The sequence below is a fragment of the Dermacentor albipictus genome, chromosome 4, assembly GCF_038994185.2.
Source record: "Dermacentor albipictus isolate Rhodes 1998 colony chromosome 4, USDA_Dalb.pri_finalv2, whole genome shotgun sequence".
Taxonomy (NCBI): Eukaryota; Metazoa; Arthropoda; class Arachnida; order Ixodida; family Ixodidae; genus Dermacentor; species Dermacentor albipictus.
Window position 1 is genome coordinate 114,464,128 of NC_091824.1, and position 144,179 is coordinate 114,608,306.

Genomic DNA, 144,179 nt, shown 5'->3' on the forward strand with positions numbered 1-144,179 from the left:
CGAAGTGCTTTGCATCCTACAACTTCACGGAAAATTACGCAAACGCCAGATACACGCGTTTGTGCGAAGTACAGAAGAATGACCAGGATTGCACGCGAGGACAGAGTGGGGACCCGGCTGGGAAACGCAGCTGCAATAGCAGTCGGGGCCCCACGTTGCTACATACGCATTCTTGTGGCGGTGCGGAGCAGAGCTACATGTGCGTCTTCTAGCAACTTCAGCTTGTAAAGCGAGCATTTCCTTACGAAACTGCTATCCCTGTCGCATTTTCTGCTACCTCACGCAATCGCATGTAAGTTTTTCTTTGTTACTTGGATTGCCTCCTTAAGTGCTGACACGTCGGCGAACTAGCGCATGTGCACAGAGATCGAACCTTTCGACGCTAGCTCAAAAAAAAAAAAGAGCAACTAGTTTTGTAACAATGTGCGTACTACGGATTTTTGATGCCTGCGTAATGCCACGGAGTCGACGCACCCTTCCAGAAATACTGCTGTCGCCGCGGGAATTTATTAGGAAGCTTCACTCAGAATATTCCATGTTGTGCGTGGAAAACTAAAGCGAAGACCTTTTCTTTTTTTTTTCGCAGGGCAGCTGACATCCCTCTAGCCTAAATATGGTGCATAGCGATAACTGTAGGGTATGGCATCTTACGCCACACGAAACGCACAGCTTCGTGAGCGATGAAGTTCCAGTCACGCTCTTGGGCATGTACACAGCACTCGCCGAATGTGAAAGAAACTGGTGAAAAAGAGAAGCCGTGTTATGACACTGAATCTCGTGTACTGTCGTGTACAAGTCAAGCTCGATCGGCACAGCATATAGTGGAAAACAAATTTTACAGTAACACGAGATCAACATCTTGCACCGCTTCTTTTCAGGTTGTAAAGCAGGTGTAATAACTCCCCCAAAAAAGCGTACTAGCCAAAATCTTGCCGGCGACGGATGAACTAGCAAAATAGCGAAAGCGGTAACAAAAAAAAGTTTTTTTTTGTCAGCACTAACATATACGTATCTTATTTTGCCTCAATTCGGTGATTCCGTAAGCATTTATGCCGCTGATACCCATGAAGTAGCTATTTCTATCGTGGTGGTTTTTTAGATGTATGCAATAACATATGGGTAAAGAATATAGGCACGGTCATCTTCGAACAGAGGTAATCGGCGTTCAGTGGAGCGCTTTTCGTCGTTCATCCAACTGTCCTGTGAGGATGTCAGGGTCATCTTTCATTCATGTCGTATCAAAAAAGGCAATGTGAGGGTAATTCACGAAGCAACCGTTCTGTTCGCACTTCAAGTTGACACCTAAAGTGCGGGTCTTTTTTGGCGGTACGCTTTTCTTTTTCTTTTGCAGGTCTTTTTAAAGCATCACCGCACTCACAGGAGACATATGAGCGATCCTGAACTAGCATGTCCTTCAAAATTTCAGAGTCCTCCTTTTTTTCATCCTTTTTTTTGCTGCTTCACCGCGCGGCCACAGGCAGCAGCCTGCTGTCTTGTGACTTTCGTCCTCTCTGACTCTCTCTCTCTTTTTCACCAGAAAAAGGCACCCAGTCTTCATAGGAGAACGGTACGGGGTTTCGGCATGATGATTCTGGATGAGTGTTTTCGTGCCATGGTGTGGGTACACGGTAGAGGTTTTCGTTCTTTGATCACAGTGATTGAAATACGTGCTTTCTAAAAATTGCGACCGTCGCCAACAAGCGATAAAGTTGCTGACGAACGTTTTGGAAGATTTGTACATGCATCTCAAGTCTTTGAGTTCAAGCTATGTAACATTAATTTGAAGATACTATTATTTGGATGCCATGAGCTCGTTTTCTGCCGTCTTGTGTTTTTTGTCTTGTTGTACCGCACACTATTGTTGTAAGAATACCCCTTCAAGAATTCACCGGATTGGATAAAAATGGTACTCATTTGTTAGATAGTTCTCGTTTATTATAAACCATAAGGTGGATATAATAAACTACGAAGCTGATAATGTCTGTTAATGGCACTCATTAGGAGCCTCGCTTAAAATTTGGCATTTATAATTTATAAGTTCATTTAGACATTGGGATTGATCATCGTAAATGATAACAGTCTTCTGGGCTTTATCTGTGCTGGAGAACACACAACCTCTTTGTGAGTTCAACTTAATTTCCAGCGTAGCGTATTCTTTTTCTGCCAGGGAACCGACACTAATGACATGCGTTGGCACGGTATGTACAAACGTTCAGCGTGCCGTGAGAAAAATTATAAGGCTAAGGTTATTTCTTTCTTTCAGTAGCATAGCCGAGTAGCAGACCAGCTCGTTCTTTTATTGTCTCTTTACTTTTGTTTATCGGGTACGTGAGCATGTTGTCTTACCATTTGTCCTTCGGTGAAGAATGACGCTCCGTTAATTAAGGCGCATGGCAAATATTTACGCTGGGAAAAAGTGATTCTTGTGCAAACCACCCCACTGTAAAAATAAGCCTTTTAGGTGGCACACTTTCAATCATTACACATAGAGGCAACGTTCCGTTGCTGTATGCAATGGTTTGTGCATTGCAGCTAATGTGCGAGTAGTGTAAGAAGTCACGTTATCATCTTGGGACAGACTGCCCTTTTCATGAGCGACTCGTACTCTGATCTGTAATCAGTGTATTTATCTCAGATGCGACCTTTATCAGTGCTTCTGCGTAAGCTGCTCGACTAACTTGAAGTACCATTGATGAGGGAGAGGTCGTGCTGGCTTGTGCACTACATCACTAACCTGAAGTACTTTATCTTATTTTTTACAACCTTGTGAAATAAGGGTACCTGCCAAACCTGCTGAATCCCTAGGTTTCGCGCAATAATGTGGGGATACCCTCTTCCCAGCTGACATGGTTTTTGTCAAGAGCATCATGTTTAAGCGACGTTGAAAAAACAACAGCAAAAGAGAAAAGAAACCGTGAATCCTGAAACTAACTCTTTATTGCGTGGACCTGTACCCACAAAACAGGTTACACTTAAAACGCAACGACAGTGGCGGGCACACTCCACGATCAACAAAAATCTGGGCGCGTGTTCACCAAACGTTCTTACGCTAAAAGCGTTCATGCCAGTCAGTAGTGGTGCAGGACATATTATTAGCGAAGGCGATCAGCCAATGAAAAAAAAGGCACTTCCGAACGAACAGCTTTGGGAATTCGACCCCTGATCTGCGAGTCAAGGGCGTCGGCTTTTATAAGAACGTTACTCGTCGAAAGCTCCAGCGTGGTCGCTGGTGACCGCGTGCCTACCAGAGTGTACTACGCAATTCATGTCGTAGATACGATCTGATTACACAAGGTTCGCCGGGAACGTGCACAACAGATAGAATCAATGATAACTTTCGAGTAAGTTCTAGTCATGCAGGCGCGTCTTGCGCAGAGCGATAACGTTAACTTGTTAATGGGAGAAATGCAGTCTCCGAGAAAAGCATGAATAAGTACACGTGTCACTCCGCTCAGAGACATTTCTGCAAGTTTGGAAAAAGTGAACTGATTTGAGGTAACATTAGTAATTCCGACGAACGGTCAATTGCGCCCGGTAAGGGGAAGCAAAGTGCTGTCACACTTCTAATGACTTTCTTTTCACTTCTTGCAAGTCACAGTTATTGCGAAATTGTGCTTTACGTAAGTACAACGAGTGCAAAACGTAGTAGGTGATCAAGGAACTTACGGGACTATAGTTGCGATACATCGACAAAGGTCAGGTTTGCCGGATATAGCATGCTAGGATTGTAGCAAGCGTCCAGTAGTAAGCTCTGGCAGCGCCGTAGTGAAGATAAAGTGTGGCATCGCGTCAGCACCAATCACCCCAAATTCTTTAACAATTCTTTAGCACGACGTCAAGGGCAACCCGGAAAGTGGATTATACCTCTTAAGTCAGGATGGTTTCCTCATATGAGTTTGCCCAAATGAAAAAGCGTATGCTGTTACTCACTGTAAAATAAACAAACAAGTAATAAAAATATACTGCAGCATGTCACACACCTGTAACACGTGAAGGCGAAAGCCTGCTGCACACTGGGTAATGGATTAAGTTATAAGATCACAGAGGTTAGGCTTCTTGCAAGACATAACGAGCCGCAGTGTGAAATACACGAGTGGCCGCAAGCCGTTGTCTGCGAGCTTCGGCCTCCTCTCTATACATTGCCGTCTCGCATCATTGCGTTGCTGCTTTCGTAGTTCGGCTTCTTCGGCTCAGTTTCGACGTTTAGTTGCTGCTGGTTCGCGCACTCGTATAGCGGTGTAAGACTCGCACCAACGGCTTTTCTCTTCGACTTTACCTTGCATACTCTCAGCAGCGGGAAGCACCACTCGCGGTCAAATTCAGTGAATTCAGGTGATTTCAATGAATGTATGCACTGTTCGCTTCACCTTTCTGAGCGCTTGTATATCATTAGCCTTAAGGGGGTATGAGCCATTTCTGATGATGATAGTTTTTGCTTCACTCGGCTAGACGCCGCTTTTTTGTGTATGAGCCATTACAACGAGCCACCTAAGGCTTTCGCATTATGAAAGACGTGGATGAGACCAATCCTGGCTCCCTGTAAATAAAATTTACCGGCTGAAAAAACATAGTCCTTGAGTGGCCATTCGTATGACAGATCAGCTCGTATTCACTCAGCGTTAACTGCATGGATGACGTCCGTAAAATGAGATCGCCGCTCCGAACGACCTGTTATAACGCCGATCGCTATCCTGAGTGGCCTTTGTTTCAACAACTGCTGAAGAGAAAAAAACCTTAAGGAGCTTCTTGTGCCTAGGAGTCTTTGGGGCCCTTATTCATGCAAGCTTTCTTACGTAAGAAAAGTTTTCTATTTCTTTCTCTATTTCTTAACGCTTTTCTCGGTGCTATTTCGGCACTCGCTTCCCTTAAATTCGGACATATGCCGTCAACTCTGTGACCATTAGTTGTAATTAATGAAGATCCTAATCATTGATAAATATATTTTCTCCATGGAAAACTGTGAAGAAACTAAGCAACTATATAAATCTTTCTGAACTCTTCTTAACGTTGTCATTAAATTAAGCCTTCCATTACGTAGGCGTTGTCATCTCTGTGTTGGTTCTGCCTTCGGCGAGACGTGCATTTAAAGTTGGATTCGTTACCAGCAGCTGCTCTCCGATAATTCAAGAGCGCAATCACTTACGCGTACGATGTATCGAGCGTGCAGGATCCGTCGTAATGGCACCTTCATTATTGGCATAGCGATAGAAGCACTGTCCAGGCAAGATGAGGCGTTAATCCCGTTAAGCACTTAATTAAGCAGCTATCAGCTGAGGCAATTTAGAAGCGAACTATCGTCACTTCTATAATCAATCAGAATATTATCGCCGTGGTTGTATCAAATTTAACCCGTACTACGACACCCGCGTTACTTTAGATAACCAGGCGGAGGAGGGGGGTTGGGGAGGGGCATAAAGGAGGCGTGAAGTACAGCTTTGCGCTAAAAAAGATGAGTTCATCGCTCAAATGTATGCGGGGAAATGCTTGCTGGAAGAAGAATGTACTTTCTCCATTAATTGAAAGTTCATTGATGGTGTGATTAGGTATTCGCTGGAAGATCGGCGTTTCAGTGCGTGTTCTCAGTCTGCTTTTATTACAGGCACTGGTGGTTCACCTTCAGAAGTTCTCGAATGTTCTACTAGGATAACTACGAGAATCACCGCCTTTGAAGGTAGAAAGAGTCGTAAAACGTTAAATTTTCGTTACAGAAAGCTTAAACTTCTGTTTTCCTAACAGCTGCTGAAGATGTTGGCTCACGAGACTTCGGCTTCGAATGATGCTTGCAAGTTCTGTGTAGTTCTGGCGACGCGTTATTTTTCGCTCCATGCTTTGCTCAGTGCTTACATATTAGGGGCTTGCACACTCCATCGTCTGGAATAATGACAACAAGAATAGACTAGATAGAACAGGTTTTTTTTTTCGCCTTTGTCAAATGTCCTTCATGAATTAGCGAGAGGAATAAAATGACCAAAAATAGTATCGCACAGACAATCTATTACGTGATTCTTGTCATTCCTTTAGTCGGTGTTGCAGATTACATAAGAAGACTCTTAAACACAAACATAATATAGAAACGGAAACCGGTCAATGTGATTACAAAAAATATATCGCTTGACAGAGTTCTTAAAAAATCGATCAGGCGAGTACGAAAGGAAATTCTTCCTAAATATGAAGTGCTTGCAGGAAACGACACTTTCTTTTGCCAGTTCGCAGGTAAAGCAGAATACTTAAATAATAATAACACTTGTGAGGCTTTCTTGTTAATATAATTACATGATTGACGAAAAATATGAATTGCTATGACTATCTAACCCAATACCAAGAGGGCGGTCCTTAAAGCAACAAAGCAACTGTCGTCAGGCTGTCTGTATTTGAAGAGAAGTTACAGTTTTGATGGTAGTGCAAAGCAGTGTTACCTCTTGCAATGTTATGTGAAGTAAGTCTTACTTCAGTAAGAGTAAGTAAGTAAGTAGCAGAGTAAGTAAGTAGCAGCAGTTGTCATTATCGTTGTTGTTATTTTCGTTATTTTTGTTGTTGCCCAGCTAATATGTGGCTCAGAAGCACCACGGAAAATTGGTCAGGAAATGAAGGGATATTCCAAGTTATAATCAGAAAAAAACCTTTGAGACTGCATGCTACAATGTAAATGCTGTTGAAAGGTAAAATTACGTACTAAAGTGACAGCAACAATAGAAGTAAGGGAAAAAATCATGAATTGAAAAGTAAACAAAGAAGTGACTCGCCATCCCGCCCCTACGAAAGTGAATGTCCAGCGAAGCTGTTGCAAAACTATCATTACAACTACTGAGGGGGGTATGCAATGCTTCATTAATAGTCCGGGTGCTTGTTTCTGGCTTGTTTTAAGCTTGTTCTTTATTGAAACGTATGCTGTTCTGTGTGTTGTATGGGTAATTTCAATGAACGTATGCATTGTTCACTTCTCTTCGCTGAGCGCTTGTAGCCTCAACCGTAAGGCGGTATGAGCCATTGCATTTTTTTGCTTGCTGTCAGGGGTATTAGCCATTTCTGATGATGACAGATGCTTGTTCTGAGCGTGTTCTTTATTGAAACGTACGCTGTTCTGTACGGTGTATGCCTGATTCCACTGAATGTATGTACTGTTCGCTTCACTTTTCTGAGTGCTTGTAGCCTCTGAATTCTTAGGGGCATGAACCATTGCACTTTTGCTGTTTTTTATTATTATTTTAATAAAGTTTATCTATCTATCTATCTTTGCTTCCTTAAGGGGGTATGAGCCACTCTTGCTGATGCTAATTTTGTTCACGGACGGGCACTGAAAATGTCGACTTCCGTGAGGCTAACAGCTTCGCTATAAAAGCAAAATGATGCAAATTTAATTGCACATTTGATTGAACTCAGTAAGTAAAGATTTCCAGGTGCACGCAAGCAAGCTCATTTAAGAAAGAAGAAAGCTCTAGCCACTAATGCTGCTAGTCAGAGTCGTCTTTGTGAAAGTGGCACGTTCCCTGGTGGTGGAAAAGCGGATAGACACGACTCTTTCTGCCTCCTCTTTTCTATGGAGCCCCCTGCTTCTTGCCACTGTCTTTGTTAATACTCTTTCACCTCGGCGCTGGTTAAGGGCAGTATCAAAGTCCGGCGTCAGCCAGTCGTTTTCATGTCCAAGAATTTTGGACATTGCACTTTTGGGTATCTGCTAAACTTCACCGTAGTGCATTAGACTAACCTAATAAGAAGCCTGTTCAAAAAATGACCTTTCAGAATGCCACCCAAATTTCAACACACTTCAGTTAGCAACATCTAGAGGGGACACGCTTTTATTACCATGGCGTGTTGACAGACCTTGGTCGCAACGTCTTCGCTACGTTAAAGTAGTGTCTCGGTCAGGATATAAACACTGCTATAACGCAGCAGGAAAGTTCAACTCTGCTTGAGGACATTTAGATGGGGCAAATCGGAAACTTTTCTGATTGTTCTTTTTTTTTCGCGTTTTGAGCTGTAGAAGGACCCTCACGAGTTTCTTTGCGTGCCAGCTCATTCGAGGTAAAGTTGTAATTCGTGAAGTTCAGATTGCTCGGCTAGGGAGTATATTACGAAGCGCCCGAGGAAGCACTTAGAGAGATTTTATTTTAGACAAGACGAACCTTTGCCTGCTTTTCCTGTACAGAGGGCACCAGGTTTCTTGGATTGACGACTTTTCTTCGAGGTTTCCCGCAAGACTAATGGAAAAGGGTTCAATACTAAAGCTACAAAGTTTCAATGGGTGGGTCTACGAAGAATGCTCTTTTTTTTCTGTCATATGAAATAGATTAGCGGTTGATTGTTTCCAGCTGCTAGCCGCCTGTACGGCGCTTACGGATGATCAATTTTATGTCAATCAATTCCAACGTATTTGCCCACGAATGCGGTGCCTGTAGGCTGTTGGTTTTGCAGACCCTCTTCTTTCTGGTAAAACTTCAACGAGTATGTAACAAGGGAAAAAATGAAGAAGGAAAAAAGAGTTGATGACTCAGAAAATAATTCGCTATCGGTGAGCGTTCCGTATTTGTTCTTAAATGTTATCCAATTCCTAAAGAAACGCAACAGTCTCAAAGGGCAGACACTAGTTGTGGTGAACTAAAGAGTTAGAAACTTTTTTGTGCGCAGAGAAGCGGGAGGGTAGTCTGCAATCTGTTCACCGATGGCAGCATTCGTTCACCGAGGCTGCTTCGAGTTCATAGTTTTGGCGTACTATAACCACCAAGGGGCGCGGGAACGTGTAACAATGGCTGCTCAGTAATGGTAGAATTAGCAGTAAAGTAGTTATACTATGTACATCGCCTTAAAAATATGCTAAAAAGTGCAATACTCATGATTTACTGGCATGCACAAGTATTTAAAGAAGAAAAATGTTTTTACTAGATGCGTGCAAAGCGAAGTCCTGGTAGGACATTGCTAAAGCTAGGCTTTAGAAAATGTGTCTGAAAAAAAAATATCTCATGACTGTGTTTGGATAATTTTGCCGGAATTTATCATAAATATGTAGGCGAAAATTCCCTTAGGAATTTTTAAGCCTAAGGGAAAGAGTTTATTGGCGCAGAGTGGAGCAGCAACTATGTACAAGGCGGTGTTGTGCTGACAAATTGCGCATAGTATTTCTTGAAATGCCTTCAGCTTCCAAGAAACAGAGTGATGGAAAACATTTCAAATTGGGAGGACAGTTTCGTGCTGCAAATATGTGAACCTCCGCTCTTGTTTCGATTCGAAGCGGTGTTAATTATTACCACCAGTGCCTACACGAAAGCGGGGTAATTGTGTGCCCTATTTCTCTTTCAACTAACTGTTTTCTGAGCTGGGCCCCTCTAAGCAAATTAGTGTGACTGATTTATTTTGTGGATTGGAAACTTTGGGCGCACGCACAATGTGACAAATAAATAAATAAATAAATAAATAAATAAATAAATAAATAAATAAATAAATAAATAAATAAATAAATAAATAAAATTATTGAGTTTTACGGACGAGAAGCATGATGTTATTTGAGCTATGCCGTTGTGAGGTACTAGGGATTAGTCTTGATTACTTGGGGTTCTTTGACATGCTCCGAAATCTGTTTACAAGAGCCTTTGTTGTAATACGCCACCATTTAAATGTGGCCGCCGCGACCAGCATAGAACACGCGACCTCAAACTCTACCGCCTTAGCCACTAAGGTTCTTCAGCGGGTCGCACTATATGTCGCCAGCTTCTCCCCAATTATACATTTCCCCCCAACAAGCAAGCCAACCAAAGCCAAACCAAGCAAGTCAAGCCAAGCCAAGCCAAGAAAGCAATGCCAAGCTACATGCAAGACAAGTCGAGCAAAGCAAACCAAGCAAATCAAGCCAAACAAGCCAAGCAAAGCTAAGCAAGTAAGCGAGCAAGCGAGCGAGCAAGCGAGCGAGCGAGCGAGTGAGCGAGCCATCCCAGTAAAGTAAAAGTCACTCTGCGATTATGCACCTGTGAGGTTGCATGCACTTCCTGCACAGTTATTGTCGTCTAAGCTTGGTGAGCACAGCTTGGTGAGCACAGCTTGTTGCGCCAACGACTACTCTATTTGACGACCATGCCGAGCTCACGATAGGCGCTCAGTGAAAACGAAAACGAGAACAAAATTACGAGGCGTGCAATAGCTTTATGTCAATGACCATGATGGCTTTAACTAGCGAGAGAGAGAGAGAGAGAGAGAGAGAGAGAGAGAGATTTTATTCCAGGTCAGACTGAGACCTATGGATATTTTTCTGCCAGGGGGACCGTGGCCCGATGCGACGGACCTTCTTGCTCTCAAGTCTGGACGAACAGATGGCACGCGGGCCGGAAGAAGGGCGGCGACACATACTGGGCCTATCTACAGATTCAAAGCGCACTCAGTATAGCGAGCTGACTAAAAATCTGGGTGTGCCGCTCATGCGGCGGCACTTAAGGGGACACTAACGAGAAAGAAAACGAATTGACCTGTGCTATTAGTTAATTACGCTTCTGCAATGGCAAGCTAGCCAGCTTTGACGTCAGAGGAGGCTTGTTAAGCTAGAAAAGGCGTAAGAGCGCAAGGTGGGTGTAGCAAAGCCGCTTTGAACTTCTCGTACTGGCTCACCGCCACTTGTTGGATCTTCAGGTCGGCTTCATAAGCCTATAGTTAATTTTTTATCCCTGAAGGTGGGCTGTACTGTATATTAATTAGGCCAAAGACACAATATAGTAAGTTCCGAGAATTTTTACTCGGCCAGAATGTCCCAATACAAGAAAAATTCCTTGAAATAAATCACGTCACACCTACGTATACTGGCGCTTATGTTTCGGCGCGAACTTGAATGAAAGGAAGGTGCACCTTCGCTTCCTCTTCCAGTAATGAACCTGTCACATCAAAATGCCCCCGCCTCAAAAAAAAATAAATAAAAAATAAAAAAGACTCCAACAGTCTAGTTTGATTTAGCGTTTCACTTTATTGTCCATGTAATGAGCTTACGCTTGGCGGCGCCGACTGTATCTAAGCCACACGCTGCAGAGTTACATCTCGCAAGTTGCACGGCTGCACATGCGAAAGGAATGTTGAAATTTCGAAAGCTGAATAGGGTCGCATAATGGAAAGACACATTGCAGTATGATACTTTAAACAGATTCCTTTATTTGGACAACTTAAGCTAAGGTATACTTCAATTTCACTCCATTTCCACCAAGCTGCATCACATACAATAGTATTATCATTGTAAGATTGCTGAAATTGCTTTAGATGGCTTGAACTCCACACGCAGCGTTTCCGCGATATACGCTTCCGCCGCGGTCTCCATACGCGATGCAGCCGAGGCCGGTACGCTGTACGCTCTGGGCATTCGAGGGAAATTTGGCAAGGACACCATTTGGAAATGTGAGCTCGCACAGCGATATCGGTCAGTGCAGGGCCGCCTCGTGAAAATGCCCTGAAAATAAGAAAGGGGAAAAGAAAAAGCAGGCGATGCCTCGGCATGCACGGCCATCGTTCGTGAGACAATGAAATTGGCAAATTCGATTAAACTTCAATCTTCTTGCGTGAATCTCCAATGCGGTTGCACACATGATTGCTCGATTTAGAATGACGGCAGCCTACAGGCAGAATGTCGTTGGCGATGAGTAAAGAAATAGCATTCAGCCGTTCCGTATACGAGTTGCAAATGGTTCGGATACGTCTTGAAAAAGAAGAGCGCTTCTTTCTTTAGTTGGCAGCACTGATGTATCTACGCATGAAGAAAGAATGACAAAATTGAAGACCAAAGAAAAATATCTGGCGGGAGCCAATCTTGTGCAGCAAATGCCCTAGTGGTTTCATTGTAGCTGTTAGAAATGCGGACTAGTGTTGAAACGCTGAAATAAAGGAACCAAGTAAACAGAGGGAAGCCTTTCGCATCTGCATGTGAAGCGGCCCGCATCAGACATTTGATTTGTATGCAGATGCCATTGTTCACTTTTATTTATCACAGGACTTGAGGGTGTACACCCACATATCTGCATACGCAACTTAGTGGAAATCAGAGGTATACGTACATTCAACTTCATTTTTCTTTAAAATGCGTCTGAAGTTTGATTAAACGAACGCTCAAGTTTACTCTTTAGCAATTGAGCTCAATCTAGGACGACATCTTGTTTAAGTACAGTAATGAATTCGCGTTCAAGAATCTCCCACAGCAATCTCCTTACACGCGAAAAACTTCAAAGCGCACAGTACAGTGCTGTTCCTTAATTGGGTTGTGATCAAAAGGGGGCATTTTGTTCAATAGCGATTGCGGGAACTTTGTCATCTTCGCCCTATAACAGATACATTAGCTAGTGCTCCACATTTGTCATTAAAGAAAGCGTGGGCTCATAAATCATTGTCATTATTAAAACCATCTCGCGTGGCCATCGATTTTCCACGTCCCATGACGGCCCTTTCTATAAGTTCAATGTTTAACCGAATTCTATTGATTGAATGACTTTTAAGCGCTTTATAGGCAAATGTAAAAATGTGGCACTGTTTTCACACTGTACAATGTGGTACAATATCTTGGCTTTCCCAGCAGCGATATTGCTTCCATTTGGCATATATATATATATATATATATATTGGCAACCTTTCTTTATAGAGCTTCTCGGGAAAATAAAATGACACTGATTAATAAATAGGCAGGATCGGAGAGGGAGCCCATAGAGATCGATCTCGACATATACGAAGATCTCATAGGCTGCAAAAGAAGAAATTAGGCGTTTTTAGGCTCCAGAATTGTATGCCGCCCTCGTCACATTACTCTCAATTTAGACAGCAAGCTACCTGAACGCATTACTTGAACCAGAGGAAAAAAAACGAAAATATATAACAACGTTGAGGGGTCACTATCGGTGCTGGTGAAACAGCTTTGCCAGGACCCAAATTGGGTGAAGGGCAGGGGCGTACCTAGAGGGGGGGGGGGGGGTATGGGGCTACAGCCCCTCCCCCCCCGGAATTTTTTAGGGCTGTCATGCGCCGCTGACCAAAACAACTCGGCGCCGGAAATTATTCTAGATTTTGTCTAGAACGTCTTTTTCACACTCGGAAAGACATTTCAGCTCGAACATTGCAAATTCGGGCTGGATTTCGCGACAACGCCCATGCACCGGGAGTCACATAACGTAAGGAGCCCCATCCGAGCATAAAGCTTCAAGGGCGTTTTGATGGCGAGCGGGCTCGTCGCTTCATCTCGCGGAGGCCGCGTAATCTACGCAACGCATCGATTTCAATTCCAAAACATTATGGGTATAAAGTTATAATAAACAATTGATTGAAAGGTGCATTGACAATTTCAAAGTCGTGCTTTAGATTTTCAATTCCGGAACTTCTTAGGTTTAGTGTCGTTTTAAACATTTGACGTCAAAGATGCAATAATTTTCTAAAGTTGTATATCGCGCCATACAACGAGGCAAGCCAAATCAACACACTGTCAGACAAGTTGACAAAGCACGCAGCGAGGTCCGATGAGACGAAGCGTTATGATGGTCCATTTGTGCCGTCGTGCCACAAAAAACAATATCAACATTTCTTTCACCTGCGCCAAAGCATCTATGTAAAGACACTAAAGCAAGCAAAGATAACTACGTTTTTACTTATTTTTCTAATTTGACTTTTATTGAAAATTGAACCCATTCAATTTTCTTGTTCTCACTGCCCGCGTGCTACCAGAGCCAGCCAGAGCGCATGCGTTTTTCTCGTCGTAGCGCCGACCACCGCGTGGCGCACTCTAAAATAATGTACACCCTTAAAAGTGAAAAAGGGTGTAAATGTGTCTATAGCTCACACCCTTAGGGTGTGATTTATATAACTGACACCCTAAGGGTGTGGGTTATAGGCACACTTACACCCTTTTTCCCTTTTAAGGCTGTAAAGTATTTTACAGTGCGCACTTCGGTGCGCGTTCGTTTTTCTCTGGCCGAGTGGACCTTCGCCTGGCAGAGTTCTGGACACCTTATTGCTAGCAGACGAGAAAATGAAACAATGGTTGCTCGCCGCCATCACTGTGGGGACTCGACGTTCTGCAACGCGTTGGCTTGAGCGCAACCTCGCCGGAAAGTCTTGTCTCGCCGGTGTAGGATACCGAGCGGTATGTGTATGGGTTCTCTGAGGACCAAGCGTCTCACGTCTTCTTCGATATTCCTTCGGTAGCCACGTAAGGTGCTCAGAGTAGACATTCGATTGTGGCCAACATGCTTTCCTCTGCGTTTGCTTTTTTTCATTTCGGTGCCCACGCCCCACAAAAGAAAAAAAAAAGACATTGTTGCGGCGCAGCGAATTGCGGCAAGATGAAAGTTCGATTTCGTTGCTTCTTTTGCTGAAGGAAAAGGACCACGTGATGCTTCAATTTCCGGATACTCTTATTGTATTATTGCGCTAGCAAAACATGGACACTCCAGGCGCATTCCAGCCGTCGCCGTCGCCCTCATGTTCCATGTGAAGTCCAAGGGCGATAACATCATGTCCGTGAGCCGCATGCTGCTTGTGCGAGTGATAGCGTAGGGTGAGGGGGAGGGGGTGGCTTGGGTGAGCCGACGATGGACACAAGCCATGTACGCACTAAAAGAAGTACCTAATTCAGGACTCAAAGCAGATCAAAATAAACAGTCATTTATCTGAGAAATATACGGAAATAATGTTTGCGGATGTGCCATTTCTGCGAGATATCGTAATGCGATTGCATCTTTTCCGTGCACCCGTCGTATAAAGTGCGGGGTAAGGCTTGAGTGATAATTGTGTGCTTTCCTAATGCACTGAAATAAAAAAAGTTTTGGGCCATGGTACAAAATAGGAAAATTTAGGGCGCGGGACAAGATTTTTTATACTTCAAGTGGGTCGGGTAAGAGAGTTTCCGGAACAGTCCCTTATATTGAAAACCAGGAGCCCAAATTGATTACGCGTCACGGCTAAAGTTTTCTTGACAGGTTGGAGATAACGAGCTCTTGATAAGGGAACACGCAAAACTTGCTTTAAATAATTAGTTTCTCCTCTCAAAAGTCGCACCCGTAAAGTGTCATAAATCCCCCCCCCCCTCCCCCCCTAAACTACCGATGTGTTTATTGAAATATCCGTTAATTACGCGAGTCAGTTGTGCTCAACCTAATGAGTTTTGAGCCAGCCAAAAGTTTAATACCGACAAGACGAAAAGTACACTTTGAATTAATTGCGTTCTTTACGCATTACGTGCTTGACGCCCTTGTCTAGTCAGGTGTTGATTATTGCTTAAACATGCAATAACAAAGAGGGCCCCCAAAAAATAAAAACAAGTGCTCACTTTGTCAGCGGAAAGAGGAGAGCATTACAGCGCCTATCCTCTCACCGTAGGTACTATCATAAAGCCTTGCCAGCATTGACTTTGTAGCCTATTAGCACTTGCAAACGCGCATTGTCATAGCGGGATATTCAACGGTGCTATATAAAAAATATATATAAACGCAGTTTTGCCAAGTATTAGTATTTCAGCGCACGTCAAACTAAAAGTAAAGTTCTCGAAAAGTCACTCCTGCGCAACAAGAACCTCAAAAAACGCGACAAACCAGTTATTGGTGCTTCAGTCGTTTATTTTTTTTTAAACAGAGAAGAAGCCTCCGTGGTAGCTTAGCGGCTATGGAGTTACGCTATGGTGCGAGACGTCGCGGGCTCGATCTCTATGCTGCGACCGCGTTGCGATGAGGAAATAATACAAAAAGAAAACAAAAAAAACCGAGAAACGTATGTGTACCTTGCATTGGATCTACGTTAAAGAAACACAAGTGATCAAAATTATTTACCCGCACGCGTTGTAAACAGATCGTGGTACTGGCACGTAAATCCCTCGAATTCAAGTTTTTGCAAGCGAAGACAATTACAACGTACGCGATCCCATATTACTAACGGAACGCGCTACAAGACCCGACTGCGCGGACGCTTTGATTCGACGGGGCGCTCGTATCCGGTCGCTCAATTCCAGCTCTTGGCGAGCCTCCTGTTAGCCTGAGAACGAAACAGTTTGCGACAGCGATAAGACACATGCAGAAAGCCGAGTTAATGAGGGACCACGAAGAGGCTTACCGATTAGTCGCGTCAGGCGAAAAGCTGCAAGAGTGCGAGCTGCAAGAACGTCCACCTAGAAGGAAATTTGTGTCGTACTTTTTGGCCGTGATTGGCCTTTACGTGGGCAGAATCAATTCGTTCGCATCGTTTTTGAGAGAGCAGTGCGCTTCTACAACGTAGGAAGTACTTTCACTCCATTCTAGTCATTTCTCGTCCACCTCTCACGGCAGGCACATCAGGGTGACAACAATGGAAAGGATAATAACGAAAATTAAAAGGGTAATATCGGAAAATTATCGTGACAACGCTACACCATCACGGCCCAGTACTGCTATATATATATATATATATATATATATATATATATATATATATATATATATATATATATATATATATATATATATATATATATATATATATATATATATATATATATATATATATATATATATATATATATATATATATATATATATATATGCCACTGTTCATTGGACGCTAACCCACCATCGAAAGTTGTTCGTTCGTAAGTGCTATATTCCACTGGTCGGCTACAATCACTAACGTGCGTATGTGGCGTGTGGCTACAATCACTAACGTGTAACGTGTGTGTATCACTAACGTATATATATATACACACATATATATATATATATATATATATATATATATATATATATATATATATATATATATATATATATATATATATATATATATATATGCCACTGTTCATAGGACGCTAACCCACCATTGAAAGTTGTTCGTTCGTAAGTGCTATATTCCACTGGTCGGCTACAATCACTAACCTGTCCAGCATCAGGGTTGTCGGGAGTTTGCGCTTAAAAACTTTTCTATCGTACGAGATTTTTTGCGAGTACTGGCCCTTATTACTGTAGTACTGGCATGCGAGCCCTCTTTAGGCGAACAATTCCTACTTGACACCGTGATTTCAACGCCTTTTCGGGACACAAGGTATTTGCGAAACAGGGAAGCTTTCTCTTCTTGAGTGTTGTTTCTGAATGGCCAGCCGTCTGTCCTTACGAACAATTCTTGCTTAGGAAATTTTCTTCGAACACTGGCCTGGAGCAGTTTCCACGACACATGAGCACAGTTTCTCGAATTTAGAGTTCGAGTCTGTAATCGTTTTCTGTGACCCGAGCAGCGGCGCGTTCAACGAGACTGCGGCTTCACGCTCCCTTCGGGTGAATCACAATTTTCTAACTCCTAAGTTAGAAGCGCTGTGCCCTAACTCAAAGCTGAAATTCCCGTTTGTCGTGGAAATTGCGTCCCGAAAACCTTTGTTGCCGACTGTACATAGCTGCAGTTGCGGTGCCATTCGATCACCGGAGTGGTAAAAAAAAAGGCGTCACCTTCAAATCAGGTGGATTACTCATTGTCGCCTACGGTACTCTCCTCCTTCGAGTGGCAGATGAAGGAATATTGACTAGTTACGTTAATTTGGATTCCCAACAGCAAAATCATTTTTGTTGTCCTCAAAAATTGTGAAAGTTACCTTTAGGGACCTATTTTGTTGATGGTATCCATCGGCCTTGTGTACCTCGCTACCTGCTTCTTTTTGTGTATTTAGTTGTGGTGAAGAGAGTCATCTACTATGTAAAATGTTCCTCTCAATTTTTTTTACTATGTAGGCCAACCGCTCAACAATGTGACGATTATTTAATTTATTTCTATTTGAACGACACTTCCAAGGTTATGAATTCGAGGCTCCTAGTCTCACCTAGGGGTTCTTCATCAGCATTCCGTGCTCTGCACACCAGTCTTCTTAGCAAAACATTGCTGAGAGTATAAGCTGGTTTTCAGTGTTTCTTCGCATGTTGTAAGTCATATTCATGCAAATATAACCATAACCTGGTCGGCCTATTCGACGACGTGGCGAACCGAGCCTCTTGGAACCTGCCCCGCCCCCAGATGGAACGTCTCGGACGTTACAAATATAAACCATGGCAGTCAAGAAGGAGGGAACTTTGGAATCACCATATTACAAGTTAAAACAAAGGTGTACACAACACATAAAATGATGTTGGATAATAATCCAGATGACTTCTAACAACACAGGTTTGATTTCTTCCACACAGAAGGCAACACTATATTTTTCATTTGCGCGTTATCTAGGCCATTCCGTATATGTATTACTTTCCTAAGGCTTAGCCCTCAACATGATTATCAATGTACCGCTCATATTTCATCAGTAACACAAAGTGTTGGTATCATAACAATCTCGAGAACTTGGTGACATATGTGCGTAGAAAAATTTAATAACTATATAAAAATGCGCGATTAACAAAAGCTTTTTTCTACGCCTCATCAGCAGGAAGATGTAATACTTTCCCTTCAAGAGAACACGGAGCAACCACGGGGAACCGAAAAAAGTAGAGTACGGATATTCCATTGACTGCACCACAATACGCAGGCTTGGGCGTTGATGCATAATTTTCTTGGGCAACGGGATCATTAGAGTTTGCCGCTCTTCGTGGTCATCAATCACTCGGCTGAATCACTGGAATTAGGGCTTCTGCCTCTAACTTCCACGGTCTATTATAAGACCCAAATGCCTGGCAAGAACTCGATGCAAGAGAGTGGCCCCTGCTTTGCATAGTCAGATCATTATAGAATTCTTGTATTAGCGATGTTTCGCATGGAGAAGATCATTGTTAGTCAGAGAGAAAAAAAAGATGCTTCACTTGCAGCAGAGGCTAGCAGTGCCGCAATAGTACATGACTAATTGAGCTGAAACAATTTTCAAAGCAAGACTTGTCAATATCCTTAGAAGATGAAGCCTCCGAAAGCGACGTAGTCATTATGCAGTGGCGTCGGCTGTGCTAGCACGATATCTATTTCGACAGGCAATGAGTGTTGGTCGCAGTAAACAAACGTCATGTCACGGCTGCGAATTAGTGGTTGTTGAAGCGAACGTTTGCCCGGGTTCAATGTTGCAACAAAAGCGCATGTGTACGAAACCACCATTTGTCGACATTCAAAGCAGTGCATCACAAAGAAATGAGAGAACTTCAATTTTTAGTTTTGTACATTGGCGTGTGGGATGAATATTGTTTTCACAGCAACATGCGTTGTTATTGTGATAGCAATTATACGTACACTCTAGGCGCGTCCACGCCGTCGGCGACACCTTTCAGTGGAATCAGTGTCGCGGTTGGAGGTTGTCGAAAATCACTCAGGATCCATATCATGGAACCCATTTACATTAATGCTACTGAGAATATTCGCAAGGAGCGGTAACATACGTCAGTACGTGAAATTATGGTGAAAGTATCTTGATTGTTGAATGCAGAAAGAACGCATTTCGTATCATTAAAGTTTTGTAGTTGCATAATTAAGATAGCTGCATACCGTATGAGCAGGGCTCTTTTTCTATGAATTCATTCCGCGTGTTTTTATATATTCATACACACCACTGTTTTTACCACTGTTCGCTCTGGGAGATAACGCTAGACCCGTCCGGAAAACTAGGGCGGCTGCGTAAGTCGATACCGCCGTGGCAATGGCGGCACAATTGAGACCGGAAGGAAGGGGCTCTGCAGTTGATAGCGCCGGCATTGCGAGCTTTGGCACCGGCACAAGGGCAGCTGCTCTCTGCCAGCGCGCTCTTCTAATTTAGGAGAGTTATTTGCGAGCACCGTCCACAGTGAAGTACTGGTAATGAACAGCATGAATTCCCCAGCGAAAACAAGCACTATAGATTTCGGTAAACGGGGAAGATGGGCGGCGGCCTGTCACAAACGGTGCTATCGCCTCGACAGCACGAAACGAAACGCTGGCGCCCTCTGCTTTGTCATATGATTTTGTCGTTTCTTTCAGACACACATTAGGTCTCGAAAGATTACGCAGCCCGTTAGTGTGTGTTGCAACACACTTCCCTGTAAACATGTTTCATCGAGGCCTTTCGAGTTACTTTCATGTAAACACCTATTTTGTATACAGTTTTCCTAAAACAATTCTTTATCTATTTCATCTTCTTTCACATTTTCCACTTGAATAACGGACTGTTATGCTTTCTAGGAATAGTGTAAGCGACGCAAGCTTATATATTTTTTTTATGTTTTGAGGTGTCTGGCTATCAAAGTGCCCCCAAGGTATTTCCTTCTCGATATGTGGGTTGAGGTGCAACTGCGTACGTAAAGTTGGCGATAGGTTGCGTGCAGACACTTTTCTAGGTGCCTTAAACGATAGACAAGATATTGCAAAAATGGGGTGAGAATGTTTGCGTTTACGAAGAGCACGAGGGTGTTGTCTGGAGTTCGTGCGAAGGAGGCGGAGTTTCAGAGAGATAGAGAGCGAAAGAAAGAGTTCTAGAGATAGAACGGCATGTGCCAGCGCTGCGATGCCCTGGTATAAACAGCGCCGGGTTGGCAAGGTCTCTAAAAAGAATAAAAGAAGCGAGTGTACTAAGATAAACGGAAACACGGAGAATCAATAACAACGATAAAAAAAAAATGAAATGCATGTGACGAAAACATGGAGATTCTATTGCGTTCATAATGTGCGGGGCTGACATTGACACTGAATTTTATTCTCACATCCAAACCTCTGATGTAGTCCGCCACGCCCCGCTGCCTCACGACCCCGTTCAAGGAAGAAAGGTGCTAGCCTGGTTATCTTGATGTCTACTTCATAGCGCGCTCAACCATTGCAGATCTGGAACGACCGGGCTGCCTTACTTCCGACGTTTCTTCGCACCCGAAGCAAAGGTAAAAAAAACAAAAACACAGGAGTCAAGGGCACGTTAGAAAGCGCAAGAGAGTCGTTTCAAGGAAATTGCCTTCACCGAAGGCCAAATCGCGCTTCTTTATCATTGCTGATGTTGCGTGTGCCGCCTCTGAAGCCCCTCGTCAGGGTTAGGCGCATGCATCGTCATGGCTTGACAAGATTGTTTGCTGCGAAACGACGCCTGCTTTGCAAAAAAAAAAAAAAGCGCGATGGTAAAAGTAGTCTTTACGCTTGTCAGACTGAAACTGCTGGGAGTATGCAAATTGTCCTGTTCGCACAAAAAAAGTCTCTCTTGCACCTTGCACAAACCCTTTACTGTCCCAAATGCAGCCGGGCGACGATATTTTTTGAGTAATGATGTGACCTTGGTGAGAAGAAGCGATGTGCCACGAGGTTTCACATGTGATGGCGCAGTACTCGAATTGATTACCACTTCTTGTATGACCAAAGGCCGAAAAGAACGTTGTGAGCATCGGCTCTTTGAGCGAAAAAGCATTCAGAGAACACCAGAAGAGTGAAACGGGTTACCTCTATATCTAGAAACAATTGAATCAAAAGAAGCACTTCTACGTTTGGAAGAATTATGAGACTTTCGACCAAGGAGATTTGGTTCCCGAATTTAATTTTTTTTTGAAGACTGAACAGTGCTGCTTAGATATATACATTCTACATGGCAATTAGTTCTGTGACCTGAGTTTCCTTGTCTTCAACAATGTATTACCCATGGAGTACTGCTGAAATAGTTCTGCTTTACTTCCTTTTTAAGGTCTCATATTTCTGCTCGCTAACAGGTTGCTATCCAAGGTATGAATGTGCTATCTCGTTGCGCACGTATGCTGAAAGCTAACAGAGAACGGAAATTTGGTAATACCATGAACTTTTAACATTATACTGATAGACTCTTACGACCACAAAGCAAACATAGTTGCAAACGTTTCGCGAACAAGTTTCATGAAGGAAGCTTTCGGATAAAAGTTTATGAATTCTGAAGGCAGTCCTAAGCATCTGTAACCGTTCTTGTCGGCGTCTTTTCAACACTGTCAGGTGGAGATTGCGCCGAAAATTACTGTATATTTCACTACACAGAAAATGATTGTTTCGTGCGTCAGGACTCCACAAATATCGTAGAGCAGATTAAGCAATGAGTGAAATAAACTATGAGTACCTCGGAGGGGCAAAGCTACCAGTATTTTACAAATAAGCAATCACAAAATTCTAATTTCAGCAGGGCGCGTTAGGCCAGTGCTCTTCATAGTGCCTGGTTGCCATGAATACAGGTACAAGGTTGCAGTCAAAATGCCACTGGAAGGTTTTCCTCTGTGAATCTGCCCTAATTAGACCTGTACTACTGAGGCGGCTCCTCCATTAGCTTGCCAAGTTCACAGAGAATAGGGGACTCAGACTTATGCTTTCGACGAGCTACAAGCCAATGGGTGACGCTGACAGCTTGCGTTCAAAGGAAAGAGCCTCAAGTAGCTAGAGCCGTGGTAAAACGCAAACAAGCAATCCGATTTGTTCCCCACATTTATTTATGCCGATAAATTTTGAAGAGGTAATCATTACTAAGGAAAGACGCCTTACGTTGACATGTCATAGAGGGACAGGAATACTATGCACTTCTGGTGCGATGGTCAGCTGCACTTTTCCCCAGGGTGTCACTTCTTTGTAACGGATGCATTGCCTTGGGCAGTCACGTTAAATGGGACTATTGAATAGTTCAGCCTGGTGCTAGCTAGAACATCACTGGTTCGATGTCAATGCATGTTGTTTAATGTGAGACGGTTTAGTAAAGATATAGCCAGCGAAATATTCGCTTTCTGGTCATACTGTCGGATAAGACACTGGAGGCGGGAAAAGCATGCAGAATTTGACAACGAATTATTGACAGGATCGCCTTGCCTGCAGCGATTAAGATATAAAACTTGCTGCGCTAGCTGCGCTTTCGGCTAACTCTATAACAACATTTCCCAGCAGATTGAGTGAGCGTGGGGCGTGCCGGGATTATGTGTCATTGTAACAGGTATCATTCTAAGGTATAATAAAGGATCTTAACTATATAAAATATCTTAAACTCACGCAATGATGTAGATAAACTCACATATTTTCTATATCATTCGGTGGACCCGGCCTCACCTCTTTCACTTTACAATCAATCAATCAATCAATCAATCAATCAATCAATCAATCAATCAATCAATCAATCAATCAATCAATCAATCAATCAATCAATCAATCAATCAATCAATCAATCAATCAATCAATGGGATATGAGATTTGCCCAAACAACTCAGGAAATGCATACGAAACACTTGCAACAATGCGGCGAGTACCTGGTCAAATACCGAAAATACATGTAGGGGGACCAAGTACTTGGTTCCTCACGAACATATTTAATGTAAACAAGCATTAGTTGACTGAGCTAGAGTTATGTCCTTTAATTGGACGAATGGAAGGTTTTACAAGTAAGGTTACAGTACTTGGTGACATTTATTTTCCGCAGGCAGAGCTCTTTCCGAGTAATCACCCCAAAATACTCTATTAATCGTTCACCGTGTACAATAACATTCATGTTACCATTTCATGCTTGCCTAGTGTTCGCATGCGAGATGTTGTTAAGAAAGGAGGAAGTGTGTGGAAAGGAAGTGTTAGGAAAAGGGAAGACTGTAGTGAGTATTTTGTGTGCTAAAAAAGTTATATTACAATTTTTCAAATCCGTAAAAGCAATTATGCAAAAATTGCAGAACAGAATGCTACTAAGGTGATAAACACAGAAAGAGGCTATTATTCCTGAGGTTGTGCTTTTGTAAGTTCAGTGCGTCTGTGCTCTCCATATGGGCTTACGCCAATTTCATATTTAGCTTACATCGCTGTTTTGCAGCCTAATTCAGTAGAGCATTTGCCCTCTATGAGTCCTGGATTAACATTGCTGGTTCGTTCCGCAAAACTGTAAACTGACTTATGTCGCAAGACTTATATTCGTTCTGTTGTAGCGTAAGATAATCATAGCTTTTTTTATTCGAGCAAGTATGCTGTGATTCATTCACAGAAATATGGGTTAGTAATGGTTGGCCAATGAATCGTATCGCGATTCGTCTATCACGTGAGTGATGCAGTCAATAATGTTTAGAGATTCCATATGAACGTTATTGCTATAAATATTTTCGAAACTGGTATTTTCCAGGATGGTGTGGGCACGTTAATAATTTACCCGTGTCTAATGCGTCAAACATGTCTGGCGAAAAGGAGCTTGAGGCAGAAAAAAAATATTCGGCAATGATCCGCAATTGTGATGCCGTAAAAGTCCGCTAGTACATTAAAATCCATATTAGATATTATAATATCAATGAGTGTTTATTACAGGCTACAAGCACGAGCACATTACCAAATAAAACATTTTTATGGCTGAATTAGTATAGAAATAATACATAACCATAGCAATAATCTTTTGGTGAGTCAATGTTCACGTCACCACAATAGACAATTGGACAAAGGTATAAGATGGTCAATAACAGTTTCAACAGCAAAAATGAAATCAATAGTACATGACCTATGAGGATGGCAAACCACATGTAGACACACCGCAGTAGTTTACTGGCTATGGTGTTGCGCTGCTCAGTCCGAGGTCATGGGTTCACGACCGCGCTTCATTGGAGGCGATGCGTAAAAAACGCTCATGCACTTAGGCTTAGCTGTACCGTAGTTGGTCGAATTATTCCAAGGTTTTTCACAAAAGCATGCCTCATAATAAGATCGCGATCTGGCACATGAGACCAGATAACCTAATTTTAATTTTAAACGTCACCTAATATCTACTAACGGCACATTCAAGTTTACCAAAATGTGTTTCGGTACTTTGGTTGCTTCAAGAGCTGGATAATGTACAGGCTATGGAATTAAAAACCATGGTCCTCTTTCGTCTCGCGGACACGTGATATTGAAGGTTACGCCGAAACGGACTCACCTGAAATGCGGCTTGTCCATTGTTGCCGGGATCCTAGTGTAACGCGGTGCGAGTCAATGGGCGTGATGCGTCACTCGACCGCCGAGATAGACTGTCGTGCTACGCCATTGTCACGAATGAGCTACTGCACACCGCATCGTCGAGCATTTGTTGTCATGCCACATGTGTACGTTTTGGGGGACGGGTTGACGTTGGTAGCAGAAAAGGTTCGCGTTGCTACGTTCCCCGTCAATAGGAAAATATGTTTCAAGATATTCCGAGAACATCATGACGCGAGCGAAAACATTTTAGGCAGCCATCTTTTCTTCCCTTTTCTGAGGCCGTGTGCCGGGCAGTGTGACGTAGAACAAAAATGATCTTGTACATGCCAGTTCGCAGTCGAGACAATCAGGTTGTTTATGTGTTGTGATTCGCTGCGCTTTTATTTGGGAGGAGTAACCAAGGATCTACAACCAATCTACTGACCCTTCGCCAGTGTTCTAGACCTAGGCGCGGCGCTGTGAGCCCTTGGCTCTCTTGAGAGAGAGAGAGAGAGAGAGAGAGAGAGAGAGAGCGAGGTTAACCAGACTGAGTCCATTTGCTATCCTACAAGTGGAAAGGGTAATGGGGAGTGAAAGGGATTGAGCGAAAACTTAGGTGTAGGATGTCTATAGTCGGGCACTCAAGTCTGTCGCCTTCAGGTAGTGAAAAAGCGCTCGAACTGCTTTCTGGGCTTGAGTTTCGTGCATGAGATCCAATGTTCATCTGCGCGTCACTGCCCGACATTGTAAATATAGCCTCGTTATTTTCTAAGTGTAAAGCGTCCCCAGTGTCCTATCTCTAAGGGCCAGAAGTAATCAAGGCGGCAATCGCAGATGAAGGCGACAGTTCGGCCCACAAGCAAGTTATGTCGCCTTAAACAATAACGAAGTGGGCAGGCAGAAACATTCGCCACGTTCTTCCACCGGGGCAGCGTTTAAGTAGCCGCGCAGTCACTGCACCGCTGACTGAATCGCAAGCGCAGTTCGCAGCGTGAGAGCTGGAGAATAATTTGCCCTCTGCCTGGTGCCGGAATGCTATCGGGTTTCACAGCGAGGCACTGGCAAGTGGTGATCCCCGTGGCGGCAGACACTTTGAACCGCGTAGGACCGGCAAGATGTTACTTGCTGCTCGGATCTGTGGCAGCCTGGTTTACTCCGCTGTGACCGAGAATTCCAAGAAGTGAAAGAAAATTATCAGACAAATTCAGCATGTTCATCATGTACACAGCACCATAACTTGTCGTCTGTATCGGGTATATAGTATATCGGGTATATCAGGTAGCAGTGCTAAGGGAATATTCTTTACAGCGTTGTGGGTTCCAGCGTAGTTGGCGTTTCCTGGTATAAAACTAGAAATTTTTTCGCATACCTCTCACTTTACAAGTTTCTGAAAGCTGTGAACAAACTATCTTTTGTTTGTTATTTGTATTCTGTTAAATAGTGTCACTGCTATCACTCCAAAGCAAGGGACATGCCAGTTCAATTCAATTGCAATATGTCGATACAGGTGTAGACGTTCTTTATTTCACCTCGTTGTGTTTAGAAGTTACTGCATATTATCAATGATTAATCCTTGCCGGCGACTTGAACTCTTGCAAATACTCTTAATGTTTGTGCAATTGCTTCTATAGAAACATTATGCATTGCAACTTTGTCGATGCTCTTCGTCATGAAGAACAGCCTTTTTAGAACTGTGGTCTTAGCTGCACAATTTGCTTTTTTTCCTTATGAACATGAACATGAAGCTGGTGCTAGGAGCACGTTGTGTGGCCCGGTCACTGCACCATAAATGCAGTTCTCTAATGCAATACTTCTTAAGTTCCTTTTTCCTACAGAACAAAAATAAGCGCCAAAGGGGTAGTCATCGATCGGGCCGAAAACGGCTAGACGCTCAGGGCTTCATTCGATCTCATTTCTGTGTTCATCCGTGCAAACTGCATCCGATAACCATTCAGTGATGCTGTGCCTTTAAAGCGTGCTCTGCCTGGCGTTGTTTGTTGCTAAGAAGAAGCCATCTTTTGCGTCCTTTACCTGAAGCGTTATGAAGATTGTGGGAACCGAGCTTTGCGAAATGAGTTTAGTGCAGTGATTGAAAGATGACTGCGTCGCCTGGAGTAAAACGCGCGATCAAACTTTATTTTGTTTGGCTGTTGGAAACTGCGGTTTATTATGGCGCTCAAATGCGTCCTCGTCAGAACTGGGCCCGCGATTCCGTTGTCAAGACCACTCGAGTGGGGTGTGCTTCATAAGATATATCCAGGACTGTGCTGCGAGTTCGACGCGGAAGAGCCGCAATATTGAATTACAGACTGGGGAATTTGGAGTTAGAATGACATTTAATCGATTTATTGCGTTTTTGGTCACCAATTGCTGTCTTCGCCCCACCATAGGCGATGCGATGCTAGGAATAAGTAACAAGGTACACTTCTGTGCCGATATAGGCTGCGCATCAAAAGCTAACAGGTATTACTTTCATTGCTGGGCGAAAATATCCGATGCTAAAACGCATAAACAGAAAAAAAAATGAACGAGGAAAGGCTGACTCTGCGCACAGTTATCTAGGCACTGAAGAATTGTGAACAGAAATTGGATGCTTCTGGCATAATTGGATCTTAAGCTAATGTCAGCAGTTTAACTCTGCGGCACTATGTGCGGGACTACTAGGGCCACCACTTCCCTAAGCCTGAGAACACTAAGTGCAATGACGATGTTATCTCCCTTGGGCCGACGGTGGTTTAATTACTCTGAGAGGCGGTAGTCGCGGAAACTGCCCCACGCTCTTATCACCTTTTATACTTAAAACGGAGTGAGAGTCCGCCTACGGTTTTTCGGGATCTAAATTGGCCCGAAGGAGTAGGCAAATAGTCCGGAAATGATTCTGAACAGCGGCATCAGTGCAACCTCGTTTACGTTTTGGAACTTCACGTCATGACACTGCAGCGAACCAACTCGGAGTGACAGTACAAACCTGAGTTCAGTAAAGGGCAAGGAGCAAGGTTATCCCGTTCGGTGATGATCTTAACTGAATCTGCTAAAAATGGCGCAGGTGAAATTGGGAAAGCAGGACGACTGTAATAGTTTTAATGGAGTTTGCAGATGTTCATCCCGTCAACGAATTTCATGCTTGCTCCGGTTTCCACGAAACAATCGCCGTGCCATGATGATCCCTCCTATATGGAATATAGTATTTATAGATTTTGTTTAGACTACACATTTTTTCGATTTCTCCCCAGCAAGTGACATACATTGATATTTAATTTACCGAAGCGATTTTGGAAAAACAACTCTATTAGATTCTGTACTGTTAGATTATACGAAAGCTATTAGATTCTTTACGAAAGAATATTGACGCGGTATTCTCGATATATTTCGTGACATTAGCCCAATGGTTTAGCGCGTAGTTTAGCGAAGGGTCACTAAAGGGTACCAACAGGTTAGATTATTCTGACGTATTCTTTCAACGCACAATTTCCAACCACTTGGCCAAAAAAAAAATGTGCTTTTTAACAAAAGATATTTAGCTGTTTTGCTTGATGGGCACTGCATTGAAAGCGATAGAAATATTCAACATAGCGCTAAACTCCTCATACAGTGTGCTATTTTCACGTTCAGGTGGCCGTTTCATAGCGCGCTGACAGCGCTACAAATGCCATGTAAAAGAGCAAATAAGCGGTACTGATAAGACCGGCGGGCTCCTCTGATAATAAAGAAGCAGAATCTGTTTAAATGTCTTTTTGAACACCTTTGTAGTACGGCCTGAGGAACCTCAAAGAACATGCGGGTGCAGTACGTGAGGCAACATATGATGTGCAGTAGAAACGGCGTTCCTGGCAGATATCAGGCATCTCGCAACCCTGGTGGGATGAGGGGTGTTGCCATCATTGTTGCTGGCGTTGCCCTTCAATGGCGTACGGATGAAACAGGAAGAAAACTGCCAGCGTTTGTATCTTGAAGCATACTGTCCGTTCCGCTTTGACCGCCGCACGAACCACGGTTAGGTACACACAGTTGCGGAATAGGAGCGCTAGGGTTTGTGCGCGCAACGCTGCTTAAAAGAGACCCTGGCTGAAAGATGCCCTCGCTCCGCTGCAGAGACTATTGCGGGGGTTGCGTCTGTTTGGCTTCGTAGTTTTGCAGGCAAGCGGCACTGTGCGTTCGTCACGTTCCCGCAGACCTCTCCACACGCGAGCCGCCCTTACGCCATCGACACATGAACGACACCAGGACAGAACAGCGGCGGTGGCGCCGAAAGCGTGAACGCTCCTTGCGTGTCCGTCTAATTGACATCGCAATTAGAATGGAAAGACAAAGCTTGCCCTCTTGAATTGCCCACCCTAACTGCAGTGCGGTTACGTCAGTATGACGTTGAATGAAGGTATTCTCGATTGCTTGGGCCATTTTCTTTGAAAAAGTACGGTTGTCATTGAGACTTTGGTTCATGTTCAAGGCAAGTTATTGATTGTTTAACTATTGTAGAATTCAAACAGACATTGTTCAAATGACCTTGAGTCAGGCGTCATGATAGGTTGGCGCAGGATTTCCAACCATGCATTTCGTTGTTCAATCGTTCTTAGAAGGCCGAGACCCCGATGACCGTAGGACTGTCGCATTTCGTATTCCACAAGTTTGGCGTGTCAAGCTACTTTTACTTAACATTCCTATTTAGGGTCCTTTTACTCAAGCAAAACAAATTCACATTTATTTTCTTCTGAAGTACATCAATTTGTATTGATTGACCTAGCTGTCCTTTTCCTACATTGACCTCTTTGATTGGTCTCTTTCTAGACTTGATCGAGTGAAGGGCAGTTCCAATTGGGCAAAGAGATGTTCACTACTCTTGAAATAGGCCCCTGGTGACTACTACGACAAACCGTTACGTGAGTGATGTTCCTATCATGTCCTTTAGTGCGTTGCTGAACCTCTCGATTACAAATTATAGCTTATACCGACTAAATCAGGTATTCAACTGTATTCACACTGGTGATTACGAGCTCGTGGTATCGAATCGGCTATTGAGCTAAAGAAACAATTCGCTTTCTCTTTGTCCTTGGCGAAGTTCGCAAAGAAAACAGTGAGAGTGCCTGTATATTTGTGTCTGCCCTCCTCTGTTGCTGACTGCTTTCGATGACGGGCTTTCAATCGGCATTGTTCTTTCAGTCTTAAACAGACTTAAATAGCAGTGACAACCACACGAAGCCAAGAAAAAGTGTAATCAAGGAAGAAATTTGGGAAATTCATTGCTGTTTTAATTGAAGTGTATAAACAATAAGGTAAGAGATTTGCTATCAGTGGAAGCCGAATTTTCGTCATTACGTCCACGATGCTCTACCAGTGAGCTACGTCTACGGCTGTACCCACGTAAACATTCTTATATATTTTCCTACGTGTACAAAATTTTATACAAGATCTTTCCATGCGTCTTTATCTGTTCGCTTCTCGTGGCGGTGACTAACACAAATCGGGCATCTTTCTATAATCTTCGCTTCCACCTTTCACTCATGCACTGTGCTCCTAGCTCTTAATGTCTCTTCTGTTCTTCCCTCATTATACCGCTTGTATGTGCGTTTTATATGCTAGACCCGACAAGCATTGCGCCCCTCATAGGTGCTCGTTGCCAGCTAGCTTTCTTTCTTTTGTCTTCTCTGTGGTTGTACTTATGTATACAAAATCAATCAATCAATCAATCAATCAATCAATCAATCAATCAATCAATCAATCAATCAATCAATCAATCAATCAATCAATCAATCAATCACTCACTCACTCACTCACTCACTCACTCACTCACTCACTCACTCACTCACTCACTCACTCACTCACTCACTCACTCACTCACTCACTCACTCACTCACTCACTCACTCAATCAATCAATCAATGATGAATGAATCATTTAACGTGCCTAGGAACAGTTCAAAGGTCTCAGTGGTGCACCCTCCCACATATGCATACATTAAAACAACTACAGAGGCATATAATAATAATAATAATAATAATAATAATAATAATAATAATAATAATAATAATAATAATAATAATAATAATAATAATAATAATAATAATAATAATAATAATAATAATAATAATCAGATACGGCTTTTAAAACAGTAGCTTGTTGTGTGCTTTCATTAGCTCGTGCAATGTTCTTCGAAGATGGAGTAAACAGGCATAGCTTACTGAGAGCTTACCGACTTTTAGGCAGGTCTTTCACGCACCTAATCGTCTCCAGACTGCTTCGTTCTCCTGAACACTCACCGCACAGTCTAGGTATAGTGATATTCGAAAGTACCGTAAACTGCTGTCATAAAAAAACTCGACTTCCTAAAGGGAGCCAAACATGCAAATGATCCCATTTCTTTGCTGAAACTGGAACGGAAGAAGCTTTCAACGAGACTCTTTAGCCGAAGATTTACAGCACCGCAGAAAATTATGCCGAGCCATAACTAGCGTGCAACCTAACTAGCAGCACACTTCGAGCCTTTCACTTGTTTGTCAGGTTGCTGTTCTTGTTTCGTTGATGGAGTGTTCGCTAGACGCTTCCGGTGTGCTCGCTAACTAAGTGGCCATGCTTCCGGGTGCCCTAAGCCACTGGGAAACTTTTGAGTGTAGCTTTATTGCATTGTTGCTACTCTCTCGGGCATCAGAAAAAAAAAAGCATTGCCCCCTTCCTTTAGTCGGCTGCTCTTTCAAAATACCCATGCATAAGGTTTGAGTGAAAACAAGACAGAGAGGAAAACAGAAAGAACAAGAATGAGAAACTCTGTACGAGCAGAGAGGAGTGTTATATCCGTGGTCTGATATTGAAACTTTAGTAGGGGTGCGGCCTTATGTGAGGTCGCCATTAATGTGCGAAGATCAGGGGGATGAGAAAGTAAACCCGCAACGTTCATCTCGTTTCTTCCCGTCTCGCTGCTCTCGATGGCAGAAAGCAACGTTGCTAATGGATCCCACGAGCATCTCTTCTTCGGGGTCTTCCGGATTTCATTGTAACAACAACAACAACAACAACAACAACAACAACAAAAGAAATAGTCGGTCGTTAAGTATACTTTGGTTTTCTTACTGCTGCGGCTTCTTTGGTGGCATTGGCGGGCATGAAGGTACCCCTGTGACGCTTAAAAAATCACTCGTCGTCTGTCCCTTATCGGGATTCACCACCTGGTAAATTTGGCAACTTCTTTATGTGACGTTGGGCTGTTTAGGCAAGCATACAGAAGGCTTAGGTGACTGAGGCTTCAAGTTGTATTCCCAAGTTTAAAATTCGGTTGGAATTAACACACCAAAATTTCTGAACACGGTACCAATCCACAGGCGGCCAAATTGAACCATAGCACTTACCTGGAGTGTCTTCATAGCCTTTGTCGATTCGAGCATTAGAATAATTAATTAAATAAATAAATAAATAAATAAATAAATAAATAAATAAATAAATAAATAAATAAATAAATAAATAAATAAATCCTCATCAGGGGTGCTAACTTTGTGCCTTGTAATTCCTAATGTTGACAGCATGTTATGACAAAAAAATAGCACTGCATTTCTTTGAAAATAAAGTTTACGCTCAACCTCATAACGAGACCACAAAGGTTATGACCGAGTAAAGCCATATAATATTTGACCAAGGCGGTAATTTATTCATGTTGCCATGAAGCACTGGGTGCACGTTGGCTAGCATGTGCAATGGATGACAGGTATAGATAACTATTTCCCGTTTAGATGTTCTGCGCCCTCGGTGTTTTAACACGATGCTTGAAGTTTTAGTTGCCATGGATATTAAAGCACTAGTCGCGAATGTGCCTAACAAGACATGAAAATATCAAGTCCCTGTTCGTAAAAGGGCCAGTAAGTGTTCCTTCGAGGCTAAACGATGTTTCAACTAAATTTGTTAGCCTAGCATTGTGAATTAGGAATGGAAGAAATTAAGGTGAATGAACTGCGATGGTGGGGAGATGCGAGAAGCTAGAGCCTGTCACATGCATATTTAACGCATGTACCTTTTTTCAGTATTAGGCGCTTCAATTTTGGCAAGCAGGGATCCGAAGTAAAATTAACGGACCGAATGCCCCTGAGAGACAAGAAGTTCCGAGGAATCAAACATTTCATCTTCTTGGTATTGGTACGTTAAACGTTGTAGGTAGTTCAAAAAATACTGCTTGATTTTATACACGAATTGGGCTTTCATTTGTAAGCCGTTGATGGATGGATGGATGAAAAACTTTATTAGGGTCCTTTAGGGCGCACACTAGCGCGCAGCGGGCCGCTCCCACGTCGGGATAGAGAGGCCGAGCAACTCCGCCGCGTCGCGGGCCCGTTGGACAGCCCATAACTGTTCTTCGAGGTTGGGACTGTGTAGGACCGCATCCCAACGTGAAGAAGTGTTGTTTTTATCGCTGTGTAACGCGGGACATTGCCAGAGCATGTGAGGTAAATTCGCTAAATCATTGCATAGTGCACATGTATTGTTGTCTGAATTTCGGGGTACACCTTGTGAAGAAGTAGGGGGTTTGGGTAAGCCCCCGTCTGTAGAAGCCTTAGTGTCAAAGCCTGAGGTCTATTGACTTTGCAATGTGGGAGGGGGTAGATCCTCCGAGCCCCCACGAAAAATGGAAAACAAAATATGCGTACCTCTTTCCTAAATGGCTTTCGTGAAAACAAGAAAAAAAGAAGAAGAAACGCCTGCCGGCCACTGCCCGCCATTGGACCTGCGACCTTAGCGGTCTTCGATCTTCCCTTTTATTATCTCTCTATTTCTCGCTCACCTTACCCAAGGCCCTGAGCCATGCTGCAAAAAGCAGCGGCCTCTACGTCTCCACACTCTCTCTTTCGTTGCCACAAAAGCTGACTGTTATTGACGCTGCTGGTGGCAGTCTTTATCGTGCCAACATAGTGAGACGCCTTGTGGCTGTCAGGGCGCTGTTCCTACGGGAATCAGCAGAATCCTCGCAGGATCCTTTGCACCAACATGCCTCCCCCACGTATTTTTATAATGAACACCATCCAAAGAAGTGCAAATGTAGTGCTGTAACTTGCTATCGGTCTGAACGGTTCGCATATCGAGAAAAACTGCAAATTTATCTGAACACATCAACATCCCATTGCTCAACATTTCCGCAAACTAGCGGTGTTAGCAAGTTATTACGCCTCGTTACAAGTAAACTTTTATGCGATAATTCTGTGACTAGCAAAAGCTTATACTGGGTTTCAAGCAGTGTCGGTATGGCAACGTGAACTTGATATTTTCTTTTTTTTCTTTTGCGAAGGAAATTATTCCTACATGTAACAATCATCTGTGAACAGCTACAAAGAGCTATAGACCCCTACTTGATTGCGAACAGTCGCAGACGTACTTGACACGTCATCTGCGGAAATCGCAATTTGTAATGCAAATAACACCTCACAAATTTGGAGTAGCTGTGTTTATATTGGCCACTTACTATTTGCTATGTATAAGCTTAGTTTTTAGCCATGCTATACGCAGCCTTATACAGCAGTAGACCAAAACCTACGAGCATAATAGATTTCGCATTCAGGCCCCGTGTTTATTCCTTGCAACCATTGTTTTAGCCATTGTTCAGAGTTCGCCAAACTCCTCGAAGGCTTTCATTCGTGGCGTGGTCTCAGACGACAAAGGCATGTAATTATCGTCCTTCTTCAAAACAAAATAAAAAAGGACTAAACAGCAATGATATCGGCATCTGCTATCAGGAAGATTCACTACGAGTCATTCTCGATTGAGTGGTTGTTTCGTCAAGACTGAGAAGTCAGAGTGGCTGCGATGATAGTTTTAGTCTGTCTGTTGCTGGAGAGCACAACTGTTGGCAATAAATTAAATCTCGCCGGCCACGTGGACAATTTGGACGGGAACGAATCAATTTTCGACATATCAACGAGACAAAAGAGACGGCTCGCCACTCTCCGCTCCAATTCTCCAGTTTCTATAACCAAGTTGCACCAGCGCACTGTTTCTTTTCCACCTTTAAGATAGTGATAGTCCACATTGCGAGAAATGAAAGCCCTTGTTAAATGACAGGAGCTATTCAACTTGAATGGCAGGTAGAGTCTAGTGCACCTAAAGGCGAAAATGAAGCTTCTAGGCAGTTCCCAGGAATATGCTTTCTTTGAAGTCGGGTTGCACGTGTGAGTAGACAATTTACGCCCCACCTACGCCACGTGTCTGTGCCTCTGACTTTTCAGCCGCATGAAAGCAAGATGAAAAGCATGGTAGGGACCGCTTGGAAAAACTGTCTACATTATCAAGGTGGAGCACGTGGACACAGATAAAAGAACTACAGAAATGTCCAACATGTTAGAATCGCTGGGAAGCGGCTGCTTTAATGCTATAGAAATATATGAAATGTCCAATACTGTTTTTCTTGCCATCTGTTGAACGTGCAATGTCATGAAGTATTTATGTTAATGCACCCTTCCGGCAATAACATGTATGTAATGCAATGTTTATGTCTATGCTTTGCATCTCCCACACTCTCACTTCGCAGAAGGATGGTATCAGTATCAGAACATAAAGGGTGCTGCTGGAAATGGATGATCATTGAGTTGGTTTTCGAAGGGTAATGAGAAAAGCTGCGGGAAATATTTCTTCATTTAGTTATCACCATCCTTGTTAGAGGACATACTGCTCGCTATGGTCAGCAGATGCAAGTTTGTGCTATAGTATTTTAATTACCAATTCATACTTCACATCCGGGTTAGTAATCAACAATGCGCCAGTGCACTGGCAAACAATGCTGGCGTTGGTGACGCCAAAAGACGCAATTAAGCAGGTACGCAAACAAACTAGGTATGGAACCCTGCATTACTACTGGTACCGAACTGAACAGCCGTCGGGTTAAGGGAAGGATTATTTACCAATATCTGGTAACACATGGTCACAGGTAATATCTGGTAGGTTACTTATTTAATCCAAGAAGCGTCTGATGTATAGGTTTCAAGCGGGAGTCACACCATTTGCGTCTATTTCGGCGTGACTCAGTTCAGGCATTCTGTAATTATTGGTTCGTGTGTGTTACTACCAAACCTTATGAAGAAACACAATTTCTGACGTTCCGGCACGTGTACAGATCTCTTGCACAAATGACAAGAGTCACAATCGTAAGGTAACAGTAACAAGAATCGCGAACAAATATTGTGAACATCACACTTACTATTAGGTTGGGAACAAGGGATCTGTACAGATCCCGAAACGTCTATATTTGTGATTTTTGACATCGGTAAGTGCCCTGCTGTACTAAAAATATATTTACCTGAAGAGACGGCGTTCCTTCTAACTCTTGATTAAATTTATGAAGAAACCACCTAAGTACTCCAATCCATTACCATTACACGCCCTCGCTGCTAAATGTGCTATCGGTTTTATCTCAATTATTAATGCTTCGCTATTTGACTCTTGCAATCTTTCTTCCTCACGCAGTGGCAGTGATTATTGATTAATACTAAGCTGACTGGAAGCGCTGCTCCAAGTAACAGTCATCACGTAGAAATAACGTTAATTTAATCGGGATAAAGCATAGAATCGTTATAAAATTCCCTGGTCAGGAACGGAAGCCGACGAAGATAAAGATGGATAACGAGGCTGCCAAGAATAGGTAGGAGTGGAAGATAGAAGATAGTGTGTTCGGGCTGGAAGGGGAGTGATGTCTCCTCGTGTGAAGAGAAGGCAGTCGTGGGAATCTGCTCACCACTCCACGATTGGTCTTCCCTTCGCCTGACAGATTAGGCCGCACTTCTGGCAATAGTTCTTGCTTTACGGAAGTTACCCCTTCATGCTAGAAGAGTTGTTATCGTCAAAGATTCTCTTTCTGTACGCAGCGCGCTTCACGCGTCTACCGATTCGACAGCTTTGAACATGTTTAGCGATTAGCACCGCTCCACTTACGTTTAGTCCACGTAGTATGGTTACCAGACTACCGAGACATTCATCTTAATGAAATAGCCGATTATTTAGCACGAGATTCTTTAAATGGTGCGGTGATATCTGTGTTGCACGCAACTGCGCGTATCACTGCGGCTAGATATAGGAAGTTTTGTTTGACCGCAGAACGAAAAAGCCTCTCATTACAAAAATCTACAGACTCTATGCACCTCACTTATTCTCTGAACCGACAATGGTGTCCTAACTGACAATTCGCAACAACATTTACAAGGCTTTGCTGCCGTATTCCACCACTTAATTTTTACTCACATAGACGTGGTCTGGCGGTATCCCCTTTATGCTACTTCTGTAATGAGCCAGAATTCATCAATACATTTTTACTTTTGTGTCGGTGGTTTTCTACTAGATAAAAACGATGTTTGGAAATTCTGTTTCGAAACCTAGGACTACCTCTATGCACTGCGGTCATACTTCTACTTGGGGCAACGGTATTAGAATACAGTCACAGGAACGTTTGCCGTGCCAGTTACAATTTTTTCGGTGACAGAAGAAGGCTGCCTCGTTACTATTTCCCATTTTTCGTAATTGATTTATGTCTTCTTCAATAAATCATGAGTTTAGAGAATTGAAATGACGATAGCAAAATTTCATGGTTACAACATTATTATTGTAATTCATTCAAAATTGAACTTACTCATTTTTACGTCTACCCGTTATTTTTCATATGTTTAATATTCCGTTAATGTTACTATTCGTGTCTATGCAAGCCTGACTAACGTATTGTACATTACATAATTTCATTTAATTTCGAATTCTTTCTCATCCTTGATTATTCATTTATGTTCCTTTTTTCCAAATCAATTTGGATCCCAACCTACACAAAGCACGCAGAGAAGCGAGGGCTGAATACCTACAAAAGACACTAGCACCCCAAGAAACGACGGTATACGTGGACGCAGCCACATACGCCAGAGCAGCGGGGCAGAGCAACAGCAACGCGGTAGCAACGGTGATTGATTCGAACCTACGCGAGATCACGAGCGCATCACTACAAGGCTGTACGATAGTCGAGGCTGAAGAAGCGGCCGTCGCTCTAGCGGCAGCGGAGGGATATCAGTCTAAACGGTCTCTAATAATCCTTACAGACTTGCAAACAGCGTGCCGTAACTACCTACGCGGCAGAATAGGGCACCGAGCGCTCCGCATACTCCGCTCCGGAGACCACATAACACCACGACATTTATTTAGAGAAACATGAAAACCGATATGGCTAAGTACATCAAGACTTGCCATGTGTGCCAAATATGCAAGGCAAAATTCAGACCTCGAGGAAACCTTATGGTCTTAGCAACCTAATCAGGCACACCATTCTAAATAGTTTACCTTCGCCGAACTTAAAAAGAAAGGGGAATGAGTACGAAAACCCCAAGCATTCCCGGTGGCAACAGATTAATGTACTAGATTTGTGGCTGCTAAGCCCGGCAACGAAGACAGGAACTGCGTCATTTCGCTTCTTGAAAGGGATATATTTAGGAACGTAACACCGTGGTCGCTGAATACGGTTCCGCGTTCCGTAGCGATGAGCTTTGTGCTTGGGCCCTGAAACGCGGCGACAAACTACTTTCTCCCGCCTCATACCATCCGGAAGCCAATTCTCTTGCAGAGCGAGTATGCGCGACCTGAAGACATGCTTGGCTCTCTACCCTGACTTCAAAGGCTGCTGGAAGTGTGCGTTAGAAGCGGCTGTTTCCCGTCACAACTGTTCCTGCACTGCAGGATTAGGATGCAGCCCTCATTTTACCACTTTTGGACGATCTGTGTGGCTCGCAGCCTGTAAGAAATTAGGGATTATAGACGAAATTACACTCCGGGAAAAGCCACTGTCGACAGAACAACGAAGGCCATACTATGAAAAGGAACTTTCACTGACGGTAATGGTTTTATCTTACCAACAAATTTTAGCTTATCAACCTAAGCAATAAGAGAAATGGTCAAGCTCTCCGAGAGGCTCTCCGAGAGACATGGGCGCCCACAACACTGTGGAGGAGCTCATCGAAGCCCACCTCTCTAATCAGAGAATCCGGCTCAGTCAAACGGTACACGGACGAGCCCTCCTATGCAAAATAGGATGGCAGATCGAGCCAGTACCCATCAAGATGGCCCTTCCGGAAGACTGGAAAACGATCATTCAGACAAAACCCCTTCCCCGGAACATGACGCCGGGCAAGGACGACGAGAGACGCACCGCGCGAGCTAAAGCACTAGCCCGGAAACTGGAAGAGAACCCCAAGGTCCTCTACGCGGACGCCTCGCTCCGAAAACACAGTGACCGTGCCGCGGTGGTGGTTACATCAAAAGACAGGCTGATCGTCAGCGCGTCCCTGAAGACAACAGACCCCGCAGTTGCCGAAGAAGCGGCCGTGGCCCTCGCACTCACACAGCCGAGCGTGGACACCGTAGTCACCGACTCAAAGACAGCCTACAGAAGCTTCCGCAGGGGGGTAATCTCCTCCGCGGCCCGAGCCATTCTAGCCAAGCACAAGCCTCCGGGAAGAGCCATAGAGCTCGTGTGGGTCCCGGCTCACTCGCAGGTAGCAGGCAACACCATCGCCGACTACCATGCCCGAGAAATGTCGATCCGGGCCGAGCACGAGCCGGAAGAGCTACCGCACCCGCTTACCAGCTTTCGGGACATTACCCGGATGTACCGAGAGGAAAGGTGCAGACTGCCAGAACCGCACCCCAAACTCACCAGGCAACAACAGACGATCCTGCGTCGAGCGCAGGCGGGATCGCTTGCGGACCCCGTACTCATGAACCGCATGTACCCTGCGGAATACGATATGCTCTGTCCTTTTTGCAGAAGAGAAAAGGGCACCCTGCCGCACGTCTTGGCAGAGTGCACAGAGCTCAAGACCCTCCCTCCTCCCCTTCCCACCAACACCCCCAAACCCCAACCCCTTGAGCGATGGGAGACCTTGTTATCCAGCCCCGCCCTACCGATTCAGCTCGCACTGACGGACAGGGGCCAGGAGCTGCTGGAAACATATGGGTCCCGTAACTAGGGAACCACCCCGTCTGGTGCCTGCGTGCACCACCGATTTATTTCGGGCCCAGCAAATGTTGCTTCATCATCATCCGAGAGGCTAGTGTATGCAAGAGCTTTACCTTTCTAGAAAATTGCAAGTATACTTAGTTTATACAGTTAAATGTAGTATCGGTGTTTTAAAACTCATGAGGAGATAAAGGACCGGGCTGCAGAAGTTAATTACTTAAAGATACAGTATATAGAGCCGCTGGTGTATATTTATTTACTCGAATAGCATCACCTCAATTGCTCAAAGACCGTCACATTCATGTTTTCTCCATTAAGTTGGTTGAAGAATAGCCTTTTGTATCCGTAGGGTGCGACAGAATCGTTTAAAATGTGAGGTTTCATTCCCGCTGCATATTCAAAACCAAATAAGTAATATAGATAAAACGAATCCATTCAAAAGGTCACATAACACGAAACCCGCGTGCGCCTCCATTAGCGCGAAGTGCGAAGTTCAATATTTACACGGCCTTTGCATCGGCACTTAAGTCGCGGCTTCGAAGAACTGGTGCGTTACGTAAAGGTCAATACTCTTGCGCAAGTTGAGGTTTTCCTCGCCGGCCTCCACAAACGAAGACATCCAAGTCTACATCGTGCCTCTCACTTACTCTCCAGCTCTCGGAAAAAGGTTGAATATGCTGGGCCTTTGCGGCAGCTTGTGGACACGCGGTGTGCAGGGAAACATTGAGCGCGTCTTATGCAGCGGCACATTGATCCGGATTTTGCTGGGAAAACAATAGAAGTGTCTATTGTCCAGTGGTATTCTACGAGAAAGTAATTTCTTGTGCGATTTTCTGTTTGCACGTTTGCTCTTAATTCGTCTCACAGCAGCCAGAAAAAAGGCGGGTGACAACAATTCGCCTTTCGAAATGTCATATGCGAGCAAACTATTGCAATATGCTTTTCAGTTTGCCTAGGTAAGACGTGGTGGTCCTTCAATTCTATATTTAGAAAATTTGCGGTATGGCGTCGTTTAGATCAGCAGTATAAGGTCGGCCACCTCAACAGGCTGCCTACTACCGAGACAGACACCAGTGAAAACTAAGTGACCCTATGTGACCAGTGACCCTATATTCGAGGCGGCGCATGAACTTGACTTAGCGCTCGTAATTTGTGTGCATAAATACTTTTTTGATGAATGAATGCACTCGGAAATGATGTCATCTAGGCGTAAATCAAATTTCACTAAGTCAACATGAACAGCAATTTTCATTTGTGCATTACTTATTTTTGTTATGCAGTTTTACGGCCAAGAAAAGCCTCACAAACTTTTGAGAAGCCAAAGGAAGAGGCATAATTAAATAGGTTTGCCTCTGGACTTATGTTAAATCACACATATTAATGAAAACGTTCACATCGGGCATAAGCAGTGGATAAGGTCTCTGAATGAGCACGGAGCTCTTTCACTGTATACTATAGCTCGAAGCACAATGAATTAGAATGACCACTTTTCCTTTAAAGACGCTGCAAATTTTTTCATTGTTTCCGCTGTAAGTTAGCTAGTTAACACGGTACTTAAAACAAATCTAGTGGCATGAACTAAGCACCAACAGTGACTGCTTTGCGGGCTGCTGTGTTCCAAAGCTGGCTAAAATTTCTTTTCAAGTGGACAATGTTTAATAAGAAGCAACTCAAATCCTTAGTACACTTGTTTTTATGAACTGAGGCTATTTGTCGCATATCGAAATACGCTGTGGATAGTTCGTAAATATTATTATACAAGAGAGCGCCACTGATAAAAATAAAGTAATAAAGAACAATGGCATGCCACACCCGCGAACGAACTACAGCAAACAAATATTAGCCTACACTATCCCAATGCTACTCAATGAACTAAAAGCCACAAGAACTAGACGATATCACAATGTAATACTTCATTATTGCTTTTACCATATGACATCGTGTGCTCGTGCTTACGCTTTTGGCCTCTGTTTGCTTTTTTTGGTTGCTTTTTGTCTCACACATATTTCGTCCAGTGTTCACAAGGCTTACTCCCATATTGAAGCTTTGCTGACTTAATATGCAGATTACTTGTCTTCTTTTGTGTGTGACATGTAAGTACACGTTCAGCATAAGCAAGTTAAATCACGGTGACTGTATAAGCTTCATCCTAAATTTTTTTTGGCCCATACACTTTTTGTACTCATGTAAATTTGATGTTGATTAACGTTCTATTTTTCTCTACAAAAAAAAAACAGTATTTATTTACGCCGGTGAAGAAGCAGCCTTCTTTTTTTCTAAGTGTTAAGAAAGGCTTCCTCTAAATATAATGCGGTTCAGTAGCCTAGTGGTGATTGCTGAATACACAAATAGGAAGCAGGAGCCTGCTTTCACCTTGTTCTCCTGTTGCTCATCCTCATTTATGTTGTAAGTTGAGGTGGCGAGTTGACTTTATTGGCTTCAGACACGAGTGCGATCCGGTGATTGGCAACTATGAATGACCGCATATGCTAGAAGAAAATAGGCTCTTGTTTTTGCCGGGCAATAGGATGTATTCGACACAGTTTCCCGATACAGAAACGCCATTAGGGCACATAAAGTTAGCCCCATCTCTGAGTGTATGCTCACCGAAAGTGGAACAGCAGCTTACGCTCACTCTTTTCAGTAGTGCGCTTCGTACGAATCTTTAGATTCCGCGATGCAACCAAGGAGCTATCTAAGAACAGAGATTGAGAAACAACTGTACAGTGGCCGTAAAATTAAACTCGCAAGGCTGACATGTGTAGATGTGCGCAGTAAAAAGAACCGTTCAGTACGCCCGTGTTTTAACGAAACTTCTCCCGGCTTCTGGTCCTTTATATACCTCACATGCAGGGCTCATATTAGTCCGAATATCGAGTGAACCGGTGTTTACTGCAGGAAGAAAGTGCCCATTCTTGGAAATTAGAAGCATTAGCCATGTGGGTCAGAAACTTGTCTAGCCAAATTTTTTTTAAAAGATGTGATTGTTTATTCTGGGTTCCTCTTATGTTCAATTGGCAGAACAAGAAAAGAATGCTGGAACTTAAATAAAGACACCTTGCGTAATATGTCCAGCACGGCCATTCTTTTAGGAAACTTGACCGGAGGCGTAGTTCAATATAAATGCGAAGAAGATGAATAATAATAACAAAATGAACTTGAGAAATTTTTAGCACACTATGTTATTGTTTGTTCCTTTGAATATTCGAGGACAATTCCGTTCTGCTTCATAATGCATTATTCCACTCATTATCATTATTTAGATTTCATTTACCTTCCTAATTAAACAACCATAAAGCACTGCGTTACAAAGAGAACTCTAACCGGGGGTTCTGACCGGCGTTTTGAAACCACAGAGAGAAAAAGATAAATACGTGTGTGAGAGAAGCATCCTCCATGTTTTTGTCGACTTTTAATGTTCATCCCGCATTGTGACGTTGAGCACCTGAAGGCTTGCGTAAGCTTTTAGAACAGTGAGGGCTTATTTGCAATCTAGATTGGTGTCCTGCGTGTAAGTTGTTCTACCTACTGTGGCATTGTAGCGCTAGCTACCATCTATCTGCCCATGGTTATGCACCGGCCAGCCCAACTTTCCTCATTAAATCGCGGACATTGTAAAACCAGTAGCAACAATCGCGTCACGGTTCACGCTCTTCGGTCATCGCCGAGCGGAAATTGCCGCACTGGCGCTGTTTCCGGTTCCTCCCGGAGACCATTAGAGGCGGCACATTTGTTGTGCCGTGCAGTTTACACAGAGCGAGGGCACAGGGAGTTCAGGCACCGCCATGTTGTAATAGCTTTTCTCGATGAAATTGTTGCCAACGCTCAGCACATGATGACGTAAGTTTGACCAGCAATGCTCTCACGTGTTGTTCTTGGCTCTTCGTGTTCATTCGTACATTGTGTGGGAGTACGTAAGTTCGGGTTTCGCACAACAAAGAACCGAGCGCCATTTAATCGGCCCAGTGTCCAGAAGTACAGCTCGCTGATTTTGAAACACTGCCGGATGTAATGTTTGTGAGTCTAGTGTTGCGAAAACCTGAGATAAGTGACAGTAGTTGCAATCCTTATTTCGCACTCCATGTGTTCGCCGCAGAAGAAGCAAAGAGCAGAGCTCTCTCTGCTTTAATTGCCTCTCTGTTGTCGGGTGGTCCCTTATCAGCTGTGGCAGTACTATATTTTATGTCTCTACAATTATTGTGCTAACGCAGTTGTCTGGCTTACTGGGTTTGGCACCTGAACTGGCCGCTTATGTGCAGCCGACAAGCGGGCTTCTTTTTCTAGAAAAGTAGGTTTGACGCGTAGAGGGTTCGTAATGACAATTATTTAAATATTTCGTGGACGGGTTCTAAAGCCCGGTGAAGAAAATGAGCTTTAAAGGATAATGTCATCTAAACATCTACGTGAGGCACTATATTTTCATAGGAATCGATATACTTTTTTTTCATTTTTTACGCCTTTGTCCTTGGGTCGGACGACGCAGCTTGGCCATTATCACCGACATCACACACTGTATGTATCGGAGTAAGAGAAAATAGCAATAGGAGTTGAAATTAAGTTACAGAACGCAGTCTTGCAACATTTTAAATGGATGTGTTTAAAAACATTCAAGTTTAGAAATTTTATTAATTGATCATAGCTAATCATCTCACAGACCACATTGAATAACTCTATTGTGTCTCAAGACGATGCCTCAAGAGGACAAAACAGCCGACATGAAGCGCTATTTGAGGTCTATAGGATCACAGATTGACGACACTCAATATGTTCGTTATAAGCATTTTTTAAGTAGCCCACCTGAATGTCTACAATACATTTTGCGTACCACACGAATGCAAGTGGTAAAGTACCCACGGGTCACAGCAATTTGAACACGCTTTGTCCCCGTCAAAATTTGACTCTGGCAAGTCTAGCTAGATTCATGCAGGGCGTACACCGAACGCTTATTTTGCATCGATACGCACGCATGATGTGCATAAAAACAGTCGCTGCATGCGAAACCCGAAAGGACATTATCAATTGGGATCACAATTGTCAAACAGGATTGCAGCCTTCGCGCATCTAAAGAAACCAAGAATTAGTTTGGAATGTTTTATTTAAGTGCAATGTGGCTTTAGTGCCGATATTAAAAAAGAGGCACAAATTGTTGTCATTATAGTGCACGTGTTTCTTGGTTTTTTCACCAATTTTAAAAGCGATCAGAATATTAACACGAAATGAAGAAAGAAGCAAACAGATATACGACATCGTAAATAATCGTGATTGAGTCACCTTCGCCACTAGCTCTGCTGCACTTTGTCCAAGAAAATGGGACCGCAAAAACCATTTACTCTGATGCAGCGGAGAAAGATAAGGACTGAAAATTATATTAGGAGAGCCAAGACAACAAATGTGATAAGCCTAAAAAATAACCCCGCGTAGAAAGAAGAAGAAACCATGCAGCTCCAACGCACACGTTTGAATCTCTGCGATGCGAAGCCTTACTAAAATGGTTAATTACATGCTTTCCAGCTAACGGTGATGTGTACAATTTCGTGATGGCAGGTGTATGCACAAGAAAGTACGGCACGTATTACGTAACATTTAGCGATATTAGACGTCTTGCGTCACAGTAAGATACATCCATGCCTGCGGATTGACCGAGAACAGGCGCACCTCCAGTGGTACATATCGAGTGGATAAATGAAAGAAATTAATGTAAACCCAATGAATCGCGCAATAAGCTTAAGCATTCTATTAACGGAGCAGTACGCTTTGTAGATATATGTGAACCGACCTTATATGTTCATGTTTTGCTGAAAAATTGCACATAGAGGGAAATGCTCATTCCGGAGGAATGACCAAGGTCCCAGTGGCCACATGCTGAGTGGCAAAATCAAAAGAGATAAGTTAGATCAGGAAATCTGTTAAGTATAGTTCACCGTTACGGATTGGGGAGCTTTAGAGACGCCTGTGAGCAGACATACGTGCAAGCTTTACATGTACATAGGAAGTTATTTTTTTGGTTGCGCAAGAAAGAGGTGGACAATCATGGTCAGCCCACACGGTTTGTACAAGTCACTTCGAGGATACCGTGATTTAACAATATAGCCTTTGTGTGTATATATGCGCAAATATATTCATTTTTAAACGAACGTTTTGAGCGCAAAACAAACAGGGACAAAGAAAAGGAGCAACACAAGGACTTTTTTTGACCCTGCTTGTTTTGCGTTCAATAAGTTTGTCTAAAAATGAATCTGTTCCAACTAGGCCGACTAGCAGCTCTGCTTTAGTTCAAATATATTCGACAAGACGGTGTCTTCGGGGTGGCTCAAAGTGTTCGTATCGTGCTTTGTTGAAATAAACTTTTTTTCTAAACAGCAGCCACGGTCAGGAGAATCTGGTAGGCTTTGCATGCAATGGTTTGCTTTTAAACGCACGCAGTTAACGCTGCCGCTGGCGCACAAGAACAGAGTACGACAATAAAGAAAGCAAGTGCACTCTTAACGCACGTGCCACTTCCTTACTGGAAGTCATGTGGAAGTAGATTAGGTTCGTACCAAGAATTCTCGAAGAGAAAGTTGCAAAAGTGACACATAAAATACAAAATGAAGAAGAAAAGTGAAGGAACCCTTAAACTGAATCGTGGGGAATCCACTGAAGAACTGATTCGGCGTATAAAAAGCAAAAAAGAAGATTCTCCGATAACAACCGCTTGATTCATCTATCATGGTTTCACTTGAGCTGCAATGTGCTTCTGGAAGTTCCAAAGAATTTCGACAGAAAAAGAAAGGAACCAAAATAGAAAGATGTGCTTTAAGAAATTGCAGATTGGGTGTAGCGGCAGTGATGCAAACATAATATCCATTTTCCTACGGCCTTAGTAGCGCTTTCAATAGCAAAAGATCTGAAGAAAATATAAAGAATTTAGTAACAACTCACCGACAGAATTAGAGTTTTGTTGATTTTAATGTGAATACTAAATATTAGAAAGTTATTTTTTGCCTATCGTGCAGTGCAAGGCGTTGTTCTTAACTTCGTGAAATAGTTGCACTCTGATCAGCTAATGTGATTTTGAGCCATTAGAGATATTCTCTTTCGTTTTCTGCATTCGTTCCAATATCTACACGGGTTTAAACAAATCTCTAAGCGCCCTGCAGAGCTAACTCGAGTTAGGAACTTGAACCATATTTCTTCGCTGCGTCCTTCCTTTTACTAAGCTGTAGAACGTATAAGTTCCTGTCGGGAAGCTTCAGAAAAGTTTCTCAGCGCATTTTGAGAGCGCAGTCACAATATTAGTTTTCGGGGGCAAATAATCCTTCTGCTTCGCCTAACCGTAAGAAACTAACATTTCTATGCTAGCTTTCTGATCAGTACTGTCTACTTTTTGTTTTTTCTTCAGTGCATCCATTCGTTCTGAGAATACGTCGACTAAAATATTATTGCTCCTTATCGAGAGACCTTAATGTCACAAGTGCCGCTACAATAAAACACAGATGCGATTGGAAAGATTGCTGTTCACCCTGAAGATAGGAAGTCGTAGTACTTATTCTGCGGCAAATGCTCTTTTGCCACCAGTTTCGAAATAGTGAAGTGCTGGACCTAAATTAGCAAGACATAGGCGCCAATCACGTGCGTGATTTCATATTGATGCCATCGGAGAGAGATGAACCGTAACACAGATCATGCTAGAAAGACAAACCGTTGTAGATCGATAACTACTAGCGCTTACATTGCTCAATAAAAGCAAACGGATTCGATTTCTAGTGCAGGAGGCCGCATTTCGATAGAGGTGGCATTGTGGGTGCGCACGTGAGCACGTGTTCAAGTGCACGCTAAAGAACATCGTGAGGTGGAAAGTAACACGGCACCCTACACTTCGGCGTGCTTGAAGCCCGTTTAGTATAACACCTAAAAATCCCGTGAAACCGTTACATTTGACCCTTACAAACTTTCAAGAAAAGTACATGAGTCTAAGAGAGAGAGAGAGAAAAAAACATTTATTCGGACCACCGAGGTGGTTGCTCTTGAGGTCGAGTGGGTGGGGTCCTCATTCCAGGACTCCACTGGCCGTGGCATGAGTCTAAAAGGGGGAAAAGGGATTCATTATCATTTTGTTGTTGCTTTCAGCATTCCAAAACTGCAGAGCGAGATATTAAGGACGCCGTAGTAGAGGGACCGGGAGTAATTTTGAGCGCTTGGATATTCTGGGATTCTTTAACGGGTGCTCAAAGCTCGATCGGTAGGCGAGTGATTTTGCATCCAATCTCAATCTGAGCGTGGGTGCCCCCGCCGGACTCGGAACCTGCTTCCTCGTGCACAGCAGCACAATGTCATGGGCATTGAGTCATCGCGACAGATAGGATTGATAAGTTTAATAATAAAAAAATAAAAAAATATTTAGTAATAAAAAAGAGAAACTGCTAATCACACAGGTGCAGATTCTACGTTTTGTGTGAACATTTAAACACTATCAATCAAAGGCCTAATGTAAGGAAGGAAAGAGACAAGTAGAAGGCAGGGAGGTTAACCAGAATAACGTCCAGTTGGCTACCCTACACCGGGGGAAAACAAGGATAACAGGGATAGAGAGGAGGGAAGGAAAGAAAATGCGTATTAAGACCATTGATGTGGATTTTATGTCTTTAGCCACTGAGACGGTTTGAACATCAAATCGCGTGAACAAATTGGCTATGAGCGGGTAAGCAACCTTCATGCGTGGGAAAGTGGTAAGCGAGAGTGTTGACAGGTGTCTTTATAAAGTCTTGCTAGAGGCGCGGACGGCTCAAAGAGCCAGCAGTCTGCGCCAGAGGTATGCACGTGGAGCTTCCGTACCTATGCAGTTGATTTAATTTGGCTGTGACAGTCGACCCCCCTGCGTTACAGACTGCGTTGACACATATTGCAGCCTTTAATTTCGACTACTTGTACAGTTGCGGTGAGTGCCGTGTTTTACCGAAGAAACTGCACAGCAATTAAGGTCCTTATACAAGTAATCTCGTTTCAATTTTCGCATGACTCATGGGTGCTTTGAGTTTGATTTTCCCTAACGAAACTAACGGCTCCAAACGTTTCGATTAAACGCTTGTTATGTGTCTTCGCTTGCATTCGAAAAGATTTGGACACTTAATTAAGCAGGCATTACTCCCACAACAGCGCCTACATCATCAACGAGGAAAAATCGTATGGCTGGAGCGCAGTCGACAATATAAGTCGTTGTCCTGAAGTATAGCCAGTATGCAGATTTTTGAGACGCGTTTACGAAATTGTCGAGGTAAGGATCGTTCAAAGAAAAAAAAACGAATTGATTGCGTAAGGCCTGTCGACAAAATTAAACGGCAAGAAACGCAGAACACCTAAAAAAAATGTCACAGATCCAACGAGTTGGAATCTGCTCATAGCGAAGCTTTGCGTGAGGGCCTAAGAGTCGAAACACGGGTTGCGTTTTTCTGTTTTTTTTTGCTTTCCTCCGTGCCACGGCGGATGCGTAGGGTGCCTCTATGTCCTCCTACCCCGCCGCTCCTTGCAGGGTGGCAACAACTGCATCGTGTGTTACGGTGTCCGCCATGTCAGTGCCCACTCTTCGACAGCGCAAGGTTGTAAAAATATTATGCGATTATCGCCATGCGATTATCTCAGCCTATCTGAGTTTCCACTTGACGTTCTTTGTTGCTGTGCTGCTCACCCTACAGGCCACATACTTCCTGGTAAGCACCCCAGTCCTTTTTCTCCACTGTGAATCAATGTTATTCCTGTAAAAATACCTGAACACTTTCTCAGCACATTTACTTTCTTCTATATTCCTCTGTCGTTCTTCATAATTAATTTTACTGCACGCTTCGCTCACTTCAAAACTTGTCCAGCCCATATCACTCTGCACAGCTGCGTTTGTAGCCTTCCCGTGAGAGCCCAATGTGAGGCGTCCCACTGACCTTTGGTTGTCGTCGAGTCCTGATTGCACCCCTGATTTCAAGCAAACAACCGCATTTCCAAGTCTAAGTCCTCTGAATTAGATGTCAAGTAAACTTTTCCATTCGACACTGAAGTGTGTCACCTTCGCCAGTGTACTCATATCCAGCTGCATAAAGGAGAGCTATATTGATTTTCGGTCTCTAATATGCTAATCAAGTGTAAAAAAACAAGAAAGGACTGTCTTCAAATCTCGGTAGCCTGTTCGCTTCTCGCGCGGGCGAAATGTGGACACCCTGGCCAGACACGATTGGCGTGGAAAGCGACTACATAGTGCAAAAGCCGTCTCACGTTCCGCATCTTCGTATTATAGCAGTGCAAAATAGGGAACAAAGAAAAGTTGCTGTGCTCATTCTGTTGTGTGTTCCCCACGTGTAGGCAGCGATGCGAGCTTTGGCTGCAGTAAAGTGGCATACCACGCATGACTTTTACGAGCACGTACAAAAGCTGACTGGCCAGCCGAGAAAACTGGCGAGCTCAATCTCGACTTTGCTTTGCCTTGCCATAAAAAGAAGAAGAAAAAAATGCTAAAAGAAAGGATTGGCGACATTTCTGGCGCCGTGGAAGAACCATTGAGAATCGATCGGCTTTAGCACCCTGTTGGCCTCTTCCTGCCATTTTTTCTCGTAGCTGAGCTTGCTGGCTCAATAGCCTACGGAATCTTTTCCGGATCTTCAGCCAAGTGTGCTATTCGCTGTTGTTGCTGGCTGCACTTCCAGAGGCTCGAGTCTGCAATGTGGTCCAAACGACGGCAAAGGAATTCCACGCGCCGCGGGCCTTGGAATGCCGTGTAAGCTTCAATGGCCGTGCTTTTTCGCTAGACGAACCCGCTGCTTGCACCAGGCATTTGTTCGTTACTGCGAGAATCGCACCTCCGGCACACGTAGAAGGCTAGTTGGTTTGAATAGATTGGCCGGTGCGACACCACCTAATGGGCCATCCGTACAAGTGCTGGTCGGAACGCCGATATAGCGGCACTTCATGCGTCACACTGCGTCGAACGGCCCTATTGCGAGTTGCATTTGTTTTCTTCCTTTTTTAAAGAGTGTTTCCATTTCTTGAACAGAGCGTTTTAAGTCAATATCCTCCAAGACTTCCTGTTGGACATTCGTAAAGGACCTGACCTCCCGTCACCTTTGGAACGCGTGTTACTCACTGAGCGAAATCTGTGAAGGAAAGGAGAAATAAAGAGCCTGCCAAAGACGAGTTTTTTGGCCACTAGGCTGATGTATATATGCACACTCGGGAACAAAAGTATACCGACCAGGCATCGCGCGATAAAGTTCATTTTCTGCTCTGTCAGTTAATGGAACTTGAAATTAAAGACGGCAGTCCAAACTTGGTATTACAAATTGTCTAGTGCACTAATCAATTTCTGCTTATGGATGTTAATTACGAAGATATTCTGTTTTTTTCGGCAACCCTGTGGTCCGTATACTTTTGCTCATGGGGGTACGTGGCGTGGCATGATTGCCTAACCGGCAGTACGATTGAGACAGATAGCCATTGATTGCGATGATGCTAACATGTTAAGAGTCAATACTTCATGCACTACTTTCTTTTGTTGAGGGTTAGAGGTTTCGTTTAGAGGCCTAAATTAACTGTATCAGGTGACAGAGTTACTAAGGCAACACATAAATGTTCGAAGTGTGAACATGAAGGCGAATACAGCTTATTGTAAAATAATTGAGAGATGTGCACTGCATACGTACGATGGTGGAATGCAGTCCAAAGTGGCGAGAAAATATGCGCTTTAAGTTCTTGGGAACAACGCATGAACGATATGTCCTAAGGCACCAGTCGCAAGAGGAAAGATGTTTGCGAACTTAGTAACGGTAATACGTCATCAATTTTTGTCTGATGACCTTGGGGCCGAAAGTGAGGAATTTCAAAAGGTAGCAGAATGAGAGAGCAAAGAAAGCTTTGCGTGAAAATATTCTCAGGCACGCCACAAAGCGTACGAATATTGGAAGGTCAAGGGTAGGGCTTCCAACCCTACCGTAGACAGCGTGTATTGATTTCAACAAGGCTGATTCTTGGGCTACTCGCTATGGTTTACTCATAATGGTGAAGCCTACAGCGCAATTCATAAAGACAGACGTGACAGAGACGCTGCCCTGTGTCTCGGTCACGTCCCTGTCTTTTGGAATTGTGCTGAAGGCTTTGCCATTATGAGTATATTCAATGCACGAAAAAAGTAGTTGCGAAGAACCTTACAGAGTGCAAATCACGTGTTCACAAATAAAAGAAAGCTACGCAGACAAGTTCGATAAGCACATTTGTCGTACCTTCTCACGAATTTTGTAATTAAATAAAAAATAATGAAAAACTTTCCGAATAAGCGGCATCGCGCATCGGACATTGATGCCTGGTTGGCTATGCGAAAAGACCCTGGTAAAATGGCACCACGTTCCAATCAAGTTCACGGAATGAATTTATTTCTAGTAATAGGGAAAGCTATCCCCACCACGGCGGCCGCATTTCGATGGGGACGAAATGCGAAAACACCCGAATACTTATGTTTAGGTGCACGTTAAAGAATCCCAGGCATTCAAAATTTCCGGAGTTCCCCACTACGGTGTGCCTCATGATCAGATCGTGGTTTTGGCACGTAAAGCTCCATTTAAAAAGAACACACATGGAAACGAGGAAAGTTCGGTTTGTATACTGCATTTCCAAGTTCGTTGGCCAGGACATCGTACTTTTTGACGGCACGCTACCCTTTCCAAGCATTGAGGTTCCGTCATGTCTGATAAACTGGTAGAAAGAACACTCATACCTATTTTAGCAGAACGTCACAAGCGGCCGCTCTGGTATGCCTCTGAAACCCGAGGCGATGCAATGCTGCATGTCTATCTATGGTTAAAAAAGGGATTCCCAGAGATCAAGCGAAGACATATACAGAAAAAACCATCGATGGCGTTTGTCAAAGTAACATTGCTGTAACTTGCTGTCAGCCTTCTGCTGAAAGCAAGAATCAAATCGGCACACTGCCGCTACTCTCGAAGTAAAGGCACCACGCACTAGCCACGTGACATTGCGGCTGCTTCATCTTCCTACAAGACCTCTCATCACCAGCAGCTATGACAACGACTGAAATGCGATGTCAGTTTGAACAGCAACAGACACGCGCTCTTTGCATGATGCGCTTAATCTTCTTGAGCGAAGCCTTGCCAGATAAACCGCAGCTTTTGAACCCATACGGCATGCATGGTTGTGCGATACAGTATATATTCAGAGCATGGAAACGCTTGCCTCGAGGTGAACGTTGGCTAGAGGTTTCAGTAATCACTATGTAATCACGAAGGGGAGGGCGGTATTCTGTCCACCTAGTGGACATGTCCGTTTCATCAGCTGCCGAAGTTCTTATTGGCTTGGCTCGGGTACGCATAAGGAGACAGACGCCCCCAGCCAATTAGCACTTTAGCTGCAGACGAAATCAACATTACCACTTGGTGGACACTCAAAGAAAAAGTATACTTTCTTTCATCTTTGAAGCTGCTGCCCGTTGTGTTACGCTGGTCTATTTCGGTGATGTTCGATAAATAGCCGAAGGCGCAGTGTTCAACATTCCTGTGCAATTCTGTGCAATTGCACAGGCAATTCCAACATTCTGTGCAATTGACAGCCAGTAAAATAATTTCCCTGTTCTCATGTAAGATAGCAGCTTTTCAGGTGAAGCTTCCTGATGAGTTGACAAGCAAGTTGAAATGCAGAACCTCCGAATTCACTACCTGTTCGTTTCTGAGACAGCCGCCATGTAGCGTCAGAAAAGACCATCGTTCTGGATAGTTTTTTTCATGAATTCTTGTAACAGTTGCTGTTATAGTATGAAGAACAGAACGAAGCTCTTCATATTTCTTGAGCGTAATACGAACTTGTTGCCTGATCCAAGGAGAAAGGAAGAAGAGGAGAAAACGGTCGCTTCTTCATGTTACCAGAGACGGCAAAGCCAGAGTCAGCCACATAATTATGGGCAAACACCTGAGAGTTGAAGAGATAATAAGGGGGTGGCAGAGCTGAGAGTTATGTTCAAGTTTAAAAAAATAAATTGTGGGGTTTTACGTGTCAAAACCAGGATTTCATTATGAGGCACGCGATAGTGGGGGACTCCGGAATAATTTGGACCACCAGGGCTTCATTAACATGCACCTAAATCTAAGTACACGGGAGTTTTCGCATTTCGCCCCTATCGAAATGCGGCCGCCATGGCCGGGATTCAATCCCGCGACCCCGTTCTTAGCAGCCCAACTCCGTAGCCACTAAGCGACAATGGCGGGCCTATGTTCACGTTGGCCTAACCCGCAGTGTTACAATTACCGCACTTCTAACACTGCCACTGAAAAAACCCTATAAAGAATGAGTGATGTCAAGAAAAGGAAAGCAGTGTAAGCTTGAGCTTAGTATTTGAATACCGTCCTTTTAAAATAGCTTTCGCTGTGAATAGCTGGAACTTTCAACCGGAGCATTGATCAAATAAAGATGAAAGACGTATTTTGCTCTATCGAAAGGAAATGTAGTCGAAATAAAAAGACATCTGGTTGAGTTTTAAGAATTCTCAGGTAATTCCACTCTCGCAGTATGTTCGATACGATCATGCTAGACAGTAAAAACTTATGTAGAAACACCTAATATATTCAACATGTGGTCACGTATATTACTGCCACTGCAATTCTCGAAACACTACCACAAAACGTATTAAAGCTTTTCATGGCCTAGTTTCCTCGCTGGTGGAAGTGAAACCTAACGCAGGTTCTGAAATAAGCAAACTTTACCCATAAAACATTGCTTGATGAATGTACATGTGACGTGAGTTACAAAAAGCTTCACTTATTAGAAAACGTTGCCTTTTAGTTATTTAACGCCAACGGGGATTTCTTTTGACAGCCTGTTGGATAATATAAGCATTCGCCTTGCTTTGACTTATGCAGTTCAGCATTTGAAGGAAAAGTTGGTGCTTATGGTGAAATGTTGCGTCGAGGCGATGGCTGTGTAAGGTAACGTAGGGCATTTTCAGCCGCCGCGTAGGGCAATATTGAAAAAAGTGTTTCGGGACACTGTTCCAAACATACAGACTCCACAAAGCTCTCCCGCGACAACCTGTGCTTCTCGGAGAGCTAGCTATATATTTTTTTACAGTTACCATTCGGCGAACAACGCGCTCCGTAACACCCATCTTCTCCCACCACTTCCCCCTCCGGACTCCGACGCCGGCTCTGGCCAAGTGCTCTGGCACTCGCTTTTCCGAGATGAACGTCAGTCGTGACGGACGTTCTGGTGCGGGCCAATCAGCGAGCCCTCTCTCGTCTTACAACTTCCGGTGTGCGCAGGCTGGCCTTTTCCTCCGACAAAATACCCGAACGCCTGCGCTACGCCATGCACAGCGGTAGACAAAGAAAACTTCTTGCTTTAAGAACTGGTGAGTATCGCATGCCAACCCGACTTGAACCTAGCATTTCTAGTGTTCGTGATGGATGCACTTCCAGAAGGCCTTCGCTGCCGAGCACCCGTTTAATGGACATCTGAAGAACCTCGAAATGCGTCCGATCAAAGCAAAAGCCGAGTCCCATGAACCTCTCTTGGTGCTTCATGGTTCGTTAAGGCAAAGCACAATTACATTTATATGGTCATCAGACACTGTCTGTTATGCATTTACTCAACCGTTCAGTGAGTTAGCCACGGGGCATGGGATTGGGATTGATAGGAGGCTGATGTCTGAGTGGGACTGCCAAAGCGGACTCAACACCCAAATAGTCACCTTGCTCTAGAAGCTTTCGATCCAAAGACCGCTTCGAAGAAAGGAAGAAAGGAAGAAAGAAAGGAAGAAAGGAAGAAAGGAAGAAAGGAAGAAAGGAAGGAAGAAAGGAAGAAAGGAAGGAAGAAAGGAAGGAAGAAAGAAAGAAAGAAAGGAAGAAAGGAAGAAAGGAAGAAAGGAAGAAAGGAAGGAAAACAAGAGATGAAAGGTAGAGACGTTAACCATACTAAGTATCCGGTTGGCTACTCTGCACAGGGGGACTGGGTAAAGGGCAGAAAAGATAAAAAACAAGAGAAGGTTAAAAAACAAAAAAAAGAAAGCCTGGGTTCGCATATTCTATAGTATTCCAATGATTCCCGTTTCTCTAGTAAATCGTACTAGCGCTTTTAAAGCAGTTTGGGCAGACGTCGGCTGGGACCAGGGTCCAAGAATTCAGGCTTCCGTAAGGGGACGGTAGTCAATCTTGTCGAGCGTGGTGCTCAGGATTTGGTGCGTTGAAACGGCGACAATCACACAGAAGATGCGCTATCATCTCTTTCCACTCGCAAACTTCACATTCTGGTTGTGTGGCCATTCCGACGAGGTATGAGTACGTATTAATAAAGGCTACTCCAAGCCACAGACGACAAAAGAGAGTTACCTCCCGTCGTGGTAAGCCATGCGGAAGGCGGAGCTTCAGATGAGGTTCCTGGGTAGAAAGGCGCTGTTCTTTAAAGCCTGCCTAATTCCATTGGGCTAACGTAGGCTCGCGAGCAAGAGCACAGAGCTTTCCCGTTGCCTCTGTTCTTGACATTGGGATAGCGACGCAATCGCTACTGTTATGTGAAGATCGAGTGGCTGCGTCCGCTTGTTCGTTTCCGAAAATCCCACAATGACTTGGCAACCACTGAAACACAATGTGATGCCCTTTTCAACTGTCCGGTGGTAAGTTTCTCGTGTGACCGCGAGAAGTCGTTTGTGGGGTCCACGGCGCAACGCAGAGCGCAAAGTTTGGAGGGCGACCTTAGAATTGCAGAAGATGGAACAGTTCTGGGGCGTTTCTTGATTGATCAATTGAATTGCTGAACGTAGAGCTGAAATTTCGACACCTGTCGCAGATGCCAAGTGTGATTTCCTGAATTGTATTAGTGAAGACTTCGTTGGGACAAATACTGCAGCAGCTGAACTAGAGTGCATGACCGACCCATCGGTGTAAACGCGCCAGTGGTCACTGTGGACTTCGTGTAGTAGCAATACTGCTGCCTGATTCCATGCTCTTGGTGCTATTTCTGCTTTCTTCTTCATGCCTGGAACGGTAAGGCCCCCTCGAGGTCAATGCAGAGACCACAGTGGCAACGAAGGCCAGGCTCCTAGGACGTAATCTGATGGCAGCGATGCTCTGTGGGTAGTCTCGACACGGCTAAAACTCGAAGGCAGCCAAGTTCTTGGCAGGCAAGCAAGATGGCGAAATTTTATCCTTGCGACACGTCGAATGTGGCTCTTAGAGCATCGACTGCAATGTACGTTACTATAGGGTGATCACGCACTATTGCTATTGTGACTGCTGTGGATGCACACTTAGGAAGGCCGAGGCAGGCCCGTAGAACTTGGGTTTCTATACTCAGGAATGCGCGAAGGTTTGGTATACTGGTGCTACCCAGCACGAGCAGGCTGTAGAGATCGATGTCAATGTAAGGAACACTAAAGTGCTAAAAAAGAGGTGAAGACCGAGCGCATTTTTCTCAAGGTTTTTTCCTGCTCTTGGTAGCCAAGGCGCACATCTTAACGAGCTTCAAGAAAGGGTCATCGAAAGATACCAGACTTTCTATTGCAAGCTGCGAGCACTCTACGTACCCGCTAAGAGCACAAAGTTACGGTTGCACTTAAGCCGCCTTACCTTTGTACAGTGCTCTTTCGCTACTGCTCTTAAGACATATTCGGGAATCGCTGGCATGTAGCACAGCCTAGAAGTGTCCAGCGAGAGTGATTACAGCACTTAGAGGCTCAAAGCATCTTTTTTTTAGACATTTCACGAACAATTCTAACGCCGTATACCGAGAAATATAGCGTACTTGGAAATTGACGTAGTACATGGAAGACATGCCACACATACTTTTTATGCGGAACATCCGTTTAATGGATGACAGTAATTTTTGGCTTAAAGGATGGTGCACGTAGTCGTATCCTTGGAGACTGAACGCCTACATGCGGCCTTGTTTTGCGTAAAAGATTCTCTGAATTCCTAAAGTGAGGCACCTCTTTGGCTTCTGTACTGCACGCAGGACGTGCATGCTTGGTTGCTGGCAAAACTGTGTGTTCGGAGCGCCGAAAAAGAAAGTACTGTACTGTTTCGAATCATGCAGGCACTGAGAAGAAAACGATAGCATACATACTTGCTGCTTCGTTAGCCTAAACCTTACGCTGCTTCAACAGTGAAAGCAAAGCAATGCAAATTTTGAACTTTCCCGGGCACTGTAAAGTCAAACAGTACCAATCATCAGTGGCGAAGGAATTTCTCATAGTCGCTCTACATCTCTTGCTCCCGACGTCTAGACTTTTCGCCTCCACAGCTCTCATTTTGACAAACCAGTGTTGCGCATGACTTTTAAGACCAGGGATAGTGGCGAAATTTGCATTCTAATTAGGTGGGCACTGATTTCCATAGGTTGTTGGCTGCGCAAATAGAGCATATTTGCTGGAGCACCGGTTCCCCTTTCACAGCTTGATATTCCTTCAGACCAACTTCGTAGCAGCTGGAACCGATTTGAATTTCAAGAGATATGGTGATCTCCAAAGGAAAAGAGCTTTGTGCTCTTATGGCACAAACGGAGCCTTGGAAACCCTTGTTCGTGGCCTTGGAAAGACTGACGCTTTAGCATAATCTCCTGTCTCTTTTAGTTGAAAATATACGTTACTATAAAGTACCTTGGGCGAAAGTTACACCCTAGCCCCTCCCCCCTTGCCCCTCCCCCACCCACCGCTCTTAGGTCGACGATACTAGCTCAAGGAAGTGGCGCGGTATTCAGTATACATGCGTGAGCTTCAAAAATCCCCGAGCCTTGGTGAGCCTTCATTTTTGGTTGCAGTTGTTTCAGCGCATGTGTTGGAATCCTAATGTTCTGCCGACAGATCTCTTTCCATGCTATATACAAACAGAAGAACACAACTTTCTATTGTATTGCCCACTAGGAAGTGATTCAACTGATGAGACAGTCGGTCTCCTCCGTTCAGACGATCCGCTGAAGAAAGTTTAGTTTCTGCAAAACCAGTTACGGAAGCGCACATTTTAATTAACCCGTGTACATGAATGAATCAATCAAATCTATATGTTTATTTCCACAATACTAAATCCGAAGCAAATGTTATAGACCTTAGTTATATCAGTTTCTATTGTCTTTCTTTCTTGAAATTATATTCGCCAACAGAGCACGTTACCTATTACCTCCTCGGTGAATGAGTCACTGCACTCGGTGCTGATCTTAAGCTTGGCCACGAGTTTGTGAGTGCTACAATTCAACAAAAAGAAAAAGAGCACGTTACCTATTATTTGTTCGTTCCTTGTGTCTTGCCAGGCTAGTTACATTGAGCACACAATCATTTCGGGGAATAAAAATTGAATCATTTTATCGTCATACAGCTCCTGCGGATTTTTGGGTGGACACTTCGGTTTGAACGGAGGCACATACAGTGCTTGTACGCTTTAGGTACGCTACAACTTGGAGGCCAGTATCAAGGCAACCAACATGACAGCGTCGTAGAACTTCGAAGCCAGTCGATTAACACACTTCGGCCTTCTCCGTTTGATTGTTTAGAAAATTTTCTCATTTCGCAATATTTCACAGGCGTTATTTCAATCACAAAATTGATTTACTATGATTTGTGTGATGACCATTCTGCGATCTGGAAAAGTAAAATTGCGTTGTGCAATTCTTCCTTTTTCTTTCCTGGCCAATGCAATACGACAGCACTTTCATTTTTTGTTGGTTGCCACAGCACTAATTTTATTGGCTGGAAGGCAACTAATGTTAAGTCTCAAGCTAAGAACAAACCTGAGGACTGCATAGATCGATTTGAAGGTGCCAAGTGATCTGCTTCGCTGACCCGGCTGCTTAAACCAGGAATGAGTGCATGGAAGAAAAAGAGGCGCACTGCCCCTTGTTTATTCTCGCCTTGTGAACTTTAAGGTAGAATATAGATAAACAAAGAAGCTATTTATGTGCTTATGCTACCTGTAATTTGACCAATTAAAATCATTTTTGTAGAGCACAGTAAGAATAGAAAGCAAATAATCTTCTTTACGGGGTCGAAGAGATCGACTTGGAGGAGTATTGCATGCTCAGTTGGTTTTTTGCGTGCTCTGTGTAACGCGCAATTTCAACCACGACTGAACTAACTGTATGTTTTCTGACGTTGCCTTTAATGTAGTCCTTAAAACTATTTTGCAGACTGAGACAGTAAGCCCACAATGAAATTTTTCTTCACTACAAACGAAAAGCAGCTGTGGCGTAGTGGTAAAGCACCTGCTTCGGAGCGGTGAGGTTCTCGTTTCAAGCCTGCGTAAATTCTTGAACTTTTTTCTTTAGTTTATTCTAGTTTCCGAGGCTCTGACCGCAATTTTAAAAGCAGCGGCGACATTACAAGGACGCGGTATGTTACGTGGATACCCGGCTTACTATCTAAAGCAGAGTTTCAGAAAAGAAAAAAGAAAAGAAATACGACTTCGCGTTACTTCCGCACTCGTGCGCTTCCAGTGCTTCCACCCAGTCTCATACTCAATATATCAATCCTATGATTATGCACTCCTCCAGCGTGGAAGCTGTATCGCGCCTACCGCCTCGCGCTCTCTCCAAACCGACCGTCGTAGCCTCACTCTCGCCTCTCCAATCCGGAGCCCCGAGATTCCGAATATCCGTCATGGGAGATTCCATTCGCAGGGCACTCGGGGATAGCATCGGCAACGCGGCTTCAACGCACCGCTTCCTTCCACGTGGGCTGGCCGTGGAGGCCTCCCCCCCCCCCCCCCCCCACCCTCTCAGAGAGAGCGCTGAGTCGCCTCGGCTGCGGCACTGCGCTCGGCACCTCATTTATCATCGCGCGTAATGAGCCGTGGTAGGCATTCCTTCATTTTAATACACGGCCGTCGACGAGGACGCGGCTCGAGCCCTGGTCCGGCCACCCGTCGTCTCCTAACTCATTCAAAAGATTTTGGGCTGCTACGCACAGAGCCGCGAATGACGCACGGACTCACATAAAACCGCACTCTTGGGTCTCGCAAAAAAGGCAGTCCGTCCACCCACCGCATACACCGAGTAGCGCTTGGCGAGGCGCAGCGACTGTTAACCGGGAGAGTCAGCGCGCATCCGACTTCTCTGCAGCCCGCCCCCTATATTGCCACGCGCATCTTATGCTAAAAGCCAGGGTTCTATTTTACGTGTTTAGCAATCCGGTTGCCTTGGCGGGATGTTTGCGACGACTTACAATGACATGCAAGCAGCAACGCTAGAAGCGCAAGTATCGTGGTGGGTCGGGCTCTATAATTTGCAGGCGGTGCTTAAACTAAGAAGTTATCTTTCTTTCTTTTTATTACTGTCAGCCTTCCTAGGTGCCACATCTACTAACTATATTTCGAGTTCTTTAATGAGCCTTGGATTTCGGGAATGTTGTTAAAACGCGTGAGTGAAGAAAAAAAATTGGTTAATGAGATACGACAGCAAACTTCCACTGAACCACGCGGAGATGGTTCTTGAAACGCTTTTTTTGAGAAATAGTACCTTGATTGTTGCCATTTATGACCACGCGCTGGAGGATGTGTGCAAGTTGGTGTCTTCTTTGCTACACAGACTAAAACAAGATTGAGATTTTCTATGCGCACATGATCAAATAGACAAAAGTACTGAACCAGCTTAAAGCACACGTCTATCACACAATTTGCACCAAATATTGTTCCTTTCCTATATTTACAGATCATAGTTGCAAAAAATGCATACCTTCTAGTATTAATAAATTGTTATTCATTTTATGCGGTGCAATAGATGACGCGATAATTACTAATATTGATCATCACACAACGTATCAGTGGCTGGTGAAGCCGATAAAAATTCCCGAGTAATCAATACTGTGGTTATTCAGATATTTGCGCCTTGGTCCCATATATTTAACCTCATGCTTCAGACTAACACAGGAGGAATTGACTGCGGTCTCAACTACCTACCAATCTCGATACTGTCCGTTTTTGCAAAACTAATATACACAATAACAACTATACAACTAATATACATGCGGGCAAATATAGTTTCGTAATATCTGAGCAGATCGTCTTTAACCACCAGTGTGAATTCCGGGAGGAAAGCCAACAGAGGAAGCTTTGTGAATAATACAAAATCAGATTATGAATTACAAAAAGAAACAGCTTTTTACTCTGTGTTTCTTAAATGTCCGAAAGGTATTTGATTTTGCAAAAAAGATATCCAATTATGTAAACATGAGTTCTATGGTATTAGAGGCATTGCGCTTGCATTTTTTTTTTGTAGTTACCTAGAGTCAGGACTCCAATTTACCTGATTACATCTTTAGAAATCATGTAGCAGCGCTATCAAACACGGAGCAGTGCGAGGGTAAATTCTTAGACAGTTGCTGTTTGCAATATATATAAATGATATATATTCTTTTAACCAACCACATTATAATGTACGCCGATAATTTCAATGTTTTCCTTTCTGGAACCTTTCTTACTGAGCTTGAACAAACTGCGGCAATTTGGCTACAATAAATTGACAGTATGTGACCTCACAAAAAGGCCAGTATCTTATGACATGCACCTATGCTATCGAGTTTTAATACTAGAACATTTATACACTCATTTCTTCTATAAAAAAATTACTGCAAGTTTTCAGCAAAATGTAAGTTGGAGTAACTATGCGGGCAACTTATTCATTAAGATTTGAATAGCAATTCAAATAATATACTGTTTTCGTAATGTTCTTACTTTCTCGATGAAAAAGGCAAATATAGTTCTCCTTCGTTCACTCTCATAAAATTAGAGCATAAAATTAAACATTTTGTTCTACAGAGACGAGCAGCAAAATTACTTAGGTATCCAGATCCAGAAACAGGTGCTTTGGAATTGATGGTACGGTGACGTGGTTCTGTTGAAGGTTAAATATTCTTATAATGTTAAGTAAAGTTTACATAAATTTAATGAATCCAGCAAGGAAATGAACATTTTTGTAGGCGCTATTTAAGTGTGAATACGGGCTGCGCTATTCGTGAAATGTCAATAGTGGTAAAGAAATGTCGCAATAATTGTGGTACGTAGGACATTCCCATGAAATTGACATTGCGCAAGACGTATCCAAATCTCATTCGTACAGCTAAATATCTAAAACAATTTACTCCATCAAGTTTGTTATGCATACTTTATTTCTAAAAGCGCCCCCGAAATAATAATAATAATAATAATAATGAAAGCACGGTGACACGCGCGCACAGGTATACATAAACACGTCTCATTCGAAGACCGCGGACACTCACTGCAAAAACTCAGGCACGAGGAAGAGCGGCAGCTGCAGAGGGCGAATTGAACTTCGTCTTTCCTATCGCTTCAACGCGATCTAAGAGGCGAGAACACAGCGGACACGAAGATGTCAGCCCTTGGTGCACCTAGACTCTCTACCCATCGCAGATGGTATTCAAGATAGGGCCCGCGTGGTCGCGCTTAGCCGTCGCAAGAGTATAAGGCAGCCTCCCCCCGCCCCCAACCCGGTGCTCTGTGCGCTTGAGTTCGAGCCACAATCCTCAATCCTCCCCCTTTCAAACTATTACTCGCCCCGTCAGCATACAACACACGGTCACGGGCTTATGACACTTGGAGAAAACATGTGCCTGGAGTGTCCATATAATTGCTATAGCAATGAAACAGAAAGTTAGGCGTGTTGAATGGATCTCCTTAGCACATTTATTCGCAAAAGCAGAAGCCGCTGTTACATATAACTCTTCGAAAATGAACCCGAATTCCTTCCGACACACTTCTTCGGTGAACACAAATTGAAGGCGCAGTTCGGCAACTGCTATGTCACGAAGGAGTGCGTTTAAAGCCAAGCGGCCAAAAATCCTTGGTCTAGAGGTATATTCTCTCCATATACAGAATCCTTTCCCTCTGCAAAAAATATCAGGCCATACCGTACAGGCCAGGCAGTGCCAAGCCGATAATCACACATGCCTCAGCGTCGCTGGCATCGGAATCGTAATGGAAACTCTTTAATGCAAATCTTCGTATGCAAAGGAAGATGCATTTATAGTGGGAGCATAAGCAAGAGTAAAATCCTCTGGTGATGCCTTTACCAGTTTCTTCGCTCCGCGACTTTTATCCAAGGCGTTTCCCGGAGGCCCTTTCTCCCTGCCAATGAACTTCCACAATGAACAGATATTTCGCCGCCGTTCCGATTTCGCTAAACGAAAACACGCGCGCTATTTATTGCCGCTACGCCTCTATCAACGTTTATCTAAATATTCATGTGCCGCGCTGCCGGACGAGAGCCGACAGAGAACACAGCTTCGTTTGGCAAAGATCACGCCTGCTGGCTCCACGAAGATAAGGACCTCGACAAAAGTAAACGACGGGCAGAGAAACCGAGGAAAGAGCAACACGAAACACCGGCGCATTCTGGCGGGAGATAGGTGCACAAACTGGTAGGACGGGATCCGAAGAGCGAAATAAGAGAGGGCAGCCACGGCGGCTGCAGGAAACACGAAATCAAAATCTTTGCTCTCCCTAGACTCAGCCATACTCCCAAACATATATATATATATATATATATATATATATATATATATATATATATATATATATATATATATTGCGACGTCCTTTTCGTTTTGCATACGTTAGTCTTAACGCCTATTGTGACTTTTATGCGTCTCGGTAATCCGCTCTCACCTGTCACGTGCGCGTGCTGCGTACCTAATCGCCGCCGGCGCAGGCATGGTATACCCACGTTATACTCACTCTCTGCTTCTGAGGAATAAGCCATGGTGGACCACACTATCGCTAACCGCCACTGTGCCACATTATCTGAACCCGACACAGAGGACGTCATCATCATCATCATCATCATCAGCCTGGTCACGCCCACTGCAGGGCAAAGGCCTCTCCCATATTTCTCCAACAACCCCGGTCATGTACTAATTGTGGCCATGCCGTCCCTGCAAATTTCTTAATCTCATCCGCCCACCTAACTTTCTGCCGCCCCCTGCTACGCTTCCCTTCCCTTGGAATCCAGTCCGTAACCCTTAATGACCGTCGGTTATCTTCCCTCCTCATTACATGTCCTGCCCATGCCCATTTCTTTTTCTTGATTTCAACTAAGATGTCATTCACTCGCGTTTGTTCCCTCACCCAATCTGCTCTTTTCTTATCCCTTAACGTTACACCTGTAAGGATGTTTATTGAGCGAGTCCAACAAACGGGCGGTAGCTCGGAACAGTGAGCGCGGAGAGCAAGATGGTGGTCTTCGAACGCCGGTCTCGTGCCCTCTGTTCTTGATGATGATCGGTATGCCATTCTCCTCCTTTCTTCATTACAATTGCCCCCGTCGAGAAAGGTGGAGCCATCCTGGCGATCTAACAGGTGGGTACAAGAGGGTCGAAGTACGGCTTGAGGCGGTTTACGTGAACAACATCACGTCCACGTCGACGACGGTCGCCTTGCAGCGTAAGAGGCTCAATGACATAGTTTACGGGGGAAGTACGCTCGACGATGCGGTAGGGACCATGATAATTTGGGAGCAGTTTGGACGACAAGCCAGGGGCGCAGGGTGGTACAAGCAGCCACACAAGTGCTCCAGGAGCGAATGTTGCGGCCGGAGAGTGATCATCATCGCGGGCGTTTTCCTGGCGTTGTTGGTCGGCTGTAGTAAAGCGCTTGGCTAGTTGTCGGCAATCTTCAGCGTAACGGGCCGCTGCTGACACGGGCGTGCACTCTGAGGTATCTGGTGCGTATGGCAGCAACGTGTCGATAGTGTGCGTCGGCTGGCGACCGTACAAAAGGAAGAAGGGGGAAAACCCGGTTGTGACTTGCGTAGCGGTGTTATACGCGTATGTCGCAAATGGGAGAACCAGGTCCCAGTTTGATTGATCAGATGCAACATGTGTCGCAATCATGTCTGAGGGTGGTAGGCAGTACACGTCCGATGTACAATTTTGCACTGGTGGAGAAGTGCTTGAATTGCATCTGAGAGAAATACGCGGCCACGGTCACTGAGGAGTTCGCGAGGAGGACCATGCCGAAGCACAAAACGCCTCAGGATGAAAGAGGCGACGTCCTGTGCTGTCGCCGTGGGAAGAGCAGCGGTTTCGGCGTATCGTGTAAGGTGGTCGACAGCAATGATAGCCCATCGGTTTCCGGCCGTGGTCAAAGGTAAAGGTCCATAAAGGTCAATTCCAACGCGGTCGAATGGGCGTTCTGGGCATGGAAGGGGCTGCAATGAACCTGCGGCAGGATGCGGTGGTTTTTTTCGTCGCTGACACTCGTGGCAGCCGCGAATGAACTTGCGGACAAAGCGAAACATTCCGCGCCAGTAGTACCTTTTCCGTAAGCGTTCATAGGTCTTGAAGACACCACCGTGAGCACACTGCGGGTCGGAGTGAAAGGAAGCGCAGATTGTAGAGCGAAGCGTTCGAGGGATAACTAGGAGCCACTTCCTACCATCTGGCGAGTAGTTGCGCCGGTACAAGAGGCCATCACGGATGCTGAAGTGCGAAGCTTGGCGTCGCAGAGTTCGAGTGGTCGAAAGAGTGGGTGCCCCGGATAAAATGTCAAGAAGCGAAGCGATCCAGGGATCGTGGCGTTGTGCAGAGGAGACGGTGGCGACGTCAAGAGCTGACAATGGAAGGTCTATAGTGGATATGGACGCAGTTTCGGTGGATAGTGGTGACCGCGACAGTGCATCAGCATCGGCATGCTTGCGTCCGGAACGATATATAACGCGGATGTCAAACTCTTGAAGTCGAAGAGCCCAGCGGGCAAGGCGACCTGACGGCTCCTTCAACGAAGACAACCAACATAATGCATGATGGTCCGTAACTACATCAAACGTGCGGCCATATAAGTAAGGGCGGAACTTGACAAGCGCCCAGACTATTGCCAAGCATTCTTTCTCGGTGACGCGATAGTTTGATTCAGCCTTGGTGAGCGTTCTGCTGGCGTATGCGACGACATACTCTGCGAACCCAGGCTTTCGTTGCGCGAGAACAGCACCGAGGCCGACACCGCTGGCGTCTGTGTGCACCTCAGTTGCGGCCGTAGGATCGTAGTGGCGCAGTATAGGTGGTGACGTCAGGAGACGGCGAAGGGTGGAGAAGGCTTGGTCACACTCAGAAGACCATGACGAGATATTGGAGGCGCTGCTTAGTAGTTGGGTCAAAGGCGCAATTATAGAGGCGAAGTTGCGCACAAACCGACGAAAGTAGGAACATAACCCTATGAAGCTTCGTAACTGCTTTAGAGTCGTCGGTTTGGGGAAGTCAGTCACGGCACGTAATTTAGCTGGGTCCGGAAGCACACCATCCTTTGATACAACGTGACCAAGAATTGTAAGTTTTCGCGCAGCAAAACGGCACTTCTTGAGATTTAGTTGCAGCTGAGCGGTTTTCAGACACGTCAGGACATGGTTGAGGCGTTCTAGATGGGTTGCGAAATCTGGCGCAAAGACAACAATGTCGTCGAGATAGCAGAGACACATGTGCCACTTCAAACCCCGCAGAACCGAGTCCATCATGCGTTCGAAGGTGGCAGGCGCATTGCAGAGGCCGAAGGGCATGACATTGAATTCATATAGACCGTCAGGCGTGACGAAGGCTGTCTTTGAACGGTCGGCCTCTGCTAAAGGTACCTGCCAATACCCGGAACGCAAATCTAACGACGAAAAAAACTCGGCACCTTGTAGGCAATCAAGGGCATCGTCAATTCTGGGTAAAGGGTACACGTCTTTTCGAGTGACCTTGTTTAGGCGCTGGTAATCCACGCAGAAGCGAATCGATCCATCCTTTTTTTTAACGAGAACCACAGGGGATGCCCACGGGCTTTGTGAAGGGCGAATAACGTCGCGTTTAAGCATATCGTCAACCTGGTCGGTAATAACTTGACGTTCCGCGGTGGAGACGCGGTAAGGGCGTTGTCGCACTGGCGAGTTGGAGCCGGTGTCGATGTTGTGAACAATGGTAGAAGTTCGGCCAAGGGCACGTTGGGCAACATCGAAGGAGTCGCGGAACTGGTAGAGCAGCTGGAGAAGAGCAGTGCGTTCAAATGGGGACAGTCCGTCTGCGATGGACGAATCGAATAGGTCAGCAGCTGGAACATCAGAAGGGGTAAGAGCACTGATGACGTCGAGGTCGCGTCGAGCTGAATCTTGCTGCACGGAAAAAATTTGGCCGACATCAATGGGTTGCACGCATCCAAGGGATTCACCTTTAAGCAGTCTGATGGGATATGGAAGAGGATTTGTGAGGCAGAGAGCGCTTGTTCCATTCGAAATAGAGAGGGTCGAATAAGGCAAAAGAAGTGGCTTCCGATTTAGAAGAAGGCATGATGGTTCAAAGAATGCAGCTTCATCACATATGCTGTTGCAGAATACGGGGAGCAAAACAGCTGCTGTCGGCGGAATTTCTGTGTCTTCTGTGACGACTATTTTGTGTGCGGCTTGATGAGCGGGGTAGTAGGACTCGTCACACAAGGGGAAGAGCTCAAGTTCAGATCTGGCACAATCAATAACGGCGTGATTATACGATAGAAAGTCCCAGCCAAGTATAATGTCGTGCGAGCAAGAGGAAAGGACGATAAGCTCGACAATGTAGTGTTCTTTAGCTATAATAAGTCGAGCAGTGCAGGCAGCTATAGGCCGAACAGGGTCTCCATTCGCTGTACGTAAGGGCATCATCTCAAGAGGCGTGGTCACCTTCCGAAGCTTGCGGCAAAGTGTGGCGTCTATAACAGAAACGGCAGCACCGGTATCGACAAGAGCATATGCACGGATGCCTTCTACGAAAACTTCGACAATATTCGACGGCAAAGTTCGAGGACTTGAGCATTTCGACAGCGCAGTTCTTGCCTCACGAACTGCGGAGGCTAGTTTCCCTCATTTTCAGGGGCTGGTCGACGACGCATGGGCGACAAGGAGCGGCGACGGGGTGAAGGTGAGCGACGAGACGTGGGTTGCGGATAGTCACGTGAAGACGTGCTTGGTTGGGGACCCGGATCTTCATAACGAGAGCGGGGACGATCTATGTAGTTCGGTGAACGGGCGTCTGAATATCCTGGCGCGCGACGGCGGCAGAATCGGGCGATATGACCAGGGCCACCGCACGCAAAACAGATCGGCCGGTTGTCGCGCGTTCGCCAGGGATTTGCAGGGATGGGAGCAGACCATGTCACGGACGGCTGAATCGGGGCTGCAGCATACGACACACCATGGGGTGGTGAGGGCTGTTGAAGCTGCTGCCGCTTTACTACCTCAGCGTAACTAAGAGGCGCGGCGACAGGTTGCTGCTGAATGGGCACCGGCATGGCCTCGGAAATCTGCTCTTGAATGACGTGTCGAAGCACGGGAGCCAACGGGATTGGTCGCTGCAGTTGCTGCTGTTGTGGGAGCTCCTGACGCTGAGCAAACGGCAGGAGAGACAACTGACGGGCCACCTCCTCACGCACAAATTCTTTCATTTGTGCGATAAGGTATGGCTGGGCAGGCATGATGTCCAGTGCAGCGAGCGGTTGATTGTACGTCTGAGATGAACGTCGGGTGAGAGCCCGCTGCCTTCTCAACTCGTCGTAGCTGTGGCACAGAGTTACCACTTCAGACACTGTGCCAGGAGACTTCGCAAGAAGCATCTGAAAGACATCGCGTCGACGCCCTTCATGATGTGCTGTATTTTGGCACTTTCGCTCATTGAGGCATCGGCGCGCCTGCAGAGATCGAGTACGTCCTCAATATAGGCGGTAAATGTTTCATTCGGTTCCTGTGCCCGTGTGCGCAGCCGTTGCTCGGCGCGTAACTTCCGCACGGCAGGGCGACCGAAAACGGCAGATATTGCCTCCTTGAAAGCAGACGAGTTTTCAAATTCCGATTCGTGGTTCGTATACCACAGCTTCGCCACGCCAGCCAAGTAAAAGTTCGCGGTACTCAACTTAGTAGCGTCATCCCACTTGTTGGGTCCACTAACTTTTTCGTAGGACGACAGCCAGTCCTCGACGTCCTGGTCTTCCGTACCCGAAAATACCGGGGGGTCTCACTGGCGAACGGGGCCGGGACAAACGGCGGCCGGGAGAGGTGGCGGCTGTTGGGCTGCGTCAGCTTGCATGGTCGAGTGCAACGTGCGGGATCGGAGTTCCAGGGTGCCGACGATGTGCGTACCCAGCACGATCCACCAAATGTAAGGATGTTTATTGAGCGAGTCCAACAAACGGGCGGTAGCTCGGAACAGTGAGCGCGGAGAGCAAGATGGTGGTCTTCGAACGCCGGTCTCGTGCCCTCTGTTCTTGATGATGATCGGTATGCCATTCTCCTCCTTTCTTCATTACACACCTATCATTCTTCTTTCCATAGCTCGTTGCGTCGTCCTCAATTTGAGTAGAACCCTTTTCGTAAGCTTCCAGGTTTCTGCCCCGTAGGTGAGTACTGGTAAGACACAGCTATTATACACTTTTCTCTTGAGGGATAATGGCAACCTGCTGTTCATGATCTGAGAATGCCTGCCAAACGCACCCCAGCCCATTTTTATTCTTGTGATTATTTCCGTCTCATGATCCGGATCCGCCGTCACTACCTGCCCTAAGTAGACGTATTCCCTTACGACTTCCAGTGCCTCGCTGCCTATTGTGAATTGCTGTTCTCTTCCGAGACTGTTAAACATTACTTTAGTTTTCTGCAGATTAATTTTTAGACCCACTCTTCTGCTTTGCCTCTCGAGGTCAGTGAGCATGCATTGCAGTTGGTCCCCTGAGTTACTAAGCAAGGCAATATCAGCGAATCGCAAGTTACTAAAGTATTCTCCATTAACTTTTATCTCCATTTCTTCCCAATCCAGGTCTCTGAATACCTCCTGTAAACACGCTGTGAATAGCATTGGAGAGATTGTATCTCCCTGCCCGACGCCTTTCTTTATTGGGATTTTGTTGCTTTCTTTATGGAGGACTACGGTGGCTGTGGAGCCGCTATAGATATCTTTCAGTATTTTTACATACGGCTCGTCTTCACCCTGATTCCGTAATGCCTGCATGACTGCTGAGGTTTCAACAGAATCAAATGCTTTCTCGTAATCAATGAAAGCTATATATAAGGGTTGGTTATATTCCGCACATTTCTCTATAACCTGATTGATAGTGTGAATATGGTCTATTGTTGAGTAGCCCTTACGGAATCCTGCCTGGTCCTTTGGTTGACAGAAGTCTAAGGTGTTCCTGATTCTATTTGCGATTACCTTAGTAAATACTTTGTAGGCAACAGACAGCAAGCTGATCGGTCTATAATTTTTCAAGTCTTTGGCGTCCCCTTTCTTATGGATTAGGATTATGTTAGCGTTTTTCCAAGATTCCGGTACGCTCGACGTTATGAGGCATTGCGTATACAGGGTGGCCAGTTTCTGTAGAACAATCTGCCCACCATCCTTCAACAAATCTGCTGTTACCTGATCCTCCCCAGCTGCCTTCCCCCTTTGCATATCTCCCAATGCTTTCTTTACTTCTTCCGGCGTTACCTGTGGGATTTCGAATTCGTCTAGACTATTTTCTCTTCCATTATCGTCGTGGGTGCCACTGGTACTGTATGAATCTCTATAGAACTCCTCAGCCACTTGAACTAGCTCATCCATATTAGTAATGATATTGCCGGCTTTGTCTTTTAACGCATACATCTGATTCTTGCCAATTCCCAGTTTCTTCTTCACTGTTTTTAGGCTTCTTCCGTTCCTGAGAGCATGTTCAATTCTATCCATATTATACTTCCTTATGTCAGCTGTCTTACGCTTGTTGATTAACTTCGAAAGTTCTGCCAGTTCTATTCTAGCTGTAGGGTTAGAGGCTTTCATACATTGGCGTTTCTTGATCAGATCTTTCGTCTCCTGCGATAGTTTACTGGTATCCTGCCTAACGGAGTTACCACCGACTTCCATTGCACACTCCTTAATGATGCCCACAAGATTGTCGTTCATTGCTTCAACACTACGGTCCTCTTCTTGAGTTAAAGCCGAATACCTGTTCTGTAGCTTGATCTGGAATTCCTCTATTTTCCCTCTTACCGCTAACTCATTGATCGGCTTCTTATGTACCAGTTTCTTCCGTTCCCTTCTCAGGTCTAGGCTAATTCGAGTTCTTACCATCCTGTGGTCACTGCAGCGCACCTTGCCGAGCACGTCCACATCTTGTATGATGCCAGGGTTAGCGCAGAGTATGAAGTCTATTTCATTTCTAGTCTCGCCATTCGGGCTCCTCCACGTCCACTTTGGGCTATCCCGCTTGCGGAAGAAAGTATTCATTATCCTCATATTATTCTGTTCCGCAAACTCTACTAATAACTCTCCCCTGATATTTTTAGTGCCTATGCCATATTCCCCCACGGCCTTGTCTCCAGCCTGCTTCTTGCCTACCTTGGCATTAAAGTCACCCTTTAGTATAGTGTATTTAGTTTTCACTCTACCCATCGCCGATTCCACGTCTTCATAGAAGCTTTCGATTTCCTGGTCATCATGACTGGATGTAGGGGCGTAGGCCTGTACAATCTTCATTTTGTACCTCTTATTAAGTTTCAGAACAAGACCTGCCACCCTCTCGTTAATGCTATAGAATTCCTGTATGTTACCAGCTATATTCTTATTAATCAGGAATCCGACGCCTAGTTCTCTTCTCTCCGCTAAGCCCCCGTAGCACAGGACGTGCCCGCTTTTTAGCACTGTATATGCTTCTTTTGGCCTCCTAACTTCACTGAGCCCTATGATATCCCATTTACTGCCCTCTAATTCCTCCAATAGCACTGCTAGACTCGCCTCACTAGATAACGTTCTAGCGTTAAACGTTGCCAGGTTCATATTCCAATGGCGGCCTGACCGGAGGACGTCGATTGCTGTGAATTATAGCTAGCTCCCATAGCAGCGCGAAAGGTAATTTAAGCACCCTCTACTTCTCGCGACCAATAGTTGCAATTTCGCAACTGTAGCTGAGGCAACGGTCGAGTTTTCAGAGCGACGTCTCGCAGAGCTTTCCGTTACAGCGCGTGTTCGGCGGATGCTGAGAACAACTTTAAGGGTCCGGAATTTGGGAGTAATTTGGAAACATTTCATATAACACGACATATACTGATTACCTCCGTCAACGATGTGACATGTGAGGATTACCTCTGCCAAGGATTCGGGCGCGTTACGCCGCTTTCTCTTCTGTACAGCGCGCGCCCTCTGTGTTGTTTTATAAATGGGTTCTTCGTAAAAAACGCAGATGAAGCAGCCCAACAAAGTAAGACAGGTTGGTCTTACGCCTCAAGTGTATATCCGGGATATCAGAAACGACGCAGCTCAGTTTTTCTTAGTTGCGCTATAGCTACTTGGGTCGCTTGCCATGTTTCATAGCAATGATTGGAGTGATGTCCAAGGTTGTCTTTGAAAGGCTCCATTTTGTCGAACTGTGTGGTCAAGTGAGAAAACAATCGATTCCAATACTCTGTTGCGAGAGTGAATTCTGGATGAGCTTACGTTTATGCAGATGCCTACACGTTTGGGGCAAAATGAAACTTAATTTCCCTTAAGCATATGCAATAATCTTCAGAACAGTCATCTTAGAAAAAATAATCTGTAGAATAATTACGGCGAGAGGTGCTTCTCTCTCGAATCGCTGATGAAACACAAACATGTCGACATAAATAGAAGCAATACCTAAATTATGTCTCCCACACAAGCATAGAGGAATCCTGAAAAATATAACTGCAACAGTTGCAGTTATGCTTTGTTTATTTTCATCGTTGTTTCGTTGTTTTTCATCTACTTTCATTGCCAATAATTTATAACTTTAATTCAATTAATAAGTATAATTGATTTCCCCTGCGCTTTTCGGGGTGTCGTTGTTTGTTGGCTTCTCAAGATATGATTGGTTAACTTGGTTAACCCCCTTTCTTCTTGTCATCGTAAGGCATCACAGAGGGGAAATAGTATGGGAGCACTACGATCTCAGTGTTTCTCGACCATATAACATACTGAGAGTGAAATTGACGCCGTCAAAATAATGTTGAATTTATTTTGCATCTTATGGTGCGATTGTTTGTTTACAGGCAGGCGCTTTGTCGAATTAGTTTTCATAAGCAGTTCGGTGTTAGTTATCAACAAGAATATGTCAAAAGTCTGGTTCGTGTGATGGCTACTTTAAAGGGTCACTTGTATGAGAAAAACAAATAAATAAAGAAGGCAGTCTAGGCGCACTGTTAACCTTTGGTTGATATTATGAGAACCAAGGGTTCTTAAATACATGCATGAGGTCTTTATTGATGCGATCACTGAAACTCTTCCCATTAGGCAAGACGATAATGAGTGCTTAAATGAAATGAAACTTTTACACCCTTGGAGCAACTAGGCGTGCCTTTAAATTGATAGTAACGCTCCCCCGTTTAGCGAACATGGTGCGAAGTGCTCTGCTCTAGCGTCTGCAGAGTATTTGCACCATCTACTTTGAAGGTGCCCTGGGAAAATGAGAGTCCGTGCAAGTGTACTTAGGGGTTTAAATTTGAGAAGCGACCAACCTTATGATTATGAAAGAGTTCATAAAACATTTATTCAGTCGCTTTTGCCGTATCTGCATGAAACGCGCCTCAAAGCTTACATTTAATTTCATTCCGACATTATACCGTGTGGCAACTGAGGTGAATAAATATAATGTGCACCGAGATTTAGAATAAGCGTGTAATCCTACTGCAATTTTCATTGGCACAAATATAAACCCCGATTCATAGTGCAGGACGTCACGTACTGAGAAAAAATTTCCTGTCTTTTTTTTTCGATCATAACACGACAGTGCTTTGAAGATGGTTCTCCTGCTTTTAGCAAAGCTTAGACTTCAACGTGGTGCAACAATATAGCTTGCTTTTCTTTTCAGAAGAGTGTCGACAGGGGCTGAAGCGACAAGCTGCTACTTTTCAATCTTTTACGTCCTTCGTATTCCTATTATTGATTGTTTTTTTATTTGGTGTTTATTTTCTTTAAAACGAAAGGGCAAGCCAAGGCAAAAGGCGGTAGACCTGACTGGGCCTTGGCTTCCTTTTACAGACAGCAGCACACATATCTAGTGCATATACAACAACAAAATACACCTGCAAACCAAATAGACAACTTTGTATAGAAAAAAATACATTGATCATGTACACAGAAACCAACTGTGACGATGCATCAGTACCATAACTGAATATTTATACATAGAGAAGATCGCAAATCAAAAACTGGTTCTACAGCGTGTGCAGTCCTACAGCGAGTTCCACAGCGACTACAGGTATATAGGATATTATATCAAATATTGCTTTATATTCTCTAGAAACACATTTTCGGAATTCGAGAATTCCACATCTAGTGAAGTTTGGTTGATGACAAATAGTACCTGAAAGGCTCATTTTTGTTTCTCCGATTGACAGGTACTAATTTTTACGTGTCTCCGATAATACATTACGACAGGCCTGTCAGGTAAAGTGGCGTAAAGTATTTGTGTGTGTGAATATATTGCAGTAGACGCTAGTAATAAGTTTGATGTGCTAATAGAATATTTATATATAATATAATGTAATATAATAAAATATATTATAATATAATATATGATAGAATGAAAAAGAATGTATTTCCTGAATAAGAGTTCTGTAGGGAAATTCCGCGGTCTTCCATAATAACTTTCAATGGATCTAAGGGCTTCTTTCTTTCTTTTTTTTTGTAGAAAAAATTATCTATTCAAATTTGTTCTCCACACAACAATTCAATATGATATTTTGCAATAAAAAAGAGCATCGTACATAGAACTGTTGAGCCATGCGGGTATTAAATGAATAATTTCACCGACATCTTATAGTGTTACTCAAACCTCTTACTAAATTAAAAACGTGCACGTTCGATGAAATGTTTTAGTTATTGCAAACACCTAGAAACTCGCGATTGGTAACTTGTTTTATCATATTGTTGTGGCTGACAGCCCATTATTTGAGTATCGAAACGACCACACACCCTCGCAGTTTGTACCTTCGTAATTAGCGCCGAGACAATAGCTCTCTCCACTACGCTGAAAAAGCTAGACAATGGTCGGCATTAAAAGATCAGGACATTTAAACACTGGTCTCCACTGGGGTCGGCGAGAGCGACGTTTAAAGGCTAGGAAGCGCTACATGAAGGGACCCAGCAACACTTTTCTTTCGATTACGTGAAATACTTTCGGTATTATATTACGCTATTTTAGAAATACTTTGTAGCCAAAAGTATTCCGATGCTTTGAGTAGAAGCAAGCGTTGTCGGCAACCAAAGATCGCCTTTCATGCACACCAGTCGAGAATTCCACATCTAGTGAAGCTTGGTTTATGACAAATGATACCTGAAAGGTTAATTTCTGTTTGACGTATATAGTTAGTCCTAGCGATAAGTGCTAATTTTCCCAGCATGTTCTAAGAAGGTACATTCTTCTTCAATGACTTTCGCTGCTGAAGCTACGACACAGCAGGGTGGTGCGCACATCATTCCGACCATTGAACACCACCGTGGCGTTCAGTTTAAATTTGGTTTCGGATGTTTACGTAGATGGCGACTATACTTCCATTTTGGCCCCTACGAACACAGAAACTCAGAGGCTATTTCTGAACTTACGGTTGAGTTACTATAGACTTTATATGTTTTCAACGGCGAGAACAGTACCTCTAGCTGTTAAAAGCCTTCAAAGAGGCTTAAAAAATGGCTGTGGCTTAGCTAAGGTTGAGCCCAGGATGCGAAGCATACTAGCCTTTATTTTAGTTGTTGAACCACTGTTTAGCCTGGTGAACTGCTGTTGCTTGGCTGTATTTGGTTCGGCTAGACGAAGAAACAACTCATGTGTTACTCTGCTTCGCCTTCAAGAGTGGAACGCGACAGCGTTCCCGTCGACCTGCCAAGGGGTATAAGACAATGGGCTACGGCGCAGCGACTACGCGCCCCGCATTGGACGCGGTGAGCGTCGAGCAACGCAGCGTTCGGCGCGGCAACGAAATGTGCGCCTGAGCAAGCGACGCACGCCTGAGCCTTAGAAACAGCTCGTTTCTGCAACGCCGCATTCACTAGAGGCGATTTTGTACCGCTTTGAAGCATCGTACTCGTGGCTCAGTGGTAGCGTCTCCGTCTCACACTCCGGAGACCCTGGTTCGATTCCCACCCAGCCCATCTTGCAAGAGTTGAGCCAAAGCCACCTAGAAAATCAGCCTCTGTAGCACGCCGCAACCTTCGCTTCTCATTTCAACGAGCAGCTCTGTCTCCAGGAGGCATCTCACCTCATGAGTGTCTAGCAGAGGCAAGCGCAGCTGCTTATATACCGCCGCGACGCCGCGAGCGACGGCGCGAGTTGGAGCCCCGTTTCTCCTCTGTCGTGACGTCACGATGTCACGTGGTATTAAAGGCGACACCGCCGCGCCTGAGGAGCTGGGTTGAGCACTCGTAATATGCTTCGCATAAAACCAGACAACAAGCTTTCTCTGTGGTCGATAAGTAGTGCGTCCCGCCAGCGGCCATGCAAGTGCTGCTTACGAGACGATGGACCCTGCTTTGTGACGGCATCTTGTAGCCTGACGTCACAAATGCCGGCGCAGCACTCTGCGAGGCAACGCGGACATGCGACGCTATAGCTGAAGCTACGCGGGTTGCAGTAACCCGTGCAGTGCATGTCTGTCACTGAGCCAACAACAGCACACTTGCGTTTGCCGTTCATTAGGAGCATGCGGCGTTTGAACCGCGTTCCACGCGACTTCGACAAGTGCTAACACGACAAACACGCTGCCGCATTCACGCTGCGTGTCTATTTGTGATGAAGTGAGTCGAAGTGGAATTCTGCACATAAAGGAGAAGAAGCACTGAAACGCACAGACGTGCGCAGTGTGGTAGCGGTCAGACAAACGTTGAGACAAACTTCAGCGACGTCCCCATCTTGCGTTGCGAGAGAGCTGCCACAACTCGAGCAGACGACGGCTGCCGAATACTGGTGATGCAAGGCTCAATTTTTATGCCGAAATTTCAAACGCAGTTGTGTCTTGTAATTTTTGATGCGTTAGTATTAGCAGTGTCAAAATTTAAAAAAAGTATATGGATATATACACGCATAAACGTCATATTTGTATCGAACGGTACCATATTTCAACGCGAACGTAATAAACAATAAGTGCTTTTGTTCACTAATGCCTAACATCACATCCCACCAATACACCCGATTCTTAGCAGACAGTCGCCCCTGTGATCTTGACGCCCTCTATTACTTTAGTCGCAAAATGAGGTCCTTAAAATGGTCATCCCATTTGTTAAATTTATTTCCACGCTAGTTATACCAACGATGGTTTGAATATAATTGCTTGGACTGAGGAGCGACAACAAAAATGAGATTCATATATTCATTATTCCCCAGTAATCTAGTCAAGAATGAACGTAGTTAACTAAGGCAGCCTCAGCCGGTGCCTACTCGTTGTCTCTTTACGCTGTCTAAAATGGACGTCGCATCAAAATTATTTTCTATTATGACGTATGCCTTCAAAAAAAGACGTAGTAAAGGAAATACAATTTTTTTTAAACATAGGGCTATGTCCCAAGAGCGTGTAGAGCCCATAGTATTCCATGAAACTTGCAAGAATTTAAATTACATTGATAAACATAATTGCGGTGCACTCATATCTTGAAATCACTGTATCAACAAGGGCAATTCATTCGCAGTGGACGTATTGGCAGACCTGCTCGCAGCTGTCGCTATATTGGAAGAGGCGTCGTCTACCATTTGCCCGACCGAGTGGGGGCGTGACCAACGTAGGCCTTGGTCGAGTGCTTTTCTGGAGGAACGCCTACTAGGCTTCTTGCCTTTATGGCTACGCCTATACCTAAGCGTATAGATGGATTGACTAAATTGCCCCTCTCAAGCCGGCCACGTCCTTCTCCTCTTCCATTTTTTTTTCCGTGAACTAGCGGCTCGCACAATGCCGTTCCTTTCACACAGAAGATTTTGTCCACTCAATCCTCAAAACGCTCAATACCAAGCTATCTTTTTGGTGGACATGATAGTTTTTGTGAATTTACGCGGGTCGTTACCGGAAACTAGACGTTTGTTTTTTAGCAAGGAGGACAGGCTGTTCGAAGAAGCCAATGGCTTCTAAATCAGAAAAGTGATCAGAACGGGCTGGGCGAATTCACGCGGTAAAGGTGGTTGGACTGCGAAGCTGTAAACTACAACTAGAACGATTATCCATTATGACGTAGCTTGAAATTATTGACGTGACAACGTTCACAGGCACTCTATCTAATCATTAGTCTAACACGTTTTATCGGCCTGCGACTTGCGCCGCTGCTTCGTGCACCCACAAAGAGTTGACCAGAGAGAAGAAAAATTCACCGTGCCTCGTATCCACGCTGCTCTTCGGGAGTCTTAAATATACGTGGCCTTCCCGCATCACCGTCACAACACAAGTCAATTACTATGCGGCTTCTTCCTTTACCTACGAAAGTGCAGTTACGTCACTTCCTGCTTCGTGTGCTACAGTTGACGCTTCCCGACAAGTGCAGCTTATGCAACCGTAATCTGCACCGGGTAACACTTGCGCCGAACGCTACGTGCGAAGGCGATCTTTGTGGCTCTACTTTTTTTTTCTTTTACCCCGCCCTGCCGGTACCATGTACTCTGCGTTCATATGGCGTAGTTCCTTTTGTCTTTCGTCCGGCTTGCGCTGCCCACCCCTACGAACGTGTTCAATCACCAACTCGCCCAGCTTGCCGTGTTAATACCGCTGCTACCGCGGATGCACGAAGGCGAACGCCACCTGGTGGTGCTGCAAGGAAAACAGCGACAAACGTGGTGCACACCACCCGCTGAATTTGCCTACGGATACGACAGACACATAGGGAAGTGGAGCTATACAGGTTCCCTGCAAGAAAAAGAACACAAGAACCAAACAAAGGTGCCAACTTTCCACAGCATTTCGTCGTAACGTCAAGGATACTGACAGCGTCTACTCGGTTAAACTAAATTGTTTACCAGCTAAACATCACTGCATTGCATTAAAATAGAACCAAAGTCGCTACCAAGCAAGTTTTGCACAATTATTCTTTAGCCGAATGACACGCACAAGAGAAAATATTTTAAGAACTGATGCGCACGTTGAATGACGACTACAAAATGTTTAGCGGTTCACTTTCAACATTCACTTGACGTCGTGCCAACGCATACGCAGCTCTGCTCATGTGTGCATTAAATTACCTGTCGCTTAGCACTTCCTTGTATTATGTATTTATGTGTTACATTTATTCCGTTATATGCCATGTTTTACTACCATAAGTGTCCCTATTTTAGTATTTGAAAATCAGAGATTTTTATTCACGAATGCCTTTTAAGTTTGTTTACATTCATAGCATAACAAGCGCTTTTTCTCGGTATGGGGCGGAAATGCATTTCCGGGCGTAAATATATTGTTTGCTCTTTGATTGCGAATGGCTCCTGACACCTTGTAATTTAATTTTTTAACTTGTGCGTTCTATTCAAGCTATTGTATGAACACTATGCTACCAATAGTATAATTTCTCATTTCAGTGATAACTTGTATCCATTCTCGCTCTCTCCCCTACTTCTCCTAAGCAATACCCTCATCTGAGGGCTTTTAAGAGCATTTCGGAATAAACAAAGAAATGCGTAGCGTCACAATGACGTACAGGCGCTTTTTTATCGTGAAGTCCAAAAAAGGGGACGTTCAGCGCTCTTTCTCTTTTTTCGTCCAGATAAAACGAGCCTTTCTCTGCTATATAAATAAAAATAGATTCGAAGGGGTTCCTAAAATCGTCTAAAGCTAAGCACCTCCCTTTTGGTGGCTGTTCAAGTGAAGCATGAAATGAACTCCGGTTTCACTCTTAAAGTAGGTTTGTCAAACCACTCCTGGCGTACACCTTCGTTAAGCCATTTTACTACCTTGAGGTTTTGGTGGACTGCACTGGCGAAACCAACTAGTGGTGTGGGCCTTATTCTTGTTTAAGCAGAAATACTGGATTAGCAATGCCCCCCCCCCCCCCCCCATTCGTTCCTATAGAGAAGAACACTTCACTTCTCGTGTTTGCTCCATTCCTACGCGAACGAGGGGCTGCACAATGTACTTTCAGAGAAGTCCAGCAGTGTGGCTAAGTAAACAGTAACTTCAGTCTTTGATTGCCCTGCCTTTCATTTATCATTTGCTGTATCTCTCTCTCACAAGCTTTGTTTGATAAGCCTGCCAAATGAAACTGTGTTTGAGTTAGGCATTGATTTGCTTCTAGACAGAGGAATAGAACGTGCACAAGGTCCCACTGGCAGATTGTAAAAAATAAAAAGAAAAAGGTGCACGCTGCCTAGATCCGGTATAAAACGAGAAGACTCGTCAAAAGAAGCTGCTGTACGCTCGCATATACCCTCTCATCTCCTCATAACCCCCCATATCGCCCTTCTACCCTGAAACGCCCAAGCAGAAGTGCACCGACAGTTGGACCTTTCATGGGTTTGGGACTGCAGTTTAAAACAATAAAATTTGGCTTGGATGAATATAGATGACAAATGTGAACTCTGAAAAGGTAACTACGTGGTATGGGTGTACGTAAAGGTTTCGCTTTAGAAGGTTACTGTAAGTGACGATTGATTATACCAATGGCGAGATTTCACCACCTGCAACCACAAGGTTGTCGTGAGCTCGCTTTTAATAATCGCTAAACTGAGAGCCCCTCAAATAAAACTACCTAGTCCCAGTGTTATTGAAACACACCAGAGATTATGCTACAGGTGTGTCTGAATTCGAAGTACAAGTGCTTCACTTGAAAAAATCAAGCTGAAGCCATAAATTTCATAATTCACCAATATTGCATCTACCGATAGCCAAAATACATTGCGTCGTGATAGCGTTCGCATGGTTCGCCGTTCATGACCACGAAAGGCTGCGATGCGGGATAAATTGTTTATACTGTAGGAAATAATTTGCAGGCTCAATTGTAGCCTGGAAGATAACAAAAACAAGGTAAAAATGTATATACGTTACTTTAGTCTTTTGAGATTATCGTGCTGCGTATATAAAAGCATCAACACAACTTTAATTTGTATTGCTTTGCACGACCACTTCCCGCAAAATATGCACCGCTATTCATAATTTCAACGGAAGAAACGAAGAATAAGCGATGGCATAGAGAGTAAGAACGTCGCATGTACACATCATACGTGTGCATACGTCAGCCAATGAGAGCAAAAACATTAACAGATATTTTGTGAGGACATGAAATCGTGTTCTCGTGCTCAACAAACGGTTTGCTCCGAGGGAGCCCCTAAGCAACAACCTTCTTCCCTTGAACAGAAATATTTACAGAAATAAACGGTCAATCCCTCTCTAATAACCATGTCTCTTGCGTAAATAATTGTTAGTCATTTCTTTTTATCATGTTTTCCATCGTAGTTCAATCATTGTAGCGCGTTCTGGTGTTTAAGTATAATTATTTACGCTCCAAACACGTATAACAACTTAGATTTAATCGCGAAGAATGGGAATTATAAAGATGAGCACATATAACACAAGTTTGTCAAACATACTCAATGCTTAGTGACAATGGCCTCCCCTCAATATGGCGCCTTTCACCTCAATGTGCGGCAAACCAAGTATGAATAATTTAAAACACGCGGCAGGAAGATGGGAAACACTGTTCATGGCGAAAAAGAAGCGCTGACTTCTTTTTCGCCATGAACGAAGCTAGTATGTTTCATACCGCCCGGATTCTGGCATGAAAAGCTGAGAACAAGGCTCGGCCCTTTAGCAACACAAGGCAAACAAGTTTCCCGTCGTGTCGTATCCTGGAGTTGTCAGCATTAAATCAGAAAATTCATTCCTCTTTTTTAGGCCTGCCAACTTCCCAAGCAAACGGTTTCATATCGCAGTGAACGAACTCCACAATTCTAACAATTCTATGCACTTTCGTTTAAGCAGAAGCATTTTAACCACAAGGAGCTTTGTCCTTTTCGCAGCGCACGTCGCAGTATCCTGCATGACTTCTCTTAGTTTACGCGTTCGTGTACGACAAGCTTCCGTTAGTCACAAAAGTAAGAAAAAGAATCGGTGAAATCGACCAATAGCTTCAACCGAAAGTTTGCCATAACGAGAGAAAAAATAGCTGTGCGCGTGAAAAAAAAGATCTTTGCGGGGAACTTGACGAGAAACGCAAGAAGTTTTTTTCCAGGCGTGGTTGGGATTCAATATATAGGAGCGCGTCCATGCGATCTAGATGTGTGATGAAGTGCTGCACCGTCATTTTGCGACACGTTGAAAGCGTTTGCGCGTTTCAATATGTCGCCAGATTTCGGGGGGGAATCCCTGTGGCTTCATCGCCACCTTACTTTCACCGAGTTGATTGCTTCCGTCTCCCGAAAAATGCGAGGCGGAAACAAGACGCGGTAACGCAGTCTTCGAAGTCAGAGAAACGTGTAGTACACATTGGGCGCTCGCTTTGCTAAACCTGCCAGTCACGAGTAAACCGCCGCTCCACTTTTCCCCAGCGGCACCTAATGTAATCAAAAGGCCTGCATCTGTGGAAAGCCGAGCTACTGCAACGGACGTATGGAATTGAGCGCTGAACGCGCGCGATTCTATTCAACACCCTGAACCTGGAAGCTCGACTCTGCGGGAGATGACGCAGAATAAGTCCGGAGAGAAAAATAATGTGAGAATAAACGCTTTTAAAGATTTGCTGTCTGCCTTTCCACATTGCAGGTAACTCAGACTGCTGTGATAATGTCTTTAAAACTTACCTACAAGAAAACCTCAGTGTTATATTCGATATCTGGCGTGCGCTGTGGTGCTGTATGAAATGTCTTTTGCTTCGAAGCGTAAACTGTGCCCGTCACCGCCAATCGCTGTCTGTGCTCGGTATCTCGTTTCAATGTTGGCAACTGCTGCTTCTGTTCAAAGACGGCAACTTAAAGGATATTTTTTTTTTTCTCAACGTACTCTCTGACATGCTAGGTGAAAAAGTTTAATTCCCTTGACGTGTAAACACCTTTTTGGTAGTTAATGCTGCATTTAGTTTTAAACAAAAGGCGTCCGTTGCCGACGCCACTCGTCAACTTTCTTTCTGAAGGTGCGACGGGGTCTAGAACGCAAAATCGAAGCAAATAGGCATGCAGCGTCACAGAAATGACTGTTTCTTATCCCTTTTCCAATATACTTTAGCCTTTGCGGTGGCAGAGATAATTAATCTTTTGCCACCGCTTGCCTCCCTCGTTATGTTATGAACTGCTTGTTCCTTCATGGGGAAATCTTCTTCAGATCAAATGGTTCGCGATGAGCTTGAAAGTGTTTATATTTGTGGACATTCTGATTGTGACGATCGCAGCTCAATCTGGCGCGTGCGCGACGGCGGAAGGCAGAGAGCAAACGCACCTCTTTAGTCGCGCGAGAGGCCGTGGGTAGATAGGAGGGAGGGAGGGAGGGAGGCGGGGGGTGTTGGGTTGCGGGAGAGAGAGTAAACTTTTATTTCAAATCAGCAAGATTTGTGTCCGGCGTCTTTTAGTGGGTCTGGGCACCCGCCGCGGACGTGGTTCCGAGACCTTGTATCGAAGCGGCTTCCTCGGCTCGCTGGACGGCCCAGAGTTGTGCTGTCAGGTCAGAGCTGAGCAGTGCGGTCATCTAGCGTGACTGGAGGCTGGCGGTGGAAGAGACGGAGGGGTCAGCACTGCCCGACTTGTTTGTTAGGTCCCGACACTCCCATAACATGTGATTTAGTGTGGCAACCTCGTCACACGATGTGCATCTGTTTGTAGTGTACATGTCTGGATACATGGCTCGGGATACATGGGTTGCGGGAGGAACTGTGTATTTTGCGACCGGTCGCAAGAGGAACTGAAGATCGAGGCTCGGTCCCGTGCGCGAAACGGAGGAAAGTGGGGGTGGGGGGCAGTGCGGGAGGGAGGGAGGGGAGGGAAGCGGGTTCTACGTGGCTAGCAACTGCGCACTTTGAGCGGCAGCGCGCAGTCGCGCGCGCCGTATCTTGAAAGCGATATGCACACGGCTCATACCCTTGTGCGAACTGCTTTCTCGCCGCTGTTTGCGTTGAAGCCCATAGGCGGCACTGAAGTCGCTTCGCTCGCTGCTGCTGCCGCGCTTGCTCAAGCCAGCGTTTTGACAGAGAGTGTCCGGGCCCACCGAGTGTGATGTCTTCACGTTCCCTCTGCGCGCTGACACCGTACTTGTTAATTCAAGTTAGGAAGCGAAGTTTCCAAGTTTTTACGCCCCATAAAACTACTATTTGTTTCGTAAAGCTTTGCACTGATTAGCAATCGCAATCGATGCTTCACCTTTCGGGCGAAACGGCGACTTTTCTTTTTTTTAAATCTGAACACGTTTAGAGCAGAGGTTTAAACTCTATTAATATAAACTGCAATTTTTAACATGTATATGTGTATACCCATTCATAACGAATGAATGATAAACCTTTTCTCTTTAGGCAATTTAGAGCATCTGCACATTGCTATGTATCTCACCCCTTTACATCCCTGCATTCTCAGTAAATTTTTAAACGGAACACGCCTATGTACAAAGCGGTAAAAAATCCGAGGACACTTTAGGTTTTCTTATCACTTGCGAATGCAATTGCTAAGCGACCAAATTAAGCGACCAAGTTATGGTTTATCGCAATTTTATTTTGATGTATACTCGAAAAAAAAAGTGATGCAAAGGTGTTTTACGAAAGGTTTCGCAAAAAAGAAGTGATGCCCGTTTCTGCCATGTTTACCAATGAGTGAACTGATGTATTTAAAGGCGTGCTCTTTCGTAGAAATGTAAACTTGGCAACTTTCTAGCATCCAGCTAGAAAAGCATTCCGGCGTATGTGCAGGGCGCTTTAACCAGTGTTGTGTTTACCAATCTATGGCGCATTGTGCTTACCACTGAATAAACGAATGCGCTTTAAAACAAGGCTCATTTTCAATGCACATTTGGTTAGAGGTGCCAGAAGCAGTTTCAAGCCCGCATCCTTTAACGGATTGTTGAAAGATATCCACTGAAGACGCCAACTCCTTCGTTCGCCTGTTCAACGGCTGAAGGAAAGTCACTGGGCATCGTCAGCTTACACCGTGCGTGTTGCAACTGACTTAGTGTGTTTGTGGATTGCTGAGGTCGGAGCGAGCAACGTAAAACTGCATAGGATAAAAGCCGAGCCTAGTGCATGTTTACGGGCCCTGTCGGGCTCCAGGAGGGTATAAATAATTTTATTTTATGATAACTGACGCGGAAGTCATTCAGGCACGGTATATATAACATGCTCCGTTTTTTTATGCCTGCAAACCAAGGAGGGTAACAGCACTGGTCAACGAAGGCTTTGTAGAACTTAAATTTACATGGAGGACATGAAGGCGGCAGCGCGATTCGTATTTGTCCGTCTTAATGTCCCGTCTGTATATATATTATGTCTGTATATTCGAGATTGGAAGAGTTTGCCATCGAGCATTGTATATATCACATCAAATGATGCTTTTTTCCACGCATTGAAATAATTGTTCATGTATCTAGTTAAGTCTCTAACCTCCCTGCTGTATTGCCCTACGGGACGACGCAGGTAACTAACAAATAAAATAAAATAAATAACTGCCGCTGCACTAGTGCTAGCGAAGGGGCCAGGACTCGCTGCTAGATGCAGACAAAGGAACGAGGCTTTTCTTTATGTGCGGTGGGTAGCGCGCATAATTGAAAATAATTGAAAGAAAATTAAACCAAGGAAAGTGTGCAAGAGGAATAGCAGTTATATTCACATTAAAAGAGCAGAAGACTCCCAAAATAGAGGAACATGAAAGACGACGGTATTTCGCCCCACGCTGTACGTTCTTTGTTCGGCTCTTATCGACGCTAGACTTACTGCGACGACGACTGAAGCTCACAATTAGCTTCACGGTGATTGCGAGGACTACGATTTTCTCGATTCCCGGGAATCCCGCGGAACCGGCTTATATATACTTTCCTAGAGCTCAATCGCTGGTGTTATTTTATACAATTTGTCCCAGTTCCTAAGATAATGTTATAATATACGTTCACAGTCAAAGTGAATGCTAAGGTAATAACGCAGAGTCCTTTTATTCTTCATGGTCGTGGTGCAACCAACAACCGTTAAGAAGTTTATATGGCAACACGTTTTTTTTCCACAAGTTATTTTTTTTAGGTTTATGATCATGAGGTCGCGGATTCGATGACCTGCCGCGGTGGCCCCATTTTCACGGGTGCTATGCAAGAACTCCCCTCTACGTTCGATTACGGGAACGCCAAAGAGCACTTGGTGGTAAACATTATTCTGCGACTCTTCCCTACAGCGCGTCTTTCAGAGCCATAATGTTATTTTAAGATGTTAAAATCAATCAATCAATCAATCAATCAATCAATCAATCAATCAATCAATCAATCAATCAATCAATCAATCAATCAATCAATCAATCAATCAATCAATCAATCAATCAATCAATCAATATTACTCGTTTCTTTCAAATAACTATAAACGTCATATGCAGAGGAAGAAAGGAAGAAAAGTTATCGTTCTAAAAAGCCAAAAATGAACACATGGCGCGCAGCAGAATTCCACATAATCGTGCGTACTTACGCTGTCAGTCCTCATGCACACATCTTTGGCTCTCACCGACCGTGCATTGCACTCCGAGACGCTGGCTCAGCGTCCATTGTCAACCCGCCTGACGCTCCAGCTAACGAGTCATGAAAACGATTATGGCCGTTCCTGTATTACTGCGTCGCATTAGTGGCCATCGTTCTTCGCCATACTTCTTGCACGCGCGCTTCTTTCTCTCCCTAATGCCTTCATTACTAACTTAGTTTGCTTGATGCATCACTGTGACCAAGGATTACCCACCCCACTCGCTCCCATAAACGGAGGTAGAAGGGAATGATAGTGTGGTGGTAAGCACTCGACGAGACAGCTAAAATCACTTAGGTGTACTGGCAGCCACCAGTAATTCCAGGAGAAAGTGCAGTCTGTCACCCAACTTAGTTCGTTTGCGCTCGGTAGGTAATCTCGTACGTCGAACAATGGCCAGACTCTTAGGGTAAAAATCGTGGGCTCTAGATGACGCAGATGGCGCAGCGTGTCCAAAAGGAATGTGGGAGAGAGTATCCCAGCTGCATGCATGCCTCATGCATGACGCGCTTCTGCGGGGCAACACGTTGTGTCCCCTGAATTGCTTCGATGCTTACCACATTGACGTCGACATTTGCCGGAGGTGCGTGCTGCCAGGATTTTTTTTTCGCACCAGCGCATTGTTATACAACTTTTGCACTCAAATATTTACGTTTCTACGCAAGGTTATTTCAGAAACAGGTGCAGTATAGGTGACGGCGGACATTACAGTTTGCTTATTCAGGCTATGCCTCGTCTAGAGTTTGTCTCAATGCACAAAATCTTACACAGTTCAGAACCGTGAATAATTTTTTAGGGATCTAACTGCTCCTAAAGGAGCACAATACTGACGTAGAGAGCACAACAAAACGATGCGATTTTGATTTAGGGCAAGTTACACGTTATAGTTTGTATTGTGCGCCAGACAGCTGCCTTTGAGCGATGTGCCATCCTGTTATCTTCACTGTAAGTGAACGGGCTGCGAAATGTTATTCCCTAAGGCTCCCTGGAAAAGATTGGCCACGGGGGAAGGGGGAATGTAGCCTCGGTGATTTATTACACCAAAGAAGCCAACGCTTTTGTCAGTTAGGGAATAGCCTATGGCTGGGCGAAGCAGCTCAGTTGCATCCTTCGCAAGTCGTGACACACCCCACCATGTCGGACATGACTAATATTAGGAGTTTAGCGGCGCTGACGGCACAGCTGCCGGGCCATTTGTCAGAGGATACCGGCAAGGCTTTGTGAGAAACCTTACCAGTGCACGCAGAAAGCCAGCTGTAATGTAGCCGCCTACTCAGTTGGCTTCCTTTTGCCCAATGTGAGGTGTGCACCTGCACATTTATGCGCATTGCACTTGCTTGCTTATCGAGATGCACTATGCAAGCATAGTGGATTATTCCTGTTAGCCGCCACTTCATCAATGATCCGGCAATATTTTCCTCCGGCGTTTCTTTTTATCAAAGAAGATGCCGGGACGAGCTTATGAGGCTTAAGTCGGCAAAATATTTTGGGAGGGAAAGAAAAGTGAACATACACACATTTAGCAAAAGTGTCTCGAGGGTTCCGAATAATGAGCCGACAGGTAATTAGACAGTGCTGCTTTTTTCTGCGACGTGGATACACCTACTTCCTCATTTTCTCGTTGACTGAAGGAAATATAAAAAACAAGGGAAACTACTAACAAGGGAAACTACTACTACTAGGACACGCGTGAAGTTAGCGTGGCCGAATATATCACTGCTTTTGAAGAATGGAGAGTAAACGAACTTCTCGAGTGGGGATGGCCGATGGATGATTAATTCACGGGGCATAGCGCTTCAAACCAACACACGGGTATTGGAGTCGCCGGAGTGGGGAGTTCCATTACTTGTGACCTCTTCGGTTTCTAAAACAGGCAACACGGGTTGTGGTATACGAGCGCTTTTCGATTCCGCTCTCATTTGAATGAGACTGCTAAGCTGGGAATATAACCTGCGGCTACGCGCTCCACATCGGAGCTCCGTAAACACGTAGTCACCGAGACTCATTTAAGCGTGTCGGAATATTGAATGCGACGCTATAGAATCAACACGTGTGTCGCGAAACGCTGCACGATGTGATTACTTGTTACGATTCCCTTGTGCATGGGCACATATATTGCGTAGAGAAAAAGAATGCAGTGCAGCGCGATCTTGTGAAGCCCCCGTCATTCCGGTATTGAAATTCTTGTAACGATCTTGAGCGCTGTGTGAACCTTACGTTGTTCATACCAGCTCTGCGTAGGAGTACTTGCTTGAAGGTGTTGAGATGTGTTGTGTATAGTGAGAAAACAGTTTAGCTGTATAAGCCATGTCATTATTGTACCTGCCAGAATAAATGAAAATAAAAAAGAAATTGCAGACTTCGCTTTCACTTTAAAAATCAGTAGACACATTTACCAACATTGTTCCAGTACGCAATGCAAGCAATGAATACACGAGAGGTGGTGTCATTAAACAATGAAGGCAATATATTTCAATTGTCTCGTGGCTTGTGTCTAGTAACTTGAGACTTGGAAATTTTTTTTTCTTCCTTTTTAAATTGCTCCTACTCCCGAATTCTGTCTCTCTCCGTTTAGCTACCACTTGCTGTTGTTACACGTTAAAATATGAGTAATTTCTCGTGGAAAATAACATCTCACATTTGCCAACAGGCCGGTATAAAATAAGAATGGTTTGGAGAAACTAAATATGCGTTAGCCGGATGATATGGCAGAGTTCACTGCTAGGCTGCGATGTGTACTGTGAGAAATTTATGAGGAACAGATTGAACACAATAATGGCAAATCCAGTTGCGAGCGCTTAATCTTCCTAGGTGTCTCTTTTCTTGTTTCTCCATATAACAAGGCCTTCACATTTATATATAATTTCATTCTGAAGTTACGCCGCATGAGAAACAAAGCGAAAAAAAAAGAAGACTGCTCTCGCCGTGGAAGCAGATGGCTTACCATTCGTGTGCAAGTCTCGATCAATATCTACAAGGATTCTGTTGGCTGTTAGGCGCAGATTTTGTGTTATACGTCTTAGGGTTACCTTTATTATTCGATTATTGCGACACCAGAACTGTGAGTGCACGTGCGACATTTCGGGAAAAAACGTATATAGAGAAAAAGTGTTTTGTCACATTTCGTATCTTCATTGGCCGTGACCTGCCATCTCCAGGGTTGCATGTATGACATGCAAACACAGAAAATAAAACAGCGGTTGTAGCACATGACGAATGGGCATTCTCTATGACCACTCCTAAATGTTAATGCGGAAAATTGTTACACGCACGTTTGTAGCCTTTCTCTATATATTCACGCGCCCACTAATTTCATCGATGTTTTACCCCCAAGTTCCTATGACACCCTCTGCTTGGTTTATTTTGTTGGTTTTGTGGCCACGGCACCATGGCGAGATCTCGACGCTTCCTTCCCACGCATGGGGGCATCGATGCGAATGAGTGCTGCAACCTTCGGCAGGAAATTCTGCCGTCACCCCAAGAAATCACTGTTCGGGAGAAATATTAAAAATGTAGTGTAACATAGAAAAAAAAACAGGTTTTGAACGTGTTCGTCTTCGCACAGAACATTCGGCGAAATGACCTTTTTTCGGAGATGGCTTATATAATGACGAGCATTTGCGCATTTCCCTCCCTTCTTTGTCTCCCGTTCTTAGGGTGTGTGTACGGTGCTTTTTCTTGATTACACATGTCGTACAGTAGATGAAGTGAAGGAAGATATAACGGGGCAAGGCATTTGTCGTTTTAATTTTACCACAACCTACGAAGCTGACGTCCGCAGAGCTAGAAATAAAAAAAAAAAGACGGACGTTATTCTGGTTAATCTCCCTGCCTTCTGCTTTCCTCTTTCCTACTTTCTTTCCTCTATTGACGAATTTTTATTCGTTGTTGTGGCTGATGTTCAACAGCCTCGTGTGGTTCATCGTAAATAAAAAGCACACATTCTTTAAAAAGCAATGGTCTGCAAAGGACTCTTGCTATTTCAGCACATTTAAGCTTTAAAGAAATTAGAAAGCGGTAAATTTGAATTATTCACGACTGGATTTATGGGAGGCTCTACAAACTCAGACTGGCAATCCCAACCACAAAAACATTCGTGCGAGCGCATGAAAAAAAAGAAAATAATGCTGTAAATATGTGATTTTGAGATACCGAATGCCATCGTCGGCAACATTCATTGTGTCCCTATGCAAAAGCGCTTAAGACTCCCAGCACACTCGTCATCAACCTTATCGCATCCGACATACCCTGAAGTGCACCTTTTTCTCTAATAAATACTTAACAAGACTGAGCTGCCTGCCTTTGTCTTCAAGGCAGTAACTCTGGATTCTTTTCACGCTTGCTATAATTTTACCGAATTCACACAGACACAGATTGTTCTTCCACTATAACCAGCTCCACCAGAGCGGTGCTTATTATAGAAATTCTTTGCAGCAAAAAATAATAAAAGAAGTATTTCAATGCTTTCAGTAGCAGTGGAGTTATCGGCAATGAAATACGGTCCTCCATCTTCATCCTTGGAACTCCCTTTCCTCTTCCAACGGCTTGTATTGCGGAGGCTGCGAAGCAGCAGCGCGGTTCCCACGACAATCGTATTATTGTATACCTCACCGTGACATTCAGTTCATAATGGTTTTGAAGATTCACGCATATAGGTATACTGATTCCAGTTCGGCAACCTACGACACGCAAAACTCGAAGGGTATCCCTCAGCCATGGCGATGCCTCAAGCTACGGTTGATTTGTTATTTAGTTTGCATACTTCGACGGCGAGCACTATCCCTCTAGCTGCGTCGTTAAATATCTTCGAAGTAGTTTAAAGAAGCCGCCTAGATTTTTCTTCATGGCCGACACGTAATGCGCCGCGCAAGTGGCCGTGCGAGTCTTGCTTAGGCGACGATATAACCAGCTTTGCGATGGTGTCTTGACAGCTGGCATCGAGCCATACGGCAGCGCACCACTGTGCAAAAGCAACGCTGGAAGGCGATGCTTGCCGAAGCTGCGGGTCTTGCGGTAACCGACGCCATGCATCGCTATCTTCGGCTTTGCAGCCGACAACTGTACACTGGCGTCGCAATTCACGTTCATTATGAGCAAGCGGCTTGTGAAGCGCGTTTCACGCAAATTCGACAACTGCGAACACGACAAACACCACGTTCGCGCTGCGTGTCTATATCTTTTGATAAAGTGAGTCTGTGGTGTGCAGGAATTGCAAAGACGCGCTGGAATGCGCAGACCCACGCACACTGCGGTAGCGGTCAGTCAAACTACAGCCACGCCACGATCTGGCTATGCCAGAGAACCCGCACAGCTCGAGCGGAAGGCGGCCGCCAAATACTGGAAATACGAAACTGAATTTTTATGCTGACACACTGAACGCGGTATCAATATATTTCTGTTACGTAATGTACTATCAACATGTTTACCATTACAGACACTTTAGTCACTCTTCATGGCGTGACGTTTTCACACATTCAACCAACAGTCATATGAGATGGCCATTGCGGCATGATGAGCAGTTTAAGATCGCGGGGTTTTGACGAAACCGTGAGAAGGAATGGCCGATCCTTACAGCGGCGTTATACGTTTCCCGCTGCATGAAACTAACATTTGGTTGAGTGTTCGTGGAAGCGTAATATCGTGTATAGTATGATTTAATTATTATGATCAAAAGCGTTGCAGTGCCCCTTGGGCACGTCACTAAATGTTATTAGGTCAATAGGTTATTAACTAGGTCACTAGGTTATGCCACTAGGTTATACACAGGGCGACGAGCTTCTTCGGAGCTGGTCGCCCGGTGAATAACCCTGGACTACGTTAATCAACAACCGGCTATTCGGTGCGCAACATCCTGTAACTTTAACGGCAGCTCTACAGTGCCGCCCATGTCCTATTTGTCGCGGGTCATGTGAACAACTTGCGCCGGAGGCACGAAAAGCGCACAGCCTGTTCATCTGTTCCTGTTCTCTGTTCCATCTGATCCTGTTCCATTGGCAGTCGTCTCATTGAGGTACCTCTGGGAACGACGCCTCGAACAAGGACGCTCGGAAAGCGCACAAAGGAACGAATCTTGTTTCTATTTCTTTATAAATCACTGTTCGATGTCTAAGCAAGCTAGGACATGCCATGAAATTACAGAAGCTGCACACACGCCTGATTACACTCGCCATCGGCTGCAATCATTCCAGCTCTCTTTGCAATTGCGACTGTTACCTGCTCTTCCCCTATAGGTGTAGGAGCACTGCTTTGTCAGTTACGCCTATTCGATGTACTCACCAAGGCGTACTCACTCCTGATAGCAATGGCGAGTGGTGCCAGTCGGAATACCTGTGGTTCCGAAGAAACTGTTGTGCACATTGTTTACTACTGTCGGTCCTTCGAAGACGTGAGGCTTGCCCTATGCGCCGCTCTACCCCCGCTTGACGGAAGGGCTTTCTCAATGGCCAAGACATTGGAATCTTTCTCTCGCCCAGCACACCTGCGCAAGGCCGCAGAAGCTGTGCTGTGATTACGGAAAGCAACTAGACCGAGTGATCTTCTGTCACAAAGCGCTGAAAACTGCATTACGACGGCGAGACCAGTGCGCATTTATATTCCCGACTGTCTCTCTTTCTCTTAATATTTACCTCTAATTTCCCATTACTACATTGCTGGGCAGCCAACCGGTCTCAGTCCTGATTAGAACTCCTGTTATTCATTTATCCTTCTTTTCCTTGCTTGAAAAATCAATCAAACCAAGGCGTCCAAAAGATCTTAAAAAAATCTAGCGTTTTTAGACTTTGCAGCAAGCGTAAGTGCTGTCCGACTCATTTGCTATTATTAGGGATACTCTTCATGCGCTGTTCGGTAATATTTTTTAGCAGACTGTAATTAAGTAGCCATGCTGTTATAAGGTGTTTTTGGCTGTTTTTCAGCTGGCAATTTTGTTAACAATTTCAGTGCTGGGATTTAGGCCACCATTCCACCACTAACAGAGTTACAAAGTACATACGGCATTGGGTTTAAGCCTTCGAATTCGTTTCATAATTAACGACGAGTGGTAGTGCAGTCGCGGGCCCACACCCTTTCCCACCCCTCGCCGGTCAAGTGCATGCCCTCCCCCCCCTCTAAAAAATATATGCCGCATCCAGATGGCACCAGACCAACGACGTCAAGGCTCAATACACGTCCATTCCTCTCTGGTGTTGAGTGCTTCCCCAACACTGCTGCTCGGTTATTTGCCGGCTCTGAGAGTGCAGCGATAATTCACTTTACTTCTGCTTAACTGAACGCTGGCCACTCCAGCTCGTCCGCTAGAGACCCTCGTTGACCCAGCACAAAATTCACCATGCGCAACGTCTGAGGTCACCGTGAATGTGCGAGGGCTAGGCTCAGTTGGGCCCTCACTGATTTGAGAAGTTAAGGTTTGGAGGATATGCAGTTTTCTTCCGCTTAACTCATCTGCGTGCGGTACCAGGCTGTGATCCTCTTGTTAAAGTGCAAGAAAGGCAGAAAAAAAAGGAGCATTTAGTTTAATAGTCGTTTTCCCTCTTCGTTTTCTGTCTTGGACAAGAAATATTACTATGTACTAACACACCTGCATTTTATTATAGTATATATTAAAAGTTTTGTCACATGTTCTAGCATCTCTTTTATTAATTGCATGCCAGTATTGTCCATGGTCTCATTATTGTGTGTATTGCGTTTCCTGTTGTGCATCAAAGCGTTTCGTATAACATGCGTAAGCAAATTACCCCAACGTACCTAGGCCATACGATCCCCTTTAGTCACGTACAAAAATAATCGAGTGGAAGAAACATTTGAACATTTTTTGAACCATTATTGTTGTGGTTCTATTATCCGCGAAATACCAAGCTAATAAAAATAAGAAAACAGTGGCTCATATTCATACTGCACACGGGACATTGCTGTAAAGCCATAGTTGTCGCACAGCCTTATCTACATGCAAAGAAATCTAACGTAGGAATGTTTAAGAAGATAAAAACCTGCAAATGTATTGGCAGATCAAGCTGGAAATCTATTTATTATGTGCAAACAGCAATTTGTGACACGGATATATTATACCAGTGTGAACACTTTCTTTTATCCCGTTGAGAGGTAGCATCCTAGAGACACGTTCTCCCGGCTCCCGTCTCTTCTTTTCTTTTCGTGAAAATGTCCTCCGTTCTTTTCATCTGTATTGTAGTGCGATTCTACTGCGAAGTCGCCGCAGCCTTACTTTAGGAAAACCTGCTCGGCTTGTTACGACAGGCGACCACTTCTAGCAAATCCAAGCCAACTAAGAACTATTAACTGCTGTCCCCGCAGAAAAGAATGAAGAAGAGAGAAAGGCCCGTTAGCGTGAATGCAAACGTTGTCGAGTATATGCTTGTTTCTATCTCCTGCGCGCCCCTTTGCCATAGCTGTTGCCCTTACCATTCTTGCTGGAGTCTCTTGGCTGAAAAAAAAAGGCTGCTTCTTTCGCGTTTTGCTTCTTTTGAATCCTAGCCACCCAATGCGCTATGAAGCAGGAGCTTGCAGAAGCGATTCATGCAGTTAATTACTGTAAGCAGTTGGTGTTGCTTAGTCGACATACAAGCGCAGCCCTCCTAGCTATTTCGTGCCACCCAGGAAACCCTTACAAATCTGCGCGTAAGAACGTCTTTATTGTTAATACTTTTGTATGTACGGCAAATTGGGCTGACTTTCCTTGCTGATGTTTAGCGACGCGACATCATGAGGACATCCGCACAATGGTTATTTGTTTTCCAGACGCAACCAGGCTCCCTGCGTCACTTGCATGGTCGCAAGCATGGCAGCTTTCGGTAATGCCGCTACTATGCAGATTGAGGCTTCTTTTTGCATCTTTGTTTTCTTGCGTAAAGATTCTGTTCTCGTGCCGTTTCCGCCTGTCTTGCATCCGAAATGCGCGGCTGCTGTTTCCAGAAAGACGGACTCGAGAGATAAGCGCAGAACAATTATTTCCTCTTCCTGAGAAGAAATTCCCTTCTGCAGGTTTGCATGCACAACAAAACAGTGCTGTCCCTGCTCGGCACTGTTTCGTCTTTTACCGTGTCCCGAACTTTGCGAGAAAAAAAAAATAAAACAACAACTTGCCTACACTCTTATGGTCGGCAAAGCTTATTTGCAGTGCGCATATCCGGAGCGGTTCGAATGATCGCAGCAATCACCAACTTTCGTTTTCTTTTTCCCCGCTCATGTGTGCACTGCCGTATCGCAGTCTAGTGCAACACGGCAATATGTTTGCGTCCAGTGCGGTTTGGTTGCCGAGAATTCAGCGATTCTAACAAACGGGAGGCATTGTGCGAGGTTGGGGAAACTACTTGCATTTTACTGGCAGTCGCCAAAACAAAATCATGTCTGAGATAAAAAAAAAGAAAGAAAATGCTTTCGTTCATTTGCCGATGCGTTAATTGAGCTGTGTATGTTTGAACAAAACGCGTGAAATAAAGCACCGGTGAAAATGTTAGTTGTCAAGGGATATAGTAGCACACATTATGTCTAAAGGCAGCTATACATAAAGTTTACCTCGTCAAATTGTAAGCGTACAGTACAAATAATCATGTATCTTGTTTTAAATTAGGTTGACCAGAAGAATCCGTTGTGTAGCATATGTAGTATTAAAACATAGCACATTTCATACAGGGTTGGTATATAAGTACAGGAAGTGGATATGCGACCAGTAGTTCCTCCATGTAGACCATACAACAAAATACATATTTTTCTGTTACCATCGCTTGTGCGGATAACTGGTCGTTCCTTAAAAAAATGTATATAAGCATAACAGATTAAACTGTCTTGCATGTTAAAGCATGGCTTCTTAACGCGGCATATGCGAATTTGATACAGTGAATGTGTTACACTGACAATGCTATCAGGTGCTGCCTAAAGTGGCGCGCAAGTGAATTGGCGAAGACGATAACTAAACATTTTTGAAGCTTATCACAAACTCGATTCGTATGTTTGTGCCAGGAAACGTCAGTTGTAAACACGACGTCTTAGTACTTTATTCGTGATACTTTTTTTTTATTGAAACGTGGGAACAATCAAAACGTAATGGAATAAGTTTGGTGGTGAACGACATTAAAATTGTAAGTTTCGTTCTTATATACCTATCCACGGCGGGGGCTCTGTGACCAGCTCTCTGTGACCGCCATAAACACATACTCTAAAAAGCAGGATGATTGCGGGTGGGCTCACACAGAAATTATTTGACAGATTTTGGCGTGAACGTATTTTTGGGGGCCTGAGCTGTCTCTCAATGGGATTGTACAGCATCCTCAAGTTAATAAAGACCAATGCTTTAACAGTAGAGTGAAGCTATCGACGACATAGCAGTGAGGTATAGCGATATTTTGCCAAGGAACGTGTCTAAAGATGAAATCCATGCCACATGCACTATAGTATCTTTGTTTATTCTTAAAGTTAGAAGTAATAAACCTTCATGCAATACCAACTCAAGAGGCATTGGGTAATACTAGTCTTAGACGCGCACCTTGCAAACGTCTAGGTATGAGTTACATTTACTTTGATTATATTTTCTAGTACACAGGAATGTTAAAAATGAGAGTGTGCTTTTTACGCAATATGTGGATGGATTCCTCATTAAGCATGCTTTATTTTATAGCAGTTGGGACGTGGCAGCTGTTAGATAAATCCAGTATTTATTGAACTGACAGCTCAGTCTCTTTCTGTCAGAGTGGGCTACTGACGGCTTCGTCACCCCTTCAATAAACATCACATTTTTCCTTTTCACAACGCAATGTAATGGTCAAGATTGTTCTCGTAAGTCAGTGTCGAAAAGCGGTAGATCTTACAGAAAGGTCGTAGGACTTAAAAGATATTAGGGTAACTTTTATCACAAATTTATTCATGTATGAAAGATGTATATAGAAAAAAACTGCCGTTAATCACGTTCGCCTGCTAAGAGGAGAGTCAGTATTGCAGATACAGTTAGGCCTGCTAAGTTAGCAACAGTGCCAAATTGGGCAGACGCTCGGCCCAGCAGCAAAGTCAAACACTTTTCAAGAGGTATGTTTGAGATCTCATCAGTGCAGCGATCATGGTTGGATAGCAGTGATTGGGCTGAAAAAAGTTTCTGAACCTGTGGTTCTCAAAGCGTTGCTCACCCCTCGGTAGCCTTATATCATTGGTGATGTGTGGAGACTGCAATGACCTCACGCATGCATACAAAGTCTTTAGCTCGGACAGAAATCTCAACAACTTAGTGGAAGTGCTTGCGCCTCTCTAGGGGAGGATTTGCCAAAGTTAGTCAGCGACATTGTGTAAAGCCGGCGAATAATCTTCACAGAATCCACTCAACTGCTCATGCTAAATAATACGCAGTTTCGTGAACGTAATCTGGACGTTTCTTTCACTGAGATATAGGACAGCGAAGACCAGTCCACGGTTTCGAAAAGAACGCGCAAACTAAATTGTCACGGGACTCTCTGGATTATGCTGACTCAGTCGTGTTTAGTCGAGATGAAATTGCAGTTGCGCATATAAGCATATAAGCTTGGGCGAAATGTTTCTTCGAGCTTACCTAAGGCTGCCACGCTTGAACTTCTCAAGACACCATCTCAGCAAGTCTTCACCGCTGGCAGAAGTCCTTTTGTATGTTTATTATTCCTAAAGGAGCCTACGGCGCAGGCTCATGAAGTTAATTCTGTTGGCATAGCGAATACGCGCACCAGAAAGAAATACCGTAAAGTAATTTATACAGCATCCCGATATATTGCGAGTTTGTCTATGTCGTTGATTAAATGGAGAGTCATCGATTGGCGGCTTCTTAGTAGCTACTCTGAATGAAGCTTGCCTGCCTGCTTCTTGTTCTCGTACCAGAAGCTGTGTGTTCATCCAGGACTAAGGCTATTGCATTTGGGTGCATGAAACAATTATATGAGGGCCAGACGCTAAGCACTATTTCGTTCATCTGCGAACATTAATGTCAAACAATCTCTTAGTGCTGATTATGTGTGTCTCTCACTTTGATATGCTAGTTCCTCAGCTGATGACTTGAAATTGTGAAACTGGCAATCATTCTGGCTAGGTTTTCCCCTTAACATACTTGCGTTCATGAATAGCCAAGATTCTGATTACTATGGTCTTGCAGCACAGCGTTCAGCTATCGAAACGTCCACGTTCGTTCTCGGTATACGTCAAACCACATCCTGATTGTAGGAGCAAGAAGTAGGGAAGGGGCGGGAGGGGGAGGGAGGCGGGCGAACTGAGCAAAAAGCGACAAAATTAATTGATTGATTGCTTCAAATGATTTACCTCTTATCATGCGGAAGAAGACCTCAGTGTTTTAAAAGGTCAGCTTGCACCAGTTCTTTTCGGCGGCTCGACGGCATGAGTTATAGATACAGCTAGCTAACCAAACTCTTGATTACAAACTACGAAACAAAATATGACATTCAGATTTGTTTACGACATAGAAATCGATTGTGTGAATGAAGAAATGAATGAATGAATGAATGAATGAATGAATGAATGAATGAATGAATGAATGAATGAATGAATGAATGAATGAATGAATGAATGAATGAATGAAACCATTCCAACCTTCAAAAGAAGGAAAGAGAGGGCAGGCAAAAGGCTACGATTTTGTAACTTGAGTGTGCCTGTGGCCCTGTGCATAAATTTGGCGCGACATCGTACTATAAAGGACACGACTGTATAACCTCAATACAAAATGATATAATTTAAATGGACATAAATAAACAATATGAGAGATAATCAGCAAACAAAACCCGAAATGTACTAAAAATTATTTACCAATTGCTTCTTAACTTTGTTTATGACTTTACTGACTTATGGAGGATATATTCAATATATTTGGCACAAAAAACTGCGCAATTAGCTCGCCATTATTTGCATGGTTAGGAGGTGCTGCGCAGTCATCTGCACTCCTTTATCATCCAAGTTTTTCGTTATGCTCAAATCTGGCAACAGATTTGAAGTAAATAGACATTTCATGTGGTGAAAACCTAAGGTAATATGGTAATCGGTTTTCAACCATGTTAAAAACAGACATAATCTGATAGTTAACGAAGAATTGATTTCTGTATAGCGTATAGCTACTTTCAGCAAACTTTCTGGCTTATTTTTTTTGTAATTCGAGTAGTTAATTTAGTGAGATATTTGTTTTGCTACTGTACCCCAAACCAGTTGGCAGTAAATCGAGTTGGAATGAAACAGCGCTTCATAAATTGTTAGTTTCAGACGCATAAGAAAATCTGATAGGCGTCTCTAGGGAAAACCAACTAACGTGGAAAGCATATTAAATACATAATTTCTGTGCCCCTTCTTTCATGATGGGTTTCATCTCAAAAGATGCTACCCATAGCATTCTTATTTCACACATACGCCCACGTGCGTATGTGTGAAATAAACATGGGAAGTGAATAGAAATCGTCGTCAGAAATACCTAAAGAAGAGGTTGGTCGCTCCAAGCACAGCGAATAACGAGCTCGGTGACAGAGGCAGTGGGAGTCGACGGAGGAAGAAGATGCGGCCAAGCGACTGCGACTGCAGCAACAAAGACAATTCATGGCGTTGACGTTATTTCTTTATTAATTTCTTCCTGACAACTTTACCAATTTTATTAGTAAGAAAAAACTCCTAATACCACCAAACTATTCGCCAATCCTTCGCAGTGGGTAGGCGCAATCATAGAAGGAAAACCAAACCAAACCAAGTGTGCCAGCGAAGCTGCCGAAGAATGACAGAAGCGATTGGTGAACGACAGACTACGCAAGCGTGCCATGTGCGTTTTTCACTTTGTCTCAAGACACTGAGCATGATTTCAGAATTTATAATTCACTTATTGAGCAATATAAGTACTATGTTTTTAGTGTTACATTGCTTGTAAAAGTTGCATGCGAACCAAAACTATTATGAACCGTTGCGGATCATTTTGTTTTCCGTTCCAGAGCAGTACCGGAACGGAACATTTCTCACGGTAGCGAAAAACATTTCGTTCCGACACCTAAAACTGAATTCGTTTAGCCGCCCTGGGAACATTATCTCTAAAATATTGATGAACACAGAAGTTTGCACCGCTATCATATTATGTAAAATATTCGAGCAATCCCACGAGCTTCGCATGTTAGCAGAGGACTTGAATATAGCTAAACTGATTGCAGTCCATAAATCTGGCGACAAACACTCGTCACCTAATTATCATCCAATATCGCTGGAGCATGTCATATATTTTCGCATCGTGAAGTTTCTCGAAGCCAACGCATTCTTCACCCGTGTGCAACATGGCTTTCGAAAATGCTTTTTTCTTGTGAAACACATGCAGCTTCTCACTTCGACTAACGTCATTCAGTCTTTTCTTGACCATGGTCCGGAAGTCGATTGTATATTCCTAGATTTTTGTAAAGCGTTCCATAAAGTTCTCCGTGACTTGCTTGTTAATGAATTGGCGGAACACTCAATTTTGACCCTACCGTATTGGTGCGGATTGAGTCCTTCCGACCAAACCGTTCACAATTCATGCATGCTAACAGCCGTAAGTCCTTGGTAATTGCAGTAACATCTGCTTTACCACAGGGATCGTTGCTCGGTCCCTTACTTTTTCTTGTCCATATTACCAACCTGCCTACCAACCTTTCGTGTTCAATTAAACTTTTTTTTGCTAATGATTGTGCTCTTTATCGTATTATTAGGAATATTATCGACGCTGAATCGCATCAAACTGACCTGGACGACATATTTATCTGGTATCATAAATGGCAAATTGACCCTTAATGAAACTTAATGCAAAGTGATGCGCTTCTCACGTTGTAAAACCACAAATCTCCCACTCTATTTTATTAACAACACATCTTTACTACCTGCTACATCGTACAAATACCTCGGTGTTTTTCTAACCTCGAACCTTTCGTGTCTTTTGTATCATGTCAGATACATTGTCGGCAATGCTCATAGCATGCTGGGATATATACAAAGAAAATTTTCTACAGCACTTTCTTCTGTGAAATGATTACTATATATATTTTAGTGCGCACTAAATTAGAACGTGCTTTGTCAATACGGGCCCCCAAACAACGTCACTAATGGCAGCTGCTGAAGCTGTACAAAATCGCGCAGCCCGTATTTATTTGTTCTACCTATGAACGTTCAGGAAGTGTAACACTCATGAATGTGTTATTACCACCCCTTGAGGTACGCTTAAAAGTGCCGCGACGGAGCCTTTTTTTTAAGTTATCACACATAACGAAGACTTGCAAAATGCGTTTTTCATCTCACGTACCTACATTTCATCACGCATTGACCATCCGCGTAATGTTGGCATCTCACTACCCGCAATACTGCTTGCTCGGCATCCTTCATGCTCAGGACGTCAGCGGTCTGGAATCACCTACCGGCAGCTTTACTTACAACTAACAACACTGAAGAATAAAGAAAAAAAACGGTTGTGGGTCCGTTTGCAATAGATTAGAATACATACCTAAAACTCGATCTAACGAATCCTGATTTTACAAACCTCTCAATTTAACGAATAAATTTCCGCTACTCGGCAGGTACCCATAGGGTTAAATGCTGTCATCAACCCGAATTGTAGGCAACCGTTTTGTAGGCCAACGCAGCACACACCACATCGAATTACATTTCCCATTTCCCGAAGCAGTTGATTGTTATCATCGTTATGGCCGTTAACAATATTCCAAGATTTTTCTGGGCTTCTGTGTAAGCAGAAGCCGAGTTATTAGGGATAACTTCGACAAGAAAGAACGCCTCATCTAGATCTAACCGAGTCCAGCAACAGTGAAGTCTAAGAGCTCAAATTTTCTATGATGGACCAATGTGTTTGTCTAAAGAAAGCTGTTGTGTTTGACGCGAGGATGCGTGTAACGACAAACGCAAGGCGACGACGACAACGGCAATAGTATGATGGTAATGGCGTTACATGTTTTTGTTTGTGTCTTTTTCTTTGCTCCAGGAAAACACGCTACAACGTGTTCCTTTGTGATCTGGGCTGACCCAAAAGGCGCTATTATGATCAACCTGTCTGGTGTGAGAGACATTCAAGCGTACGTTGCCATCACAAGATGATTTGCCTCGTCCCAGAAAAGGCTGTTCGGTAAGCCTGGACATCAAACTGTCAAGTGTGAGAAGCGTTCAAGCGGGCGTCCCTGTGTCAACATAATTGCCATCTTCGAAACAGCGTCACTCCTTTTATTCCCCGAGCTGACACAAGGGGATGCATGAAGACAAACCGAAGGGCGGGAGGCCGCCGACGACAGAGCCTGGCGAAAGCACTAATGCTTCCACAGGCTCCCCGGGTAGACGCCGACAACCACAAGACCGCAAGGGGTAATTAAGGCCTTGTTGGCCCCGTGTGATTGACCTGTCCAATGTGACGAGCGTTCAAGTGGGCGTCCCCACATCGACATAATTGTCCTCTTCTCCGAAACAACGTCACCTCTTCTTATTTCCCGAGCTGACACAAAGGGAAGGACGAAGGAAAGAAAACCCGAAAGGCAAGAGGTCGTCGACGGCAGAACCTACTTCCACAGCCTCCTGAAGAAGACGTCGACGACAATAAGACCGCAAGGGGTTATTTAAGGCTGTCCTGGCCCCCGTGTTGATCAGAACCGCTCGAGATGCGGATGAGTCACAACCATGCACCAATGAAGTGAATACAATCTTTTCTACTTTTTTTCCATCAAAAACATTCCCGGCTTCGTCGTCGTTGCCTGACTCTTGCAGTGAAGACCTACCTCACCCGTTCAAGATCGTATCAGCGCTCAGTCTCAAAGTGGTAGCTGCCTCGAGCCAAGAATGGAATCAATTCAGACGTCACCGCTCCCGGCGAAAGGGTAAGACAGTGGTAGGTGCATGTGTCGGAACGGAAACTTGGGCACACACACGTGATCTAGCTCGTGCTATGTCACGGAATGTGTGAGCCAGTAGTCTCAAAAAGTCAGTTGGCGTTGGTGCGGTAGAAACCATGGGTACGGGCGCGGCATAACTGTCAAAGCATTGGGCTGCTGTACTCGGCGTCACAGGCTCGGCGCAACCATCGCACGCTTGGATTTTCATTTTTATAGGATGTGGCAAAAGAGGACCCTACTTACCCACTTACCCGTCGCAAAAGTGTCTGGTAAGAGCCTAACCATGCGTCGCATTAAGAAACGTTTTTTATAGGATGTGACAAAACAGGTACCTACTTAGCCTCCTGCCTGTCGCCAAAGTGCCTAGGAAGACCCTAAGCATGCGTCGCATTAGGAAACAAAATTTGAGAGTCCAACGAAGGCTGCGCTGCTGATTGATAGCGAACAACGCCACCGCAAGCCGTCCTTCGCCGCACAAGAATGGCTGTGAAACTCACTTTGAAAGCTTCGCTGTAAAACATCATTCTTGTTCTACCAGGCAACCACAAAGGCGGGTTTACGTTTATTCGCATTAGTCGTCTCCCTGACCCGACGTATACATCCACATCAATGTCCTCGTGTCTTAATGCGAAATAGATTTACGTTCTTCTTATACATACTCATCGTCGCCACAACTGATGTGCTTCGCGGAAAAGAACTGCTTCGCATTGTCCAATGTAGTGCCAATGAACTGAAGTAGCACATGCAGCTTGCGCTAGTAATTAACCGCCACACTTGCTTGCGTAGACGCTTTGTATGTCAGCAAAGTAGAAGAATGTTTCTCCTATTGCATGAAGGTAATCTCAATTCGTACATTGAGGAAGCTGATATTTCATGGAAGGTGATATTTCGTGGAAGTGTGCGACAGTAGGGTAGCAGGTTTAACACGGCTTCTGAAGATCACTTCATTGATCTAATTGCTTTTTCATAATGATCTGATCGTCTTCGCCACAAAAAATGTTGCATTTGCCTTAAATACTCACCTAAAAATCAGAATTGTTTCCTTTTTTTTCATGTGGACTTAAACGTCATATAGGGGAAATTCGTATTGCTCTTTTGTTCCCCGTTTATAGTAACTAAAAGCTGTAAAAACTGCATTGATTTAATGAGATGAAAGTGGGCTAACCGCCTTTCATTTAACGCGTGCTAAAGAGATGATGAGTACGATGTATATTGGCATATTTGGTTACTATCCTCCACACAGCAGTTTCATTATTGCTGTGAACGCTGATATACGCTTTGATTATTTCTCAGCAACACAAACCGTGACAGCAAGCATTAAGGGCAAAGGCTGATAGTTTCTGGAACTGGTTCTGAAGAAATATCAGCGTGGATAGATTACACAAACCATCGCTTGACGATATCGGAGCGTGTATGGCAGTCAAATGACTTCGCGCAAGAGCAGCTTTCGCAACGAGATGAACTGTTCCTGCGCTGGGTGAGAAATACTATTATAGCCGCAAAGCTACCTCTCGCAGTAAACGTGTGAAGAACTTTCTGAACCACCTCATGCTGCAATGAAAAGAAAGAGACGCGCTTGAACCCCCTTTAACGCCTTGTAGATAATACACATGGCTTAGGGCGGCTCGCAGTTATAATAGATAGTCATAGAAAGAACCCACATGAATAAGGACCAAGTTCTGAAGGAATCTTCCCGAGTGCGCCGACTTCTTTTGACGTTCATATGCCGTGACACTTAACGGAACAAGTCGCTCGACTGCAACGAGCTTTACTTTTTTTCGGGCGCTCGGCCGGGCTTTCAGCGTAAACTTGTTCATCGACGTAGCCATGCATCAGTTTAACAGAGTGTCGGAATAACTTTCGAAAGTTTGCTTTGCCTCCCTGCGTGTGTGGTTTTTTCTTACTTCTTCGCTGTCCATGGCCTTGACCATCTCATGCATGCAACGATCATCCCTCAGACACGGCGTGCGGCAATCCATCAACATCTCATCTTGTTTAGAGAGACTACGGAAGTTTCTTGCGTGTCTTGAGTTTGACTGTCCGTTAATTTTTCACAAGATATCATGTTTTCCATCTATCGTCTCGAGTACTGGTCGTGCCTTGCATAACTCCCTGAAGAGTACATCTACATGTTCCGAAACAGCTATAATTTAATCTCTATATTTGCGCAGTTTAGCCAAACATTACTATTATAGCCCCAATTTATTTGTTTTATGTGTCTGCGGTTATGTGTAGAATTGCCTGCGCACTAGTTTCGTCGGGGTTTCGGAAGTCTCTTCACACGTGCTTTCAAAATTGACAAAACTTTGATACTGCCAAAATACTGCCAAAAAATCTAATATTTATGAAATCAATTCACTTGATTATACTGTCTTTCTGTAATACAAATAAAACGCTATTAACAACATTCTTTCATTGCTTTGTAGACCAAAGGGATGTTGCCAATTTTGCAGTCGTTCCGCACCTGCCTGTAGACACGGACTTAAAAAATAGTCATGGTGGATATGCCACAGAACATGGTTTGATTTCTTTAAGAAATCTGATATGATATAATCAAAACACGCAGATGCGTTTAACCTTAGATTTACTTCCGCATTCGAGACGCGGCTTACTGAAAAAAGTTTTCTCCTCACTGCAGACATGGCAGAGGCACATAATATGCCAAGGAACGCATCATATTCTGCTAAAACAATAAACGTCTATATAAATGTGCTTCAAGAAAGAGCCTGATAAAACTTAACCATGTTCGAGATGATTGAGTGCTAACGATTGGACAGAGTTTTACCGAGTTTCCGCTTATTGTGAGAGGCAAGTATAAATGAAAGAGGGCATGCTGCTACACGGCTGTTAGATATGCACGCTCACCTTCTTACTACCCTTTTAAGGATTTATAAATAATCAGCATTTTACGCCCTAAGAAATGTTTGCACCCTTTGGGGCTGATCTTGACCCCAACGAATAATAATAATCTATTTGGCAGGGCTTTCTATCTTTAAACACTGCACGCCAGGTACGGCTAGGTCAGGCACGGCATGGGCGGAGCTCGCATGCTTGACAAGAACATACCGAGTGTCCCACATTTGAATGAAATAAAACGCAAGAAAGACAGAAGCCAATCATTAATAAGCTTTAAATATCCGTCTTCTGGCAAACGCAGCCAAATCGGGAAGAATACCGGGTCAGCAGGGGTGCACACGCAATCGGCCGCAGTGGTTGGCACAGAGATCAACTAGACAAACACAGTGCTGCTACTGCAGTTACGAAGCGTATCCTACTTTAGTGCTGGGGCAATTTCTTGGCAGCAGCGCAATCGTGAACACGATTACGCGACTGCCAAAAATTTACACCAGCGGCGAAGGGGAGTACACTTGCTTAAACTGCAATAGTTGCTCTGCGTTTGTCTGATTGAGTTCTACACCAACAGGTTGGTGGGCATCTGCAGGCCGCTCACGTTTGCGCCTCTCCCCATCTGGAAAAAACGGCCAGTCCGCATGAGCTTAGCGCAGTAGAGGGCCCGATAAAGAACTGTATTGTTAATGGACAACATATGACCCAAAAGGTGCCATCCATCTTTAGAATGAGGAGAAGGGGGAGGATGATGCAAGGTATGGGTGGTACTAGCCTTGAGGCAAGCCGGTAATTCTTCCACCCGAGCGTATTGCTATACAGTATGGATATGAACAAGCAGGCGTGTAAATGAACAGTTCATGGCAACACACAGTTCACGTTGTATACAATGGTTCTACCAAACTCATTATACGAGTGATACAGTTACATTACTTGGTATACAGAGTGATATAGCATTACTTGGTAACGTTCACCACTCGTTTAATAGGTAAATTTCTTGAAAGGGCCCCTCACCAGGTCTCATTGCAAATATTCGTTATACACTGGAAATTGTAAAACTCTGTCTGAGGGGCGTTTTATCGAAATAATCTTTCTAATCGATTCCTTATGAGGAGAAAAACGAAATTACGATGGAAGATGAAAGAAATGTCCTTTTAGCATGCTGCTAAAAGGCGAGCATCTACGAAAACCGAGACACTCTACCCCACTGCCTCTAGAAGCATTCCCAGGCGCCGTTCCTTCCTGGCCTTCTCCCTTTACCGGCATCTACCCCGACCTCGTTTGCTTTCTGTTTTGCCTTCCTTTGCGCCATAACGCCCTTTAGCATTGGAAGATTAGTCATGGTGAGTGACGAAACACGTACTACGAAGAGGTATTTTTGCGTGTAACCGTGACTTTTTGACTGAGAGCAGGCTTCGTCAAGCGAGAAGGTGCGCGGTGTTTTGTTTGAAATTTCAGCTATTTGCGCGGCGCGCAGCGCCGTAATACTTTTTCCAGTCACGATTGTCAGCGCTTTGTGTATACGCTACGCTTGTTTGCTTAAAACTGCGAAACCGAGTTGATAGCCAGTCGATAGCAAAAAGGTCGATAGCGTGAAGGACAAACATTTTCCCGTACGCATTTAAATGCACCCTCAAAGCCAAATCGAGACTCGCTCCTCTCGAGGAGAGCGTGTGGAAAGTTTGGTAGCTCGGAACCCGGCCAAGGTCGCTACAAAAATAGTAATGGAAGCAGGTCTACTAAAGTGCGCGAACGCAACGGAGTTGCCTACAGAAACTTAAAAAAAGAATAAAGGAAATCCTGACGACTTTTCTCACTGTGACTCAAATGATCGTAAACGACGCGAGCATTTTTCGCTTTGCGAACCCAAGTTGGCACAGTACTGGCAGGAATCACGAGACCTTTTGTCCAATTCATTCGAACCGCTGGCTCGAGCGTTTCTTTAATTCAAGGGAGCACTTCCGCAGTTGTCTGTGCGAGAGGGTAGATGCGTTTTCGACCGCCTGAAACGTCGCTAAAAGCCCGCACATTGTCTTCCGGTCGCGACAAATGGCCCGGCTCATTAACGGCTCTTCGTGGCTTACAAAGGAATGACAGCCGAGCGGACGGAGAGGAAAAAGTGACAGTGAAACAAAAAAATTCAGTGACCGTGAAGGCCACAAGAGTCGCATTTTAAGGAGAAATTGATTACGATAGCGGAAAGTGGTAAACGACATCTGTTGGATAAAGTGGACGAAGTGTTTGTTACTGGTGCCTTTCGGAAGAGTGGATGCACAGAACTAAAGGTGATCGAATAAGGTGCTGACGTAAAAAGGTTTTTTATCGATAGTGACAATGTATATCAATAAAACATATAAATATGCATCCCAGCAGCTTTGAAAAACTTTTACTTGGAAGAGAAGTTACTATTTAGTAACGTCGAAAATTGCGCGGCTAGCAAAAACAAAAGCTCGCCTTAATAAATGCACTATGGGACATATGAAATAGTGTCGCAGTTTATTAATGAGAATGACAGTGAACCTTTAAGCAAAGTTGCGGGTTGGTTCGAAATAGAGACGAAAGAAGACTTGTTCTGGCATGTATTCGGCAAAGTATTGAAATTGCGCGCCTAGGGACCTTACATGGAGCATTTCTGTCCTCTTTCAGCACGGCTGTGACCTCCGTGGTGTACATTTCCGTCAACACATTAACCCGGTGAGGAATACCTGCACAACAACGCAACGCGCTGTTTATATCAGAGTGTTGTTAGGGGACGTCGAAGCGGCTACTTTCACTGGTGGCATATTTCTGCGGTTGTGTGAAGCAACTGCAAAAAAGCATCGCTGTAATGTAGTTATTCAAACTAAATTGTCATTTCGACAGCTCAGATGTTAAACCAGGAAGCCTTCTACTGCAATAGCAATTCTGTGGACATTCCAGGTGTTTTTTTTTTTACCGTCGCCGTCACCATAAGGTTTAGTACAAAATCCAATTGCGATAATATCGTTGCCGCGCGCTGTATTCTATATGTACGAGCCAAACGCGCGAAGATAAACTAGCAATCGCGGTTAAATCGCAGTCGCCTTTCGGACAAAACTGCGACTTTCTTTTTGCAGGGGATTCTACTTTAGTTCAGGTAAATACCTGTAGTATGTACTCTGCCATGATCAGGACAAAGGTAAATCAGAAACGTTGGTTTAAATAAAGGCATAATAACAGTTCTTTCTTTTTTTTTTCGTGTCCTCTACACAGTCGCATATTCCGCTGTCAAATGTCACCACAGCATTCTTTAAGGAATACTAATGCTATATTTTTATGTCAATTATTACGAATTAATATTAGAATACTAAGATTAGAATATTAGTAACTTAGAAGACGAAGCAGCGATGGCGTAGAGATAGAGCATCCACCTCGCGTACAAGAGGACCGTGGTTCGAATCCCGGTGCCACGCAATTTTCCACCGGATTAAAAAAAGCGCGTGTTGATAAAATTGCATAAACAGGCCTGGAATGCGGCCTGATCCCGGTGACCAGAACCGGTAACGCACTCCCTCACCGGAGCAGGATTGGCCATCCTGGTGCAGTACTTGGCCACAACCTCCTATATGAATACAACGATCAAACCCCGGCCCTCATCCCCAGCGGCTGCGAAGCAACTGACCACGGCGGTGGTCAGACCTGTGACGCAGCAGAGGGTGCTAAGAATCTCTGGATCCGGACAGGCCGCCATTGGAATCTGAACCTGGCAACGTTTAACGCTAGAGCGTTATCTTGTGAGGCGAGTCTAGCAGTGCTATTTCAGGAATTAGAGGGCATTAAATGGGATATAATAGGGCTTAGTGAAGTTAGGACGACAAATGAAGCAAATACAGTGCGAAAAAGCGGGCACGTCCTGTGCTTCCGGGGCTTAGCGGAGAGACGAGAACTAGGCGTCGGAGTCCTGATTAACAAGGCTACAACATGCAGATATTTTATAGCATTAACGAGAGGATGGCAGGTCTTGTTGTGAAACTTAATCAGGGGTACAAATTGAAGGTCGTACAGGTCTACGCGACTTGTTCCAGTCATGATGACCAGGAAGTCGATAGCTTCTGTGAAGACGTGGAATCCGCGATAAGTAAAGCCAAACAAAATACACTATACGGATGGGTGACTTCAATGCCAGGGTAGGCAAGACACAGGCTGGAGACAAGTCAGTGGGGGAATATGGCATAAGTTCTAGGAATAGCAGGGGACAGTTGTTAGTAGAGTTTGCAGAACGGAATAACTTGCGGATAATGAATACCTTCTTCCGCAAGCGGGTTAGCCGAAAGTGGACGTGGAGGAGCCCGAATGGCGAGACTAGAATTGAAATATACTTCATACTCTGCGCTAATCCTGACATCATACAAGATGTGGACGTGCTCGGCAAGGTGCGCTGCAGTGACCATATTCACACTATCACACACTGCCATATTCACACTATCACTATGACCATATCTACACTATCAATCAGGTGATAGAGAAATGTGTGGAATATAACTAAACCTTAGATATAGCTTTCATTGATTACGAGAAAGCGTTTGATTCAGTGGAAACCTCAGCAGTCATGCAGACATTACGGAATCAGGGTATAGACGAGCCGTATGTAAAAATACTGAAATATATCTATAGTTGCTCCACTATGGCGTGAATAAGCGTCGGCACGTGCATTTACATTGGGATTCATATGTGCGCCGAATCACCACTTTCCAGAGACGTTATTGGACTTGGCTGCACCGTCATTGTAAGAGGTAATATACTTACCTTCTTTTTCCATGGACGCCAATCCCCGCATATTCGTTTATACATGGCGTGAACCAGTGTCGGCACGTGCATTAGCATAGAGAGAGATATATACGCGCCGAATCAGCGCTTTCCACTGAAGATATGTGATTGGACTTGGCTGCGCCAACATTGTAGCGTGTATTATGCTGTCTTTCTTTTCCTACTAAAGCCATTCTGCGCTTATTCGTTGATTCATATCGTGAATCAGCGTCATCAGGTGTATTAACATGGGGAGTGATATACGCGCAGAATTAGCGCTTTCCAGAGAAATTATTGGATCTGGTTGCGCCGAGATTGTAACAGGTAGTATGTTTACTTTCTATTCCCTCGCATATTAGCTTATTCATGGTGTTAATCGCGTCAGGGTCTCCATTAGTATAGAGAGTCACGTAAGCGCAGAATCGGCGCTTTCTAGGGAAGTGATTAAACACGGCTGTGCCTACATTGTAACAAGACATATGCTTACTTTATTTTCCTACGAAAGCGAGTCTGCGCATACTTTTTCTTTTTTTCGTTTTTTTTTCGTGCCATGAATCAGCATCAGCATGTGCGTTAGCATGGGGTGTGGTACAATCGCTGAATAAGCGATTTTCAGATAACTGATTGGACGTTGCAGGGCCAACATTTTCATTTTAAACACTTTCACGTTTTTGTTTTCTTTCCTTCTTGCAAGCGCTTCGATTACGACGTACATCGTCGTAATCAAGTGCATAGGTATCTATGCAGCTAAAGGTGTATCCAAACGGTGGACCACGGACCACCACAGACCGAGCCGCGGATCGGTCACGTGCGGTCGACCATGCTTGGCCCTGCCCGCGACAGCATCCACACGGCGGGCCCGAAGAGCAGACGACAGCGCGGCCCGGGAGGGATTCTGTCCACCCCGCAGCTCCGCTAACTTGTTGCAGCGCACTGTTTCCGAGATTTCTCATTTTTTTTATTTGTACATACTGCAGCACCATAGGAGCGCTATTGAAGGAGTGGGCTAATACAGTGGTGAACAAAGAAATAAAGTGAAATCAACAACGACTCTTACAACACTCTAAACAGTTTTTGTACGACAGTCAAAGAACTGGAAAATCGTTTTCTTCGTTTCTTAAAAGCAACGAAATGGCGAAATGCAAACTAAACCTAATTTAAGCAGTTACACATCCTGGTTTTCATAGAGAGCACTTTCGAATTCGCATATCGGGGGTGAACCAAGGCAGTCAGGTAAAGAATTTCATACTACTAAAGTGCGGGGAAAGGAGCTGTACTTGAAAGTATTTGTACCGCCATAGAAAGGGTTAAGATTAAGCTGGTGGATATTACACGTGCAAGAAGGCTTGGTGAAAGTTATACAAGCTGTGTTTAAAATAGTATAGGACATGCTAATTATGTTGTGAAAAAAATTTAATTATTTCATATTACGACGTACAGAAAGTAATGTTAGTTTCAGCGTAGGAAGGGCAGACGAGGGTGAAGAATAACGGTCGTACCGGTGAAAAATGAAGCGGACGGCCTTTTTATGAATTTCTTCTAGTTTTATGATTTTATTTTGGTTATGAAGTGACCAGACTGTGGCGCCATAATCGATAACGGGGCGAACAAGATTTTTATACATTAAGAGTTTAGTTGCCTTCGGAACCTTCTGCATTGTACGACGTAGGTATCCAAGGTGTTTTAGGGCCTGTGAACATGTTTGGTCAATGTGTGTAGTCTATGAGAGATTGTGAGCAAATGTTACGCAAATGTATTTGTATCGTCGAACTCTGGATAGAGATAATCCATTCAAAGAATATGTCGCAATTATAGCTGCCGATCTTTTCGTGTAGGGCAAAAGAACCGTTATTAAAAATTGATGTTCATTTTCCATGTTTCAGACCAACCACCAAAAGAGACAAAGGAATCGTTCAATCGCATGTAATTAGACGCAGAGTCAATCATATCGTAGAAGCCGCAATTGTCAGCATAAATACGCATGCTGGAACAAACATTGTTTTGGAAAGTCATTGACATAAATTAAAACCAATAAAGGATCCGGGACAGATCCTTGAAAAGCGCCAGAACATAATTCAAGAATGAATGACCTTGCCGATCTAAAGTCGACGTATCGGGGTCGGTTATAAAGGAAACTAGCAATCCAATCGACCAGACGGGAATTTTTTAGTACCGCTTTTAATTTTTGCATGAAGTTAGAATAAAGGAATGAATAGAAAGCTTTAGAAAGAAATTAACGTGACGGCTGCTGCGCTGACATCTCCTTGCAAATGTTCGTACACAGAAGTCCTTTTTTCGGACACCTCACTAAGTCATCCCGGCTGCTGTCCCACAAAGTAGGAAATTGTTGAATCAAGGTCAAAAAGCAAAATGTTGCGTCATCTGGCCAGGATGCCATGGTCGCCGCAACACGTGAAAAACGAACTTGTCACCCACGCTGTGGCTCGTGCGTGTGGTGGCCCGCGCCGGTGTGCCAGACCCGGCGCGGGCCTGGCAGACCGGAAGTAAACGCGACGCGTCGCCGGATCCACGGACCAAAACAGGCCCCTGGTTCGTTTCAAAAAAAAAAAAAAAATATTTGAGTTTGGCTGAATGAAAATTTCATGAGCATATGAATTACTATTTTTCTACTTCTTTCGGGCAAAACAAAATCGCGCATTCGCCCATTTATCACGCATAGAGTAGTCAGCCCGTGCATGGGGAGGTGTGTAGGCGCCGAACCAGCGCTTTCGAGATATGTGATTCGACCTGGCTGAGTCAACAACTTCATGGACTATAGGCTTGCTTACTTTTTTTTCTTTCTTTTTTTCTCTTTAGAGCTCTTGGATGCCTGTTCGTTAATTCATCGTGAATATCAGCATCAGAAAGTGCATGAAGAGGTATGTATGCGCAGAACCAGCGATTTCAAGACAAGCGATGGGAGCTGGTGGACCAACATTTTCATGGGCTTACCTTTTAAGCACGAAATGCTTTGAACTCCCATTGTCGGTGACCTTCAAGTGACTTTGTGCCAAAAGCCAGACCCATTAACTTGGCACTCAGACGAGAAAGAACATCCGGGCAACCAGTGAAAACATAACAAAATGCGGCCACTGGCCCCCAACCCTTTGTATATGATAGCATTACATAAGCAAGTTGTTACCAAAGATGTTGCTTCCGAGTTCTTCCTAAAGCTTGTTCACAATATCATTCAAGCTATAACTTCTAGCAGGTTTAATATTTCCTTTATGTTTCCAATAACGATGTTCAAAAGGGCAGATACGGTGCACAACACATTTCGCTGTCATCTTTTGGCGCTAAGACAGAGTTGCCTGTGCTCTTTCCAACGCCAGTGGTCCGTGACTTCCACGGCGCAGCTTCTTGCGCCGCCTCCTTCGAGAGATGTCACCGCGCTGCGTTACCAGGCAGGCAGCGTCCGACGCCCAGAGGATGATTGTGAGATGGTTGTGAGTAATCTTCACAATTACTCCAACCAATCTGCTTTGCCGGTAGCCATTTCAGGCTTATATCTATACTCAATTACCGGAGAGCGAGTATTTCTTTAATTTTTTTTTTTCATGTGAACATTTTTGGCGCATATCTGCTTATTCATCGCGTATATTGGCGTCAGAAAGTGCATGGGGTGGTGCGCGGAAGTGCATGGTATGTGTGCAAAGTGCGAAGTGCATGGTATGTGTGCGCGGAACAAGGGCTTTCAAGACAATTAAGCAGTTGAACCTAGCTGGGCCACCATCATCATGGGCTATAGATTTACATATTTCTTTTTTCCTGGCAAAGTCTTCGACGCATATCCGTTTATTTATCGCGTATATAGGCTTGAGAATGTCCATGGGCAGGTACATATGGGGCGCGAGATTAAAACTTCTTCGAGACATGTGATTGGACCTGGTTTTTACGATAGTGCCCCCAGCAGCGAGCGAATGTACCTTCCTTAGGCCTTTCACTTCAATGCGAACTAAGCGGCGAGAACACAACGCACATGAAGCTCTCAGCACTCTGCCCACTCTGTCCCCATCGCAGATCGCTTTCAAGATAAGGCCTGCGGGGCGGCACCATACACAGCCGCGACCGGAGTGCAGCTGATCAAGTCATCGATCATGGGACACTGTCAAGTTACGTCACCGACTACAGCACGTATCGGCCAGTGCTCATCTTCGACGAAGCCACAGCATCATCCAATTTGAAGATGAAGGATAAACGCAACAAGATAAATCAAACAAGGGACAGTGTACATAATAAACGTTGTATATAGTTTCTTTATTTACAAAATCTCTCGTCATTTCTTACAACGTCCAAATGCTCTGGGAGTCATCTACAGCATGGGCAAAAATTGTTATTTCCAGCCTCATCTTCGTCGTCTCATGCTGGTCTAAATGAACATTTTGGGGTTGCAACACTGCTTGTCGGTTTCTCGAATTCTTTCTTGCTATTTCTCTCACTTAAAGGAAACAAAGGAGCATACGACGAAGAAAAAGCAGGTGATTATGACGTAGTAGTTCTGTGGAAACCCGCAAGGTGGAGAGAAGTAATGAATAAAGGGAAAATGAGACATCCACCCGCTCGTAGCAATTGCTACAAAGGAAACCCATACGGGTTCCTCGAAAGAAAAGCCTCATAAGTTGAAGAAAAATTCGTCGTGGTCCGGGACTCGAACCCGGGGCCACCGCCTTCCCGGGGCAGCCGCTCTACCATCTGAGATAACCAGGTGGCTAGCAGATGGCACAGCGAAGTCGAATTTGTCGACAACACGAAGCAAAGGCAAGTGTTTTGACGTAGTAGTTCTGCGGAAACCCGCAAGGTGGAGAGAAGTAATGAATAAAGGGAAAATCAGACATCCACCCGTTCGTAGCCGCTCTGCCATCTGGTTAGCTCAGATGGTAAAGCGGCTGCCCCGGAAAGGCGGTGGTCGCGGGTTCGAGTCCCGGACCAGGACGAATTTTTCTTCAACTACGAGGCTTTTCTTTCGAGGAACCCGTATGGGCTTCCTTTGTAGCAAGTGCTACGAACGGGTGAATGCTTGATTTTCCCTTTATTCATTACTTCTGTACATCTTGCGGGCTTCCGCAGAACTACTGCGTCAAAGCACTTGCCTTTGCTTCGTGTTGTCCACAAATTCGACTACGCCCTGCCTTCTGCTAGCCGCTTGGTTAGCTCAGATGGTAGAGCGGCTGCCCCGGAAAGGCGGGTGGTCCCGGGTTCGAGTCCCGGACCAGGACGCATTTTTCTTCAACTATGAGGCTTTTCTTTCGAGGAACCCGTATTGGTTTCCTTTGTAGTAATTGCAATGAACGGGTGGATGTCTGATTTTCCCTTCACTCAAAAAGCAGGTGAGTAGTAACAAATGCTTCCGCAAAATTTAGGCAACTCCCAAATGAGATCGTGCGCGTAATATATTCTAGTTTTTCCGGGTGAGCCCATCGACACGCATCCGTTTATTCAGCGCGAATATAGGCATCACAAAGTGCTCGAAAATTTATGTTCATGACGAGTTAGCGCTGTCGAGAGAAGTAATTGGACGTGGCCCAACATTTTCGTAGTATTACCTTTTTGTCATTTTTTCCTTGCATGCTATTAGACGGATATCCGTTAATTCTCAAAAATAACGGCGTCAGAAATGGCATGCAGAGGTACGTATGCGCGAAACCAGGGCTTTCGAGAGAAGTTATAGAACTTGGCGGGGCTACCATTTTCATGGCGTAACGACTTCCTTTAGCTTCGGTTCTTCCGGACAAGCTCTTCTACACATATCCGCTTATTCATCGTTTACATAGGCGAAACAAAGTGCTTGGAGAGGTATGTAACCACAGCACACGCGCTTTGAAGACATGTGATTGGAGCTGACTTTCAAACATTTTCATGGGCTACAGCCTTCCTTTTTTGTCTTTTTTGTTTGCGAACCACTTCGATGCATGTGCGTTAATTCATCGCGTGTAAAAGCGAAACAAAATGCTTGAAAAGGTATGTATGCACTACACCAGCGCTTTAAAGACATGTGATTCCAGCTGGTTTCAAATATATTCATGGACTATAGGCTTCCATTTTTTTCATTTTATTCTGGAAGCTCTTCGATGCGTATTCTTTCATGCATTGCGTATAAAGGCAAAACAAACATCATGAAGAAGTATGTATGCGCGAACCCGCCGTGGTTGCTCAGTGACTATGGTGTTAGGCTGCTGAGCACGAGGTCGCGGGATCGAATCCTGGCCACGGCGGCCGCATTTCGATGGGGGCGAAATGCGAAAACACCCGTGTACTTAGATTTAGGTGCACGCTAAAGAACCCCAGGTGGTCAAAAATTCCGGAGTCCCCCACTACGGCGTGCCTCATAATCAGAAAGTGGTTTTGGCACGTAAAGCCCCATATATTATATCATATGTATGCTCGAGTCCAGCGCTTTCGGGACAAGTGATTGGACCTGGCTTTCAAACAATTTTCATAAGCGATTGGTTTCCCTCTTTTTCATTGTTGGGGAAAATTATTTATTTATTCGTATACTTATCGCGTAAATCGGCACGGGCACGTGCGTGGGGAGGGATGTTTGCGGTGACCCAGCTCATTCGTGGAAACCTATTGGACCTGGCTGAGACAATATATTCGACCGCTTTTTTGAGAAAAACATTTTTGGAGGAAATAAATATGCGCTTAAACGGTTAGTTTTCGAGTAAATCGGCGTCAGAACGTGCGTGGGGTGTGTTCTATGCCAAGAACTACCACTTTCAAGAGGACATTTTTGTCCGCGCTGAAACGATATTTTCCAGGGCTATAGGCTTAGTGATTTTTACATTTCTTGAGGAAAATATATATGCGCCTATACGTTTAGTTTTCGAGTAGATCGGCGTCAGAACGTGCGTGGGGTGTGTTCTATGCGAAGAACTACCACTTTCGAGAGGACTTATTCGACCTTGCTGAAACGAAATTTTCCTGGGCTATAGGCTTGGCGATTTTTACATTTTTGGAGAAAATTAAATATGCGCCTATACGTTTAGTTTTCGAGAAAATCGGCGTCAGAACGTGCGTGGGGTGTGTTCTATGCGAAGAACTACCACTTTCGAGAGGACTTATTCGACCTTGCTGAAACGATATTGTACTGGGCTATAGGCTTGGTGATTTTTACATTTTTGGAGAAAATTAAATATGCGCCTATACGTTTAGTTTTCGAGAAAATCGGCGTCAGAACGTGCGTGGGGTGTGTTCTATGCGAAGAACTACCACTTTCGAGAGGACTTATTCGACCTTGCTGAAACGATATTGTACTGGGCTATAGGCTTGGTGATTTTTACATTCTTGGAGAAAATTAAATATGCGCCTATACGTTTAGTTTTCGAGAAAATCGGCGTCAGAACGTGCGTGGGGTGAGTTCTATGCGAAGAACTACCACTTTCGAGAGGACTTATTCGACCTTGCTGAAACGATATTTTCCTGGGCTATAGGCTTGGTGATTTCTACATTTTTGGAGAAAATTAAATATGCGCCTATACGTTTAGTTTTCGAGAAAATCGGCGTCAGAACGTGCGTGGGGTGAGTTCTATGCGAAGAACTACCACTTTCGAGAGGACTTATTCGACCTTGCTGAAACGATATTGTACTGGGCTATAGGCTTGGTGATTTTTACATTTTTGGAGAAAATTAAATATGCGCCTATACGTTTAGTTTTCGAGAAAATCGGCGTCAGAACGTGCGTGGGGTGTGTTCTATGCGAAGAACTACCACTTTCGAGAGGACTTATTCGACCTTGCTGAAACGATATTGTACTGGGCTATAGGCTTGGTGATTTTTACATTCTTGGAGAAAATTAAATATGCGCCTATACGTTTAGTTTTCGAGAAAATCGGCGTCAGAACGTGCGTGGGGTGAGTTCTATGCGAAGAACTACCACTTTCGAGAGGACTTATTCGACCTTGCTGAAACGATATTGTACTGGGCTATAGGCTTGGTGATTTTTACATTTTTGGAGAAAATTAAATATGCGCCCAAGCGTTTAGTTTTCGAGAAAATCGGCGTCAGAACGTGCGTGGGGTGTGTTCTATGCGAAGAACTACCACTTTCGAGAGGACTTATTCCACCTTGCTGAAACGATATTTTCGTGGGCTATAGGCTTGGTGATTTTTACATTCTTGGAGAAAATTAAATATGCGCCTATACGTTTAGTTTTCGAGAAAATCGGCGTCAGAACGTGCGTGGGGTGTGTTCTATGGGAAGAACTACCACTTTCGAGAGGACTTATTCGACATTGCTGAAACGATATTTTCCTGGGCTATAGGCTTGGTGATTTTTACATTCTTGGAGAAAATTAAATATGCGCCTATACGTTTAGTTTTCGAGAAAATCGGCGTCAGAACGTGCGTGGGGTGAGTTCTATGCGAAGAACTACCACTTTCGAGAGGACTTATTCGACCTTGCTGAAACGATATTGTACTGGGCTATAGGCTTGGTGATTTTTACATTTTTGGAGAAAATTAAATATGCGCCCAAGCGTTTAGTTTTCGAGAAAATCGGCGTCAGAACGTGCGTGGGGTGTGTTCTATGCGAAGAACTACCACTTTCGAGAGGACTTATTCCACCTTGCTGAAACGATATTTTCGTGGGCTATAGGCTTGGTGATTTTTACATTCTTGGAGAAAATTAAATATGCGCCTATACGTTTAGTTTTCGAGAAAATCGGCGTCAGAACGTGCGTGGGGTGTGTTCTATGGGAAGAACTACCACTTTCGAGAGGACTTATTCGACATTGCTGAAACAATATTTTCCTGGGCTATAGGCTTGGTGATTTTTACATTTTTTTGAGAAAAATAAATATGCGCCCAAGCGTTTAGTTTTCGAGAAAATCGGCGTCAGAACGTGCGTGGGGTGTGTTCTATGCGAAGAACTACCACTTTCGAGAGGACTTATTCGACCTTGCTGAAACGATATTTTCCTGGGCTATAGGCTTGGTGATTTTTACATTTTTGGAGAAAATTAAATATGCGCCTATACGTTTAGTTTTCGAGAAAATAGGCGTCAGAACGTGCGTGGGGTGTGTTCTATGCGAAGAACTACCACTTTCGAGAGGACTTATTCGACCTTGCTGAAACGATATTTTCCTGGGCTTGGTGATTTTTACATTTTTGGAGAAAATTAAATATGCGCCTATACGTTTAGTTTTCGAGAAAATCGGCGTCAGAACGTGCGTGGGGTGTGTTCTATGCGAAGAACTACCACTTTCGAGAGGACTTATTCGACCTTGCTGAAACGATATTTTCCTGGGCTATAGGCTTGGTGATATTTACATTTTTTGAGAAAAATAAATATGCGCCCAAGCGTTTAGTTTTCGAGTAAATCGGCGTCAGAACGTGCGTGGGGTGTGTTCTATGCCAAGAACTACCACTTTCAAGAGGACTTTTTTGACCGTGCTGAAACGATATTTTCCAGGGCTATAGGCTTAGTGATTTTTACATTTCTTGAGGAAAATATATATGCGCCTATACGTTTAGTTTTCGAGAATCGGCGTCAGAACGTGCGTGGGGTGTGTTCTATGCGAAGAACTACCACTTTCGAGAGGACTTATTCGACCTTGCTGAAACGATATTTTCCTGGGCTATAGGCTTGGTGATTTTTACATTTTTTGAGAAAAATAAATATGCGCTTATACGTTTAGTTTTCGAGAAAATCGGCGTCAGAACGTGCGTGGGGTGTGTTCTATGCGAAGAACTACCACTTTCGAGAGGACTTATTCGACCTTGCTGAAACGACATTTTCCTAGGCTATAGGCTTGGTGATTTTTACATTTTTGGAGAAAATTAAATATGCGCCTATACGTTTAGTTTTCGAGAAAATCGGCGTCAGAACGTGCGGGGGTGTGTTCTATGCGAAGAACTACAACTTTCGAGAGGACTTATTCGACCTTGCTGAAACGATAATGTCCTGGGCTATGGGCTTGGTGGTATTTACATTTTTGGAGAAAATTAAATATGCGCCTATACGTTTAGTTTTCGAGAAAATCAGCGTCAGAACGTGCGTGGGGTGTGTTCTATGCGAAGAACTACCACTTTCGAGAGGACTTATTCGACCTTGCTGAAACGATATTTTCCTGGGCTATAGGCTTGGTGATTTTTACATTTTTGGAGAAAATTAAATATGCGCCTATACGTTTAGTTTTCGAGAAAATCGGCGTCAGAACGTGCGTGGGGTGTGTTCTATGCGAAGAACTACCACTTTCGAGAGGACTTATTCGACCTTGCTGAAACGACATTTTCCTGGGCTATAGGCTTGGTGATTTTTACATTTTTGGAGAAAATTAAATATGCGCCTATACGTTTAGTTTTCGAGTAAAATGGCGTCAGAATGTGCGTGGGGTGTGTTCTATGCGAAGAACTACCACTTTCGAGAGGACTTATTCGACCTTGGTGAAACGACATTTTCCTGGGCTATAGGTTTGGTGATTTTTACATTTTTGGAGAAAATTAAATATGCGCCTATACGTTTAGTTTTCGAGAAAATCGGCGTCAGAACGTGCGTGGGGTGTGTTCTATGCGAAGAACTACCACTTTCGAGAGGACTTATTCGACCTTGCTGAAACGACATTTTCCTGGGCTATAGGCTTGGTGATTTTTACATTTTTGGAGAAAATTAAATATGCGCCTATACGTTTAGTTTTCGAGAAAATCGGCGTCAGAACGTGCGTGGGATGTGTTCTATGCGAAGAACTACCACTTTCGAGAGGACTTATTCGACCTTGCTGAAACGACATTTTCCTAGGCTATAGGCTTGGTGATTTTTACATTTTTGGAGAAAATTAAATATGCGCCTATACGTTTAGTTTTCGAGAAAATCGGCGTCAGAACGTGCGGGGGTGTGTTCTATGCGAAGAACTACCACTTTCGAGAGGACTTATTCGACCTTGCTGAAACGATAATGTCCTGGGCTATGGGCTTGGTGGTATTTACATTTTTGGAGAAAATTAAATATGCGCCTATACGTTTAGTTTTCGAGAAAATCAGCGTCAGAACGTGCGTGGGGTGTGTTCTATGCGAAGAACTACCACTTTCGAGAGGACGTATTCGACCTTGCTGAAACGATATTTTCCTGGGCTATAGGCTTGGTGATTTTTACATTTTTGGAGAATATTAAATATGCGCCTATACGTTTAGTTTTCGAGTAGATCGGCGTCAAAACGTGCGTGGGGTGTGTTCTATGCGAAGAACTACCACTTTCGAGAGGACGTATTCGACCTTGCTGAAACGATATTTTCCTGGGCTATAGGCTTGGTGATTTTTACATTTTTCGAGAAAAATAAATATGCGCTTATACGTTTAGTTTTCGAGTAGATCGGCGTCAGAACGTGCGTGGGGTGTGTTCTATGCGAAGAACTACCACTTTCGAGAGGACTTATTCGACCTTGGTGAAACGACATTTTCCTGGGCTATAGGTTTGGTGATTTTTACATTTTTGGAGAAAATTAAATATGCGCCTATACGTTTAGTTTTCGAGAAAATCGGCGTCAGAACGTGCGTGGGGTGTGTTCTATGCGAAGAACTACCACTTTCGAGAGGACTTATTCGACCTTGCTGAAACGACATTTTCCTGGGCTATAGGCTTGGTGATTTTTACATTTTTGGAGAAAATTAAATATGCGCCTATACGTTTAGTTTTCGAGAAAATCGGCGTCAGAACGTGCGTGGGGTGTGTTCTATGCGAAGAACTACCACTTTCGAGAGGACTTATTCGACCTTGCTGAAACGACATTTTCCTGGGCTATAGGCTTGGTGATTTTTACATTTTTGGAGAAAATTAAATATGCGCCTATACGTTTAGTTTTCGAGTAAAACGGCGTCAGAATGTGCGTGGGGTGTGTTCTATGCGAAGAACTACCACTTTCGAGAGGACGTATTCGACCTTGCTGAAACGATATTTTCCTGGGCTATAGGCTTGGTGATTTTTACATTTTTGGAGAATATTAAATATGCGCCTATACGTTTAGTTTTCGAGTAGATCGGCGTCAAAACGTGCGTGGGGTGTGTTCTATGCGAAGAACTACCACTTTCGAGAGGACGTATTCGACCTTGCTGAAACGATATTTTCCTGGGCTATAGGCTTGGTGATTTTTACATTTTTCGAGAAAAATAAATATGCGCTTATACGTTTAGTTTTCGAGTAGATCGGCGTCAGAACGTGCGTGGGGTGTGTTCTATGCGAAGAACTAGCACTTTCGAGAGGACTTATTCGACCTTGGTGAAACGACATTTTCCTGGGCTATAGGCTTGGTGATTTTTACATTTTTGGAGAAAATTAAATATGCGCCTATACGTTTAGTTTTCGAGAAAATCGGCGTCAGAACGTGCGTGGGGTGTGTTCTATGCGAAGAACTACCACTTTCGAGAGGACGTATTCGACCTTGCTGAAACGATATTTTCCTGGGCTTGGTGATTTTTACATTTTTGGAGAAAATTAAATATGCGCCTATACGTTTAGTTTTCGAGAAAATCGGCGTCAGAACGTGCGTGGGGTGTGTTCTATGCGAAGAACTACCACTTTCAAGAGGACGTATTCGACCTTGCTGAAACGATATTTTCCTGGGCTTGGTGATTTTTACATTTTTCGAGAAAAATAAATATGCGCTTATACGTTTAGTTTTCGAGTAGATCGGCGTCAGAACGTGCGCGGGGTGTTTTCTATGCGAAGAACTACCACTTTCGAGAGGACTTATTCGACCTTGCTGAAACGATATTTTCCTGGGCTATAGGCTTGGTGATTTTTACATTTTTTGAGAAAAATATATATGCGCCCAAGCGTTTAGTTTTCGAGAAAATCGGCGTCAGAACGTGCGTGGGGTGTGTTCTATGCGAAGAACTACCACTTTCGAGAGGACTTATTCGACCTTGCTGAAACGACATTTTCCTGGGCTATAGGCTTGGTGATTTTTACATTTTTGGAGAAAATTAAATATGCGCCTATACGTTTAGTTTTCGAGAAAATCGGCGTCAGAACGTGCGTGGGGTGTGTTCTATGCGAAGAACTACCACTTTCGAGAGGACTTATTCGACCTTGCTGAAACGATATTTTCCTGGGCTATAGGCTTGGTGATTTTTACATTTTTGGAGAAAATTAAATATGCGCCTATACGTTTAGTTTTCGAGAAAATCGGCGTCAGAACGTGCGTGGGGTGTGTTCTATGCGAAGAACTACCACTTTCGAGAGGACGTATTCGACCTTGCTGAAACGATATTTTCCTGGGCTATAGGCTTGGTGATTTTTACATTTTTCGAGAAAAATAAATATGCGCTTATACGTTTAGTTTTCGAGTAGATCGGCGTCAGAACGTGCGTGGGGTGTGTTCTATGCGAAGAACTACCACTTTCGAGAGGACTTATTCGACCTTGCTGAAACGATATTTTCCTGGGCTATAGGCTTGGTGATTTTTACATTTTTTGAGAAAAATATATATGCGCCCAAGCGTTTAGTTTTCGAGAAAATCGGCGTCAGAACGTGCGTGGGTTGTGTTCTATGCGAAGAACTACCACTTTCGAGAGGACTTATTCGACCTTGCTGAAACGATATTTTCCTGGGCTATAGGCTTGGTGATTTTTACATTTTTGGAGAAAATTAAATATGCGCCTATACGTTTAGTTTTCGAGAAAATCGGCGTCAGAACGTGCGTGGGGTGTGTTCTATGCGAAGAACTACCACTTTCGAGAGGACTTATTCGACATTGCTGAAACGATATTTTCCTGGGCTATAGGCTTGGTGATTTTTACATTTTTTGAGAAAAATAAATATGCGCCCAAGCGTTTAGTTTTCGAGAAAATCGGCGTCAGAACGTGCGTGGGGTGTGTTCTATGCCAAGAACTACCACTTTCAAGAGGACTTATTCGACCTTGCTGAAACGATATTTTCCTGGGCTATAGGCTTGGTGATTTTTACAATTTTTGAGAAAAATAAATAGGCGCCCAAGCGTTTAGTTTTCGAGAAAATCGGCGTCAGAACGTGCGTGGGGTGTGTTCTATGCGAAGAACTACCACTTTCGAGAGGACTTATTCGACCTTGCTGAAACGATATTTTCCTGGGCTATAGGTTTGGTGATTTTTACATTTTTTGAGAAAAATAAATATGCGCCCAAGCGTTTAGTTGTCGAGAAAATCGGCGTCAGAACGTGCGTGGGGTGTGTTCTATGCCAAGAACTACCACTTTCAAGAGGACTTATTCGACCTTGCTGAAACGATATTTTCCTGGGCTATAGGCTTGGTGATTTTACATTTTTTGAGAAAAATAAATATGCGCCCAAGCGTTTAGTTTTCGAGAAAATCGGCGTCAGAACGTGCGTGGGGTGTGTTCTATGCCAAGAACTACCACTTTCAAGAGGACTTATTCGACCTTGCTGAAACGATATTTTCCTGGGCTATAGGCTTGGTGATTTTACATTTTTTGAGAAAAATAAATATGCGCCCAAGCGTTTAGTTTTCGAGAAAATCGGCGTCAGAACGTGCGTGGGGTGTGTTCTATGCGAAGAACTACCACTTTCGAGAGGACTTATTCGACCTTGCTGAAACGATATTTTCCTGGGCTATAGGTTTGGTGATTTTTACATTTTTTGAGAAAAATAAATATGCGCCCAAGCGTTTAGTTGTCGAGAAAATCGGCGTCAGAACGTGCGTGGGGTGTGTTCTATGCGAAGAACTACCACTTTCGAGAGGACTTATTCGACCTTGCTGAAACGATATTTTCCTGGGCTATAGGCTTGGTGATTTTACATTTTTTGAGAAAAATAAATATGCGCCCAAGCGTTTAGTTTTCGAGAAAATCGGCGTCAGAACGTGCGTGGGGTGTGTTCTATGCGAAGAACTACCACTTTCGAGAGGACTTATTCGACCTTGCTGAAACGATATTTTCCTGGGCTATAGGCTTGGTGATTTTACATTTTTTGAGAAAAATAAATATGCGCCCAAGCGTTTAGTTTTCGAGAAAATCGGCGTCAGAACGTGCGTGGGGTGTGTTCTATGCGAAGAACTACCACTTTCGAGAGGACTTATTCGACCTTGCTGAAACGATATTTTCCTGGGCTATAGGTTTGGTGATTTTTACATTTTTTGAGAAAAATAAATATGCGCCCAAGCGTTTAGTTGTCGAGAAAATCGGCGTCAGAACGTGCGTGGGGTGTGTTCTATGCGAAGAACTACCACTTTCGAGAGGACTTATTCGACCTTGCTGAAACGATATTTTCCTGGGCTATAGGCTTGGTGATTTTACATTTTTTGAGAAAAATAAATATGCGCCCAAGCGTTTAGTTTTCGAGAAAATCGGCGTCAGAACGTGCGTGGGGTGTGTTCTATGCCAAGAACTACCACTTTCAAGAGGACTTATTCGACCTTGCTGAAACGATATTTTCCTGGGCTATAGGCTTGGTGATTTTACATTTTTTGAGAAAAATAAATATGCGCCCAAGCGTTTAGTTTTCGAGAAAATCGGCGTCAGAACGTGCGTGGGGTGTGTTCTATGCGAAGAACTACCACTTTCGAGAGGACTTATTCGACCTTGCTGAAACGATATTTTCCTGGGCTATAGGTTTGGTGATTTTTACATTTTTTTAGAAAAATAAATATGCGCCCAAGCGTTTAGTTGTCGAGAAAATCGGCGTCAGAACGTGCGTGGGGTGTGTTCTATGCGAAGAACTACCACTTTCGAGAGGACTTATTCGACTTTGCTGAAACGATATTTTCCTGGGCTATAGGCTTGGTGATTTTTACATTTTTGGAGAAAATTAAATATGCGCCTATACGTTTAGTTTTCGAGAAAATCGGCGTCAGAACGTGCGTGGGGTGTGTTCTATGCGAAGAACTACCACTTTCGAGAGGACTTATTCGACATTGCTGAAACGATATTTTCCTGGGCTTGGTGATTTTTACATTTTTTGAGAAAAATAAATATGCGCCCAAGCGTTTAGTTTTCGAGAAAATCGGCGTCAGAACGTGCGTGGGGTGTGTTCTATGCGAAGAACTACCACTTTCGAGAGGACTTATTCGACCTTGCTGAAACGATATTTTCCTGGGCTATAGGCTTGGTGATTTTTACATTTTGGAGAAAATTAAATATGCGCCTATACGTTAGTTTTCGAGAAAATCGGCGTCAGAACGTGCGTGGGGTGTGTTCTATGCGAAGAACTACCACTTTCGAGAGGACGTATTCGACCTTGCTGAAACGTTATTTTCCTGGGGTATAGGCTTGGTGATTTTTACATTTTTGGAGAAAATTAAATATGCGCCTATACGTTTAGTTTTCGAGAAAATCGGCGTCAGAACGTGCGTGGGGTGTGTTCTATGCTAAGAACTACCACTTTCGAGAGGACTTATTCGACCTTGCTGAAACGACATTTTCCTGGGCTTGGTGATTTTTACATTTTTCGAGAAAAATAAATATGCGCTTATACGTTTAGTTTTCGAGTAGATCGGCGTCAGAACGTGCGTGGGGTGTGTTCTATGCGAAGAACTACCACTTTCGAGAGGACTTATTCGACCTTGCTGCAACGATATTTTCCTGGGCTATAGGCTTGGTGATTTTTACATTCTTGGAGAAAATTAAATATGCGCCTATACGTTTAGTTTTCGAGAAAATCGGCGTCAGAACGTGCGTGGGGTGTGTTCTATGCGAAGAACTACCACTTTCGAGAGGACTTATTCGACCTTGCTGAAACGATATTTTCCTGGGCTATAGGCTTGGTGATTTTTACATTTTTGGAGAAAATTAAATATGCGCCTATACGTTTAGTTTTCGAGAAAATCGGCGTCAGAACGTGCGTGGGGTGTGTTCTATGCGAAGAACTACCACTTTCGAGAGGACTTATTCGACCTTGCTGAAACGACATTTTCCTGGGCTATAGGCTTGGTGATTTTTACATTTTTGGAGAAAATTAAATATGCGCCTATACGGTTAGTTTTCGAGTAAAACGGCGTCAGAACGTGCGTGGGGTGTGTTCTATGCGAAGAACTACCACTTTCGAGAGGACGTATTCGACCTTGCTGAAACGATATTTTCCTGGGCTATAGGCTTGGTGATTTTTAAATTTTTGGAGAAAATTAAATATGCGCTTATACGTTTAGTTTTCGAGTAGATCGGCGTCAGAACGTGCGTGGGGTGTGTTCTATGCGAAGAACTACCACTTTCGAGAGGACTTATTCGACCTTGCTGAAACGATATTTTCCTGGGCTATAGGCTTGGTGATTTTTACATTTTTGGAGAAAATTAAATATGCGCCTATACGTTTAGTTTTCGGGAAAATCGGCGTCAGAACGTGCGTGGGGTGTGTTCTATGCGAAGAACTACCACTTTCGAGAGGACTTATTCGACCTTGCTGAAACGACATTTTCCTGGGCTATAGGCTTGGTGATTTTTACATTTTTGGAGAAAATTAAATATGCGCCTATACGGTTAGTTTTCGAGTAAAACGGCGTCAGAACGTGCGTGGGGTGTGTTCTATGCGAAGAACTACCACTTTCGAGAGGACGTATTCGACCTTGCTGAAACGATATTTTCCTGGGCTATAGGCTTGGTGATTTTTAAATTTTTCGATAAAAATAAATATGCGCTTATACGTTTAGTTTTCGAGTAGATCGGCGTCAGAACGTGCGTGGGGTGTTTTCTATGCGAAGAACTACCACTTTCGAGAGGACTTATTCGACCTTGCTGAAACGATATTTTCCTGGGCTATAGGCTTGGTGATTTTTACATTTATGGAGAAAATTAAATATGCGCTTATACGTTTAGTTTTCGAGTAGATCGGCGTCAGAACGTGCGTGGGGTGTGTTCTATGCGAAGAACTACCACTTTCGGGAGGACGTATTCGACCTTGCTGAAACGATATTTTCCTGGGCTATAGGCTTGGTGATTTTTACATTTTTGGAGAAAATTAAATATGCGCCTATACGTTTAGTTTTCGAGTAGATCGGCGTCAGAACGTGCGTGGGGTGTGTTCTATGCGAAGAACTACCACTTTCGAGAGGACGTATTCGACCTTGCTGAAACGATATTTTCCTGGGCTATAGGCTTGGTGATTTTTACATTTTTCGAGAAAAATAAATATGCGCTTATACGTTTAGTTTTCGAGTAGATCGGCGTCAGAACGTGCGTGGGGTGTGTTCTATGCGAAGAACTACCACTTTCGAGAGGACTTATTCGACCTTGCTGAAACGACATTTTCCTGGGCTATAGGCTTGGTGATTTTTACATTTTTGGAGAAAATTAAATATGCGCCAATACGTTTTGTTTTCGAGAAAATCGGCGTCAGAACGTGCGTGGGGTGTGTTCTATGCGAAGAACTACCACTTTCGAGAGGACTTATTCGACCTTGCTGAAACGATATTTTCCTGGGCTATAGGCTTGGTGATTTTTACATTTTTGGAGAAAATTAAATATGCGCTTATACGTTTAGTTTTCGAGTAGATCGGCGTCAGAACGTGCGCGGGGTGTTTTCTATGCGAAGAACTACCACTTTCGAGAGGACTTATTCGACCTTGCTGAAACGATATTTTCCTGGGCTATAGGCTTGGTGATTTTTACATTTTTTGAGAAGAATATATATGCGCCCAAGCGTTTAGTTTTCGAGTAAATCGGCGTCAGAACGTGCGCGGGGTGTGTTCTATGCGAAGAACTACCACTTTCGAGAGGACTTATTCGACCTTGCTGAAACGACATTTTCCTGGGCTTGGTGATTTTTACATTTTTCGAGAAAAATAAATATGCGCTTATACGTTTAGTTTTCGAGTAGATCGGCGTCAGAACGTGCGTGGGGTGTGTTCTATGCGAAGAACTACCACTTTCGAGAGGACTTATTCGACCTTGCTGAAACGATATTTTCCTGGGCTATAGGCTTGGTGATTTTTACATTCTTGGAGAAAATTAAATATGCGCCTATACGTTTAGTTTTCGAGAAAATCGGCGTCAGAACGTGCGTGGGGTGTGTTCTATGCGAAGAACTACCACTTTCGAGAGGACTTATTCGACCTTGCTGAAACCATATTTTCCTGGGCTATAGGCTTGGTGATTTTTACATTTTTGGAGAAAATTAAATGAGCGCCTATACGTTGAGTTTTCGAGAAAATAGGCGTCAGAACGTGCGTGGGGTGTGTTCTATGCGAAGAACTACCACTTTCGAGAGGACATATTCGACCTTGCTGAAACGACATTTTCCTGGGCTATAGGCTTGGTGATTTTTACATTTTTGGAGAAAATTAAATATGCGCCTATACGGTTAGTTTTCGAGTAAAACGGCGTCAGAACGTGCGTGGGGTGTGTTCTATGCGAAGAACTACCACTTTCGAGAGGACGTATTCGAACTTGCTGAAACGATATTTTCCTGGGCTATAGGCTTGGTGATTTTTACATTTTTCGAGAAAAATAAATATGCGCTTATACGTTTAGTTTTCGAGTAGATCGGCGTCAGAACGTGCGTGGGGTGTTTTCTATGCGAAGAACTACCACTTTCGAGAGGACTTATTCGACCTTGCTGAAACGATATTTTCCTGGGCTATAGGCTTGGTGATATTTACATTTTTTGAGAAAATTAAATATGCGCCTATACGTTTAGTTTTCGAGTAGATCGGCGTCAGAACGTGCGTGGGGTGTGTTCTATGCGAAGAACTACCACTTTCGAGAGGACTTATTCGACCTTGCTGAATCGACATTTTCCTGGGCTATAGGCTTGGTGATTTTTACATTTTTGGAGAAAATTAAATATGCGCCAATACGTTTAGTTTTCGAGAAAATCGGCGTCAGAACGTGCGTGGGGTGTGTTCTATGCGAAGAACTACCACTTTCGAGAGGACTTATTCGACCTTGCTGAAACGATATTTTCCTGGGCGATAGGCTTAGTGATTTTTACATTTTTTGAGAAAAATAATTATGCGCCCAAGCGTTTAGTTTTCGAGTAGATCGGCGTCAGAACGTGCGTGGGGTGTGTCCTATGCGAAGAACTACCACTTTCGAGAGGGCTTATTCGACCTTGCTGAAACGATATTTTCCTGGGCTATAGGTTTGGTGATTTTTACATTTTTGGAGAAAATTAAATATGCGCCTATACGTTTAGTTTTCGAGAAAATCGGCGTCAGAACGTGCGTGGGGTGTGTTCTATGCGAAGAACTACCACTTTCGAGAGGACTTATTCGACCTTGCTGAAACGATATTTTCCTGGGCTATAGGCTTGGTGATTTTTACATTTTTCGAGAAAAATAAATATGCGCTTATACGTTTAGTTTTCGAGTAGATCGGCGTCAGAACGTGCGCGGGGTGTTTTCTATGCGAAGAACTACCACTTTCGAGAGGACTTATTCGACCTTGCTGAAACGATATTTTCCTGGGCTATAGGCTTGGTGATATTTACATTTTTTGAGAAAAATATATATGCGCCCAAGCGTTTAGTTTTCGAGTAAATCGGCGTCAGAACGTGCGCGGGGTGTGTTCTATGCGAAGAACTACCACTTTCGAGAGGACTTATTCGACCTTGCTGAAACGATATTTTCCTGGGCTATAGGCTTGGTGATTTTTACATTTTTGGAGAAAATTAAATATGCGCCTATACGTTTAGCTTTCGAGAAAATCGGCGTCAGAACGTGCGTGGGGTGTGTTCTATGCGAAGAACTACCACTTTCGAGAGGACTTATTCGACATTGCTGAAACGATATTTTCCTGGGCTATAGGCTTGGTGATTTTTACATTTTTTGAGAAAAATAAATATGCGCCCAAGCGTTTAGTTTTCGAGAAAATCGGCGTCAGAACGTGCGTGGGGTGTGTTCTATGCCAAGAACTACCACTTTCAAGAGGACTTATTCGACCTTGCTGAAACGATATTTTCCTGGGCTATAGGCTTGGTGATTTTTACATTTTTTGAGAAAAATAAATAGGCGCCCAAGCGTTTAGTTTTCGAGAAAATCGGCGTCAGAACGTGCGTGGGGTGTGTTCTATGCGAAGAACTACCACTTTCGAGAGGACTTATTCGACCTTGCTGAAACGATATTTTCCTGGGCTATAGGCTTGGTGATTTTTACATTTTTGGAGAAAATTAAATATGCGCCTATACGTTTAGTTTTCGAGAAAATCGGCGTCAGAACGTGCGTGGGGTGTGTTCTATGCGAAGAACTACCACTTTCGAGAGGACTTATTCGACATTGCTGAAACGATATTTTCCTGGGCTATAGGCTTGGTGATTTTACATTTTTTGAGAAAAATAAATATGCGCCTATACGTTTAGTTTTCGAGAAAATCGGCGTCAGAACGTGCGTGGGGTGTGTTCTATGCGAAGAACTACCACTTTCGAGAGGACTTATTCGACATTGCTGAAACGATATTTTCCTGGGCTTGGTGATTTTTACATTTTTTGAGAAAAATAAATATGCGCCCAAGCGTTTAGTTTTCGAGAAAATCGGCGTCAGAACGTGCGTGGGGTGTGTTCTATGCGAAGAACTACCACTTTCGAGAGGACTTATTCGACCTTGCTGAAACGATATTTTCCTGGGCTATAGGCTTGGTGATTTTTACATTTTTGGAGAAAATTAAATATGCGCCTATACGTTAGTTTTCGAGAAAATCGGTGTCAGAACGTGCGTGGGGTGTGTTCTATGCGAAGAACTACCACTTTCGAGAGGACGTATTCGACCTTGCTGAAACGTTATTTTCCTGGGGTATAGGCTTGGTGATTTTTACATTTTTGGAGAAAATTAAATATGCGCCTATACGTTTAGTTTTCGAGAAAATCGGCGTCAGAACGTGCGTGGGGTGTGTTCTATGCTAAGAACTACCACTTTCGAGAGGTCTTATTCGACCTTGCTGAAACGACATTTTCCTGGGCTTGGTGATTTTTACATTTTTCGAGAAAAATAAATATGCGCTTATACGTTTAGTTTTCGAGTAGATCGGCGTCAGAACGTGCGTGGGGTGTGTTCTATGCGAAGAACTACCACTTTCGAGAGGACTTATTCGACCTTGCTGAAACGATATTTTCCTGGGCTATAGGCTTGGTGATTTTTACATTTTTGGAGAAAATTAAATATGCGCCTATACGTTTAGTTTTCGAGTAGATCGGCGTCAGAACGTGCGTGGGGTGTGTTCTATGCGAAGAACTACCACTTTCGAGAGGACGTATTCGACCTTGCTGAAACGATATTTTCCTGGGCTATAGGCTTGGTGATTTTTACATTTTTGGAGAAAATTAAATATGCGCCTATACGTTTAGTTTTCGAGTAGATCGGCGTCAGAACGTGCGTGGGGTGTGTTCTATGCGAAGAACTACCACTTTCGGGAGGACGTATTCGACCTTGCTGAAACGATATTTTCCTGGGCTATAGGCTTGGTGATTTTTACATTTTTGGAGAAAATTAAATATGCGCCTATACGTTTAGTTTTCGAGTAGATCGGCGTCAGAACGTGCGTGGGGTGTGTTCTATGCGAAGAACTACCACTTTCGAGAGGACGTATTCGACCTTGCTGAAACGATATTTTCCTGGGCTATAGGCTTGGTGATTTTTACATTTTTCGAGAAAAATAAATATGCGCTTATACGTTTAGTTTTCGAGTAGATCGGCGTCAGAACGTGCGTGGGGTGTGTTCTATGCGAAGAACTACCACTTTCGAGAGGACTTATTCGACCTTGCTGAAACGACATTTTCCTGGGCTATAGGCTTGGTGATTTTTACATTTTTGGAGAAAATTAAATATGCGCCTATACGTTTAGTTTTCGAGAAAATCGGCGTCAGAACGTGCGTGGGGTGTGTTCTATGCGAAGAACTACCACTTTCGAGAGGACTTATTCGACCTTGCTGAAACGATATTTTCCTGGGCTATAGGCTTGGTGATTTTTACATTTTTGGAGAAAATTAAATATGCGCCTATACGTTTAGTTTTCGAGAAAATCGGCGTCAGAACGTGCGTGGGGTGTGTTCTATGCGAAGAACTACCACTTTCGAGAGCACTTATTCGACATTGCTGAAACGATATTTTCCTGGGCTATAGGCTTGGTGATTTTTACATTTTTTGAGAAAAATAAATATGCGCCCAAGCGTTTAGTTTTCGAGAAAATCGGCGTCAGAACGTGCGTGGGGTGTGTTCTATGCCAAGAACTACCACTTTCGAGAGGACTTATTCGACCTTGCTGAAACGACATTTTCCTGGGCTATAGGCTTGGTGATTTTTACATTTTTTGAGAAAAATAAATATGCGCCCAAGCGTTTAGTTTTCGAGAAAATAGGCATCAGAACGTGCGTGGGGTGTGTTCTATGCGAAGAACTACCACTTTCGAGAGGACTCATTCGACCTTGCTGAAACGATATTTTCCTGGGCTATAGGCTTGGTGATTTTTACATTTTTGGAGAAAATTAAATATGCGCCTATACGTTTAGTTTTTGAGAAAATCGGCGTCAGAACGTGCGTGGGGTGTGTTCTATGCGAAGAACTACCACTTTCGAGAGGAGTTATTCGACCTTGCTGAAACGATATTTTCCTGGGCTATAGGCTTGGTGATTTTTACACTTTTCGAGAAAAATAAATATGCGCTTATACGTTTAGTTTTCGAGTAGATCGGCGTCAGAACGTGCGTGGGGTGTGTTCTATGCGAAGAACTACCACTTTCGAGAGGACTTATTCGACCTTGCTGAAAGGACATTTTCCTGGGCTTGGTGATTTTTACATTTTTCGAGAAAAATAAATATGCGCTTATACGTTTAGTTTTCGAGTAGATCGGCGTCAGAACGTGCGTGGGGTGTGTTCTATGCGAAGAACTACCACTTTCGAGAGGACGTATTCGACCTTGCTGAAACGATATTTTCCTGGGCTATAGGCTTGGTGATTTTTACATTTTTGGAGAAAATTAAATATGCGCCTATACGTTTAGTTTTCGAGTAGATCGGCGTCAGAACGTGCGTGGGGTGTGTTCTATGCGAAGAACTACCACTTTCGGGAGGACGTATTCGACCTTGCTGAAACGATATTTTCCTGGGCTATAGGCTTGGTGATTTTTACATTTTTGGAGAAAATTAAATATGCGCCCAAGCGTTTAGTTTTCGAGAAAATCGGCGTCAGAACGTGCGTGGGGTGTGTTCTATGCCAAGAACTACCACTTTCGAGAGGACTTATTCGACCTTGCTGAAACGACATTTTCCTGGGCTATAGGCTTGGTGATTTTTACATTTTTTGAGAAAAATAAATATGCGCCCAAGCGTTTAGTTTTCGAGAAAATAGGCATCAGAACGTGCGTGGGGTGTGTTCTATGCGAAGAACTACCACTTTCGAGAGGACTCATTCGACCTTGCTGAAACGATATTTTCCTGGGCTATAGGCTTGGTGATTTTTACATTTTTGGAGAAAATTAAATATGCGCCTATACGTTTAGTTTTTGAGAAAATCGGCGTCAGAACGTGCGTGGGGTGTGTTCTATGCGAAGAACTACCACTTTCGAGAGGAGTTATTCGACCTTGCTGAAACGATATTTTCCTGGGCTATAGGCTTGGTGATTTTTACACTTTTCGAGAAAAATAAATATGCGCTTATACGTTTAGTTTTCGAGTAGATCGGCGTCAGAACGTGCGTGGGGTGTGTTCTATGCGAAGAACTACCACTTTCGAGAGGACTTATTCGACCTTGCTGAAAGGACATTTTCCTGGGCTTGGTGATTTTTACATTTTTCGAGAAAAATAAATATGCGCTTATACGTTTAGTTTTCGAGTAGATCGGCGTCAGAACGTGCGTGGGGTGTGTTCTATGCGAAGAACTACCACTTTCGAGAGGACGTATTCGACCTTGCTGAAACGATATTTTCCTGGGCTATAGGCTTGGTGATTTTTACATTTTTGGAGAAAATTAAATATGCGCCTATACGTTTAGTTTTCGAGTAGATCGGCGTCAGAACGTGCGTGGGGTGTGTTCTATGCGAAGAACTACCACTTTCGGGAGGACGTATTCGACCTTGCTGAAACGATATTTTCCTGGGCTATAGGCTTGGTGATTTTTACATTTTTGGAGAAAATTAAATATGCGCCTATACGTTTAGTTTTCGAGTAGATCGGCGTCAGAACGTGCGTGGGGTGTGTTCTATGCGAAGAACTACCACTTTCGAGAGGACGTATTCGACCTTGCTGAAACGATATTTTCCTGGGCTATAGGCTTGGTGATTTTTACATTTTTCGAGAAAAATAAATATGCGCTTATACGTTTAGTTTTCGAGTAGATCGGCGTCAGAACGTGCGTGGGGTGTGTTCTATGCGAAGAACTACCACTTTCGAGAGGACTTATTCGACCTTGCTGAAACGACATTTTCCTGGGCTATAGGCTTGGTGATTTTTACATTTTTGGAGAAAATTAAATATGCGCCTATACGTTTAGTTTTCGAGAAAATCGGCGTCAGAACGTGCGTGGGGTGTGTTCTATGCGAAGAACTACCACTTTCGAGAGCACTTATTCGACATTGCTGAAACGATATTTTCCTGGGCTATAGGCTTGGTGATTTTTACATTTTTTGAGAAAAATAAATATGCGCCCAAGCGTTTAGTTTTCGAGAAAATCGGCGTCAGAACGTGCGTGGGGTGTGTTCTATGCCAAGAACTACCACTTTCGAGAGGACTTATTCGACCTTGCTGAAACGACATTTTCCTGGGCTATAGGCTTGGTGATTTTTACATTTTTCGAGAAAATTAAATATGCGCCTATACGTTTAGTTTTCGAGTAGATCGGCGTCAGAACGTGCGTGGGGTGTGTTCTATGCGAAGAACTACCACTTTCGAGAGGACTTATTCGACCTTGCTGAAACGATATTTTCCTGGGCTATAGGCTTGGTGATTTTTACATTTTTGGAGAAAATTAAATATGCGCCTATACGTTTAGTTTTCGAGAAAATCGGCGTCAGAACGTGCGTGGGGTGTGTTCTATGCGAAGAACTACCACTTTCGAGAGCACTTATTCGACATTGCTGAAACGATATTTTCCTGGGCTATAGGCTTGGTGATTTTTACATTTTTTGAGAAAAATAAATATGCGCCCAAGCGTTTAGTTTTCGAGAAAATCGGCGTCAGAACGTGCGTGGGGTGTGTTCTATGCCAAGAACTACCACTTTCGAGAGGACTTATTCGACCTTGCTGAAACGACATTTTCCTGGGCTATAGGCTTGGTGATTTTTACATTTTTTGAGAAAAATAAATATGCGCCCAAGCGTTTAGTTTTCGAGAAAATAGGCATCAGAACGTGCGTGGGGTGTGTTCTATGCGAAGAACTACCACTTTCGAGAGGACTCATTCGACCTTGCTGAAACGATATTTTCCTGGGCTATAGGCTTGGTGATTTTTACATTTTTGGAGAAAATTAAATATGCGCCTATACGTTTAGTTTTTGAGAAAATCGGCGTCAGAACGTGCGTGGGGTGTGTTCTATGCGAAGAACTACCACTTTCGAGAGGAGTTATTCGACCTTGCTGAAACGATATTTTCCTGGGCTATAGGCTTGGTGATTTTTACACTTTTCGAGAAAAATAAATATGCGCTTATACGTTTAGTTTTCGAGTAGATCGGCGTCAGAACGTGCGTGGGGTGTGTTCTATGCGAAGAACTACCACTTTCGAGAGGACTTATTCGACCTTGCTGAAAGGACATTTTCCTGGGCTTGGTGATTTTTACATTTTTCGAGAAAAATAAATATGCGCTTATACGTTTAGTTTTCGAGTAGATCGGCGTCAGAACGTGCGTGGGGTGTGTTCTATGCGAAGAACTACCACTTTCGAGAGGACTTATTCGACCTTGCTGAAACGATATTTTCCTGGGCTATAGGCTTGGTGATTTTTACATTTTTTGAGAAAAATAAATATGCGCTTATACGTTTAGTTTTCGAGTAGATCGGCGTCAGAACGTGCGTGGGGTGTGTTCTATGCGAAGAACTACCACTTTCGAGAGGACTTATTCGACCTTGCTGAAGCGATATTTTCCTGGGCTATAGGCTTGGTGATTTTTACATTTTTTGAGAAAAATAAATATGCGCTTTTACGTTTAGTTTTCGAGTAGATCGGCGTCAGAACGTGCCTGGGGTGTGTTCTATGCCAAGAACTACCACTTTCGAGAGGACTTATTCGACCTTGCTGAAACGATATTTTCCTGGGCTATAGGCTTGGTGATTTTTACATTTTTTGAGAAAAATAAATATGCCTTATACGTTTAGTTTTCGAGTAGATCGGCGTCAGAACGTGCGTGGGGTGTGTTCTATGCGAAGAACTACCACTTTCGAGAGGACTTATTCGACCTTGCTGAAACGACATTTTCCTGGGCTATAGGCTTGGTGATTTTTACATTTTTTGAGAAAAATAAATATGCCTTATACGTTTAGTTTTCGAGTAGATCGGCGTCAGAACGTGCGTGGGGTGTGTTCTATGCGAAGAACTACCACTTTCGAGAGGACTTATTCGACCTTGCTGAAACGATATTTTCCTGGGCTATAGGATTGGTGATTTTTAAATTTTTTGAGAATAAGAAATATGCGCCTATACGTTTAGTTTTCGAGTAAATCGGCGTCAGAACGTGCGTGGGGTGTGTTCTATGCGAAGAACTACCACTTTTGAGAGGACTTGTTCGACCTTGCTGAAACGATATTTTCCTGGGCTATAGGATTGGTGATTTTTACATTTTTTGAGAATAAGAAATATGCGCCTATACGTTTAGTTTTCGAGTAAATCGGCGTCAGAACGTGCGTGGGGTGTGTTCTATGCGAAGAACTACCACTTTCGAGAGGACTTATTCGACCTAGCTGAAACGATATTTTCCTGGGCTATAGGCTTGGTGATTTTTACATTTTTTGAGAAAAATAAATATGCCTTATACGTTTAGTTTTCGAGTAGATCGGCGTCAGAACGTGCCTGGGGTGTGTTCTATGCCAAGAACTACCACTTTCGAGAGGACTTATTCGACCTTGCTGAAACGATATTTTCCTGGGCTATAGGCTTGGTGATTTTTACATTTTTTGAGAAAAATAAATATGCGCTTTTACGTTTAGTTTTCGAGTAGATCGGCGTCAGAACGTGCCTGGGGTGTGTTCTATGCCAAGAACTACCACTTTCGAGAGGACTTGTTCGACCTTGCTGAAACGATATTTTCCTGGGCTATAGGCTTGGTGATTTTTACATTTTTTGAGAATAAGAAATATGCGCCTATACGTTTAGTTTTCGAGTAAATCGGCGTCAGAACGTGCGTGGGGTGTGTTCTATGCGAAGAACTACCACTTTCGAGAGGACTTATTCGACCTTGCTGAAACGATATTTTCCTGGGCTATAGGCTTGGTGATTTTTACATTTTTTGAGAAAAATAAATATGCGCTTATACGTTTAGTTTTCGAGTAGATCGGCGTCAGAACGTGCCTGGGGTGTGTTCTATGCGAAGAACTACCACTTTCGAGAGGCCTTATTCGACCTTGCTGAAACGATATTTTCCTGGGCTATAGGCTTGGTGATTTTTACATTTTTTGAGAAAAATAAATATGCGCTTTTACGTTTAGTTTTCGAGTAGATCGGCGTCAGAACGTGCCTGGGGTGTGTTCTATGCCAAGAACTACCACTTTCGAGAGGACTTATTCGACCTTGCTGAAACGATATTTTCCTGGGCTATAGGCTTGGTGATTTTTACATTTTTTGAGAAAAATAAATATGCGCTTATACGTTTAGTTTTCGAGTAGATCGGCGTCAGAACGTGCGTGGGGTGTGTTCTATGCGAAGAACTACCACTTTCGAGAGGACTTATTCGACCTTGCTGAAACGACATTTTCCTGGGCTATAGGCTTGGTGATTTTTACATTTTTTGAGAAAAATAAATATGCCTTATACGTTTAGTTTTCGAGTAGATCGGCGTCAGAACGTGCGTGGGGTGTGTTCTATGCGAAGAACTACCACTTTCGAGAGGACTTATTCGACCTTGCTGAAACGATATTTTCCTGGGCTATAGGCTTGGTGATTTTTACATTTTTTGAGAATAAGAAATATGCGCCTATACGTTTAGTTTTCGAGTAAATCGGCGTCAGAACGTGCGTGGGGTGTGTTCTATGCGAAGAACTACCACTTTTGAGAGGACTTGTTCGACCTTGCTGAAACGATATTTTCCTGGGCTATAGGCTTGGTGATTTTTACATTTTTCGAGGAAAATAAATATGCGCCTATACGTTTAGTTTTCGAGTAAATCGGCGTCAGAACGTGTGTGGGTTGTGTTCTATGCGAAGAACTACCACTTTCGAGAGGACTTGTTCGACCTTGCTGAAACGATATTTTCCTGGGCTATAGGCTTGGTGATTTTTACATTTTTCGAGAAAAATAAATATGCGCCTATACGTTTAGTTTTCGAGTAAATCGGCGTCAGAACGTGTGTGGGGTGTGTTCTATGCGAAGAACTACCACTTTCGAGAGGACTTGTTCGACCTTGCTGAAACGATATTTTCCTGGGCTATAGGTTTGGTGATTTTTACATTTTTCGAGAAAAATAAATATGCGCCTATACGTTTAGTTTTCGAGTAAATCAGCGTCAGAACGTGTGTGGGGTGTGTTCTATGCGAAGAACTACCACTTTCGAGAGGGCTTATTCGACCTTGCTGAAACGATATTTTCCTGGGCTATAGGCTTGGTGATTTTTACATTTTTTGAGAAAAATAAATATGCGCTTATACGTTTAGTTTTCGAGTAGATCGGCGTCAGAACGTGCGTGGGGTGTGTTCTATGCGAAGAACTACCACTTTCGAGAGGACTTATTCGACCTTGCTGAAACGACATTTTCCTGGGCTATAGGCTTGGTGATTTTTACATTTTTTGAGAAAAATAAATATGCCTTATACGTTTAGTTTTCGAGTAGATCGGCGTCAGAACGTGCGTGGGGTGTGTTCTATGCGAAGAACTACCACTTTCGAGAGGACTTATTCGACCTTGCTGAAACGATATTTTCCTGGGCTATAGGCTTGGTGATTTTTACATTTTTTGAGAATAAGAAATATGCGCCTATACGTTTAGTTTTCGAGTAAATCGGCGTCAGAACGTGCGTGGGGTGTGTTCTATGCGAAGAACTACCACTTTTGAGAGGACTTGTTCGACCTTGCTGAAACGATATTTTCCTGGGCTATAGGCTTGGTGATTTTTACATTTTTCGAGGAAAATAAATATGCGCCTATACGTTTAGTTTTCGAGTAAATCGGCGTCAGAACGTGTGTGGGTTGTGTTCTATGCGAAGAACTACCACTTTCGAGAGGACTTGTTCGACCTTGCTGAAACGATATTTTCCTGGGCTATAGGCTTGGTGATTTTTACATTTTTCGAGAAAAATAAATATGCGCCTATACGTTTAGTTTTCGAGTAAATCGGCGTCAGAACGTGTGTGGGGTGTGTTCTATGCGAAGAACTACCACTTTCGAGAGGACTTGTTCGACCTTGCTGAAACGATATTTTCCTGGGCTATAGGTTTGGTGATTTTTACATTTTTCGAGAAAAATAAATATGCGCCTATACGTTTAGTTTTCGAGTAAATCAGCGTCAGAACGTGTGTGGGGTGTGTTCTATGCGAAGAACTACCACTTTCGAGAGGACTTATTCGACCTTGCTGAAACGATATTTTCCTGGGCTATAGGCTTGGTGATTTTTACATTTTTTGAGAAAAATAAATATGCGCCCAAGCGTTTAGTTTTCGAGAAAATCGGCGTCAGAACGTGCGTGGGGTGTGTTCTATGCGAAGAACTACCACTTTCGAGAGGACTTATTCGACTTTGCTGAAACGATATTTTCCTGGGCTATAGGCTTGGTGATTGTTACATTTTTCGAGAAAAATAAATATGCGCCTATACGTTTAGTTTTCGAGTAAATCGGCGTCAGAACGTGCGTGGGGTGTGTTCTATGCGAAGAACTACCACTTTCGAGAGGACTTGTTCGACCTTGCTGAAACGATATTTTCCTGGGCTATAGGCTTGGTGATTTTTACAGTTTTCGAGAAATATAAATATGCGCCTATACGTTTAGTTTTCGAGTAAATCGGCGTCAGAACGTGTGTGGGGTGTGTTCTATGCGAAGAACTACCACTTTCGAGAGGACTTATTCGACCTTGCTGAAACGATATTTTCCTGGTTTATAGGCTTGGTGATTTTTACATTTTTCGAGAAAAATTAATATGCGCCTATACGTTTAGTTTTCGAGTAAATCGGCGTCAGAACGTGTGTGGGGTGTGTTCTATGCGAAGAACTACCACTTTCGAGAGGACGTATTCGACCTTGCTGAAACGATATTTTCCTGGGCTATAGGCTTGGTGATTTTTACATTTTTCGAGAAAAATAAATATGCGCTTATACGTTTAGTTTTCGAGTAGATCGGCGTCAGAACGTGCGTGGGGTGTGTTCTATGCGAAGAACTACCACTTTCGAGAGGACTTATTCGACCTTGCTGAAAGGACATTTTCCTGGGCTTGGTGATTTTTACATTTTTCGAGAAAAATAAATATGCGCTTATACGTTTAGTTTTCGAGTAGATCGGCGTCAGAACGTGCGTGGGGTGTGTTCTATGCGAAGAACTACCACTTTCGAGAGGACTTATTCGACCTTGCTGAAACGATATTTTCCTGGGCTATAGGCTTGGTGATTTTTACATTTTTTGAGAAAAATAAATATGCGCTTATACGTTTAGTTTTCGAGTAGATCGGCGTCAGAACGTGCGTGGGGTGTGTTCTATGCGAAGAACTACCACTTTCGAGAGGACTTATTCGACCTTGCTGAAGCGATATTTTCCTGGGCTATAGGCTTGGTGATTTTTACATTTTTTGAGAAAAATAAATATGCGCTTTTACGTTTAGTTTTCGAGTAGATCGGCGTCAGAACGTGCCTGGGGTGTGTTCTATGCCAAGAACTACCACTTTCGAGAGGACTTATTCGACCTTGCTGAAACGACATTTTCCTGGGCTATAGGCTTGGTAATTTTTACATTTTTTGAGAAAAATAAATATGCCTTATACGTTTAGTTTTCGAGTAGATCGGCGTCAGAACGTGCGTGGGGTGTGTTCTATGCGAAGAACTACCACTTTCGAGAGGACTTATTCGACCTTGCTGAAACGATATTTTCCTGGGCTATAGGCTTGGTGATTTTTACATTTTTTGAGAATAAGAAATATGCGCCTATACGTTTAGTTTTCGAGTAAATCGGCGTCAGAACGTGCGTGGGGTGTGTTCTATGCGAAGAACTACCACTTTTGAGAGGACTTGTTCGACCTTGCTGAAACGATATTTTCCTGGGCTATAGGCTTGGTGATTTTTACATTTTTCGAGGAAAATAAATATGCGCCTATACGTTTAGTTTTCGAGTAAATCGGCGTCAGAACGTGTGTGGGGTGTGTTCTATGCGAAGAACTACCACTTTCGAGAGGACTTATTCGACCTTGCTGAAACGATATTTTCCTGGGCTATAGGCTTGATGATTTTTACATTTTTTGAGAAAAATAAATATGCGCCTATACGTTTAGTTTTAC

The 144,179-nt window shown here is 43.9% G+C and overlaps 2 long non-coding RNA genes across 2 annotated transcripts; both read left to right on the top strand.

The window, feature by feature from the left end:
• Positions 1–20,617: 20,617 nt before the first annotated feature.
• LOC139059303 (uncharacterized) lies at positions 20,618–103,568 on the top strand. Its single transcript, XR_011514055.1, has 3 exons — positions 20,618–20,756; positions 29,542–29,633; positions 103,221–103,568. It is a non-coding gene; the product is annotated as an uncharacterized lncRNA (long non-coding RNA).
• Positions 103,569–114,459: 10,891 nt separating this feature from the next.
• Positions 114,460–115,920, top strand: LOC139059302 (uncharacterized). The gene is made up of 3 exons (XR_011514054.1): positions 114,460–114,605; positions 115,059–115,172; positions 115,747–115,920. It is a non-coding gene; the product is annotated as an uncharacterized lncRNA (long non-coding RNA).
• Positions 115,921–144,179: the final 28,259 nt, after the last annotated feature.